Source organism: Mesoplodon densirostris, chromosome 6, assembly GCF_025265405.1.
Source record: "Mesoplodon densirostris isolate mMesDen1 chromosome 6, mMesDen1 primary haplotype, whole genome shotgun sequence".
In the NCBI taxonomy this organism is placed as follows: Eukaryota; Metazoa; Chordata; class Mammalia; order Artiodactyla; family Ziphiidae; genus Mesoplodon; species Mesoplodon densirostris.
In genome coordinates this window covers 46,058,128-46,176,563 of record NC_082666.1, presented here as the reverse complement: position 1 = coordinate 46,176,563, position 118,436 = coordinate 46,058,128, and the positions used below count along the sequence as shown (strand labels likewise).

General features: G+C 40.9%; 2 protein-coding genes and 1 non-coding gene across 4 annotated transcripts; 2 read left to right on the top strand and 1 right to left on the bottom strand.

Moving 5' to 3' along the window:
• Positions 1–417: 417 nt before the first annotated feature.
• On the bottom strand, positions 418–12,638 carry NOL6 (nucleolar protein 6). 2 transcript variants are annotated; one of them, XM_060101812.1, is made up of 26 exons: positions 12,430–12,638; positions 11,159–11,365; positions 10,954–11,070; positions 9,356–9,535; positions 8,849–9,017; positions 8,497–8,631; positions 8,256–8,419; positions 8,049–8,169; positions 7,784–7,842; positions 7,600–7,701; positions 7,264–7,379; positions 6,916–7,093; positions 6,636–6,758; positions 5,933–6,081; positions 5,706–5,781; positions 5,326–5,466; positions 5,064–5,181; positions 4,828–4,982; positions 4,573–4,736; positions 4,027–4,179; positions 3,716–3,813; positions 2,809–2,933; positions 2,597–2,686; positions 2,023–2,217; positions 1,805–1,906; positions 418–1,631 (listed from the first exon to the last, which is right to left on the bottom strand). In XM_060101812.1, the coding sequence occupies exons 1-26, from the start codon at positions 12,481–12,483 to the stop codon at positions 1,482–1,484; spliced, it is 3,441 nt and encodes a 1,146-aa protein (XP_059957795.1). In that variant the 5' UTR covers positions 12,484–12,638; the 3' UTR covers positions 418–1,481. The 2 variants fall into 2 exon arrangements, with proteins under 2 accessions (XP_059957795.1, XP_059957796.1); XM_060101813.1 differs by lacking the exon at positions 12,430–12,638 and adding an exon at positions 12,054–12,411.
• An 8,795-nt stretch (positions 12,639–21,433) lies between these two features.
• Positions 21,434–117,507, top strand: UBE2R2 (ubiquitin conjugating enzyme E2 R2). Its single transcript, XM_060101811.1, has 5 exons — positions 21,434–21,613; positions 88,941–89,027; positions 100,686–100,783; positions 111,141–111,275; positions 114,245–117,507. Exons 1-5 carry the CDS (start codon positions 21,437–21,439, stop codon positions 114,462–114,464), a joined length of 717 nt encoding a protein of 238 aa, XP_059957794.1. The 5' UTR covers positions 21,434–21,436; the 3' UTR covers positions 114,465–117,507.
• On the top strand, positions 104,800–104,871 carry TRNAE-UUC (transfer RNA glutamic acid (anticodon UUC)). Its single transcript has one exon. It is a non-coding gene; the product is annotated as a tRNA-Glu (tRNA).
• Positions 117,508–118,436: the final 929 nt, after the last annotated feature.

Below are 118,436 nucleotides of genomic sequence, written 5' to 3'. Positions count from 1 at the left end.
AAAGCTTTTTTTTTTTTTTTTCTTTGGCTGCATTGCATGGCTTGAGTGATTTTAGTCCTCGACCAGGGATTGAACCCAGGCCCTCAGTTGTGAGAGTGTGGAATCCTAATCCTTGGACTGCCAAGCAATTCCCAACATCAACTTTTTAATTCTCAGGCCTTTCACCATCAAAACCCTACCCATTCTAGGCAGAGATCACAAATCATGATTCTCTTTTCCTTGAACTCTTCTGGTGGCCTGCCCTGTCCTCCACCTGCCTGGGCCAGGTGCCCCTTCTGCACACACCTGTATCCTGCTTGGGCAGAGCACTGTACTAGGTGCCATGAAATCTTTTCAAATATGTTTCCTGCCCTCAAAGAGCGTACGTTTAGGAGACAAGGTCAAAACCATGCGGAAAAGGCAGACAAGCCAATGACATAAGGAAATTAAATGCTTTAATTTTAAATCACAGTTTAAAACAAGAGAGTTCATGCCACTGTACGTGACTGCAAAGAGAAATGAACAGGCAGTAATTGCTCTAATGTTTCAGAGGAGACAAAGCGCACCTTAGGCTGAGGGAGAGGAACGGTTTAAGGAGGAGTCACTGTTAGAGCTGAGTCTGGAAAAACAGCCAGGATTAGGGAGAGGCTGCTGGAAGGGGGGTGTGGACCAGGCTGAAAGGAAGCAGCACCCCCTCCCTCAGGGCACTGGGAGGTCCTGGAGAGCAGGTCTTGGGTCCCACTCACCTCTGCACCACCACTGCAGGAGCACAGAGCCTGAGGGGCTCAGACACCGGAGGCCAGGGCAGCAATCAGTGCTTTCTGCATCTCTCCTGGATGGGGGACCACCAGTCCCCCTCACCCCTTTCACCCACCCGGCCCCTTCCAGTCCTCTGTGCTTTTCCATGTCCCCACCCTGGGATGCAGTGGAACCAACACAGGTGGGCATTGTGCCCCTTCAATGCGGTGTATTCACCCCACGTAGCCCCCTCTCCACTGCTCAGTGCTGGTGCTCTGTGACTCTCAGGCAGTGCCACACCTTCTCTGAGGCCCATTTAAAAGGCCTGACAATGCACCAAAGGGCATACTGAGGTCGAGGCACACATCCTGGCAGAGGGGTGGGGACAGAGCCTCAGCCCTGGGCACAAAGCCTCTTCTCCGGGCTTCTGGGAGCAGCCTGGGAAGGAAAAAATAAAAAAGGCCCAGGCCAGGCGGACAAGTAGATGGATCTCCTGGGTTCATTCAGTGTCCCCTCTGAGCTGGCTCCCAGTCCTCTTCTGGTCAGGCCCAGGGGACTCCACAGGACACCATGGCCCCTGCCCCAACGCTGGGGCATCAGACAGAAAATTGGGACAGGGCTTTGTTGGGAATGATTCAGCATGCTCAGGCCAGCAAGCCCTCCTTGGAAGGTCCATATGCAGCAAGGGTGGTCACGGCATTGACATCTTGCTCCAGAGGTCTGCAGTCCTGCTGTCCATCTACAGCTTGCTCCTGGGCTGGAGGTCACACGGTCCACCTCTCACTTCGGGCCTCCACAGCCTGGACCAGGCCTTCGCCCAGGATGGCAAAGTCCTCCAGGATGGCTTCTACATTGGGCACCATCACCAGCTCCCCACCTTGAGACACCACCATGCGCCCCTTTGTGTTGGAGGCCTGGGAGAATCAGAGAAATGTAGATTGAGGTGTCACGAGAGGCACACGCAGAGACACCAACACACGTTTCACACCTGCCACCGGGTCACTCGTGGAACCACACACAGACACGCATGCCCATGTGGAACACATGTACACACTCAGGAAAAGACAACTGTCACCAGCCAGCTCACCTTTAAGGGCTGGGGCTGGAAGCTGGTGGGCTTCCAGAGGACACCGATCACCTTTCCGCCATGCTGGTCATAGAAGAAAAGGGCCAGGTCCCCAAAGGCCTCCTAGAAAAGGGCAGGACAGAGACAAGATTACAGGTGGACACCTGAGAGCCACCTCCACGGCCCCAGCTCCACCTGGATGTTCCCTCCCCAGGGTCAGTCAGCCCTTGAGGACCTACCCTGAGCTGTGCCAGGTAGAGCTGAGGAGGATCGTAGCCCAGCACGGGCATCAGGGAGGAGGGCCCCGGCTCACTAAGCAGGCCCCGGCAGAAGGAGGCAGCTGGCGAGTCCACAGCCTGGCGGTGCCGGGGGATGTGGCGGGGAGACAGGTGGATCAGCACGTCGTACATGTCCAACGGTGGCCGGAACACTGTCTGAAGAGGGGTAGGGGGTGCTCAGCAGTGCCCACTGGGCAGCCAGGAACTGGACCACAAACCCCTCCACATGCCCACTCTGGTTCCCTCCTTCCCCTTTGTCTGACCCACCCATTATGGGCCCAAATGCTCATTTGAAGGCAGGAACAACAAGACCCAGCTGGTGGCAGCTTGGGTCCCCAGGAGGAGCGCGGGATAGAAGCGCGAAGCCAGGGCCCCGATTCTCCTGCAGGCTCCCCCACTGCCAGGCACCATGGGCAGCTGCAACGCCTTCTCTGGATTCAGTCTCACCAAACAAGGGCCCCTAGAGCTCCAGACTTCCATGGTTCAAAGGCAGAGTCCCCAGAGCCCCTGGAGTCAGTCTGGGCCCGGGGCTTACCCTGATGTCCCCAGGACCCCGGGGATCCATTAGCTGCTTCTCTAGGATGGGCAAGGCTTCAGCTGCCAGGACCATGAGCTGGTGTAGGATCTGGGGGGCACACATACATCAGATAGGTCACACCTGACCACAGGTCTCTCATAGCTCAGGCTGGGCCTGCTTTTTCCTTGGGGGAGAAAACCACACATTTGAGAGCAGGAATGAAATTAAACCTGGGGCGAGGGTCCATCCTGTGTCCATACAGAGGTTTTGCGATCCTGGGGGGTAATGATGACCATGACGGGGAGTTTGGTCCGGGTTGCCAGGAAGACGCTGCGGATCTCCACCTGCTCCTCCGCTGTGGATGAGAGGGGGTCTTGGGTCAGCCTACTCCTCCCCGCAGATACCTTCTACTGCCCTGGGTCCTTCTAGTGCACACTTAGCAGCTGCCCATCACAGGGATTTTCCAACATCCCCCAAATGGCAAAAGCGATGAAAGGGACACCGCATCTGCCTCAACTGGGCAGGGTGTTAAACTCCCAGCCTGGGACCAGAAGCAGAATTTTCCACTGCCTGGCACCCTAGTCTGGTTTCCGGGCCTGCACAAGCTGAGGCCTGCCCCTGGCCCCTTCCTACCCTGGGCTCCCACACACCTGGGGAATTAGAAAGCTGATACCTTCCTCTTTGCTGGGACCAGAAGCTCCTCATATTACAACCAGAAATCATCACTCACCGCCGCCCCCCGCACCCAAGAGGTCTGGGCATGTATTCTAGCCTGCACCGCTCCCTGCTCCCCACCGTAAGACTTCTCACCTGGTGTTCAGAGTCCCTCTTCCTCTTTCCTCTTCCCTTCACAGCCCCCCAGGTAGCCTGCTTATCATCCCCAGTCCGCTGTGTTTCTGATCATCACGTGGACAAACCGTATCTCTACAGTCTCGGAGCTCCCTAAAGGCTTGATTTGGTCCTCTTCCTCCTTAACAATTCCCTACCCCCAGGCAGTCAGGGTCAGGAGTGGATATCCGGGATAGGGGAGGCAGAGAGAAAACCTAACAGACGGACAGGGAAAACCCGTGCCTGCCCTGTTCTACCATCCACAAAGGGGAGTTCCTGCACTAGTCCGACCCTGATCCTACCACTTACCAGTGAGCTCATCATTGAGGTTGACAATTAGGGGGTTGTTCTTCCAATCAAAGGTTGATATCAGGAAAAGGAACCGAAGGAAGCCCACCTGGGGGGAGCTGAGAGGAAGGGGTAAGCAAAGCATCTGGGCCAGCCACACATGCCCAGGCCCCCCACGGCCCGGAGAGCCTAGGGCCCTTGGTGTGGATTGCGGGGGTTAGAATCCCTTCTGTCCCTTGGTTCAGCCACCTCTCCCATGTGGACTGAAGCACGGGGGATGAAAGCTGGCCCCAGTGGAACTTCCTGGCTAGGGGAAAGGTGGAGGGAATCACCTGGGAGGGGTGAAGGGCTCAGGGTGCAGGAAAAGGGCAGCGGCCACCAGGTCCAGGCTCTCATCGGTGAGCTCCTCACCTAGGAGCTGGGCGCGCACCCACCGCTTGGCCAGCCGAGCCACACCCGAGAAGGCTGGGTGCTGTTGCTGGAGTCTGCGGGGAGAGGAGGGTAGTGGCCACGACAGTGAGGCCCTCAGGGCCCAAGAACAGTGTTTCAGCCCCGCTGCTGCTATTTACTCAACTTTACCCAACACTAGCCTCTGTGCTAATGCATTACACGTATCATCTCACATCTTCCTAATTAGTACCCCAAGAGGTTGGTCCTAGCATGATTCCCATTTTACAGATGAGAAAAATAAGGTTGAGGGGAGGGGGAACCCTGCTCCAGGGACACAGCCAGTGAAGTGGCAGGGCCAGGGTTCTAGCACTTGCCTGACTCCAGAACTCATCTCTCCAACCGGCCTTCCAGAGAGACAGATGGCCAGGAGAGCAGAATGGGGCCAGGAAAGGGTCTACAGACATGAGAGCCTGTGGGGGTGGCCATACCCATGCAAGGTGCTGGTGAGCAGGGGCAACTGCCTAGTGTCCCTCTCAAGGCAGAGGGAGGCGGGAGTGTCCCTCAAGGAGATGATCCCCTCGGGGCTCCGCATCTCCCTCAGGATCTGGGGCTCCCGTTGATAGGCCACACAAATCCGGAACACAAACCCATCCTGTTGGAAGAGGGGATGGCATGGGAGGCGGGCCACCCTGACACCCCTGTCCCCTCCCCCTCTGGGTATCCCTGCCCTGCACCAGCCGAACCTTGAGGACATCGGTGTGCGTGGCCGTGGCGCGGCACTGCAGCCCATGCTGCTGCGTCAGCAGCTCTGCCAGGCGCAGCTGGAAGGCAGCCCGGACCCTCCGTATGGCCTCAGCATCCTGTGGCCACTGCCCACTGCCCTCCAGGTGACATACCACTGTGGAGAAGAGTGAGAGGCCTCAGCCTGCGGCCTGGGGTGAGAACAGTCCCTCTCACCCCCTCGCAAGAGCTCCCTCACCAGTCATGGGCTCCACGTAGGCTGGACAGGGCTTGTCAGGCCGGGGCAACAGCGAGGCCCGCTCTTGCAGCTGTTCATAGAAGGAGGAGGCTGGCCGGACTGCAGTTGGTGGGAACACCTATGGAAGAAGCGGTGCTGAGGAAGAGGTCTGGGACTGGGAGGGAGTGCCCAGCGTCAAGAAGCTGGAAGGGAGAATACTGGGTGAGTGGAGCAGAGGTGGGTGTCACGAAGCCGAAGGAGCTCCCTGCCCCTTGCGCCTCACCTCAGTGTAGCGCAGCACTGGGTGAGCTCCCTGCACGGCAGACACGGTCAGCGGCAGGCCTTCCAGTCCCCACAGCAAGCGGCTGAGGTCATCGTAGCAACGCACCGCAGCTGCTAGGGCCTCCTCACCTGTGCTGGAGGTCTGAGAGGGAAAAGAAAGACAGGAGGGCACGACGTTTCAGAAGAGCCCGACCCCCTGGGATACAGCCATGGCTCAGGCTGCTGCTGCAGAGCCAGGGAGCCCCCTGCTGGACGCTCTGGGAAGTGCAGCCTGGCTAAGGTGGGGCTCTCCACCCCCATCCCCACCCCCAAATCCAGCCACACAGGCTGCTTACTCTACAGTCCCTAGCCTTAACCCAAGCCCTGAACCAGGGCCCTTACCTCTTTCAGGCCTTGAATCAGTGCATCCAGGAGGCCGCCCGTATAGTGGATACAGGTATCTGGGATGTCAGCATGGCTGGAAAATGGGCACAGGCACAGCGTGGGCACTGGGGGCCATGCCGAGAGCTACTGGATGTGGGCTGCTCACCCCAAAAGCTTGGGCCAGACCCTCCTAAAAGGCTCCCCAGCCCATGGCTGCCTCCTGGCATTCAGATGCTAACACTCACAGCGTTAAGAGATGAGTGACCACCTGGTGGGGAATAAGGCGCTTCTGGGCCATAGAGGCTGCCTCCCAGACCACAGCTTCCCGAATGGCTCCATCCTGGAAACGCCGAAGCTCAGAGCGAGATCCCCAGAACTGGCGGAAGTCAGCAGCCTGGGAAGAGGAAAGGGGTAGTGGTAGAGATCAACAAAGAAGGGCTCTGTCAGAAATCTCCCAACAGGGGACTTCCCTGGTGGTCCAGTGGTAAAGAATCCGCTGTATACAAGGCAGGGGATGTGGGTTCAGTCCCTGGTCGGGGAAATAAGATGCCACATGCCATGAGGCAACTAAGCCCGCGTGCCACAACTACAGAGCTCGCGTGCCTCAACAAGAGAGCCTGCGTGCCGCAAACTACAGAGCCCACGCGCCCTGGAGCCTGAATGCCACAACTAGGGAGAAAAAACCCACACGCCACAACTAGAGAGAAGCCCGCGAGCCACAATGAAAGATCCTGCATGCCTCAAAAAAGATCCCGCGTGCCGCAACTAAGACCCGATGCAGCCAAAAATAAACTAACTAAATAGATAATAAATAAATCTTGCAAAAAGGAGGAAAAAAGAAAGAAGTCCTCTGACAGGGCTCAATCCAGGTGGCATGAGGACGGTCCACTCCACTCCTTTCAATGCAAGACAGGACCAAATCACCCCTCAGACTCCAGGGCTCCTCACCTCAGGCTGGTCAGCCTCTGGACCCAGCTCGAGAACACTGGTCAGCCCCTCAGGCCGGAGGAGCAATCCCAGGGTCAGGACCCCAGAGTCTCTGTGCTTCGGTGGATCCTGGCTGATGTCCCACTGTAGGATGTAGAAAGGCTGAGCTCAATCCAAGCATCCCACAGCTTGGTCTGGAAACCCACTTTCTAGTGAGAGGGATGGTGTGTCTTTTGTATCCCTTGGGACCCTGGGTCCAACCCCCTCGGTCCCACAAACTCCCCAACCAACACCATCTCACCTCTGAGACTGGGGGCCGAGAGTGGGCCAGCAGGTGCAGCCGGGACCCCAGGCCCTGCTCCAGAAGGGTGGTTAGTGGGCCCAAAGCAGCTGAGACATAGTCCCCACCATGATCCTGCAGCTCTGGCCACAGCTTTAGTCGGTGACACGCTGCCTGCAGGCGACTCAGTGGACGGAGACTGGGGGGGCAGAGAGGGACAACGAGGGGGAATCAGGTACTGCTGGCCCCAAGTATCACCACCCCCACCACCAGGATGATTTATCTGAGCACTTGCCTGAGGACCTTTGCCCCATCACTAGCCCCAGGGACACAGGACTCACTGGCATATCCTGGCACCCCGAAACTTACTGCAGTATGTGGTCAAAAGCCCGAATCATGGGTTTGGGAGTCATCAACAGCAGCTGGAACCCATCGTCAGCTTTGCTGTCCAGCAACACCATAGACAGCCGTGCCTCATGCTGCACCTGGGGCCACAGAGTAAGGAGGGAACTCCCGCGTGAGACCACCAGCACTGCACCCCTCCCCTCACGGAACACAGGGCCCAGACCCAGAGACGGGCCCAGACCCAGAGACGGGCCTGACTGAAGGTCTCTGGAGAGGAGTTTCTGGGATTCTGGTGCTGGCAGAAGGGACAGGGTCTGGGCTGGGACATCTGGGGAAGCCAGGAGTGGGCGACACCTGTACCTGGTGGCAAGTGGAGGCAGTGACATCAGCACAGAGGTTGAGACGGCCTGAGGAGTCCAGGAAGACAACAGGGAAGGCCTGGTGGAAGTCAGCCAGGGCCGGCTGGGAAGGGGAGAGAGAAGCCAGTCAGGGCTGGGCCTTAATTTCAGGATGCCTTGCCCAGACTCAGCACTGCCCTACTCACCAGGGAGGGATCTGAGCTGAAGCATAAACTGATCCCGTTGACCGTCAGATCTGTACTGGCTGAAATGAGCCAGAGAAGGTGGGTGTGTCAGAAGGTATCCCCCTCCCTAGGGACCCAGCCCTCGTGACACCCACCCTCCGGACAGGTGGCTGCAACTGCCTGCCTCTGGGATTCGGTTTGCTCATCTGTCTGAGGACCAGAGACCCGAACGACCCCTGATGGGTATGAGTGGGGCCCTTGGCCTTTCCGAGTCCAGCCGCCTCACCCAGAAACTGCAAGGTGCTCCTCAGGACCTGGTAGCCACTCATGGCGGTATGGATCTTGTGTGTAGACACAAGGAAGGCAACCAGCATGGAGACAAGGAACCCACTGAATCCTCCCAGGCCCTGAGGGAGAGACGGAGGGAAAGGCCGGAGCTCAGAGCCAACCCACCACTCATTGAGACAGGGAAGCTGGGCCAGTCCCCACTCACCTTGTCCAGTTCCCGCTGCCGCAGCCAGACCTTCAAAAGTGCCACACCATCCTTCAGCCCAGAGGCTGAGCCCAGCACGCTTGACAGCAGCTGCGCATGGGACTCAAGGGTTGTGTCCTGCAGGACCCATGTGTTATAGCGGGGGGTGGGGGGCTCTGGGCTACCTGCGGGAGGAAAGGGGAAGTCATGAGAGGAGAAGTCCCCGCAACACCCTTCCCTCCAACTCCACCCTGATACTCACCATCCCCTGAAGGACTCTGCCCTCGGTACCAGGCAGTGCGCACATTGTTCTTGGACGGCAGCAGGCGGCACGGGCGGAAGAAGTCAGGTGGAGGGCATGGATGCAGACGGACAGTGACCAGACGCTCATCCTTCCCTGCGGGGAGATGGGAGATGCTGAGACCCTGCAGCCCCCTGGAGCCGGAGGAGCCCCTGTACCACCTGCACCACCCCCCCTGCCCCATTTGAGGGCCTTACACCTTTCTCCTCCAACTTGAGGCCCAAGCTTCTCACCTTGGACTTGAGGCCCCAGTTCCTCCCCCACTGGATTTGCAACCCCATACAGTGCCCTCCACCCAGTATATGCCTCCCACCATGCGGCCGCAGCAGCAGCGAGGGTTTCAGGTGGCAGCCATTGGTGTAGGAAAAGCGAACACTGCCAAAGAGTGGGTCTTGGGACAGGTGGTGAGCCAAGTGGGCCAGGTAGAGGGCACGCTTGCGGAAGTAGCGCTGGTTCAGCCCATCCTTGTCCTGTAGGATCTCCTGGAGGGGGTCAGGAGAAGAGAGAGATGGCCAGTCACTTAAGTCTTTGTTGTTGGAGAACTTGGGGGCCAAATGAAGCCAAGGTCAAAGCTTGGCAACCTCATCTGCTGGCCAGGATGCTTAAGCCAAAGCTAGCAATACCACAACTCAGATGAGGAAGACGAAGGTCCAAATGGCAAATCTAAGCTCCCTCAGGACAACTGCAGTGGTCTGTTCTCTGGATTTAGAATTCAGATTTCAATGCCCCGGCAAGCGAGAGGTGGGAAAAAGAGAGGGATCAAGGGATTTGTAGGTGGTGAAATGGCAGACCTCTCCATTCCCCAAACTCTGAACCTCACCCTGGGCATGGTCAATGCCACATCCACATTGATGTCCGGCCGGATGCAGGTGCCCAGAAGGTAACTGCCCACAACAGTGACCTGGGCTGGGGGTAAGAAGCGGAAACAGCCCTTCACAGTATAGGGCACTTGGTGGAGGGGGACTCGAACCCCATCCTGGAGCCATGCCTGGTTGGTCAGCTGTGGGGACAGAGACAGTGACTCGTATTAATTTGATTGCCTTCCTAACATGTCCCCTTGATGTCTAGTAGACGTCTCAAATTCAACATGTCAAAATGTTTGAAACCAAACTTCTGATCTTCCTATAAACATGTCTTCCCCATTAAGACAACTCCATACTAGCTGCTCAAGCTAAAAACATTTAAATCACCTTGACTCATCTGTTAAGAACACCCATTTCACTTTCAAAAGGTATCCAGACACTGACCACTTCTCTACTCTACCCTAGTCTGAGCCGTTTTCAGTGGATCATTGCACAATAGGTTTCTAACTAGTCTCCCTGATTTCACCTTTGTCCCCCTCCAATCTACTTTTTTTTGTTTTGTTTTGTTTTTTTTGCGGTACGTGGGCCTCTCATTGTTGTGGCCTCTCCCGTTGCGGAGCACAGGCTCCAGACGCGCAGGCTCAGCGGCCATGGCTCACAGGTCTAGCCACTCCGTGGCATGTGGGATCTTCCTGGACCGGGGCAGGAACCCGTGTCCCCTGCATCGGCAGGCAGACTCTCAACCACTGCGCCACCAGGGAAGCCCTCCAATCTACTTTTAACACAAAAACCTGGGTGAACTTTTTAATGCTGAAGTTAGATCACAAACAAAATGCCTGGAGTTATTCCCCATCTCATCCAGAGCAAGAGCCAAAGTCCTTGTTTTGGTGCACAAGGCCCTGCATGATATGCCCCCCTCCTCTATAACCTTTCTGAACTTACCTCCTTCTATCTTCCCCTCATTCATTCCAAGGAATGTACCAGACCTATTCTTTTTTTTTTTTAATTTTTTAGTTTAACTTTATTTTTTTATACAGCAGGTTCTTATTAGTTATCCATCTTAAACATATTAGTATATATATGTCAATCCCAATCTCCCAATTCATCATACCAGACCTATTCTTGCCTTTGAACCTTTGTGTTGGCTATTTTCCCTTCCTGGAATGCTCTTCTTCCCTTAGATATCTATATACCTGACTCACATTCTTCACACAAATGTCACTTCACTAAGGTCTACCTCAACCACGCTACTTAAAGTTGCCAACCACTCTCACCCTCTGATATTCCCATAATCCCCTTACCTTGTCCTTCTTCCTTTTTCCATAGTACTTACCACCTTCTAACACTGCCATACAGTTTACTTGTCGTGTTCATTATCTATCGTCCATAAGTCTAACACTAGAACATAGGCTGCTTTGTTCACTAATGTACCCTAAGCACACAACTACTGCAAGGCACGTGTTTGCTAAATGAATGAACACATAATTGACTGCACTCCTAGCTGAGACTCCTGGCAGTGAGAATGAGCTCCCTAGCACCCCATCCCCTTCAGAGAATAACAAAGCCCCTAAGGACCTCTTCTGGGTTTTCCAGTTCCCTCCACTACCTGCCTTACCTCTGTCTCAGGGGTTGAGGGCACCCTCATGATCCGCTGGTTGACCTTCCATAGGAAAGCATCAATCCGCTCTTTCTTCTTCTCTGACAGCCTCACTTCCTTCAGTAGCTCCTCTACCTGTAAGAAGTGGCAGGGGTGAGTAGTACTTCAGCCTCAGGGTCTCAGGCCCACCTCTCTAACCCAATCTCCAACCACCCAACGGTACCTGTAAACGAAGCAAGCTGGAATGGAACAGACTCTCAGTCTCCCGAAGGCGATTTAGCTCCTCATTGGTAGGCTCCTTGTACAGTTCTGCCCGGCTGAGCTTCACGGGCTGCAGGAGGCCCTCCACTGGAGAACCAGCCACCGAACACTTCTTTGAGGATTCCTTCTTCCCCTCCTTGCCTGTGCCTTCCAGAGCTGACGCCATCACCTGTGGCCAATGAGAGGAAAAACCCAGAGTGACATCACAGATATCTAGCATCCACTGCCTGACGTGCCACCATGACAGGATGTGGGTAAAGGCTTTACCTGCTCTTGGTCTCTCTTGAATAGGAGTCAGATTGTGTAAAACTCAGAATAATTTTTACTTAAAAGAACATTACTGAGCTCTATACTGAAAACTCCTTGAGTTGAGGGTTCCCCATCTATCTGACAGCACAAGTTGCTAGGGGTAGTAGCTGACTGGGCCATGCACCAAGCAATGCCTCAGGTCCTTGTAAGTACCAGGAGCTTCCTCTTCTGCTGGGTTAATCCTGGGACTTTGCAAATGCCATCTCCACTCTTGCTCTATCCAAATCCTGCCAGGCTACACACACACACACACACACACACATCCTGCCCCAGCAAGCCCTGACTATAAACTATATAAGTATACATTAAGTGCTCAATGATGGAAGAGCCTACTGACTCTGAAGGACACACTCAGTGAATCATCCAATCCTCATAATAATCCTAGCAGAAAACGGACACCCGAACGAAGCCCAGTGAGCTAGAGGTTCCAGTTGGTATGCTTAAACTGTGAGCAGGCTTCGAACCCTGGGCTGCGGGATCCCAAACCTTCTCCCCTACAGCCCTGGGCCCCGCCCCCCTCCACGATCCCACACCCTGGAGAGCCTTACTGTAGCGCTCCAGGAGCGCCACCACGTGGAGAGCACAAAACTAGACACAAGAGGGAAGAAGATCCCGTCCAACCTCCAGGAGGACTTCGTCAGGGAAAAGACACAAGCCGCAGAAGGGGGTGGGTTTTTTTTTCGGTTTCAAGGTGTAGAGCTAGCGAACAGAGAGAAGCTCAATTGGCTTTACTATTTCCATCCGGATAATGCCAAGTTCCATCTCCCTTAGCAAGCCATGATTGTCTCGGTATCCTGGGCTGGAAGCATCAGGGGAAATGGGGCTCTTCCAGAAGGGACCGTTCTCGTGCCCTCGCTAGAGAGCTGTTAGGTTCTGCCACCTCCGACACGTTGCGCATTCCTTCCTCCCAGATGGCTCACCCACCTCCGGCTCCCCGGCAGTTCCGCGATGCTGCGCTCCCTTATGTGCGGGTCCCATCCCTCCCGTACTGCTCCCGCACTTTGGGTTTAAAGTCCACTTGCTCTGCACAACTTCTTCCCACGTTGACAGAAATGCCCAAACCGCGGCAGATATGCAGCCCAGATCGCCAGCTTTGCTGCAGAGAGCGGAAGCTAGCCTCGTGGCACAGGACTCCACCCAGTTCAAGAGCCATTGGGTGAGTGCCTGACGAGTCGCTTGTCATTGGTTTCTGTCACTCTCCAGGACCGCCCATTATGGGGGAGGGGCCAAATAGGGTTCTCCGATTTACGGCCTCCTTGCGACGCCACGCCTGAAGCCTGCTCGTAACTTGGCGGTCGCTTCCTTTTCCTCACTTCCTCCGTTTGGGTCGAAAGGGGAAGGGCGGGGCTAGATTGGGCCCTCTGGGGAGGGTTTGTTTACTTAACGACAGTGAGTCCTTTTCTTTTCTCATCTTATCAATTAACCAATCTCGTCAGTTCTACTTCCAAAGTATATCTTGAGTTTATTCACTCTACTCTGTATTTACTGCCGAGTTCGGTGCGCATCACATCATCTTGTGCCTAGAATAATGTAACAGCTTTTTTCCAGTTTATTACATTTTCCAAGTCTACTGAAATGTTGCTATAATATTATGATGAACGCCCATATACCCTTCACCTACCCATCATAACTTAGTGTTGATGTTTTGCCAAATTTGTTTTGTCTTAATGGGTTTTTTTTAGAAGCCTGAGTTTTATTTGTTTGTTTAATATTTATTTATTTATTTGGCTGCATTGGGTCTTAGTTGTGGCAGGCGGGATCTTCCTTGCGGCATGTGGGATCTTTGTGGCACGCAGGCTCTCTAGTTGTGGCGTGCAGGCTCTAGAGCACACGGGCTCAGTAGCTGCGTGGCAAGTGGGCTTAGTTGCCCCGTGGCATGTGGGATCTTAGTTCCCTGACCAGGGGTCGAACCTGCATCCCCTGCATTGGAAGGCAGATTCTTAACTACTGGACGACTGGGGAAGTCCCTGTGTATTTATGTTTTATTATTTTTCATAACCATTTGAGAACCAAATGGTTCTTAAAAACCATACCTAAGTACTTTGGCCTGTGTCTACCAAGAATAAGGACTATCTCTTATGTAGTCATAATTCAATTATAAAATTCAGGAAATTTAACCTTGATTCAATGCCATTATATAAAGTCCATATTCAAATCTTGCAATTATCCCAATAATAACCTTACATAGTAGCATTTTATTTCCTGGTGCAAGATCAGGTATCTATTTAGTCATCATGTTTCTTTTCTCTCTCTTAATCTGGAACATTTTCTGAGCTCTCCATTTTTTGTTTTTTGTGGATTTTTTTTGTTTGTTTTTATTTTGACAACAGTTTTGAGGAATATAGGACAGTTTCATTTAATAACTTTTTCTTTTAATCTTTTTTATCGAAGTACAATACACATATAGAAAAATTCACATATCTCAAGGATACAGCTTGGATATTCACAAACTAAACATACACATGTAATCAGCTCCCAGAAAAAAAAAAAGCAGAACATTTCCTGCACCTTGCCAATCTCCCTTCATTCTGCCATCTAGTCACCGCCCCCCAACAGTAACCACTATCCCAACTTCTAATAGCATAGGATATTTTATGCAATGGCTTTTAAAGGAATTTTCACAGAAGTGGTCTTGTCCTTCTTCAGTCCATTCCACGTGGTTACCAGAATGAGTATTCTGCAACTAAAATCCTATCATGCCACTCTCCTTTTAAAAAGTCATCAGTGGCTCCCAATTGCACTTAGAATGAAATACAGACTTCTACAAGGCCATGATCAATATATTCCCTCACTTGCTGGCCCATCCTTTTTCTTGACACTCCACCCCTTGCTTGTTGAGCTCCAGCAACATCCACCTTCTTTCATTTCCTTGGTTGTATCAAGTTCTTTCTCACCTCAGAGACTTGAGCCAAGCTGTTTGCTCTGCCTGGAATGCTGCTTCTTGAATTTTTTTTTTCTTTTCATTCCTCAGCATTCAGTGTAAATATCATCTCTTTAGTTAGGCCTTCACTGATCATCCAACCTGAAATATGTTTTCCCTTATCTCTTCACCCCATTGATTTCCTTTTTAGCACTTTTAAAAATGATTTTTGGTTGTCTGTCAATTGTCTATCTCTTTGTCCTTGACTGTGAGTCCGTGAAAACAAGGACCAGGTCTACATGTCCAATGCCTAGCACACTATACATACTCAATAAATGCTTACTGAATGAATGAATGTGACCACTGTCAACATTCCAACCTTGTCTCTCATCATCTCCATCACATTTTAAGTCCCCGCCATACTGAACTACTTGGAGGAGTTTCCCTAGTCTATCTTGCTTTCTTGTCCTGGGCCTTTGAACTTATTACCTTCTTTGCTAAGAATGTTTTGATTTTTTTCCACAGCTTTATTGAGATACAATTGACATATAACATTGTTTAAGTTTTAGTTGTACAATGTGATGATTTGTTACACATGTATTATTGCAAAATGATTACCTCAATAAGGTTAAAGTACTTAACATACCCTTCACCTCAAGTAATTACCATTTGTTGTTGTTGTCATGGTGAGAACATTTAAGATCCACTCTTGTAGCGATTTTCAAGTATATAATACAATATTTTAAAATATTGTCACCATGCTGTACATTAGATCCCTAGAACTTATTCTTATAAGTTATAAGACTGGAAGTTGGTACCCTTTAACCAACATCTCCTCATTTCCCCCACCTCCCAGGCCCTGGCAACCACCAATCTACTTTCTGTTTCTATGGGTTTGGCTTTTCTGGATTCCACATGTAAGTGAAATACTACAGTGTTTGTTTGTTTGTTTGTTTGTTTGTTTGTTCATTTTTGGCCACACCAAGCAGTTTGCGGGATCTCTGTTCCCCGACCAGCGATTGAACCTGGCCCACGGCAGTGAAAGATCGGAATCCTCACCACTAGGCCAAAGGGATCTTCCAGATACTACAGTATTTGTATTTATCTTTCTCTGACTTATTTCACTTAGCATAATGCCCTCAGTGTTCATCCATGTTGTCACAAATGGCAGGATTTCCTTCTTTATACCTGAAGAGTATTTTGATTGTTAAGGAAGGTTTCCTGGAGGAGATGGGGCTGGTGCTAAGTCTTGAAGCATGATTTGACTTTGAATTGACTGAGAGGAGAAAGCACCACTGTGGAAGTCGGAGGAAGACCAAAGGGGCCAGAGATTGGTCAACCATTCATTCCACACTGGATGATACTTAAGAAATGTCAAGCCCTGTGCTGTGTCAAGGATAAAGATAAATAAGACATGATGATCACAAGCCAGAAATCTGGAATAATGCTCTTGCATTCACATTTCACAGGCTAGTCCCTGCTCTTACATTTAAAAGTAACCTCAGCGAGGCTTCTTCTGACCCTGCCTCCATTTATTTTTTTTAAAATTTATTTATTTTTGCGGTACGCGGGCCTCTCACTGTTGTGGCCTCTCCCGTTGCGGAGCACAGGCTCCGGATGCGCAGGCTTTGCGGCCACGGCTCATGGGCCCAGCCGCTCCACGGCATGTGGGATCTTCCTGGACCGGGGCACGAACCCGTGTGTCCTGCCTCGGCAGGCGGACTCTCAACCACTGCGCCACCAGGGAAGCCCCCTGCCTCCATGTAAAATTGCATCCACCCCAACAGTTTCCATCTTAGCCCTCCCAATCACCTTCATTAGTACTCACCAAAACTTGCAATGTTATTTGTCTACTAATTTCTTGTTTTTGTCTGTTTCTGTCCCAACCACTAGAATGTCAGCTCCATGAGGGCAGGACCCAGTCATTTGTGTCTCATTCACTACTGTATCCTTGGCATTTAGCACAGGGCCTGTCACGTAGCAGGCCCTCAGTAAATATTTGTTGAATGAATGAATGGCTCTTTCTTAAGAGCAACTCAGAGGCTGGGCGAAAAATGTAAACAAATAGTTGCAGTAGAGCACGGGGGTGATATGATATGTACAGATTGCTGTGGGCACATTAGACTAGGAACATTACAGCATGGTGGTTAAAAGTAGTCACACTAAAGTGGGATGGCCAAGGTTCAACTTCAGGTTCTGCCATTCACTCACTAGGTGACCTTGAGTAACTTTCTTAACCTCCCTAAGATTTAGATATTCTAGTAATGACCATGTCGAGGATTTTTGTGAGAATTAAATGAGATTTACTGCATGTGAAGAGCCTGTCACATACTGATGCATAGCAAATGTTAGCTGTTGTTATCAAAGGAAGACTGCGGCTCCTTAAGAGCACTATTGAAGACTTACATGTATTAACATATGCAGAATGAAATACAAAAACAAAAACGGTGGACTCTTTTAAAAAAGTCATTCTAGGGCCTCCCTGGTGGCGCAAGTGGTTGAGAGTCCGCCTGCCGATGCAGGGGATACGGGTTCGTGCCCCGGTCTGGGAGGATCCCATATGCCGCGGAGCGGCTGGGCCCGTGAGCCATGGCCGCTGAGCCTGCGCGTCCGGAGCCTGCGCGTCCGGAGCCTGTGCTCCGCAACGGGGGAGGCCACAACAGTGAGAGGCCCGCATACCGCAAAAAAAAAAAAAAAAAAAAAGTCATTCTAGGGAGTTCCCTGGTGCCCTAGTGGTTAGGATTCTGGGCTTTTACTGCATGGCCTGGGGTTCAATCCCTGGTTGGGGAACTGAGATCCTGCAAGCCGAGCAGCATGGCCAAAAAAAAACAGTCATTCTATAAGGTCAGAATTAACCTTTATAAAGGAGATAACCTTCCCTCTCAGTTATTTCACCAAGATTTCCACATCTTTTCTTTCTGGAAGAAAGGTAATAGATTCTTTATAGGAGCCCTGGTTGGAGAATACTAGGTGATGCCATAGAGATTAGGGGGTGAAGGTCCTGTTTTCTTTGCCACCAGAGGGCACCAGTCAGTCAAGTCAATCTCTACCTGTCGTGAAACTATAAGAAAGCTCTAGGAAGCTATCTCTGCCACTCATTCTTTGTGTTGTAAGTACCCACTATGCACAAAACATTATAGTAGCTTGTATATGGTTATGAGAGAGATCTGTTGTCCTTCTGGAATTTATAATCTTGAGCACCTGTGTCTGAGAGACCCTATTAGACACGGGGGGGGAGGGGGGAGGGTGGGGTTCAATTTGTGATTTGTTGTTGTTGTTGTTACTGATTATCTTCCTGCCCTTGGCTGTGAGCCCATGAGAACAATTACTTAGTGTCTGTTTTGTGTCAGACAGTGTGCTGGTTGCTGAGGATCCAGGGATGAATAAGACACAGTTGTAACCTATTAATAAACAATGTCTTACCCGCTGAGATAAAAAGCCATGAGACAAGTTCCATGGAATTTGAGTTCCTCTGCCGTGAGTATGGAGTCTTAGGTACGCCACTCATTAACACACTAGGCTGTGAGCTTCCTAGATAGGTATATGTTTATTAGTCACCCATCTTAGGGTCATGGCATTGTGAGTATTTAGTATGAGTTTGTGAGTTGAGCTGAGTCCAGAGACAGGCTTCTGGTCTGGGTGCCAGGTGTATGTTTCAGTGACTTAGGCTAGGGATCTGCCATCTTCTGGGTCAGGGTGGGGCTATGATGAGTTTATGTGGGTGAAATGCTTTGAAGATGAACTTTCTGCCTATTTGTCTACGCACAGCCTTGCTATTAAAAGTGTCAACATCGGGCTTCCCTGGTGGCGCAGTGGTTGAGAGTCCGCCTGTCGATGCAGGACACACGGGTTCGTGCCCCGGTCCGGGAAGATCCCACATGCCGCGGAGCGGCTGGGCCCGTGAGCCATGGCCGCTGAGCCTGTGCGTCTGGAGCTTGTGCTCCGCAACGGGAGAGGCCACATTAGTGAGAGGCCCGCGTACCGAAAAAAAAAGTGTCAACATCATCTCCCACATTTCCAGGTCAGCAATCTCCCTAAATTGAATGGTGGAGGAGGGGAAGTCAGAACCAGTCAAACACCATCCTTTGGGGAGGAGGGGCTGAATTGACTAAAATACGCTCCAATTCCAGTGGAGTTTAGTCTCAAAACTGAGGGAATAGAGTTGGGAGGCTAAGGAATGATTCTTTAAAATACTGAGAAAAAATAACAACAACAACAAAATGAAGGGGCTCTTTCATTGTGGATTGTGCATAGTGACTTCCTTCTAAAGAGTACAGTATAGAAAGGAGATAAAAAGAGTAACTTTACAGTGGAGAAACGTGGCTGACCTATTCTGTCAGCCAGGTGACTGAGGTCAATATCAACACTAAGTCATGCTGATATTATGTGCTCTTGATATGATGTGATGAAAATATCATTTTACTCCTGTGATCTCCCCTTCAAAACCCCAAAACTCCAGTTTAATCATGAGAAAAACATCACAAATTCTAACTGAGGGACATTCTACAGTATCCTTGACTAGTACTCTTCAAAACTTTTAAGGTCATCAAAAACAAGGAAAGTCTGAGAAACTGTCACAGTCAAGAGGAGCCTAATAAAACATGAAAACTAAATATGGCGTCTAGGATAGGATCCTGGAACAGAAAAGGGACTTTAGGTAAGAACTAAGGAAATGTGAGTAAAGACTTTAGTCAATAATAATATATCAGGGCTTCCGTGGTGGCACAGTGGTTAAGAATCCGCCTGCCAATTCAGAGGACATGGGTTCGAGCCCTGGTCTGGGAAGATCCCACATGCTGCAGACCAGCTAAGTTGTGTGCCACAACTACTGAGCCCGTGTGCCACAACTACTGAAACCCGTTCACCTAGAGCCCGTGCTCTGCAACAAGAGAAGCCACCGCAATGAGAAGCCCGTGCACTGCAATGAAGAGTAGCCCCCGCTCGCCGCAACTAAGGAGAAGCCCTTGTGCAGCAACGAAGACCCAATGCAGCCAAAAATAAATAAATTTATTTAAAAAATAATATATCAATATTGGTTCATTAATTGTAATAAATGTACTACACTAATGTAAGATGTTAATAATAGGAGAAATTAGGTACCAGGTATATGGGAACTATCTGTACTATTTTCTCCATTTTTCTATAAATCTAAAACTGTTTTAAAAAAAGTCTGTTTAAGAAATGGAGGGGGTGGTATCCAGAAAATAACTTTGCCTTAAATTTTTTTAAAATAAAATTTCCTATTTATGGATCATTTACCATATGCCAGTCATTGTGATAAACTCTGTACATGGATGATCTCATCTAAATATTTACAATTGTTTATATATTAGGCATAATTAACCCTCTTTTACAGAAGCTGATGAAAAAGGAAGAGGTAATATAATGTAAATGGTGGAGCAGGGGTTGGAACCAGGGATCTTTCTGATCCCCAAATTCTAAGTGTACAGAACTCTCACAGTATCCTGGCTTTTCTAGGAAACGTTCATGGAGTTATCATAGGACATGCCTTCCAAAGAGAAAGGGGTATTCTAAATCATGGGGATTGAAGACCTCTACATCTCAATTCTGCCAGGATTATCTTAAAAGTCCCCCAGTTCTAAGTTGGACTTTCAAGCTGGAAAAGATCTGTAGGGGCTCAAAGTTCAACCAAATACGCCATTTGACAAATGGGTAAACTGGGGGATAGCTAGAGCGTTTGCCCCAAATCACACAGAAAAGGGCCAAGAACCCAGGTTCAGTCTGTATTAGTATTTCTCTCCTTATTTCTCACAACTTCCTCTTTGTAGTTAAGAAGAGAAGTAGAAACTGACCTATCTGCCTTCCCCATTTCTCGGATAGGAAACTGCCCCCCAACCCCCTAAGTTGGTGACACAAGGCTCTCCAAGGACACAATGGCAAGAGGACTGGACCTGCAGAAGAGATGTCAGGAAGCTTGTTTCCACCGACAAAATCCACATTGTCAGCCCATCCTTGTCAAGCACCTACTGAGTGCAGGGACGACGGACTGTGTGTCAAGGCGCGGGGGGCGGGGGGTTAGGTCTGCAGAGGATCTGGGGCTCGTAGGACGGCTGCGGGAGGCCGGTGGATACTAGTGGGGAGGAGGGCGATGACAGCTCTAGGACAGAGGTCCCTTCCGGGGCGCGCCTTTGGAACCGCGGCGTGAAGCCGCACAGCCATCCTTTTGGGGCCAAGGGCATCCCCTGCGGCCACCCTCGACCCCCACTGCCGCTTGACCCTTTTAGGGCGGGGGATACTCGCCGGAGTCACAAAGCGCCGCCACTGCGCGGGGCGGTGTAGAGGAGGCAGAGAAGTGGGACGAGGAGGAGGAGGAGGAGGAGGAGGAGGAGGAGGGAGAGGAGGGCGGGGGAGGGAGGGGCGCGCGCACGCGCGTCGCGTCGGGCCGCCCGCCGCCGAGAGCCGCCCTCCCTCCCGACGTGCGCCCCTCCTCCCACTCTCCCTCCCTCCTTCTTCTCGGCTCCGTCGCTCCCGCGGCGCGAGGCGCTCTTGCTCTTCTCCTCCTCCTCCGCCGTCGCCCCTCCCCCCGCGCAGCCGCCGCCGCCGCCGCCGCCGCCGCCGCCGCGAGACCCCCGCGTGCCGCGCTCCCCCCCCGCCCTTCGGCCCCGCGCGCCCTTCGGCCCCGGCGGCCCTCGAGGAAGCGAGAGGGCGAGCGAGCGCGGCGCTCCCGGGCCGGCTCGGCCCCGTCCGCTCACCATCGCCGGCCCTCCGCCGCCTTCCTCCGCTTCCACCTCCTCTCCCCCCCCCCGCCAAGTTGAGGCCCCCTCCGGGGGGGGGAGGCCCGGGACCCGGAGCGAATTTCTCTAACTCTCTCCACCTTTCCCCGACCCGGCCCGAGTGTGAGGAGAAGGGCCCGGCCCGGCCCGCGTCGTGTGTGAGGAGGAACCGGGCCGGCCCACGGGCCGTCTGGGGCCTGGTCCGGGCCGCCGGGTGTGTGAAGACAGGGGCCCGGTGCGGGCCGGCCGAGGGCGAGCGGAGCGGAGGGGAGGGGCCTGGTCCGGCCCGGCCGGTGCGTGAGGACTGGGGCCCCGGCCCGGCGCCGCCGTCGCCGCGATGGCCCAGCAGCAGATGACCAGTTCGCAGAAGGCCCTGATGCTCGAGCTGAAATCCCTTCAGGAGGAGCCGGTGGAGGGCTTCCGGATCACCCTGGTGGATGAATCCGACCTCTACAACTGGGAGGTTGCCATCTTCGGACCCCCTAACACCCTCTACGAAGGCGGCTACTTCAAGGTACCCCCGACCCCATCTCAGACCAGGCTTCCCCAGGCGGAGGCTGCAGCTTTCGGTAGTTTTCCCGGCCGAGAGTGGGAGCGCGGGTGAGCGGAGGGGGCTCCTCACCTCGGCAGCTCCCTCCCCCCATCGGTGGAGGCAGGAAGGCCTCGCTCGCTCACCAAGTCCCTTTTCTTTGTCATGGGGGCGGGGGCGGGAGGCCAGACTGCACCGGGAAATAGGAAAGCCTCTTTGGCTAGGGTAGTGGCTACCGGAGGAGGAGGGCGGTCTTTGTTTTGTTTCCCCAGCCGAGGGTGTACGGAAAGAGAGGTGGTCTGGCTTTCCCCTCTCGTCTTCCCATCTCTGCGCCGGCTGGAACTACCCCAGAGGGCAGAGTGACCTGCACTTATGGGATTGGACCTTTTTTGGGGTGGGGTGGGGGAGGGGTACCGGCCTGTCATTCCGGAGGCTGCCTAGTGGCCTGACATTTGGGGGGTTTGATGGGCGTCTTGCATATTGGTGGTTCCAGCTTCGCATTCCAGCGGGCGTTAATGGAGAATAGGAACCCTAGGGGTGCTAAACAAACGCAGGGGTGCCTGCGTTTTCTTGCCATTAGCCACTTGAGGGAACTGTAATTTAGCCCCCTTTCTGTCCTCGTTTTGTATTTACTTCAGTGGTGTTTCAAAATGCCCTTTGTCCTCACCCTGGCCACCAACTTTACTGCCCCCGCTCCCCTCACCCCCCGCCTCCCGTGTAGAAATATCCACAGAGGGCGGGACATGTTATGTAGAGAGAGAGTTTCCCACTTTAGGGACACAAAATTGAAACCTTTCGCTCAGATGGTTAACTCTAGCAAATGGGGGGGGGTGGTCTTACGGATGAAAAGTATCATCTGAGGTGGGATGGTTTCACAGAGTAGGACCGCTCCTTAACGACCATAGACATTGTTTCTGTTGTTTTCCAGGATGTTAGAACAGTGGTTATTATCATTCCTGAATCCAGTAGTTTCTTTATTCCAAGACAGATAACTTGGAGATGAGGGGTTTTTGTTTTTGTTTTTGTTTTTATTTTACCATTTTTTAAGGGGCAAATCACAGGTTGAAGGTCGAATGCTTTAAATGGTGGGGGAACAGAGAGATGAAAAGAGTGCTTAGGAATTCATTTAATTTAATTTTTTGTTTCCAAAATTAAGTAAAATAGGGCTGTGAGTCAGTCTTGGTTTGTTTCGAAGGGAGGGGCTATCTTGGCAAAAGTTTTAAATGAGTATCTTAGTCATGTAGTTAACGTGTATTTTTAAGGAGTACCCAGTTACTTTAGTTTCTACTCCTCTAAAGGTAGAAGCCTCAGTTTCAGGCTTGAAATTGGGTCTATTTTGTAGAAAATGTCAGGAATTGATAGGGGAATGTTTAATATTCATGTCTGTGATAGTCACTAAATACCTAGTTCAAAACATGTATTCAGTGTTTAGAATATTGTGTGCACCAACTATATGCTTCATGTTTTGTGGTCACCATATGCTGTACTCCTCAGATGCAGATACTTGCAATATCTACTGGCTAACTTTAGTGAAATGAAGTTTAATTTCCAAAAAGTATCATTGTTTGGGACAATCAGTAGTCAAGATAAATGGATACTAGCTAGAATGATCTTACTCCTATGCAGTTTGTTAAAAAAACAAAACAACAACAAACTGTACGTGGAAGGAAATAATGGGTTAAAAATTGTAATATTTTTGCTTAAGTAATTGGGAAGGGAGTGTGGTGAACCCTCTCAGTTTGGAATAGGTAGTTTGGAAGGAGGATTCCCTGTAGCATACACTGATTTAAACTAACTGCTTTTTAATTTCAGTCTTATTTAAAAAGAATGGTTTGATCTCCAATTTTGTTGTATGTGTTAGATATCTTAATCTTTTTTTTACCTTTAATTGTGACATGTAAAAAAATATATGAAAATTCTTAAACAGGTTTAGTGTTTTAGTCTTGTGTAAGCATTTTGGTCAGTTTTGTTTCTTCTGCTTTTGGCAAAGGACTTTGGCTTTTTATACCAAAGTTCTTAGTTGGAAAAAGGCAAATTTATGGTCATGAGCAGTTAACACTGGTGATAAGTTTAAAACCATTGTTTTTTATTTCACTGCTTTTGTGAAACAAGGCTTTTAGTGTTTTCCACTACAGCTGCAGTTAAAAGTTGGCACAAACCTTTCTGTACTACTGTTCTCCTTTATCAAATGGTGGTCCTTGACCATTTAATATAATTTATCAATATTTTCAAGTTAAACTCTTCTCTATTTTGCATTATACTTTCTGAAGGCAGTGGGCTGCCAGTCATTCTTTAAATTTTTCATAACGTAACTCCTTTACCTTTTACATATTAATAGGCTTCTAACTGATCTTTTTCATCATGAAATAGTTGGCTCCAGTCTGTTTTAACTTTGGCATCTGTTGTAGAGATTTGTGAGACCTGTATTTCACAAATTTGTTTTTTCATCCTATTTTTCTTTTTTAAATATCTTGAATCTGTATGATTCTTAGCTTGGCTGGGTGGGGGGAATCTAGATATATCATGGGCAAAGGTAATTTTCTTGTGTCTGATTTTCTGCATGTTATAAACTCTTCTCTGGCTTCACTATCTTTTTGTCCAATTTCTTGATCTCATTATTCACCCAGTGAATTTCTTTGCTGCCCTGAATTTTTCCTCTGGTGTCAACCATTATAGCACATAAAGTAGGAGATGACTTAGAACACCCAGAACACGTCTGAACTTAATTTTGCTAATGTGGAGCAAGTTGGAATTTTATTATGTTACTGGAAGAATAACTTGTCGATCAAGTGAGCAGTTAGTGATGACTTTTAACACGTTCACCTCCGTTCCTTTAAAAAGAACTGTCTTTTCAAGTAAGTCCTGGTAATGATCATAACTTAGTGTGGCTGCTTTAGTATAGAACCTCCTTGGAACTCCTGCATTATTTATCTAAATGCACAATAGCAGTGATTCTAGATACCAGAAAGTGAGAGTGACTCTTTCATAGGAGTAACGTTAAAGTTTAAGTGATGCAGTATGTTTAAAGTATTGCAGTTTTTGTAGTTTTGGTTTTATTCAGTAATGTAAGGGAATGAAATATAGGCGTGTTTCTTTTTTGGATAACTCCCAACTAATAAAATTTAGGAAGTATTTGTGATATACTCAAAGTTTTCCTTAATAGGATCTTCTTCATCAGACTTACCGCTTTGTTTTATATTAAAGAAACTCTTCAATAGTTTTTTAAAATAAAGGACATGCATTATTTTCATTTGTTCTAGAGTAAATGAATGTATTCTTTGCATGCCATCCCCCACCCCCCCCCGAAAAAACCCACCGAACTACCAAACTTAATCTCTGTGCCTGGCAGTGGTCTTCAGATTATATATAGCACATTCTATTTTATGACTTTAAAATTCTTAACATACAGGTTTTTTTTTTTTTTTTTTTTAATAAATTTATTTATTTATTTATTTATGTTTGGCTGTGTTGGGTCTTCGTTTCTGTGCGAGGGCTTTCTCCAGTTGTGACAAACGGGGGCCACTCTTCATCGCGGTGCGCGGGCCTCTCACTGTCGCGGCCTCTCTTGTTGCAGAGCACAGGCTCCAGTCGCGCAGGCTCAGTAGTTGTGGCTCACAGGCCTAGTTGCTCTGTGGCATGTGGGATCCTCCCAGACCAGGACTCGAACCCGTGTCCCCTGCATTGGCAGGCAGATTCTCAACCACTGCGCCACCTGGGAAGCCCCTTAACATACAGTTTAAACAGTTTTTCTAAGCAACTGTTAGTCTTTTTGGTGTAGGGATCCTTTTGAGAACTTGATAAATTTTCTTTGAAAGACAATGAGGACACAGAAAGTAGTTTGTATGCATTTTCAGATGGTTAACTAACCTGTTAAGAATCCCTCTTTGGGGACTTACCTGGTGGTCCGGTGGTTAAGACTTCGCCTTCCAGTGCAGGGGACAAGGGTCTGGGAACTAAGACCCGACACAGCCAAATAAATAAATAAATATTTTTAAAAAACAAAAAAAAGAATCCCTGTTTTAAGGGATTGGATTGGCAACTTTAAAAACAAAATTAAACACCTTTGACATTATAAAAGTATTGCTATTTTTTTAGAAAACCATTTTATGATGAATCAGTCTGTTAAAATTTTCTTAGTTTTAAGTTTTTCCTCAGTTGCTTTAAGAACACCTCTTAGGGCTTTTAGCTGTTACCTTTTCTGGAAGCTGAACTTGTCTTGAGTGCTGGGTGAACTAAAGCAACATTGTAAATGGAAACGTGGTTAAAGTCCAATGGTTTGGGGCACTAAATGCAATTTTAGTCCCCTATCCCCAGCCCCCACCTCTGGCAAATATAACACCTCAGTATTTCAGAGTATGCTTTTACTGTATTAAGTTGATTCCAAGATGCATATTTTTCTAGTTTCACTTCTCAAATTTGGAGTGAGTCCATGAAGTCTTAGAATTGCCATCAGCTAGCTGACACTTGTGACCTAGTTGTAAGAGACCCTTCCATTGAAATCTTCTGATAAAATCTTTTTAAATGCCAGCATCAGTGTCTTAAATTTGATAAAATAAGGATTATTTCTTTTTGAACCAAGGATTTGTGTCCTCAATACTTTTTGCTGCTTATTGATTCCCCTTTTTCAGAGGTTTGTGTTCGTAAACAATATTTACCGAACACACATCAAAGGCGAAGCACTGTAGGAAGTGTCACTACCTTTTAGACAGTAAGGAAAAGTATTAGGACATTGATAACCTTAGAGCTTTTATGAATGATCTTCATAAAAATCTTTGTGCAGACTTTGAAATACAGAAATGTGAGGTGTAGGTGTTACTGACAGAATTGTAATGGTAATTAAAATCAGAGTTTTAAGGCCAGTTAGCGCATTGGTCAACATAACCACAGTTTGTCATGATGAAATGTTCTATTCCATCTTTGCAACTTAGTGGTCCTAGTCTAAGGTTCCAGAAGAATCTGTTGGAGACAGGTGAAATAAAGGAGATCACCTAAGAAATTGGCCTACTTCTGCTAATATAGTTATGGGAAAATAACAGGAAGAGTTACAAATTCAGGGTTTATGACTACAGAACTCCGTCTTGCTGAAAGGTCATATTTAAACGTTTTAATTCTTTTATGTTCCTGAAATTCTTTTGGTCTGTTTCGTGTACAGCTACATAGATATCCAAATAAGACTGAGCTGAGCTTCTTTGAAAGTGTTTTGTCAGCACAGAATTAATTCATTTCAGCTTTATTCAGTGAGAAATTGTTATTCAGAGTTTATGCTTATGTTTCTTTAAACAAATTGATTCTGAAGTGAATGGATGATAGATACTAAATTGAAGACATAATTTGAGTTTGGATTGCCAAGGTTTGATTTTACATAAATATTCTTCCATATGAGAATTGGAATATTGAGATTTGGGAATATGTATTTAAGATAGAAAATGAATATCCACTTTAAGCACCTTTACTTGATTTGTTTTAATAACAAATATAAAAATGTTTTTGTTACAACCCAATAAATTAAATTTCTGTTGTAAACCTATTGGTAAGGTAAGTAGAATGAGCACTTAAAACATGCTAAAACTCTGAAGGTCGTATCTAATTGCAGATACACGCTACTATCCTTATTACAGTAATATAGATATTAGTAGCTAACATTTATTGAGTGCTTACTGTGTGCCACATACTTTAAATAGAATATCTCATATAATCCTCCTGTGAGGTGTGGCTGCTATTATATATATATATGGAAACAATCATAGAGTTTGTTTAACTTGCTCGGGGTCCTCAGCTAGAAAGTTGTAATACCAAGCTGGACTACCAGACTGCTTGACTCTAAAGCCTGTGTTGTTCTCTTTTTTTTTTGCGGTACGCGGGCCTCTCATTGTTGTGGCCTCTCCCGTTGCGGAGCACAGGCTCTGGACGCGCAGGCTCAGCGGCCATGGCTTACGGGCCCAGCCGCTCCGCGGCATGTGGGATCTTCCCGGACCGGGGCACAAACCCGTGTCCCCTGCAATGGCAGGCGGACTCTCAACCACTGCGCCACCAGGGAAGCCCCTGTGTTATTCTCTTGGTGAGATCTTTTATCTCTCAGGATGTTGTTTGAAGGTATAAAAGTGGAGCTTTAAGAAAATAAAATTTATGGATGAGACTTCCCTGGCGGTCCAGTGGTTAAGACTCTGTGCTTCCACTGCAGGGGGCACAGATTCGATCCCTAGTCGGGTAACTAAGATTCCATATGCTGCACGGTGCGGTCCAAAAAAAAAAAAAAGGAAAAGGAACTTTATGGAGCATTTGAAAGGGAACTATTTTTATTTTAAATTTTATAAGTTTAAAGGTCACAAGGTAATTGTCCCTTCAAATTATGGGGAGAGATTGTTATGACTTCAGCTTATAACTGTTAAATTCACTGGAAAAATTGGATTTGTTGTTGTTCTTGGACTACTTGGATTAGAGAGTAACAAATCATATTGCAGAAGGATTTTTTTTATTGGCAAATTGAGTCCTTTAATAGCAACTTTCTCAATACTTTAAGGGAGAGTGGGATGGTGCTAGAGTTGAGAAATATGTCTAAAAAAACTAATCTTGGGGTTAGAAATGATGATAAAACACCTTTGAAGTGATGGTGGGAGATCATAGCGGGAGTTAAATTTCTTAATACAATATTGGTTTATGCTTTTTTTTTTTTTTTTTTTGCGGTATGCGGGCCTCTCACTGTTGTGGCCTCCCCCGTTGCGGAGCACAGGCTCCGGACGCGCAGGCTCAGCGGCCATGGCTCACGGGCCCAGCCGCTCCGCGGCATATGGGATCCTCCCAGACCGGGGCACGAACCCGCATCCCCTGCATCGGCAGGCGGACTCTCAACCACTTGCGCCACCAGGGAGGCCCAGTTTATGCTTTTTTTTTAATAGATCTTTATTGGAGTATATAATTGCTTCACGATACCATGTTAGTTGCTGTTGCACAACAAAGCGAATCAGCCATATGCATACACATGTCACCATATCCCCTCCCTCTTGAGCCTCCCTCCCATCCTCCCTGTCCCACCCCTCTAGGTCATTGCAAAGCACCAAGCCGATCTCCCTGTGCTATGCTGCTGCTTCCCACCAGCCAACTATTTTGCACTCCGTAGTATATATATGTCGATGCTCCTCTCACTTTGCCCCAGCTTTGCCCTCCCACCCCATGTCCTCAAGTCCATTCTCTATATCTACCTCTTTATTCCTGCCCTGCAACTAGGTTCATCCGTACCATTTTTTTTCCTTTTTAGATTCCATATATATGTGTTAGCATACGGTATTTGTTTTTCTCTTTCTGACTTACTTCACTCTGTATGACAGATTCTAGGTCCATCCACCTCACTACAGATAACTCAATTTCGTTTCTTTTTATGGCTGAGTAATATTCCATTGTATATATGTGCCACATCTTTATCCATTCATCTGTCGATGGACATTTATGCTTTTAAAATGATAGTGTCTTAATACTCTTCCAAGTATATTTAAGCACCATAGGAAACTTGAGCAGTGTAAGGTTAAAACTTACTTTGTTGTTCTTTCAGTTGAGTCTGTTAACTGGTACTCCTTTTTTTTTTCTTAAAGGGAACGCTATTTATTTATTTATTTATTTATTTATTTTGGCTGTGTTGGGTCTTCGTTTCTGTGCGAGGGCTTTCTCTAGTTGCGGCGAGCAGGGGCCACTCTTCTTCGCGGTGCACAGGCCTCTCACTGTCGCGGCCTCTCTTGCTGCGGAGCACAAGCTCCAGATGCGTAGGCTCAGTAGTCGTGGTTCACGGGCCTAGTTGCTCCGTGGCATGTGGGATCTTCCCAGACCAGGGCTCGAAGCCGTGTCCCCTGCATTGGCAGGCAGATTCTCAACCACTGCGCCACCAGGGAAGCTCTCGTATTCCTTATCTCTGTTGACAGCATCTTTATTTATTTTTGGAACTATTGATACATGTAATAATTTGAATGAGCATTACACTGAGTGAAAAAAGTCAATCTCAAAAGGTTACATATTGTATGGTCCCATTTATATAACATTCTTTTTTTTTCTTTTTTAATAAATTTATTTATTTTTGGCTGCGTTGGGTTCTCGCCACTGTGTGCGGGCCTTCTCCAGTTGCGGCGAGCAGGGGCTACTCCTTGCTGTGGTGCGCGGGCCTCTCATTGCGGTGGCCTCTCCCGTTGACGAGCGCGGGCCCCAGGCGCGTGGGCTTCAGTAGTTGTGGCACACGGTCTTCAGTAGTTGTTGCTTGTAGGCTCTAGGACACAGGTTCAGCAGCTGTGGTGCACAGGCTCAGTTGCTCCGCGGCATGTGGGATCCTCCTGGACCAGGGCTCGAATCTGTGTCCTCTGCACCGGCAGGCAGATTCCCAACCACTGTACCACCAGGGAAGCCCTATATAACATTCTTGAAATGTCAGAAGTATAAACAAAAACAAGTCAGTGGTTGCTAGGGGGTTAGAGCTGTTGGGGTGGGGGGAAGGAGGTGGATGTGATTATGAAGGAGGAGCATGGGGGAGATCTTTGTGGATGGAGTAGTTCTATAACTTAATTGTGTTGGTAGTTACACAGATCTACACAGACCATAAAATGACACAGAACTACACATATATTGTACCAGTGTCAAATTCCTAGTTCCGATATGGAGCTATAATTATGTAAGATGCAACCATTGGGGGAAGTTTAGTGAAAGGTACAGATCTCTCTTTACTATCTTTGCGAATATATGTTGTGAATCTATATTCTAAAATAAGATGTTAAAAAATTTAATCATCAGAGGAAGCCATATATTCATACGTTATTACAGCATCTTAAGATCATTGCCACAGTTTCAATCTGTTGTGTATTTGGATTTTCAAATTTCACAGTTATCTGCTTTTCTGTATTTGCTGCATGGGCAGCTGATGCTTAATTTGAGGGATAAATCCCTTGAAATAATTTGGATTATGTGGCTCATTTAGTGGCATACAAAGGAATTCAGATTGTAAACAGTGAATGTTTACTACGTCATTGAAAATAACCATGGCCCCATTTATAAGGTAATATTAAGAATTGGCAAAGTCACAAAAACTTGGACAATATGTAGTAATTCTTTATAGAAACAGAGTGATTTAAAGCTTAGAAAACAGATTTTTAAGTTTACTTGAAACCATACCTGATATATATAAGGCAAAACAAAAAAGTTTCATTATTCAAAGGAGTATTCTTCATATGATTTGAAACTTTACTTTTGAAATTGTTGGTAGAGGCACAGGTAAAATTAGTCTAATACTTCATGTTCACATTTCATTTTTGACTAAAATATACTATTACTCAGATTATCTCCCTCATTTACCAAGTTGAATCTGAATCACCTTTGGATGTTTTAAAAAGAAGTCCAGGGCTTCCCTGGTGGCGCAGTGGTTGAGAGTCCGCCTGTCGATGCAGGGGACGCGGGTTCGTGTCCCGGTCCGGGAAGATCCCACATGCCGCGGAACGGCTGGGCCCGTGAGCCATGGCCGCTGAGCCTGCGCGTCCAGAGCCTGTGCTCTGCAACGGGAGAGGCCACAACAGTGAGAGTCCCGTGTACCGCAAAAAAAAAAAAAAAAAAAAAAAAGAAGTCCACACTGAAGAAGTAAAGATTTGCCACTAATAAGAACATTAAGAAGTGTGCAATAGGTTCTGAAGGCAGTTCTCAAAAAAAGAAGTCTTGAATTGTTATGAGTAGTTGCAGTCTGGCATTGTTGGAGTGGGTGTATAGCCAGCCTTCTGAGGTGTTTGCTCTGAAGGGAGCAAAGCTCATTTGAGTTCTGGTAGTTGGGTTTAAAACTAGCAAACAAAAAACCCTTATTACTTAAGAAGGCTCATCTTGGTCTTGTCACATAACGGCTGTTTCTCCCATTGGCTAGATAGGGATAGGAGTAATATATTTAAGCCATTAAGGGCTAACCCCTGTGGAAAAACTTCAGCCCTAAAGGTAAAAAAAGAAAAAGAAACAACAACAAGGTCCTACTGGATAACATAGGGAACTATAGCCAATATCCTGTGATAAACCATAATGGAAAAGAATATGAAAAAGAATATATATGTGTATAACTGAGTCCCTTTGCTGTACAGCAGAAATTAACACAACACTGTGAATCAACTGTACTTCAATAAAACTTAAAAAGAAAAAAAGTATAGTAACTGTGTCCTCAGGGTTTCTACTCTGAGTTCTTTGGACTTTGTTAATCATATTTCAACATTTACTCTAAATAAGAATGAGGGAAAAATTACTAGACAAAAAAAGAGAAGTCTTACTGAAGATATGGAAATTCTGTAGAATTTAGATTAAGACATAAGGAATCTAATATTGAAAGGGTTTTAAGGGGAGAGCACTTACTGAGTTTTGAATTGATGAGTTGCCACTTTTCTTATATAACCATTTTTTTCTGAAGTTATTTTTTTTATTGGTAAATTGTAGAATAAGTTATCTTTTGAGGGAGGTCACATCCTTTGAGAACGATAGTTGTGTCCCCTAATTCTCCATGCAGTTTCAAGAAATGACTGATACCTGAATTTCTTCCTTAGATCTTAGGTGATTCAGTCCCTCGTCTAGAACACAGTGGTAAGGCTAGTGGCTCAGTATTTGGATTGCTTAGTTCCTCTAGTTGTGCTTTCCCTTTCTGGAAGAAATTGGATTTTATTTGGGTTTTTCCATCAGTGACATTTTTCTATAGTTGCCAGGTTGCCTCAATTTAATCTAATGTTCTTGGCGACTGAAGGTTTAGCTAAAAATTAAGATTGAGTTCTTGGTTATATAGTAATATAGCAAATTAGGATCTTTGTAAAGGGCTCCTCTTATAATTTAAGTATTATAAAACATTTAGGAGAGGTTAAGAATTTTGGAGCAGTGATAATGAGAGGCATTAGCAAAACCTGCTAGATATAGCAACCTTGACTTCTGTAGTCCCATGAAGATCAAGATTGCTTAATCTCATTTTGGAAAATCTAATGAATAAAACAAAACAATTAAACCCAGTTTTGTTTTAGCCTTACTTTTTAGAATATCAGAAGACATTAGATCTTTTAAAAGCAGACTAGAAGCGCATTTCAGAAGTGCAGAATTTCTTATAAAGTGGAGGATTTTGAAATACATGTTACAAATATTTTAATGGTTCTTGATACATTAAAGGAATCAGAATAATTAGAAAAGTATATTTTTATAGCTGTACTTGTGCTTTGATAATACTCTGCATGCATGCAGTTTGTTAAAGAATAATTTTGATGACTTTTAGCCAAATATATATATATATATTTTTTCTCCCCTCTCCAATATATATAAAGTCTACTAAATATAAGATTAACTACATCTTGATCATTCTGTTTACATGTACACCTTGAATGAAATAATTAATTCTTAACAAGGTAGAGAGTAGGGAGGGAACTTTTAAAATAGGTTAAATTTCTGTGGCTTGTGAACTGTAACAAACAAGCTCCCCTGGGTTATTGTTCCAGCTACCAGATATGTCCTGAAGACTTATATGTCTGCATCTCTAATTAGACCTCCCTTGAGTTTTTGCCTGCCTAGTAGACATTTACACCAGTGTGTCCTACTTACACTAAACACTAAACTGAACTCTACCTTTCCCATAAGCCTCTTCTATATTAATTCTCCTGGATACTGGACATTGTCTACCTAGTCACACAGCCTAGAAGCTGGAAATCAGTTCAGATGATTTCTGCTTCCTCTTTCCACATATCCAATTATTTTTAGTATCTCATGTCTCTGGTATTTAGCCCCTAATCTTTATTCCTACTCTCACCATGTAAATTCCCACTCAGTTGTCACTCACTTGGACTTTGACAGCAGTGTTTTGTGCCCCTTCAGTCTATAATGCCACCAGAGTAACCTATCTAAAGCTCTAATCTGACCTGTCCCCACCAAAAAACCCCACAAAAACAAAAACAAACAACTTATCAGTCCATCTTCCACAAAATTAAATAAAAATTCCTTTGTGTGACATATAGGGCCTTCATGATCTTGTTGTTGCTTACTTTTCCAACTGTATTTTCTGTTCTTGCCCCATAGGTGGTCTTTGACAGTGCCATTGCCTAAGCTGTTACCTGTCTGGAATGCCTTTTTCATTTTTCAGTGTTTCTCGCATCCTCTTTAGTCCGTGAACTCCAGCTTGTATCTTAAGATCCAGTTCACTGTGAATGACCTCTTGGATTCTCTCCTGTTAATCCCCACTCTCCCTAATTAGATTGTTTTAAAATAAACCCCAGATATCATATCCTTTCATCCCTAAATATTGGAGTCCCTAATAGATAAGGAATCTTTTGAAAAACATAATTGTATTATCCTTACACTTATTAAATAAACAATTCCTTAATATTATCTCATATCCAGTCAGCGTTTAGATTTTCCCAATTGTCTCATAGATATACTTTTAAGTTAGTTTGAATCAAAATCCACAGTAAGGTCCACGATTGTATTTGGTGATGTGCCTCTTAAGACTGTAATAGATAGATTTCCTTTCTTCCTTTTAAAAAAAATAGCTTTATTGAGATGTAATTTACATACAATTTGCCCATTTAAATATACAATTCAGTGACTTTTAGTATATTCACAGAGTTGTACAACCATCACCACAATTTTAGAATATTTTCATCACTCCAAAAAGAAACCCCATACCCTTTAGCAGTCACTCCCCATTTCTCCCCATGCTCTAGGCAACCTGTCTGCTTTCTGGGACTATAGGTTTGCCTATTCTGTAAACACATAGATTTGTATTTCATATAAATGTAATCATATAATATATGGCCTTTCACTTAGCATATTGTTTTCAAGATTCATATATGTTGTGGCATGTATCAATACTTCATTCCTTTTCATTGTTAAATAATGTTCCATTGTATGGACATTTTATTTATCCATTCATCAGTTGATGAACATTTGGGTTGTTTTCCACTGTTTGGCAGTTATAAATAATGCTGATACAAACATTTGTGTACAAGTGTTTTCATTTCTCTTGAGTATTTACCTAGGAATAGAATTACTGGGTCATATGATAACTCTATGTGTAGCTATTTGAGGAACTGCCAGACTGTTTTCCAATTTTACATTCCCACTGGTAGTATGATGGTTCTAATTTCTCTACATCTTCAGCAACACTTGTTCTCTCTCTCTTTAAAAAAGAAAAATTGTTTGTTGGCAACTGAATGTATTTAATTGCTGAACTGCTGTCTTCAGTTTTAAGACATTAAAACTAGACTGATGATAATTATATTTTATTCCAAACTAAAGATATTATTATAGTACCAAAAGTAAAGTTACTATGTTTCTAACCCTGGAGGTCACCAGACATTTGTTATAAAGTAATTATGGTAAGTTTTGGCCCGAAATCTGGTTAGCTACCTATTTTTTCCACATTATTTCTTCTCTGCGTTAACTCAAACATCTTTGTGCAGGACTTAGTCTTATCTCAGCTTCAACATGGAGCCACTTAAATTTAGTTTAGTAGATTTGGTGGGGAAAAATACTAAGTTCGTGATGGATTAATCTTATCATGTAGGTGTTATATAGGAATATATTTTTTCCTAACAAAGATGTAACGAGGAACATTTATTAAGGGTATTCATTTATTATTTTTCTTAAAATTAGACTAGGAAAACAATTCAAGCAGTATGAAAGTCTTTCTCTCCCCCGAAAAACACTTAACTGTTTGAATGTAATCCTCCAGAAATATTCTATATATCTACAAACATATCTATGCATTTTAAAACTATGAATGTGGTTATAAGTATTTTTCTGTATCTTGCTTTTTAAAAAAATTTATTTATTTACTTATTTTTGGCTGCATTGGGTCTTTGTTGCTGTGCATGGGCTTTTCTCTAGTTGCTTCAAGCGGAGGCTACTCTTAGTTGTGGTGCGCGGGCTTCTCATTGCAGTGGCTTCTCGTTGCAGAGCACTGGCTCTAGGCGCACAGGCTTCAGTAGTTGTGGCACACAGGCTCAGTAATTATGGCTCGCGGGCTGTAGAGCACAGGCTCAGTAGTTGTGGCACATGGGCTTAGTTGCTCCGTGGCATGTGGAGTCTTCCCGGATCAGGGCTGGAACCTATGTCCCCTGCATTAGCAGGCGGATTCTTTCTTTTTTTTTTTCTTTTTGCGGTATGTGGGCCTCTCACTGTTGTGGCCTCTCCCGTTGCGGAGCACAGGCTCCGGATGCGCAGGCCCAGCGGCCATGGCTCACGGGCCCAGCCGCTCCGCGGCATATGGGATCCTCCCAGACCGGGGCACGAACCCGTATCCCCTGCATCGGCAGGCGGACTCTTAACCACTGCGCCACCAGGGAGGCCCAGCAGGCGGATTCTTAACCACTGCACCACCAGGGAAGTCCATGCATCTTGCTTCTTAAAAAAGTTTTATTTTGGAGATCTTTCCATTATTAATATTTATGGGTTATCTCATAATTTGTAACTGTTGCACAATATTCTAGTTGTTAAGGAAGTACTTTATTTATTCCCCTATTGATGAAAAATTGTTTTCAGCTCTTTACTCTGATAAGCAAGGCTGAACAGGAAATTTTTACCTACCTCTATACTTTTGTGAGTGGATTTGCTGGATTAAAGGGTATGTGTATTTAATTTTACTAGATAGTCAAATTACCCTTCAAAAATGTTAATATATATTCTGTGATGAAGCATATGGGTATTGTAAGTATAAAATTTGCAGTCCTGATAAATCAGCCTTTATGATGGTTGTTTCTTTTCTTTTCTTTTTTATTTATTTGTTTATTTTTGGCTGTGTTGGGTCTTCGTTGCTGTGCGAGGGCTTTCTTTAGTTGCGGCAAGCAGGGGCTACTCTTCGTTGCAGTGCGTGTGCTTCTCGTTGCGGTGACTTCTCTTGTTGTGGAGGACAGGCTCTAGGCATGCAGGCTTCAGTAGTTGTGGCGCATGGGCTTAGTAGTTGTGGCACACGGGCTCTAGAGCGCAGGCTCGGCAGTTGTGGCTCACGGGCTTAGTTGCTCTGCAGCATGTGGGATCTTCCTGAACCAGGGCTCGAACCCGTGTCCCCTGCATTGGCGGGCGGATTCTTAACCACTGTGCCACCAAGGAAGCCCCAGTTGTTTCTTTTAATTGTGAATGAAACTTAGCTTACTTTCATGTCATTGGCCATTTGTAATATTTATGCAAGTTAACTATCCTTTCTTCTTTGCCCATCTTTCTTTAGGTTTTTTTTTTTTTTAATAGAATAAAGGCTGCTTGCATAAAGGAAGTTAGTCATTGGTCAGATGTATTGCATGTTGCAAATATCTTTTCTTTGTGTGTCATTTATTAATGATGTAATTTAAAATATCGTGCTTAGAATTATGTCCAATGTTAAACATGAAGGCAAGTGTAGAGAAAATTGTGTTGTAACTGTTGTGACAGCTGAGAAGAAGAATTTGTAGGGTTTAGAGTAAGTTCTCTTAACATTGTCATGTGGGTTACTCATATCTTAATGAACAAGCTTGATACTAATAATGTACAAGCTGATATGGAGGTACCTGTATTTTTCTGTGTAAGTGGCAGTAACACTTTTTTTTTTTTTTAACTCAAAATATGGGCTTCCCTCGTGGCGCAGTGGTTAAGAATCCACCTGCCAATGCAGGAGACACTTGTTCAAGCCCTGGTCCAGGAAGATCCCACAGGCTGTGGAGCAACTAAGCCCGTGCGCCACAACTGCTGAGCCTGCGCTCTATAGCCCGCGAGCCACAACTACAGAGCCCATGCGAGCCTAGAGCCTGTGCTCTGGCAACAAGAGAAACCACTGCAATGAGAAGCCCGCGCACTGCAAGGAAGAGTAGCCCCCGCTCGCTGCAACCAGAGAAAGCCCGCTCACAGCAACAAAGACCCAACACAGCTAAAAATAAATAAAAAATAAATAAATTAAAAAAAAAACCCTCAAAATATTTATACCCAGTTATAAGTGAACACATGTTTATGGTAGAAAGTTTTTAAAGTTCTTGAAACTATGAAGAAAAAAGTCACTTGTGGGCTTCCCTGGTGGTGCAGTGGTTAAGAACCTGCCTGCCAATGCAGGGGACGTGGGTTTGAGCCCTGGTCCGGGAAGATCCCACATGCCATGGAGCAACTAAACCCGTGCGTCACAACTACTGAGCCTGCATTTTAGAGTCCATTTGCCACAACTACTGAAGCCCGCGTTCCTAGAGCCCGTGCTCCGCAACAGGAGAAGCCACTGCAATGAGAAGCTCGCGCTTCGCAACGAAGAGTACACAGAACTGGAGAAGCCCACATGCGGCAACGAAGACCCAACAGAGCCAAAAATAAATAAATGAAATAAATTAATTTAAAAAAATCTTTAAAAAAGTCACTTGTAATGATGCTATCCAGAAATAATACTTTAAAGTATATTTCTTCTGAAATACACTGTATTTCATCTAAAAAGTTGGATACTGTGTATCCATTTAAAAAAAAACTTAACGTATTTTGAACATTTTCCCAACTAGTCATTATTTAACCTTTCCCCTTTTGTTGGATCTGGAGATTTATTTTGCTTTCTAAAGAATACTATGTTGAACACATTTTTATATCTATATTTGTGTTTTTCACATAAGTTTCTGGTACTGGATATATTGGGTCAAAAGTTATGAGTGCCTACATATTATCATATTTAGAGAACATATTTTGAACTAGTTTTGACAAGATAAAATGCAACAGTAAAAATGCCAGTTTTCTTGAGGTCAAGGAAACCACTAAAGAGAGATGACTGTTATGGCTTGAGTTTCAAATAATTATGTATCGAAAAGTTAAAAGAACTAGAATAATCAAAACAATTTTGAAAAAGAACGAAGCTGCAAGACGCACAATATCCAATTTTAAGATGTACTGTAAAGCTACACTAATCAAAACAGTGTGGTGTATTGGCCAAAGGCATGGAATAGGGGGCCCAGAAGTAGACTTATTCAGATATAGTCAACTGATTTTTTGACAAAGGTGCAAACATACTTCAGTGGAGAAAGGACAGTCTTTTCAAATATATGATGTTGGAAAACTGGGCATCCACATGTAAAGTGAGCCTCAACCTATGTAACATATATCTTATACACAAATTAACTCAAATGGATCATAAACCTAAATGTAAAACATAAAGCAGTAAAACCTTTAGAAGAAAGCATTGGAAAAAGTCTTCTTGACCTAGGGTTTGGCAAAGAGCTCTTAGATACAGTACCAAAAGCATGATCTGTGAAAGAAAAAACTGGTGAAGTAAACTTCATCAGAATTTAAAACTTTTTCCTGTGAAGGACACAGTTAAAGAGAATGAAAAGACACGCCATGAATTGGGAGAATATATTTGCAAACCACATACCTTAGAAAGGACTTATATCCAGAATTTATGAAGAGCTTTCAAAACTCAGCATAGGGGGAAAAACCCTAAAAAATCAACAACCCAGTTTCAAAAATGGGTGAAAGATTTGAACAGATATTTCAGTAAAGATGTTTGGATGGCTTATAAGCACATGTAAAGATGCTCATCTTTAGTCATTAGGGAAATGCAAATTAAAACCACAATGAGGTGCCATTTACGTATCTTTTAGAATGGCTAAAATAAAATAATAAAAGTACTGAGTATTGGTGAGGATGAGGATGAGCTGAAACTAATACTTCTGGTGAGAATGCAGACTCTGGAAAAGTCTGTCAGTTTATTACAAAGTATACAATTACCATCTGTCTCAACATTTCTAGGAATTTGTCTTAGGGCAATATAAACTTACTGTTTATACAAAAATGTGTATGTGAATGTTTGTAGCAGCACTATTCATAATTGCCCCAAACTGGAAACAACCCAAATGTCCTTCATTGGGTGAATGGATAAGTAAACTGGTATATCTATATTATGGAATGCTATTCAGCAATAAAAAGGAATCAAGTATTGACATACTAGTAATATGGATAGGTATCAAAGGCATTATGGCAGTCACATAAGATTACATTCTGAATGGGTCTAACACGATATTCTCGAAAAGACAAAACCATAGCCACAGAGAACAACAGATCAGTGGTTGCCAGGGTTTGGGGGTGGAGGAAGGATTTGACTACAAAGGGGTAGCGTGAGGGAATTCTTTGTGGATATTGGAATTGTTTTGTATTCTATTTATGGTGGTGCTTACAAGAATCTATGTACATGCTAAAACTTATAAAAGTGTATGCCGAGGAAGTGAATACTGCTAGATGTAAATTTAAAAAGTAAAAAACTTACAGATTTAATTACCTTACAGTTTTATTTGTCGATTATACCTCAGTAAGGCTGAAAAAATAAGACACAGTAAAAATTTTAAAGAATAAAAGAAAATGTCCTTGTTTTAAAAAAAAGATGCAGAAATGACTTTGTTATAAATAACAGAGTACCACAGACTGAGTGGCTTATAAACAACAGAAATTTATTTCTCACAGTTCTGAAGGCTTGAAGTCTGAGATCAGGTTGCCATCATGGTCAGGTTCTGGTGAGGGCTGTCTTCCAGGTTGTAGACTTATTGTATCCTTACATGGTAAGAAAGAGGGCAAGAGAGCTCTCTGGGTTCCCTTGTTTTAAGGGTGCTGATTCCATTAACGAGCGTTCTACCCTCAAGACCTAATTGCTGCCCAACGGTCCTTCTTCCTAATATCATCACATTTGGGGTTAGGATTTCAGCATGAGTTTTGGGGGACATAAATTTGGTCCACTGCAAACAACATCCAGCTTTGGCATAAAATATTACAATTTAGTTGTATCTTTAGGATAAATTCCTAGGAATAGATTTTATGGTTCAAATATGTTTACATCTAAAGACATTTGTTACAAATTTTATATGATTTTCACAAAAATTAGATTGAAGCAAGTTCCTGAAGGATATTTAGATTTTCATTTTCTTTCCTGAGTGATATCCAATGCCTGAGTAGTATTGGTATTGAATACTAACAACTTTTAAGTTTAATAACCAGTTACATAGAAGCTAGAGGAGGAGAAAAAGTAAAAGAAGGCAGATGTCAATCCATTTCAACATAAGTAAGGATTCCCAAAATTTAGTGCTTTCCATTAGAATTAAAGTATTTTGGAAAGTAGTGAATTTTTTGTCCCTGGGGATAGTCAAATGCATGTTGGATGACACCTAGGGACAGTGTTCTAAGAGGATATTAATCATCTGCATGAGTGATTAAACTGCTTTAGAATCATGTTGGAAACTTTTAGAAATAAAAGATTCCTGGCTCTATTCTCACACACTATTTTATAGATTCAGTCTTTTTTTTGTTTGTTTGGCTGTGCCTTGTGGCATGTGGGATCTTAGTTCCCCGACCAGGAATCAAACCCGTGCCCCCTGCAGTAGAAGCACTGGGTCTTAACCACTGGACCTCCAGGGAAGTCCCTAGAAACAGAATCTTTTTTTTTTTTTGCTTTATAACAAATTAAATCAGTTATACATATACATATGTTCCCATATCCCCTCCCTTTTGCATCTCCCTCCCACCCTCCCTATCGCACCCCTCCAGGCGGTCACAAAGCACCGAGCTGATCTCCCTGTGCTATGCGGCTGCTTCCCACTAGCTATCTACCTTACGTTTGGTAGTGTATATATGTCCATGCCGCTCTTTCACTTTGTCACGGCTTACCCTTCCCCCTCCCCATATCCTCAAGTCCATTCTCTAGTAGGTCTGTGTCTTTATTCCTGTCTTACCCCTATATTCTTCATGACTTTTTTTTTCTTAAATTCCATATATATGTGTCAGCATACAGTATTTGTCTTTCTCTTTCTGACTTACTTCACTCTGTATGACAGACTCTGGGTCCATCCACCTCATTACAAATAGCTCAATTTCATTTCTTTTTATGGCTGAGTAATATTCCATTGTATATATGTGCCACATCTTCTTTACCCATTCATCTGATGATGGACACTTAGGTTGTTTCCATCTCCGGGCTATTGTAAATAGGGCTGCTATGAACATTTTGGTACATGTCTCTTTTTGAATTATGGTTTTCTCAGGGTATATGCCCAGTAGTGGGATTGCTGGGTCATATGGTAGTTCTATTTGTAGTTTTTTAAGGAACCTCCATACCATTCTCCATAGTGGCTGTACCAATTCACATTCCCACCAGCAGTGCAAGAGTGTTCCCTTTTTTCCACACCCTCTCCAGCATTTATTGTTTCTAGATTTTTTGATGATGGCCATTCTGACTGGTGTGAGATGATATCTCATTGTAGTTTTGATTTGCATTTCTCTGATGAGTAAAGATGTTGAGCATCCTTTCATGTGTTTGTTGGCAGTCTGTATATCTTCTGTGGAGAAATGTCTATTTAGGTCTTCTGCCCATTTTTGGATTGGGTTGTTTGTTTTTTTGTTATTGAGCTGCCTGAGCTGCTTATAAATTTTGGAGATTAATCCTTTGTCAGTTGCTTCATTTGCAAATATTTTCTCCCATTCTGAGGGTTGTCTTTTGGTCTTGTTTATGGTTTCCTTTGATGTGCAAAAGCTTTTCAGTTTCATTAGGTCCCATGTGTTTATTTTTGTCTTTATTTCCATTTCTCTAGGAGGTGGGTCCAAAAGGATCTTGCTGTGATTTATGTCATAGAGTGTTCTGCCTATGTTTTCCTCTAAGAGTTTGATAGTTTCTGGCCTTACATTTAGGTCTTTAATCCATTTTGAGCTTATTTTTGTGTATGGTGTTAGGGAGTGATCTAATCTCATACTTTTACATGTCCCTATCCAGTTTTCCCAGCACCACTTATTGAAGAGGCTGTCCTTTCTCCACTGTACATTCCTGCCTCCTTTATCAAAGATAAGGTGACCATATGTCCGTGGGTTTATCTCTGGGCTTTCTATCCTGTTCCATTGATCTACCTTTCTGTTTTTGTGCCAGTACCATACTGTCTTGATTACTGTAGCTTTGTAGTATAGTCTGAAGTCAGGGAGCCTGATTCCTCCAGCTCCATTTTTCGTTCTCAAGATTGCTTTGGCTATTCGGGGTCTTTTGTGTTTCCATACAAATTGTGAAATTTTTTGCTCTAGTTCTGTGAAAAATGCCAGTGGTAGTTTGATAGGGATTGCATTGAATCTGTAGATTGCTTTGGGTAGTAGAGTCATTTTCACAATGTTGATTCTTCCAATCCAAGAGCATGGTACATCTCTCCATCTATTTGTATCATCTTTAATTTCTTTCATCAGTGTCTTATAATTTTCTGCATACAGGTCTTTTGTCTCCTTAGGTAGGTTTATTCCTAGATATTTTATTCTTTTTGTTGCAGTGGTAAATGGGAGTGTTTCCTTGATTTCACTTTCAGATTTTTCATCATTAGTATATAGGAATGCCAGAGATTTCTGTGCATTAATTTTGTATCCGGCAACTTTACCAAATTCATTGATTAGCTCTATTAGTTTTCTGGTAGCATCTTTAGGATTCTCTATGTATAGTATCATGTCATCTGCAAACAGTGACAGCTTTACTTCTTCTTTTCCGATTTGGATTCCTTTTATTTCCTTTTCTTCTCTGATTGCTGTGGCTAAAACTTCCAAAACTATGTTGAATAAGAGTGGTGAGAGTGGGCAACCTTGTCTTGTTCCTGATCTTAGTGGAAATGGTTTCAGTTTTTCACCATTGAAGACGATGCTGGCTGTGGGTTTGTCATATATGGCCTTTATTATGTTGAGGAAAGTTCCCTCTATGCCTACTTTCTGCAGGGTTTTTATCATAAATGGGTGTTGAATTTTGTCAAAAGCTTTCTCTGCATCTATTGAGATGATCATGTGGTTTTTCTCCTTCAATTTGTTAATATGGTGTATCACGTTGATTGATTTGCGTATATTGAAGAATCCTTGCATTCCTGGAATAAACCCCACTTGATCATGGTGTATGATCCTTTTAATGTGCTGTTGGATTCTGTTTGCTAGTATTTTGTTGAGGATTTTTGCATCTATGTTCATCAGTGATATTGGCCTGTAGTTTTCTTTCTTTGTGACATCCTTATCTGGTTTTGGTATCAAGGTGATGGTGGTCTCGTAGAATGAGTTTGGGAGTGTTCCCCCCTCTGCTATATTTTGGAAGAGTTTGAGAAGGATAGGTGTTAGCTCTTCTCTAAATGCTTGATAGAATTCACCTGTGAAGCCATCTGGTCCTGGGCTTTTGTTTGTTGGAAGATTTTTTATCACAGTTTCAATTTCAGTGCTTGTGATTGGTCTGTTCATATTTTCTATTTCTTCCTGTAGAATCAGAATCTTTTGAGACTCGGGTGGGCATCTCCAGGTGATTCTGATGTAAAGCAAGGTTCCTATTGCTGAGATTCAGTATGATTCTATGTTTTGCTCTATTTTCTGGGTAGAGTGCATTTATGTTCCAAAGGTAATGTATCTATAAGTTCTTTATTAGCCAAAAAAGGATACTTTAAAATTCATTGTTATGTAGCTTCTCTCTACCACCAAATACTTATCTTCCCCTCCTACAGGTGAAACACACACCTGTGAAATTATAAACAAATTTTTTAAAGCTTTTGAATTGTTGTTAATAGCTTGCCTAATTTTATTCGAAGGATTTTTGTGCATGATTTTTAAAAATTGAAGTATAGTTAATTCACAGTGTTGTGTATTTATGATGTTTTTAATGAGTAGTTGACAGTTTTGATTTTTGTTCAGATAAGGAAGTTGTTTCATAACATATCTAATGTATTTCTGAGTCAGTAATACATTTCCTTAGTAAATGAGAACATGAGTAGAAAGTATTGCTAAACTGAATATTATAGCTTCTTAGGTAATGTTTTACCACTTACAGAAGGATTTGGGGCCTAAGTACACCATCAATATGTTCTTTCTCATATATAATTAAAACTGTCAATATTAACTTCAGAAATATGGAAAACATTTATTTTAAAGTTTATTACTTTTATTGTTTCATCATTAAAGATTTATTGAACACTTACTATATGTCAGGTACTGTTGTAGGTGCTGAGGAAACAGTGAACAAAAACCAAAAATTTCCTACTTCATGGAGCTTTCATCCTAGTGGGAGAGATAAGCAGTGAACAAAAAAGTATGTGCTGACTTAGAAGTGGTAAGTTCTAAGGAGAGAAGTGGGAAGCAGTGAGGTAGGGTCTGAAGTTGGGAACAGGATATTAAAATTTTTCCTTGTGTGTGACATTTTAAACACCTCTGAAGAAAGGTGAAGGTGGCTTTTGGAGTAAAATCATAAGGAAGGGATGGAGCTAACCATGAGGATATGTGGAAGAGCATCTTACTGGAGAGCTGAAGAATAGAGTATTGGGGACTTCCCTGGTGGCGCAGCAGATAAGACTTTGTGCTCCCAATGCAGGGGACCTGGGTTCAATTCCTGGTCAGGGAACTAGATCCCACATGCATGCTGCAGCTAAGGGTTCGCATGCCACAACTAAGGAGCTGTCAAGCCTCAACTAAAGGAGCCCTGGAGCCTCAACTGAGGAGCCCAGGTGCTGCAACTAAGACCTGGTGCAACCAAATAAATAAATAATTTAAAAAAAAGAATAGAGTATTGTTCTTTAGTTTATGCCCTCCTGGGTTAATCAAGTAGAAGGCAGTGAGTAAAAGTTGAATTGTTTTCTGTTGTAAAGGCTTGTGGTTAGATTTTTTTTTTAAGTGCTGTTTAGTGTTAACTAATTTATTGGGCTTTTATGGGCTATGATTTGAGTCTGTAAGCAGCTTTAGAGATTATAGCCTCAAGGTTGCCACTTAAAACTATTGATGATATTTATTTCTCAGTGGAGTTGGAGAGTAGGCGTTAAGTATTTTAGTGATCCTTTGTGTTTTATTGTGCTAAATCTTGTTCTCAATGTTAAAGAACAGAGAGGCAGTATAGTATAGTGGTTAAAAATATTAACTCGAGTTGGACAGCTAGGTTCCACTTCAGGGTCTATAGCTGTGATCTTGGGCAGATTATTTAACCTCTGTATGTCTTAATTTCTTTTGTAAAATGGGGGAAAGTATGGCATCTACTGTGTTAGGGATACTGTGAGAATTAAATACAGTATGTTAGTACATGTAGAAGTACTTAGAATGTGCCTGCTATATAAAAGGCACTCAATTAGTGTTAGTTGCTACTAGTGTTAGCTATACTGTTTTGAATGGTACTTTTCACTTTATAAGTTAATACATGTGCAAGGTAAAAATAATATAAAGTGATATTAGGTGATAAGTTTTATATGCATACTACGTTAATACCCCTCCCCATATCCCTGGTCTTACCTCCTAGAGGTTTTTTTTTTTTAATTAAAAAAATAATTTATTTTAAAAGTTGTGGTGAAGTGTATATAACATAAAAATTCCCATTTTTGACCTTTTAAAAGTGTGTATTCAGTACTTAATGCCATTGATTTTTAAATTTTATTTATTTATTTATTTGGCCATGCTGTGCAGCCTGCAGGATCTTAGTTCCCCGACACGTTCTTTTGGCAGTGAAAGTGTGGAGTCCTAAGCGCTGGACTGCCAGGGAATTCCCTGATTTTTGTATTTTAAAAGCTATCTAGTTTTTTTGCTGTGGGAGGAAAAAAACACGTAATATATCATCTACTTCCCCTTTGTTGTATAGCCTCCCAATCTTGTGATAGTTTCTTGAAACTAAAATTTCTTGTTTTGAGTTAAAGCATTTTTAAAAAGTAGAAGTTATGAATGTCCCTAATTTAAAGAATCAAATGAGTTCCACAAAGTTATTACATAAAATAACAGTCCTCCAAACACCCCTCTTCCCCATTTCTACCACTCTACACGAAACAACTTCTAATTCTTTCAGCTTATTATTTTGGCATTTACCTACTTGTAAATAGTCTGCTTCTGTTGCTACTTTTTTTTTTTTTTTTTTTTTTTTGGCCGCACCCTGCATGGCTTGAGGGATCTTATTCCCCTGACCAGGGATCAAACCCCGTCCCTCAGCAGTGAAAATGAGGAGTCTTAACCACTGGACCTAAAGGGAAGTCCCACTACTTTTCAATTTCTAAATTTTATTCATCATATATGATAGCTCCCCACAGAAGATAAGGATTTCATTCTTTTCCCTCAACCTCCTCCTCTCTCCCTGCAGCATACATGTACATACATTCACACATACATGCACTTAGATTTCTCCAGTCTACCAGTAAAGTTATATCATAATTATAGATCTTCACTGCTTACAATCTTAAGATGTAATTAAATATTTTTCATTTCCCACATATTTTGTTTTCCATGTAATTATCCTTTTTTTCTTAGTTTTTTATATATTTACCACTAATTCTAAAAATTTTTACTAACAGCTTTGTTGCAATATAATTCACATTATCATATAATTCACCAATTTAAAGTATATAATTCAGTGGTTTTAATATATTTAGAGTTGTGCAGCCATTATTATAATCATTTTTAGAAGATATTTTCATCACCCCCCAAGAAAACCTTTTGTCCATTAGCAGTCACACCCCATTTCCCCTCATCCTCTTCAAACTTAGGCAACCACCAGTCTACTTTCTATCTGTATAGATGTGCCTATTCTGAACATTTCATATAAATGGAATTATACAATACATAATATGTGATCTTTTGTGACTGACTTCTTTCACTTAGTGTAATGGTTTCAAGGTTCATCTGTGTTGTAGCACGTATCAGTACTTCATTCCTTTTTATTGCTGAATAATACTCCAGTGTATGGACATACCACATTTTGTTTATCCATTCATCTGTCGATGGACATTTGGGTTGTTTCTCCTTTTTGGCTGTTATGAATAATGCTTCTGTGACTATTTATGTACAAGTTTTGTGTGAACATACATTCATTCCTCTTGGATGTATACCTGTATACCAGATCATGTAACTGTGTTTATTAGCCTTTTGGGGAATTGCCAGACTGTCTTTCAAAGTGGCTGCATCATTTTACCTTCCCACTTGGTCTCCTGGAGTATTCTGAACTTCATTCTGTATGGTTGCTTTTTCTATAGTTCACAGCTGTTATCTGAGTTCACACCCTTCACCATCATCCTGGGTATTTCATGGAAGCTCCTTCTACCTGTGTTGGAGTGGCTGTTTCCTATATCTTCTCTGTCTTCTTTGATTGATTCTTTTGTTTTGGTTTATCACATCCTTGAGTAGAGTTTTGAGGAAGTATGCATAGCAGGTAAATTTTTTGAATTCTTCGTCTAACTTTATACTTGAATTGCTTGGCAGGGTGTAGAATTCTAGGTTGGGAATCACATAGCTTTAGAATTTTTAGGCTATTGCTTTTTGTCTTCTTGGTTCTAGAAGTGCTGTTTGAAATTCAAAGCCATTCTAAGTCCTGTCCGTTGTATGTGAACTGTTTTCTTCTGGAAGTTTGCGGGATCTTCTTTGTGTTCCCAGTGTTCTGAAATTTTACATTACTATAGGTACTTTCAGTCTGGAAACTCATGTTCTTCAGCATTAGGAAATTTTCTTGAATTATTTAAATGATATTTTCTCCTATTCATTTTTGCTATTTTCTTTTGGAAGCACCGATTATCAGGATATTGGATTGCCTAGATTAATCCTCTAATTTAAAAAATCTTTTTCTCTGATCTGATGTTCAATTTCTTTGTGTTTTTACTACTTTTTATCTCACCTTTATCTTCCGTCCTTTCAGTGGAGCTTTTTGTTTCTGTTTTGTCTGGCGTTTTTTTTGGAGTATAATTTACATACAATAAAATGTGCCAGTTTCAAGTGTGTGATTTGATTAGTTTTGAGAAATGCATACACCCCATTTAGCCACCACCATAGTAAAATTATGGAACATTTCCATTATTCCAGAAAGTTCCCTCCCTTTCCAGTCATTTCTCCCACACCATTCTAGGCAACCACTGTGGTTTTCTATCACCATAGCTCTTAGTTTTTCCTGTTCCAGGAAATCATACAATATGTATTCTTGGGTTTAGCTTCTTTTGCTCAACATAGTGTTTTTGAGATTCACATATGTTACATGTATGGTAGTTTGTTCCTTTTGATGAGTAGTATTCCACTGTATCAGTATACCTTAATTTGTTTATCCATTTCTCTGTTGATAGATACTTGAATTGCTTCTGATTTTTGGCATTCTGAATAAAGCAATTATTATGAACATTCATGTTAAGGTCTTTTAGTGGGCATTTACTTATTTCTCTTGGGTAAATACCTAGGAGTGGAATTTGTTGTATGTTTATTTCTGCTGTTTTATTTAATTTCTAAGAGCTCTCTTGATACGCAATTTTAAAAACTAACATTCTAAAATAAATTTAAAAAAACAACATTCTGGGCCTCCCTGGTGGCGCAGTGGTTGAGAGTCCGCCTGCCGATGCAGGGGATACGGGTTCGTGCCCCGGTCTGGGAGGATCCCATATGCCGCGGAGCGGCTGGGCCCGTGAGCCATGGCCGCTGGGCCTGTGCGTCCGGAGCCTGTGCTCCGCAACGGGAGAGGCCACAACAGTGAGAGGCCCGCATACCGCAAAAAGAAAAAAAAAAAAAACAAAAAAAAAAACAAAAAACAAAAAAAAACAACATTCTGTTTTTGAGTCATGGTTGAAGTGTCTCCTTAATTCTCTGAACACACTATATATAAATACATACATATAATGTAATGTATATATGTATATTTTAAAAGTTTACTTTCCCTTGTAGGCTGTTTCCTCTAGATTCTTACTTGTTTTTGATAGGTGTGTTTCATGTTAAATACTTTCCCCAGATGTCTTGTAATCTTTGGTTATCTGCTTAATGGTTTTTAGTTGAGGTATAACATATGTACAGGAAAGGGTATATATCTTAAGTGTACAGCTTAATGAACTTTTACTGTATACTCTCTCATATATTCACTGCCTAGAACAAGAGAGAGAACATTTTTAGTTCCCCAGAAGGCACCATTGTACCACTTCCAAGTCAGTACCTTCATTCTCCTATAACCATTAATTATTCTGATGACTTATATCACCACGATTTAGTCTTGCCTATTTTTCAACTTCATATAAGTGAAATTGTTCCATTTTTTTTTTCTTCTCTACTTGTTTGTTATACATTCTTTAATTGGTTTCAGTGGTTATCCTGGATCAGAGTTTTTCAACCTTAGAACTATTGACATTTGGGGCCAGATAGTTTTTTGTTTTGGGGTGGAGGGGGCTGTCCTGTGTGTTGTAGGATGTTTAACAGCATCCCTGGTCACTACCCACTAGATATCAGAAGCAACCCCCCATTTCCCAGTTTTGACAACCAAAAATGTCTTCAGACATTACTGAATGTCCCCTCGGGGGCAGAATACCTCTTGGTTAAGAACCATTGCCCTAGACATTTCAGTATGCATTGTTAATTTATTACAGTTTAAGTTAATGCTTTTCAAAGAATGCAAGAGGGCTTCCCTGGTGGCGCAGTGGTTGAGAGTCCGCCTGCCGATGCATGGGATATGGGTTCGTGCCCCGGTCCGGGAGGATCCCACATGCCGCGGAGTGGCTGGGCCTGTGAGCCATGGCCACTGAGCCTGTGCGTCCGGAGCCTGTGCTCCGCAGCGGGAGAGTCCACAGCAGTGAGAGGCCCACTTACCACAAAAAACAAGAACAAAACAAACAAAGAATGCAAGAACCATACAACAGTTTAACTCCATCCCATCCCCCTTGCCCTTTGTGCTATCGATGTTGTATATTTTAGTTCCACCTGTCTTATAAACCTCTAAGGCAATAGCATTGTAATTTTATATAGTTATCATTTTTAATCTTTGTATTGTAAAATAAGCAGAAAATCTCACACACAAACTTTTTTTTTTTTAATAAATAAGACAAACATCCTTGTAACCACGCCACCTAGGTCAAGAAGTAGAACTTTTCAGCCATCCCGGAATCCCTCTACATGTCCCATTTCAGTTATAAACCTGTGCCTCCCCTCTCCCATAACTACTGTTCTGACTTTTATAGTAATTCATTTCCTTATTCTTCTTTGTTTTATCACCAAGTGTGCATTCTTAGACACTGTAGTTTAGTGTTATTCAGTTTTTTAAATTTGGTATCTTTTTAAATATCTTTTAATCTACAGTTTACCTCTCTGTCCCTTTCTTTTACTTACAGTTTTTCTGTTGAAGAATGCTTGCCAAAATGTGAATTTTACTGATTGCACACTCATGTTGCAGTTCAGCATGTTCCTTCATCCTCTGTATTTATTGCAAATTGGTAGTTGGATTCAGAGTCTTGGTCAGACTCTGGTTCAGTCTCTGATATTATTATAGGCAGTGTTGTGTTCTTTCATCAGGAGGCACATTACTGGGTTTCTCTCTTTTTATGATGACAGCAGTTGGGCTCAATGCCCAGATCTATTAAATTATTTGTAGGTGCAGAATAGTGACCATTCTGTTATTTCTTTTTCATTTATTAGTTGGAATACTTTTATTAAGAGATGCTTCTGCTTGTCTACTACAGTTGACCCTTGAATGACATGGATCTGAACTGTGTGGGTTCACTTATATGTGGACTTTTTTCAATAAATATGTACTACAGTACTACACAATCTGCTGTTGGTTGAGTCCGTGGATGCAGAATCACATATATGGAGGAATAACTGTAAAGTTATGTGCAGATTTTCAGCTGCATGGAGGTTGGCACCCCTAACCCATGTGTTGTTCAAGGGTCAAGTGTATTTATTTATTTATTTATAAAATTTTAATTAATTAATTAATTTGGCTGCATTGGGTCTTTGTTACAGTGCACGGGCTTTCTCTAGTTGTGGCAAGTGGAGGCTACTCTTTGTTGCAGTGTGTGTGCTTCTCATGGTGGTGGCTTCTCTTGTGAAGCACGGGCTCTAGGCGCGCAGGCTTCATTAGCTGTGGCTTGTGGGCTCTAGAGCGCAGGCTCAGTAGTTGTGGCACACGGGCTTAGTTGCTCCTCGGCGTGTGGGATTTTCCCGGAGCAGGGCTTGAACCTGTGTCCCCTGCATTGGCAGGCGGATTCTTAACTATTGAGCCACCAGGGAAGTCCCTCAACTGTATATAGTTATCCAGAAGTACAAGTTGTATAGGAAAGGTAGGATAGATGCTTGATTCTTGGCTCTTATCACTTTTCAAGAGAGCAGGTTAGTTCCTTATTATCCTCTAAGAGAAACGGCTTTTTTTTTCCCGCCATGCTGTGCAGCTTGTGGGAACTTAGTTACCTGACCAGGGATTGAACCCAGGCCCTTGGCAGTGAAAGGGTGGAGTCCTAACCACTGGACCACCAGGGAATTCCCGAGAAACAGCTATTTTTAAAAATAGCATTGTGAATTCAGGGATTCAAACATATTTGCTGGTTTTTAATCAATGGCAGTTATTATTTACGCTCAAATTGTCCTGTCTTTGGCCAGTTGGAGCCTCCTCAAGTTGGCTCCTAGATAACTTGATCCACTCCAGGTAGTCTTTGTAGCATCCTTGTTATCTGGTATGACCAAGTGTTCCAGGATTATCTTACATTTCCTGCTCCAGAGTTGTAACCAGCTGGTTTCTCCAGTCTGGGCATTGAGGGTGCTCATTGCTGTGAGTTACTGTGTCTAGGACAGTTAAGGGTGATATATGTACATCTGTATATATCTATATATCTGTACATATACACACACACATAAAGATTTTAAAAATTTGCTCTCTTCTGTATTACATCTATAGTTCCTTTTTTCTATACCAAAAATTCTGGTTCTCAAGGACACAGGGGATAATGAATTAGAATATCCTCGTTATTAATTACTCATTTGTTTTATTCCACATTATACAATAGTCTCACAATAGCAATACTAGTATTACCATTTCCAATATGATTACTGAGAGCAGTTGCATAAAATGTCTTGCATATATTATCCTCATTCCCTTCTCACTTTGTATCTGTACTATATTATATCATCAGATTATATTGCCATTACATATTATAGAGTAGTCACCCCTTATCCGTGGGGGATATGTTCCAAGACCCTCAGTGGATGCCTGAAAATGCGGATAGTACTGAACCCTATATATACTATGTTTTTTCTGTATGTACATACATATGATAAAGTTTAATTTATAAATTAGGCACAGTAAGAGAACATCTGAATTGCCACTACTCTTGTGCTTTGGGGCCATTATTTAGTAAAATAAGGATTACTTGAATACAAGCACTGCGGTACTGCGACAATTGATCCCCATAACCCAGACAGCTACTAAGTGAATAACAGGTGGGTAGCATGTACAGCATGGATACACTGGACAAAGGGATGATTCACATCCAGGGCGGGATGGAGAGGATGGTGCAAGATTTCATCATGCTACTCAGAACAGCAACTCAATTTAAAACTTACGAATTGCTTATTTCTGGAATTTTCCATATAATGTTTTTGGACCCCTTGCCTGCAGGAAGCTGAAAGTGTGGAAAGCAAATCCGTGGATAAGGGGGCAATACTGTACTCTTTTTTCTTTTTTAAAAAATAAATTTATTTATGGCTGCATTGGGTCTTTGTTGCTGCGTTTGGGCTTTCTCTAGTTGTGGTGAACGGGGACTACTCTTTGTTGCAGTGTGCAGGCTTCTCCTTGCAGTGGCTTCTGTTGTTGCAGAGCACGGGCTCTAGGTGCATGAGCTTCAGTAGTTGTGGCTTGCAGGCTCTGGAGCGCAGCCTCAGTAGTTGGGGCGCATGGGCTTAGTTGCTCCCTGGCATTTCTCCTCTTGATATTTGTCTTTTAGCACGTCATTACAATGCAGATTAATCACTTCCAATTGAAGTTTAGGTGGAAGCTCTTCAACAGCACAAGCAGATTTAAGAATATGTAAATTTCTCTCATAATTTTGCTCAAGGTTTGGAAAACACTGCTGAAACTATCCTTTGAGCTCAGAAAATATATCTGTTGCAAATTTGTATGGGAATGGAGATCTCACTCCTTGTTTTAAATTTTGACCGAATAGGAAGTGAATAAAGCAGTTTAACATTACTTGTGATTCCAACTGGCTTTAGTTGTCATCAGAATACTTTAAGTTTTACTACAATATAAATTTTGCATATAAACAGTATTTTGCCTTATAATTTTATTTTAAATTCATTAAGGAACATTATCAAGTTTGTAGCAAAAGCTGATTTCCAAAGCCATTTGGTGTTTTGTAATAATGGTTGAGGCTAGTTTTTTCCTTTAGAAAAAATTTGAGCTCATTCCTGAGCTCAAAAAATCACAATAAAACATTAAGCAACTGCCAAGCCATTGATCTACTTTGTGGTGGCAAGTCAGGATATTTGGCTTCTGTTTTGGAACAGAAGATGGCTAAATCCACAAAAGCAAATGAAATATATCTTTTGTCAATAAGACATGATAGATTCAAATGTTTTCCGCAAAGTACCTGCTGATGAATAACCATAGGTTTGCAATACCATATACATTTTACATTCCCACAGGTTTTGTTAATTTGTCCAACTAAGCCTTTTTCTGTTACACACATATTTTTGCCACCATCACTTGTAACATTCTTTAGCAGATTCCACTTCAGGTTGTACTGACTTCGTGTTTTCTCAAGTTTGAAAATACTGTTTCCTTTTGTAGTTTCACAGATATTCTTAGAGGTTAATTCCTTAGTCACTTCAAATTCTGTATTGACTGCTCAAATAAACAACTGAATAGTAATCAGTAACATCTGTTGACTCCTCTAGAGCCAAGGAAACCCACTGGAAACCATTTGTCTTTTTTTTTTTTAATAAGTTTATTTATTTTTGGCTACGTTGGGTCTTTCTTGCTGTGCGTGGGCTTGCTCTGGTTGCGGCGAGCAGGGGCTACTCTTCGTTGCAGTGAACGGGCTTCTCATTGCGGTGGCTTCTCTTTGTTGCCAAGCACGGGCTCTAGAGCGCAGGCTCAGTAGTTGTGGCGTGAGGGCTTAGTTGCTCCGCGGCATGTGGGATCCTCCCAGACCAGGGCTCAAACCCGTGTCCCCTGCATTGGCATGCGGATTCTTAACCACTGCGCCACCAGGGAAGCCCCTATTTGTCTTATTTTTTAACTATTTTTTTTTTAATTAAAAAAATTTTTTTTGGCCGTGCTGAGAGGCATGTGGGATCTTAGTTCCCCGACCAGGGATCAAACCCACGCCCCCTGCATTGGAAGCACAGAGTCTTAATCACTGGACCGCCAGGCTAGTCCCCTTAATTGACTATTGATGTTGCTACCATTATCCTCAACTTGCTTGAACAACCGTTCTCACTGAGAAGCTGACAATCTCAAACAAGTTTATTTTCTCTGGACGCATTTCTTTGACTACTGTAATCAAACACGATTTAATTAACTTGCTAACAGTAAATGGCTTTCCTTGCTAGGCTGACAAATGACCACTCACACACTGAGTTTATTTGCAGTTTCATCTTTTGTTTTATGAAAAAATTCTACAATATGATATTCAACTTAAAATTTTCTAATTTTTCTGACTTGCTTTCCTGTGAGTTGGGGATTGTTGTGATGAGTGCAGTCTAGTAATGTCTAGGTATATTGTATTCTTTAGCATAGTTATAATGTTATTGCATAATAAAGACAAGGCTTTGCCATTTAATTTGGTGACAAAACACACTCCACTGTGCCTTAATGTGTGGCATTTGAAGTGCACTTTTCTTGTTTTGACATGATGGGTTATGCACTCGTAAATAAAATAAAAATGTCATGGTGCAGCAGCATGTGTGACACCCAAAATGCTGTTGGATATAACTATATCACTGCAGTTTCTAGTGTACCATGATGCAGCAGTTTGCAGCCATAAGGGCACCGCATATGGGCTCTGTCGCAGCTACTCATTTTGCCATTGCAGTGTCAAAGCAGCCACAGACAAGTCATAAATAAATGACCATGACTGTGTTCCAGTAAAACTTTGTTTTATGGATAGTGAAATTTGAATTATATATATATTTTTTCATGTGGCACAAATGTTCTTTTGTATTTATGTTCCCTTTCCAGTGTTTTTCATTACTTCCTGCAGTGGTATTTTTATCTAAGATATTTTCCTTCAGTCTACAGAACTTTTAATAAATTTTGTGTGCAAGTCTGCTAGAGCAACCTCTCTCAGATTTTGTTTGCCTGAAAGCATCTTTATTTTTTGTTTTGTTTTTAAATATTTATTTATTTTGGCTGCACCAGGTCTTAGTTGCAGCATGTGAGACTCTTAGTTGTGGCATGTGGACTTCTTAGTTGTGGCATGCATGGGGGATCTAGTCCCAAGACCAAGGATCGAACCTGGGCCCCCTGCATTGGGAGCACAGATTCTTACCCACTGGACCACCAAGGGAGTCCCAAGCATCTTTATTTTTTTGAAACTTTTTTTGGCTGGGTGTAGATTTCTAGGTTGGCTTTTTTCTTTCATCTCCTTTCAGCACGTCTACGTTGTCATTTCAGTGGTTTCTGACTTCCTTAATTTCTCTTTTCTAGCTTTATTAAGCTATAATTGACATGCAACCTTGTGTAAGTTTAAGGTGTACAATATGATAATTTTGATATTTGTATTGCAAAAATATTACCACAATAAAGTTAGTTAACACATTCTTCATCTCACATAATTACCATGTTGTTGTTGTGGTGGTGGTGGTGGTAACATTTAAGATTTACTCTCTTCCCAGCTTTCAAGTGTACAATACATTGTTGTTAACTGTAGATCACCATGCTGTACATTAGATTCCCAGAACTTATTCCTCTTATAACTGGAAGTTCATACCCTTTGACCAACATCTCATGTCTCCCATCCCACCTCCCCTCACTGCCAGCCCCTGGCAACCACCAGTCTACTCTCTGTTTCTATGACTTTGGCTCTTTTAGATTCCACATATAAGTGAGATCATACAGCATTTGTATTTCTCTAACTTATTTCGCTTAGCATGATGGTCTCAGTGTTCATCCATGTTGTCCCAAATGGTAGGATTCTCCCGTTTTAATGGCTGAATAATATTCCACTCTGTATGTGTGTGTGTGTGTACACACACACACACACACACACACACACACACTTTCTTATTTTCTTTTGACAAGTCAGCCATTAATACTGTTATTGCTACTTTAAGGTAATATCTTTCTTCTGGTTACTTTTAAGATTTTCTTTGTCTTTGTTTTCAACAGTTTATGGCTTGCCTGGACTTTTTTTTAATCCTGTTCTGATTCACTGAGCTTCTTAAATCTGTGTGTAGATATATTTCATCAGTTTTGGAAGAAGATTCTTGGCTATTATCTCTTCGGATATTCCTTCTTCCCTGTTCCTTCCTTCCCTCCCTCCCTCCCTCCCTCTCTTCCCCTCCCACCTCTATTTACATATGTATTGGACCTTTTATAACTAGGTTCCACCTACCTACTACACTGTGTTCTGTCCTGTCCTCCCCCTTTTTAAAATTTTTTTTATTTATTTTCTTGCTTTGGCTGGGTCGGGTCTTAGTTGCAGCACTCGGGACCTTCAGTGCAGTGCGTGGGCTTCTCTCTAGTTGTGGTGTGCAGGTTTCCTCTCTACTTGTGGCGTGTGGGCTCTGTAGTTTTGTGGCACGCAAGCTCAGTAGTTGTGGCACGCGGGGCTTAGTTGCCCTGCGGCATGTGGAAACTTAGTTCCCTGACCAGGGATAGAACCTGCGTCCCTTGCATTATAAGGAAGGTTCTTTACCACTGGACCACCAGGGAAGTCCTGAATTTTATTTTTTAAATTAAATCTTTTCCGCTATTTTCCTTTAACATACTAAATCATTGTTTTTTATTGGTTTATTTATTTTAAAGATTTTTTTTTTTTTTTATGGTACGCGGGCCTCTCACCGTTGTGGCCTCTCCCATTGTGGAGCACAGACTCTGGACGCGCAGACTCAGCGGCCATGACTCACGGGCCCAGCAGCTCCGCGGCATGTGGGATCCTCCTGGACCAGGGCACAAACTCGCGTCCCCTGTATCGGCAGGCGGACTCTCAACCACTGCACCACCAAGGAAGCCCCGATTTTTGTTTTTTTGATGTGGACCATTTTTAAAGTCTTTATTGAAGGATTTCCCTGGTGGTGCAGTGGTTAAGAATCTGCCTGCCAATGCAGGGGACATGGGTTCGATCCCTGGTCCGGGAAGATCTCACATTGCTGTGGAGCAACTAAGCCTGAGAGCAGACCCAGTGCAACCAAAAATAAATAAATTTATTAAAAAAATAAATTCTTTATTGAATTTGTTGCAACATTGCTTCTGTTTTATGTTTTGATTTTTTGGCCCTGAGGCATGTGGGATCTCAGCTTCCTGACCAGGGATCAAACCTGCACCCCCTGCATTGGAAAGGGGGAGTCTTAACTATTGAGCCGCCAGGGAAGTCCCTCATTTTTATTTAAAAGTCCTGTTTGCTAACTCGAATACCTGGGTCATCTTTGAATTTGTTTCTGTACTTTTTTCTTCTCTTGATTATCATTTGTTATTCCGCCTTTCTGCAGAACAGTTTTTTTTTTTTTTTTTTTTTTTTGCGGTACGCGGGCCCTCTCACTGTTGTGGCCTCTCCCTGTTGTGGCCTCTCCCGTTGCGGAGCACAGGCTCCAGACGCGCAGGCTCAGCGGCCAGGGCTCACGGGCCTAGCCGCTCCGCGGCATGTGGGATCTTCCCGGACCGGGGCATGAACCCGTGTCCCCTGCATCGGCAGGCAGACTCTCAACCACTGCGCCACCAGGGAAGCCCAGAACATTTTTTTTCCCCCCAGTTGTATGCCAGGGCTTCCCTGGTGGCACAGTGGTTAAGAATCCGCCTGCCAATGCAGGGGACACGGGTTCGAGCCCTGGTCCAGGAAGATCCCACATGCTGTGGAGCAACTAAGCCCACGCGCCACAACTACAGAGCCTGTGCTCTAGAGCCTGCAAGCCACAACTGCTGAGCCCATGTGCCACAAATACTGAAGCCCGGGTGCCTAGAGCCCGTGCTCTGCAACAAGAGAAACAACTGCAGTGAGAAGCCTGCACACTGCAACAAAGAGTAGCCCCCACTCGTTGCAACTAGAGAAAGCCGGCGCGCAGCAATGAAGACCCAACGCAGCCATAAATAAATAAATAGATAGATTGATTGATTGATTGTATGCCAGATGTTGCATATGAAAGAACAGAGAGGCTAAGATATTTTTCTCCAAAGATGCTTTCCCCTTACTTCAGTTAGGTAAATAGGTTGTGAGGTTGTTCTCTTCAAACCAGTTCAAGGATTAATTCAGGTTGGAGCTTGGGTTACAGTTTTAGTAAGACTCAGTCTGTCTCTGTCCTTGTGCTTCTGGTGTGCCACTATGGGCTTTTGGTTGAGAGAGGTAAATCTTGGTTTCCTCAGCTTTGAATGACTGTAGGAGATTGAATTCTGGCCTTCAGAGGTTCTGAGTTTATTTTTTTACCCTCTAACACATTGCAGCTGTAAAATCTGAAAGGAGATTATGTTTTTCTATCAGTGCCCTAATGCCATCAAAATCCCTTAGGCAGGACTTCCTTGGTGGTCCAGTGGTGAAGACTCCATGCTTCCACTGCAGGGGCCATGGGTTCGAACCCTGGTTAGGGAACTAAAATCCCATATGCTGTGCGGCATGGCAAATAGATAGATAGACAGACAGACAGACAGACCATCCCTCCCTCCCTTGGGGAAAATTGATCATGTGTCTTTAAGCGCTTCCTGTCCTTCATTTCAGCTCTGTGTGACCACCAAAAATTGAGCTGATTTCTTTCTTTTAGTAGCGTCCTTCTGCCTGTGCCCAGTCTGGTTTTTTAGCCTACCTCCAAAATTGGCAAATGCCCCCCAGAAAAAGAAAATGAAGAAAATTGCCAACAACTTCTGGCTTACCAAGAAAGGGCTCTCCCCTTCTGAAATTTTAGTTCCTACAGTTATTACTTTTGTAGGTTTACGAAATCTTTTTTAAAATACCATTTTTGCAAAACTGCTCCCCCAGATTATTGCAGTGGGAGCATTGGAAGCAGAACTGTCTTTTTAAAGTCTGAGTGAGTGACCGAAAGCTGACAAAGTTCTCAGTGCATGGATTGGGGGGGCTGGCAACTTTTAACTTCTTTATAGAGTGATCTGGCTGGCCTTTTCCTAATGGAACCTCGCAATGTCACTATCGTTAGGCCTCTCTCTTGGGTCTGTGAGTTTTCCCAGTGAAGGCTCTTCCATTTTTCTGTTTCTGGAGGGTAAGGGACTAACTGCCGTCATCCTGTGAGTCGCCTGGGGAAGAGGACTAGGGTTGTCAACATTTAGCATATTAACTTTTCCTTCATCCCCCCCTATTTGCAGCATGGGGCTCCTGCACCAATCTGAGCCTGATGTTGCCCAACTCAAAGACCTTCCCCAGAGAATAAGGTGCCCATGTTCTGGCATGAGTGCCCAGCTACATAAAGTAAGGGAGGGGATCTGAAAAATCTATCTGCTTCATAAATAAACTTTCAGGCAGTCTTCCTCCTCTTAGCCTCTTCATACTCCCACTTCTAGAGCAATTTGATACTTCTAGTTCTCAAGATTTTGGGGGATTGTATGTGTAAATTATGTTGGTTTTCTACTTTTCCCACCACCAGTTTAAGATTTGGCTTTCTCTGGTCATTTGGAATAATTTCTTTCTTTTCCATCTGTTTTCTACTGTCCAAAATTTAATTGCTGTTGTCTCTTTGCCAATTGTCTTTGTCCTTGTGTGTGCTTTTTTTTTTTAATCCCTATATTTTAACTTTTAGTGGATTTTGAGAGTGGGCAAGAATAGAACTGTTGTCTGTTCAGTCTATAGCACTAAAAAAAGGTAATATGGTTTCAAGTTCATAAGGTATAAAAGGAGACATATAGCAAAAAGTTAGTCTGAATAATCTATTTTTTCTCTATTGATTTGAAATGCTACCTTTATCATAATCCAAATTCCCCTGTTTACTTGAGTCTATTTCTCTTGTTTGTTAACATTAATCTCTACCTAGTTCTACTTATTTTGGCTTAGAATATATATATATATATAAATATATATATATATATATATTTATATATATATATATTTATATATATATATATTTTTTTTTTTTGCGGTATGCGGGCCCCTCACTGTTGTGGCCTCTCCCATTGCGGAGCACAGGCCCTGGACGCGCAGGCTCAGCGGCCATGCCTCACGGGCCCAGCCGCTCCGCGGCATGTGGGATCTTCCCAGACCGGGGCACGAACCCGCATCCCCTGCATCGGCAGGCGGACTCTCAACCACTGCGCCACCAGGGAAGCCCTAGAATATATTTTTAATGTCTGTTAGGGTTATTGCCCTCTCATTACTTTTGTTTTTCCCTGAGAAATTTCTTGGCTGTTCTTCCTTATTTTTTTTGTATGAATCTTTGAATCAAATTAGCTAGCCCTCACGCCCCACCCCGATCCTGTTAGTGTATATGTTTTTTGTCGTTGCATTTTTTGTCGTTTACATTTATAAATTGGTTTGAAGAGAGTTGACATCTTGACATATTAAAATCTTTCTCTGACCTTCCATTTATTCAAAGCTTCTTTTTCGTTTCTTTCAGACTTCAGACATTTTAGGGGTGTGGGTGTGGGTGTGTGTTTTAATTGTATTTTTTTGGTAAATAAAGACTATTTTCTTAGAGCAGTTTTAGGTTTCCAGCAAAATTGAGAGGAAGGTACAGAGGTTTCCCATATATCCTCTGCCCCCATGCATGTATAGCTTTCCTCATTGTCAGCATCCCCCAGCAGGGAGGTACATTTGTTATAATTGATGAACCTACATTGACACATCACAGTCAGCTGTAGGCTGTAGTTTACATTAAGGTTCACTCTTGGTCCTATACATTCAAAAATGTAGGACAACATGTATCCATCATTATAGTATAATAGAGTATTTTCACTGTCCTAAAAATCCTCTGTGCTCTGCCTGTTCACCCTGCCACTCCCCAACCACTGGCAACTACTGATCTTTTTTCTGTCGTCATAGTTTTATCTTTTTCAGAATGTCCTATATTTGGAATCATATAGTATGTTGCCTTTTCAGATTGGCTTTTACTTAGAAATATGCATTGAGGATGTCCATGTTTTTTTTTTTTTTTTTTTTTTTTTTTTTTTTTTTTTTTTTTTTTTTTGCTGTACGCGGGCCTCTCACTGCTGTGGCCTCTCCCGTTGCGGAGCACAGGCTCCGGACACACAGGCTCCGCGGCCATGGCTCGCGGGCCCAGCCGCTCCGCGGCATGTGGGATCTTCCGGGATCGGGGCACGAACCCGTGTCCCCTGCATCGGCAGGCGGACTCTCAACCACTGCGCCACCAGGGAAGCCCGAGGATGTCCATGTTTTTTAGTGGCTTGATAGCTCGTTTCTTTTTTATCACTGAATAATATTCTGTTTTCTGGATGCATCATAATTTGCTTATCTATTTACCTATTGAAGGACATCTTGGTTGCTTCCAGGTTTTGGCAATTATGAATAAGGCTGCTATAAACATTCATGTACAGGTTTTTATGTGGACATAAGTTTTCAACTGATTTGGGTTTTAAATACCAAGGAGCACAATTGCTGGATTGTATGATAAGAGTATGTTTAATTTTATAAGAGACTGCCAACTGTCTTTCAAAGTGGCTGTATCACTTTGTATTCCCACCAGCAATAAATGAGAGTTCTGTTAGTTCCTAATCCTTACCAGCATTTGGTGTTTGTCAGTGTTCTGGATTTTTTTATATATATATATATAAATCAATTAATATATATATAATATATATATATAAATCAATTAATTAATCAATTAATTTATTTATGGCTGCATTGGGCCTTCGTTGCTGCGTGCGGGCTTTCTCTAGTTGCGGTGAGCAGGAGCTACTCTTCATTGCGGTGCACGGGCTTCTTGTTGCGGTGGCTTCTCTTGTTGTGGAACATGGGCTCTAGGCACGCGGGCTTCAATAGTTGTGGTGCGTGGGCTTCAGTAGTTGTGGCACACGGGCCCTAGAGCACAGGCTCGGTAGTTTAGGCCCATGAGCTTAGTTGCTCCGTGGCATGGGGGATCTTCCTGGACCAGGGCTCGAACCTGCGTCCCCTGAATTGGCAGGCGGATTCTTAACCACTGCACCACCAGGGAAGCCCAGTGTTTAGATTTTAACCAGTCTAATAGGTATGTAGTGGAATCTCATTGTTTTAACTTGCAATTCCTGTGATGTGTAATGTTGAGAATATTTTCATATGCTTATTTGCCATCGGTATATCTTCCTTAGTGAGACGTCTGTTCAAATTTTTTCTTTTTTAGAGCATTTATGTTTAAGCTTCTTTGGTGTTCTTTTATTAATTAATTTATTTACTTTTGCTGTGTTGGGTCTTCGTTTCTGTGCGAGGGCTTTCGCTAGTTGTGGCAAGCGGGGGACACTCTTCATCGTGGTGCGTGGACCTCTCACTGTCGTGGCCTCTGTTGTTGCGGAGCACAGGCTCCAGACGCGCAGGGTCAGTAGTTGTGGCTCACGGGCCTAGTTGCTCCGCGGCATATGGGCTCTTCCCAGACCAGGACTCGAACCCGTGTCCCCTGCATTAGCAGGCAGATTCTCAACCACTGTGCCACCAGGGAAGCCCTGTTCAAATATTTTGCCCATTTTTAAGTCAGGTTGTTCATTTTCCTACTGTTGAGCTTTAAGAGTATATTTTGGATAAGTCTTTTATCAGATGTGTCTTATGCAAATATTTTCTCCTAGTGTGTGGCTTGTCTTTTCATTCTCTTGGCAGTGTCTTCCACAGAGCATGTTTTTAATTTTGATGAAGTTCAACTGATCAATTCTTTTGTGCCTTTGGCATTATATCAGAAAAGTTATTACCAAATCCAAGGTCATTTAGAATTTTTTCCTATGTTACGTTCTAGGAGTTTTATGGTTTATGTTTTACTTTAGGTCTGTGATCCATTTTGAGTTAATTTTTGTGAAGGGTGTAAGGTCTGTGTCTAGATACCTATTTTTACACAAATCGCACACTTAATTTGCAGCACCCTTCTTTTTTTCCCCTTAATATATACTTTCCGTATTATTAAAGAGTATCTTCGTCCTTTTTCTTTAGTTATTAATTTTGCACATTTAAGTTTATTGCTAAGTAATTAATCTTTATTGTTATTTCAAACAGGGTATTTGCTTCTATTTTCTAAATAGATTTTTGTATCTGGGTGTACTGTTGAATTTATTGGTGTTAAATTTGTACCAGCACCCAAATGGATTCTGTTACCATTTGAAATAATTTTCAAGTTGATTCATTTTAGATTTCCAAGTAAATCATATAACTGAAAATCATGATAGTTTTCTAATTTTTGTACTTTTCTTTTTCCTGTTAATTACATTGACTGGTATATGCAGAATAATGTTAAAAACTATAATGATAAAGAATATCCTTATCTTCTTTCTGACTTTACTGAGAGTGCTTGGGGCACTTATCAAAGATTATATTGGGTTTTGGGTTAGACATATATGCTTTACTATATTATTGAAGTATCTGGCTTTTTAAAAAATAGTCAAGAATGGATGTTGAATTCTGTTGCATGAGTTTTCAGTATCTTTGGAGATGATCATCTGGTTTTTCACTCCCAATTCTATTAACCATTGAACCATTTGATAAATAAATAAACCTGGTGGCGTATGGTTATTATTATTTAGAACCAGTTAAGGAAGGTGGAGAAAGTCTAGACTTGCCCACTTGTTTGAAATAAGACTGCCTGGAACTGAACCAGCCTCACACATGTAGAAAAACGGTCCAGTCTAATGGGCTGGGCAATTTTCAGGCCAAGATGAGTCTAACCTGAGATGAGAATATTGTCTTAACAGAGATTTACAGAGTTAATAATAGGCACTGTTTATTTTTATTTATTTTTTTGATGTGGACTATTTTTAAAGTCTTTATTGAATTTGTTACAATATTGCCTCTGTTTTATGTTTTTGGTTTATTTGGCCACGAGGCACGTGGGATCTTAGCTCCTCAACCAGGGATCAAACCTGCACCCCCTGCATTGGAAGGCAAAGTCTTAACCACTGGACTGCCAGGGAAGTCCCAGGCACTGTTTGAGTGATTAACATGTGCCTTGCCCTGTGCTAAGGGGAATTAAAAAAAAAAATATATATATATATATATATATATAGAGAGAGAGAGAGAGAGAGAGAGAGAGAGAGAGAGAGAGATCCAGACTCCATTAGTTACTAGATGTGTGACCTTGTGCAAATTTCTAAAATTCTTTTTATTTATCTTCCTCTTTGTAATAAGGGTTTGATGATAATACCTATCTCATAGGTGGTTTTAAGAATTAAATGAGTTAAGGGAATTCCCTGGTAGTCCAGTGGTTAGGACTCCTCGCTCTCACTGCCAAAGGCCCGGGTTCAATCCCTGGTCAGGGAACAAAGATTCTGCAAGCCACATGGCGCGGCCAAAAAAAAAAAAACAAAAAACAAAATTAAATGAGTTAATATATGTAAAAAAATGTAGAGCAGTGCCTGGCACATGTTGAATTCTGTGGCTCAGTAGTTGTGGCTCACGGGCTCTAGACCGCAGGCTCAGTAGTTGTGGCACATGGGCTTAGGCGCTCCGCGGCATGTGGGATCCTCCCAGACGAGGGATTGAAACCGTGTCCCCTGCACTGGCAGGCGGATTCCCAACCACTGCGCCACCAGGGGAGTCCTGGTTGAGGGTTTTAAATAGTAAGTCAGAATTGTCCCTGGGAGTTAGAGATGCACTGATTCTGTGGATGTTGAAAGTGGCGATAGCTAGCTATAGGTACGATTATGGGAGAAACTGGGAAGAGTAAATCACCTGTATTTACTCTTCTTCTTATGATACTAGACCAGCTGTTCCCCTGATAACAGCTGGACTCATGAGCTGCTGAACTCATGGTTTAGATGCCCTTTGCAGTAACCTGCATCCTGATGGCTGATAACTTAACTGACCTGCCTATCTGGATTCCTGACTACTGGTTTACTCTTTTTCCTCCAAATCCTGCTAATTTAGATTCCTTACTCCCTTCCCATTACTGATTTGACACTTGCTTCTTTCTTTTAATTAAATTTATTTTTTATTTATAAAAATAACTCATATATATATATATATATAGTTTTAAAAGTCAAATATACTATAAAGTTTATAAGGAACAGTAGTTCCTTACCACTCCCCACTACTCAGAGAGCAACCTCTTCAGACAGGGAGGTTTGTCACGAAGTTGTCTGGTAAGAGGACCAGATACCTCTTGTAGCTGTCTTAGAAATGGAGAGAAAGTGAGTCTTCAGTTATTCCCATGGTTATGTCTAGCATAAAGCCACACCTGAAGTGAGCCTTACCCCCCAGACTCAATCACATATATTTTCAAACCAGTTTTTTGTTATTGTTCCTAGGATTGAATTAATAATCATACTTACCAATTCATGGCTCTTTATCATTATTTTGCCTATACCAGACCTTTTCTTTTGTTGGTTGGTATGTATATATGTATCCATTTCTTTTTATTCCCATTCCATTTCTCCCCTTCTCCTATTCCTTGGGCAACCATTCAAATTTATGAATATCCTTTGGTAGGTACTCTTTTTAAAATGATTTATCTATTTATTTATTTTTGGCTGATTGGGTCTTCGTTGCTGCACGTGGGCTTTCTCTAGTTGTGGTGAGCGGGGGCTACTCTTTTATTTATTTATTTATTTATTTATCCATTCATTTATTTATGGCTGTGTTGGGTCTTTGTTTCTGTGCGAGGGCTTTCTCTAGTTGCGGCAAGTGGGGGCCACTCTTCATTGTGGTGCGCGGGCCTCTCACTATCGCGGCCTCTCTTGTTGCGGAGCACAGGCTCCAGATGCACAGGCTCAATAATTGTGGCTCACGGGCCTAGTTGTTCCGTGGCATGTGGGATCTTCCCAGACCAGGGCTTGAACCCGTGTCCCCTGCATTGGCAGGCAGATTCTCAACCACTGCGCCACCAGGGAAGCCCGCAGGTGCTATTCTTCGTTGCGGTGCGCAGACTTCTCATTGCAGTGGCTTCTCCGGAGCACCGGCTCTAGGGCTGGCGGGCTTCAGTAGTTGTGGCTCACGGGCTCTAGAGCACAGGCTCAGTAGTTGTGGCACATGGGCTTAGTTGCTCTGAGGCATGTGGGATCTTCCAGGACCAGGGCTCCAACTCATGTCCCCTGCATTGGCCAGGCGGATTCTTAACCACTGCGCCACCAGGGAAGTCCCAAGATTAATTTTTAACAGAGAAAAAGGCAAGTGAGTAGGTCATTTATGTAGGAGCTGTTTTCCAGGACTGCAAAAAAATTTTCAAGTATTTATTTAAGGCCTACCCTCAGGACTTGTTCTGGCTGTGTGAAAGAATTCTCTCTTCCAAAGCAAGTCTTAGTGTCTTTAACTTTTCTATTTTAATTCTATTATGTATTATCACCATTCTTGAATTATTTTCAAATTTTTGCTGATTATCCACCCACAACATTTTCTTTTTGGATCTTAGGTGCAGAGGGTTAAATTAATCATAATTCTCAGTTTATAGCACATTGTTGTCATTGGTCTGTGCAAATTATACCTCTCATTATTTCCTTCCTTTTATCCCCAAACTCCACTTTCATTTCTCTCCTCCTGCCATGGGCAACCATTCTACTTTACTTGTTCTTGTTCCTATACAATGTGTTTTGTTCATGTATATGTACTTTATGTTATTTAGGTATTGTTTTTCCTATTTCTTTCTATTAATTTTTTTCCTCCTAAGCAGTATATTTTAAAGATCCATCCATGTTGCTATGTATACACCTAATTGCTCATGACTGTTACTTAATATTGTAGTATGAGTGAGTCCATCACAATTTAGCTGTTGACTTTCAATGATGACCACCCAGGTTGACTCCATCTTTACTTTGTGACTGTCATATATATATATATGCTATATATAGTGAACATCCAGGTATGGATTTTGTTATGTACCTTTATGAGAATTTCTTTGGAATACAGAGCCAGGAGCAGAATTGCTGGATCATAGGGGATGCATACTTAATTTGACTGAAGAGTGTAGGATTGTTCTCTAGTATAGGGAATAGAATAGGGAAGAAATGAATCTGTACTCTTAACTAACAGTGTATATTTCTTTTATCTTTGCCAACACTTAACAATATGCAGCTTTCTTATTTTGGCCAATCTATAAATGTACGTACTGTCCTTCTTTGTTAAAGGCATTTTTTGGTCTTGAATTGCATTTTATCAGATTGCTTCTCCAGCTTCTTTTAGCTTATTTTTTCTTAGTACATTTTTCTCTCCTTTTATTTTTTCAATTTTTTTTAATCTTAAAGGTAACAAATTGTTGGGTTTTGGAACAGATGGATCGAGAACTAAAATAAGCGTGGTAGTATATTTAAGGAAATAAAGAATTGAAATGGTATTTGTTGCCTGGTTCTGTCTGTCTCTTACTATAGTTGTATGTATCTTCAGGTGATTATTTTGGTTCATTAGCTGCTTTTTCCTGATGTTTTCAGCTACTATTTTGGGGAAATAATTAAAGTCCAGGTCGAAGTCTGTGTACATTTCTAGGGGAAGAATGAGCCCCAGGCACCATTAAATCAGTGTCGGTCATTCCTTTTTGCTGCCACTTCACCATACAACAACACTGGACAGGGTTTTACTTTGAAACTCATGGGAAAAAGTAGTGGAAGGAGGCCTTAGATTATAATCTATCCTCCCTGGGGATCTGGAGGAGGAAAGGAAGAAAGGCTTGGAAGAGTGAATGCCGAGGGTAAACTAATCACCTTGCACCCGTTTTCCTCAGTGCCTTACAGTAGCAAGGCTTTTTTTTTTTTTAACATCTTTATTGGAGTATAATTGCTTTACATTGTTGTGTTAGTTTCTGCTGTATAACAAAGTGAATCAGCTATATGTATACGTATATCCCTATATCCTCTCCCTCTAGTGTCTCCCTCCCACCCCTCTAGGTGGTCACAAAGCACCGAGCTGATCCCCCTGTAGTAGCAAGGCTTTTGCACTGTCCTGACTTTACACTGCAAAGTGTGATTAGACTGTTGATTTATTTGGAGAAGGGGACAGGCAGTCTTATCCCAAAGCATAAACAGAGGAGAACTAAGGACAACATGTAAAAACTTTTCACCACCCTGTTCTTTCACCACCCTCCCCGCAGGCAGTCTTTATTTTGTTTTACTTTTATCAAAGTAATATGTGTATATAGTTGTGGGGTTTTTTGGGGTTTTGGGGGGTTGTTTTTTTGGTAACTTTATACCCTTTGAACATCAACTTCCTCATTTCCCCTCCCCCCATTCCCTGGCAACCACCAACCATTCTGTTCTCTGCTTCTGTGAGTTTGACTATTTTATAGATACCTCATATAAGTGGAATCATGCAATATTTGTCCTTCTGTAACTGACTTCACTTAGCACAGTGCCATCCATGTTGTTGCAAATGGTAGGGTTTCCTTCTTTTTTAAGGATGAATAATATCCTGTTGTATGTATATACCACATTTCCTTTTGTCTGTTAGTCTGTTGATGGACATTTGAATTCTTGGGATATTTTGGCTATTGTGAATAATGTGTACATAGTTATTAAAAAATACTTCTAGATTTATGATGTTAAATAGCAGTACCCTGTTTTACCTGTTCCCTCCTTCATTTCCTCTTTTCAGTCTTGTTTTCTGATACAGCTTTTACCTCCAGATTTCTAAATGATATGCTGATACTGTAAATGATTTTTCAATTTTTAACATTTTCTTTTGAATTGCTGTTATGGAACCTAACAGTTTAGTCATCTTATACAAGTAATCTAGAGATGATTTAAAGTATATGGGAGGATGTGTGTAGGTTAATGCAAATACTATGCTATTTTATATAAGGGACTTGGAGCACCCTCAGATTTTGGTATCCATGGGGGTCCTGAAACCATGGATACTGAGGGACGACTATTATGTAAGTATTATGTTGACTCCGTCCCCAGCTGTACAGTGTGATTACATTTCCTTTCTTGGAAAATCTTTTATTTTTCCTGGAGTTAATAATTGTCTTGTTTTCTCATTTTCCTTGGTTTCCTTTGTCACTCTCATTTATGATTCTAAATTCTCTAATAGAATTGTAAAACCCCTTTGAATACTGTTTTCCATATGGTCAAATAGATTATTCTTGATTTCGTTTTAGGTGTTTTATCACTTATTATACTTACCTTACTTTGAAGGCTTCTCTGGAAACTCCAGTCCTTTAGTTCTGGGAAATTTTATTAAATTCTTTAATTATCTTTCTGACATCTTTTCTCTCTTTCTGGAACTCCTATTACTTAGATGATGCGTTAGATTGATTCTCTAATTTTCATGTTCTCTTGTATTTTCTACATTTTTGTCTTTTTGTTCTACTCTCAATAATTTTCTCAACCTTAATCTTCACAATCTTTTGAAATGTGTTTTAAAATTTTGGTCATTTAAAAAACTTTATTACTGAAAATGTAAACATAAACAAAAGTGGGGAGAGAATCTTAAAATGAACTATGATCTACCTATCACCCAATTTAGTGATTAACAATTTGCCAATGTTTCATTTCTCTCTCGTTTCTGAGAGCAGGTTTAGACATCATGCCATTTTACCCATAAGTAATTCAATATGCTTCTCTAACTATGGTTATCTTGTTATTAACTGGAAGGCTTTCTTTTTCCACGTTTACCCCTTTCATAACTTAATGTTACTGTTTTGTGATACAGAAATCACCTGAAGATATTAATTTTAGTGTTGTTTTTCATTTCATTTGTCTCTGTCTTCTTAGTTGCTTTTTACTTTTTTTCTTCTAATTTTGCCTCTCATTTTGGAGGTTTTCCTAAAATTTCTAGTTTTCTTTAGCCCTTGATTTATATTTAAGAGTGAATCACTAAGAAGCTGCAAGTGGGAAACTGTGTGAGTGCACCTTGTTGATTAGTGGGTCTCAACGAGTTTAGATTAGGGCATCGACTTTTTTATGGGAAACCCACGAGTATCAGTATCTATAGGCCTTTTCTCTTGAGTGAGTAGTTTCTCTGGATAGGAATCCTCTAATCTTCCACCTGAGAGAGAAACGACTGGTGTCTGGATTGGGTACATGAATGGGACGAGCCTGTGGTTTTAGCATTTAGTTACAGAGTTTTATTTAATCTCCTTGTTTTTCAATAAATCTTATTTCTGCTCTCAGCTAGTGGTTCTCTTGTTTAACCTTCCCAGAGTACAAACCTTCTGCCATATAGGGGTAGTCACCTGACTGAAGAGCCAGAAGAAGAGATTTATGTGTTTAACTGCTTATAACTTTATACACCTTTTATCCTTTTACTTTCAGTCCTGTCTCACACCTTGACTTTCTCTCTCTTTTTAAAAATAATTAATTAATTAATTAATTAATGGCTGTGTTGGGTCTTCGTTTCTGTGCGAGGGCTTTCTCTAGTTGTGGCAAGCAGGGGCCACTCTTCATCGCAGTGCATGGGCCTCTCACTATTGTGGCCTCTCTTGTTGCAGAGCACAGGCTCCAGACGCGCAGGCTCAGTAATTGTGGCTCATGGGCCTAGTTGCTCCGTGGCATGTGGGATCTTCCCAGACCAGGGCTTGAACCCGTGTCGCCTGCATTGGCAGGCAGATTCTCAACCACTGTGCCACCAGGGAAGCCCACACCTTGACTTTCAAACTGTTTCGATCCTGAGCCTTTTCAGGTTTATCTATACACAAGAGCTTGCTTCAACCCCTCATTCTCTCCCATTCTCTCCCCGCTATCCTGTTAGGTTTCAGCCTTCTACCAGTCTGCTAAATTCATCTTTTTTCATATTGCAATATTCTCTCAATATCTGGTCCACTGTCCTCTTATATTTTCTTTATCCTTTTGATTTTATATATATCTTTATTCTTCTTATGGTCTTTTTGTTAGGGTTTCAGAAGAGAGTAGAGGTGAATACTTAAGTTTCTTCTTCTGTGTTCAAACCACAATTAGTATTGACTTTTAAATAATTTTAGGTTAGAAAGTATTATTTCCTGTACTTGAAAGTCATATTAGGTATTATTTAGTTTATAAGGTAGTATTTAGTCTTGTGTGTGTGCATGTGTGAGAGAAATAACTCAGCTAGCTGATTAGACTGGTGAGATTGTTAACCTTTTATGCTTTAAACTATGCAAAAAATTGACTAATTGTTGAAAGGCATGCAAGCTGTTTTGCTTATAGTAGTATACAGTGACTTAAGAATTTTTTGTCGTTCAGAATTGTTCCTTAATAAGAGCTAAATCCTTAAAGGGGTAGCTTTTTTTCATTTTTTTTACATATAAGTTAGGAAGTCTTGGGTCATATTCTGTTTTATACTACTCTGAGGCTAAGACACTAACTTTTTTAGGCACTAATACTGCTCATTTAGATTTTTTTTTTTTTTGGAACTCATGGAATAATCGCATATAGTAAAAGCTAACCTATTCATTCATTGCAGATAAAATACTTATGCACTTCCACATATCTACCTGTAGTACATTACTGAGTGATGTAAATAACAGTTGATGTAGTACCTGATGTATCTTCAGAATCCTCTCAGGAAGGCTAGGTTAGATTTAGAAAGATGGCTTACCATTATTTTGAGGTAGTGCTCTTTATTCTCCTATAAAATGTCTTCTTACTGTTATATTCTAATCGGAGATTAAAGAAAATATGAAGACAGTTACCAGGGGAACAGGTGAAGGCAATAATTATACTTCGTTAAGCTTAGGTTTTTGGAAATTGATGATCTATAATAATACGGTATAAATGTTAAATTTCTAATTATAATTATTACTAAACTATTGTATTCCACTCTAGGACTATGCCATGTAATAGTCTATTTTCTTTACATTTCAGTTTATAGAAGAGTTCATTTTAATGCCTTTTAAAAACACACTATGAGTTATGGTGCCTGTATTTGGGAGCAGAAATGCAAATACTTTGAAAACCATTTAGCCTTTATAAATTCTTACTTTGAAAATGTTCATTATCTTATCAGTATATGTAATTGCTACTATAGTGTCGCTTTGTGTATTTTATCTCTTGGTAGATTAGTACCTGCCCTAAGCTGACACACTTGGATCCTCATGAAAACAGCTGAACTAGGAAGGACAATTTATATTTAAATTTGTTTAGGGTCATTGCCCAAGTTTAGTTTAGAATTCCTGCCCTACCTTGACAGTTTTAGACCCTTGAGAATATCCCTGTTTTAACATGGAAGGTCATCATAAAATCTTAAGACTGGGATGGACTTGTAGATACTGTTTTTCTTTTTATGTCTTTATTTTGGAAAACTTATTAGAACTAGGATTTTTTCCCCTATGTTTTTGTGTGACATAGAAGACCTTATTTAAGCTTTTTTTTTGTTTTACAGAATGATTTTTGTATTCAGTAAAACACAATTTGATTATTTAAAAATAAATTTAATGTTTAGCATATAATCCTTGTGGGTGTTCAAACTATTTTATTTTAATATAATTGCATTTTAGGAATGCACATTTTCCAAGTAATTTTGCCAGAGGAAATTCTCTTAATTGGGAATAACACTTTCATGACATGCCAAATATTGATACATAAGCCTCTTTTTCTCCTGACATCTTAGCCTTTGGTATAAGTTTGTATTTTATTGCCTCTGATTCCTAATGGCTTTTCCCTAACATTTTTCTATCATTAGTTAGGTCTCAAACAGCAAGTACCATTTTGAGAGAGTGAGGATGCAACGTCTCGTTATGTTGGCATGGCATAATATTCCGTAGCACTCTTTGGCTAAGTAAAAACATTGCTGCCAATACCTTTTCTAAGTGAGTTCTTGTATGTCACATGTGTTCATTGTTGAATTCATATGTATTTGAAATCAGAATTTTCACAGATCCGTGGTTGTATAACATCAATACCCATTTTTTACTTGTTTGTCATGTCTGACACCTACTTTTTCTCTTTCTGGGGGTGGTGTGGTAAAAGAGAATACGAGTTGACTCAGTGTTAAGTTTTAACAAGCTATTCTTCAGTAATTAGATAATGCAAGATAAGATCTAGCTTCTCTCCTCTGCAATTTTAGTGAGGATCTATTTTCTGTACTTGAGAAATTTTTGATTTTGAAAAAAGATGACAAGTAATTTTATTAAGCTTTATTATTATTTGACAGAGTAAAATATGGTTTAGTGAAGAAAGGGGTTTTAAATCTTTTCATTCTGTTGTTTCTTCTCCATATGATTGTCACTGGAGGTATCGTTTGTTGATCTGCTTTCATCTTTGGTAATAAAATGTTATTGCTTGTCATTTGATATGAGAAACAGAGCCAAGAGTTAGCGATTTGCTCCTTTTTCTCTTTTGCCATTGCCACTATCAAAATCTAGACTTTTCCCCCCTTCATATTTGGTGAGTTAATTTAAACCCCTTCAGCTGTCATGCATACCCTTATCAAATACCTCCTTGTTCATTATGCCAGTCTCCTGCTCGAGAAACTGTAGTGTCTTTCTTGGTGTTTAGTTAGGTAGGAATGCAGAAGATAGTATATGTAGGCAGAATACTATTAGATTCCTTTTCTTCTTTTGATAAACTTGATGCTTCGCATATATTTCTCTCTGCTTGGCTGAATTATATGCTGTATACTCTGACTTCCCACTGGTATATACAAAAAATTTACAAATATTTATATTTGTAAAAATTGCTGACTCATTTTGCATATAGGAGTGGTTTTCTATCTAAATTTCTCAAAGTCCTGGAGAGTCCATGAAAAGACTGCTAAGTAGTAGAATGTATTTCTCCGTTTTTGGCTTGTTCACATCCTTTACCTGTTTTACTATAGACAGGTTTGTCTTTATGCTTTGATTTAGAAGCATTCTTTATGTAAGTATATTAACCTTTTGTCAGAAGTTATATACATCTTCCCTAGTTTGTGGTTTTGCCTTTAACCATATTTATGGTGTATTTTGCTGTGTCATGTGGAATTGTTTAATTTTCATGTTATAAAATTCATCAATCATTTCCTTTAGCGTTTTTTTGTTTGTTTGTTTGTTTGTTTGTTCTTGCGCTGCGCGGGCCTCTCACTGTTGTGGCCTCTCCCATTGCGGAGCACAGGCTCCGGACGCGCAGGCTCAGCGGCCATGGCTCACAGGCCTAGCCACTCCGCGGCATGTGGGATCTTCCCGGACCGGGGCACGAACCCGTGTCCCCTGCATCGGCAGGTGGACTCTCAGGCACTGCGCCACCAGGGAAGCCCTCTATTTTTAATTTTTTAAGGAACCACCCTGTTGTTTTCCATAGTGGCTGCACCATTTTACATTCCTACCAGCACTGCATGAAAAGTGTTTCCAGTTTCTCCACATCCTCACCAACATTTATTTTGTTGTTTTGATTTGTAAATAGCCATCCTAATGGCTATAAAGTGGTATCTCATTGTGGTTTTGTGGTTTAGTCATTATGTTTCCTTAATGACTGTTGCTGTTGAGCATCTTTTCATGTGCTTATTGGCCATTTGTAAATTTTCGTTGGAGAAATGTCTACTTGTCTTTTGTCTGATTTTTAATCCTGTTGTTGTTGAGTTGTATGTAGTTCACTATATATATTTTGGATATTAATCCCTCATCAGATATATGATTTGTAGATATTTTCTCCTATTCTGTGGGTTGCCTTTTCACTCTGTTGATAGTGTCATTTGATGAAACATTTATTTATTTATTTATTTATTTATTTTTATTTGGCTGTGTCGGGTCTTAGTTGTGGCATGCGGCATCTTTGCTTTGGCATGTGGGATCTTTTGTGGCGCACAGGCTTCTCTCTAGTTGTGACGCGCAGGCTTAGTAGTTGCGGTGTGCGGGCTTAGTTGCCCTGTGGCATGTGGGATCTTAGTTCCCCAACCAGGGATAGAACCCATGTCCCCTGCATTGGAATGTGGGTTCTTAACCACTGGACCACCAGGGAAGTCCCTTGATAATGTCATTTGATACATAAACATTTTTAATTTTGATATAGTCCAATTTACATTTTTTTCTTTTGTTGCTGTGCTTTTGATGTCATGTCCTAGAAATCATTGCCAAACTGAGTGTCATGAAGCTCTTCCCATTTTCTTCTAAGAGTTTTATAAATTTACGTGTTATATTTAGGTCTTTGATCCATTTTTGAGTTAATATTCATATATGGTGTAACGTAAGGGTCCAATTTCATTCTTTTCCATATAGATACCCAGTTTTTCTGTCATTTGTTGAAAAGACTGTACCTTCCCCATTAAATGCTTGGCACCCTTGTCAAAAATTATTCGATCATAGGGCTTCCCTGGTGGCGCAGTGGTTGAGAGTCCGCCTGCCGATGCAGGGGACACGGGTTCGTGCCCCGGTCCGGGAAGATCCCACATGCCGCGGAGTGGCTAGGCCTGTGAGCCATGGCCGCTGAGCCTGCGTGTCCGGAGCTTGTGCTCCGCAATGGGAGAGGCCACAACAGTGAGAGGCCCGCGTACCGCAAAAAAAAAAAAAAAATTATACGATCATATAAGTGAGGGTTTATTTTTGGGCTTTCTGTTGTGTTCCATCAATGTGAATGTCTTTATGCCAATATCACATTGTCTTGATTACTGTAGCTTTATATTAAGTTTTGATATCAGGAAGTATGAGACCTCCAAACTTTGTTCTTCTTTTGCAAGATTGTTTTAGCTGTTTGGAGTCCTTTGAGGTTCCATATGAATTTTAGGATGACTTTTTCTATTTCTGCAAAAATCATAATTGGGATTTTGATAAGGAGTGCATTGAATCTGTAGATCGCTTTCGGTAGTATTGACAGCTTAACAATATTAAGTCTTCCAACCCCATGAACATGGGTTGTCTTTCCATTTGTTTGTGTCATCTTTAATTTCTTTCAACAGTGTTTTGTAGTTGTCAGTGTATAAGTCTTTCACCTTTGGTTAAGTTTATGCCTAAGTATTTTATTCTCTTTTTTTATATAAATACTTTATTACCAAAATACATGTGAGAATAGAGCATCGTACAGCATACATTTTATTTCTTCCTTTTATTTATTTATTTTTTTGGCTGTGCTGTGGGGCATGTGAGATCTTAATTCCCTGAACAGGGATCGAACCTGTGCCCCCTACAGTGGAAGTGCAGACCCCTAACTAGTGGACTGCCAGGGAATTCCGTATGCCTAAGTATTTTATTCTTGCTGATGTTATTGTAAACAGAATTATTTTCTTAATTTCCTCTTTGAATTCATTGCTATTGTATACTTTTTTTTGCAAGTGATTTTTAGATGTTGATTTTTACATCTTGCAATATTGCTAAATTTGTTTATTAGTTCTAACTGTTTTTGTTTTGTGTGGAATCTTCAGGGTTTTCTATTTATAAGATCATCTCTGCAAACACATAATTTTTTCTAATTTGGAAATTTGGGTGCCTTTTATTTATTTTTTCTTGTCTAATTGCTCTGGTTAGGAATTCCAGAGTGAAGGTATACTTCTGTGTTTTCATCTAGAAACCTTTATAGTTTTAGTTTTGCAGTTAGATCTGTGATCTATCTGTAAATGATGTGAGACAAGGGTCAAGGTTAATTTTTCTATGTGGATATCCAGTTGCTCTAGTACCATTTATTGAAAACACTATCCTGTCACCCACTGAATTGTAGTGTTGTTTTCATTGTAAACTAGGTGATTCTATATATATCTGTTTTTGGATACTCTCTTCTGTACCATTTTTCTGTTTGTCTAGCCTTGTACCAATAACAGTCAATGACTATAGCGTATGGTAAGTCTTGTAACCTAGTAGTGTATTTTGGGAACAAAAAGGCTTTACTTTCTAAGCTGAAAGAAACATTTTTATATTATTCTGTTAAAAAAAATAGAGGACTACCAGTATTAATTAATACTGAGAGTTACTTCTCCTTAATTGTCAGAAGTTTACTTTTAAGAGTCCAGGGGACTTCCCTGGTGGTCCAGTGGTTAGGACTCCATGCTTCCACTGCAGGGGACACAGGTTTGAACCCTGGTCAGGGAACTAGGATCCCACATGCCCCGTGGTGCAGCCAAAAAAAAAAGAGTCCAGAAGGAGCATCAGGGATTTCCTGTTATTTATATTTCATCTTAACTTTAGAATAATTATATTAAGTATCGTAGTAATTCTAAATTAACTTTTTATATTGAGATTTGTAATCAATAAAGACATAATTTCTTGACTTTAAAGCCTGTGGCACATATTATAGCATCACTAGGTATAGCTATTCAATATATTAATTACATACTGTTAATGAACTATTTAAGTTTGTACTGGTGGTTGGCAGACTTTTGAAACTTGCAGCAAGTTGGTAAGAAAACATGTTTTGATTGCTTTTGCTGTCATGTTGGAAACATATCCAATAGCAGATGTGAGCTGATGACATAGCAGAAAAGCTCAGCAGTGGGAGTATCCTCATTTCACACTATCTTCAGGCACTAATCCAAATGCAACAGCAACTCTACATTTGTTGTCAGGTGACCTATTACCAAATATAGTTTTTAGGACTGGGAAGCTTTTTCTTAACTTACTCATATTAATAACCAGGTAGCAGGAATAATTAGAATATATTTCTCTATTCATATTTGTTTTTTGTTATGGTATAGCTGAAATTCCATATGAAAATAATTAGTGGGATAACAAAATTACTTTAATGTTGCACATTGGGTTAGCAAAATTTTGTCCTAAGCTGATGTATACTTTATTTCCATATATTAATGTTATCTAAATTAGTTTTTGGTGTTATGCATTTTAGTGTTTCTTTTTCTTTGCCCAGAAGTTTTTGGTTTTTGTAATGGGTCACATCTGGGGAGAAGATTCTTTAAAGAAGAAAACTATTCTTTAAAGAAACAGGGAAACGTTATAATGAGAGCACATTAAGTTAAAAAGATGAGAGGAGCTAAGGAGTATAAGAAAGAATGGGCAGAAAAGCTAGAGCATGAGGAGACAGTGGAATTGGTGAAGCCCAGTAAATACATGGTTAGACGAAATGATAAACATTGGGGAGATGCTTCTTGGTAGACAGAAATGTGGACTGGAAGATAATCTGTTCCTAAGTTAAAAGTCATCTGCATTTGTGGCTGTACATGCATCTCACCTTTTAATTTTACAACTGAGTGATGAAATGAAATGATGCATATGAAGCATTTAACCCAATGCCTACCATTTAGTACATACGTTTTATTTATGTATGTATGTATGTATGTATTTATGGCTGCATTGCGTCTTCGGTGCTGTGCGTGGGCTTCCTCTAGTTGTGGAGAGTGGGGGCTACTCTTCGTTGCGGTGTGCAGGCTTCTCATTGCTGCAGCTTCTCTTTGTTGCCCAACAAGGCCTCTAGGCACGAGGGCTTCAGTAGTTGTGGCTCGCGGGCTCAGTGGTTGTGTCTCGCAGGCTCTAGAGTGCAGGCTCAGTAGTGGCACACGGGCTTAGTTGCTCCGTGGCATGTGGGATCTTCCCGGACCAGGGCATTGAACCCATGTCCCCTGCATTGGCAGGCGGATTCTTAGCCACTGTGCCACCAGGGAAGTCCCAGTATCATTGGTTTTCAACAGTGATATGTTGAATGATTAAATAAATGAAAATATTAACATAAATGCTCAGTGTGTGAATAACTAAACATAGATGTCTGGTGAGTTCAGTGATTTCATTAAGGGTACGCTTAGGAGTAACCTGAGCATTTTAGAGAAAGCATATGTGGTAATGGTACAGAAAATATTTTGGAGATACTTCTTAGGCGTTTGCAAGTTAGTCAAGAAAGATATAAGGAGCTGCCTTAAAAAAGAGTCAGAGTCTAAATTACTTGTAAAACAATTTGTATGTTTTAAGGTGTGACTTTTCAGATTTATTTCCCATATTTCTTGATACAGTCATATATGAAATTTAAAACTGTACTTCATGAATAAATTTGTAAAAGGTATAAAAGACAACTCTTCAGTACTTAAACCAAAAATCACAAAGCTGAGTTTATTGCTTACTTAAGAGAGTTTTGCTGGTCAAATCACAGTCTCTACACATAGAGCAGACTGCTGATCTTATATAGGGTTTTTGAGAAGTGTGAAGTTTAAGGATTGGTGGATTTTTCACAGTCTTTGTGGGGTTGGCATCAGCTGTGGAAGCATGGGTACTTGGCTGAGACCATTACTGATTGGTTGGTATTCAGAAGTGTGTTCATTGACAGGAGTGTGTTCCCAGTTGGCTGGCTTTCAGAAACAAGGGACCGTTACTGATAGGTTGGCTTGCCAAAACATACTCACCAATAAAAGTTGTTTAAATGGGTTTAAAGTTGGTTCTTGTTCCATGCCTACAGAACTGTCAGGTATTGCTTAAGCAATTTAAAACTGATTCTGATTATATATAGAATGGATAAAAACAAGGTCCTACTGTATGTATAGCACAGGGAACTATATTCAGTATCCTGTGATAAACCATAATGGAAAAGAATATAAAAAAAGTGTGTGTGTATACATATAAATATATATATGTGTATACACACATATATGTAACTGAATCACTTTGTTGTACAGCAGAAATTAACAAAACATTATAAATCAACTATATTTCATTTTAAAAAACTCATTCTGGTGGCTCTTTGTTACTGTGGCAACAAACAATCTATCTTTTGCTGCTAGCATATGAACTCCTTTTTACTCTTGGAGATCAAGGATTGTCCAGTTCTTTACAACTGTTGTTGATTCTTCTTGAAGATGAGGTTTGATCTTTGTCTCCTTGCAAGTGAAATCTGATTTTCTTTTCAAGTGTCTATAAGCATCTTTACCCCTTTATCCAAAGGAAGAGTCATTTCCCCCAACATTATTTGAAATTTTCTCCTGCTTATTTGAAATGTTGCCTTTATTGTTTTCTGAATAACTTATTCTATATCATTGATCTGTGTGTAGTTTGCTTCTTTAATAGCATCTTTGTAGGATGTTTTTCTATCTGCTAGTGTGAACCCCTCCCTGTTATTGGTTTTTATCAAAAACAGTATTATTTTCAAGTATTTTCTCTTTCACATGAACTTTATTATCACCTTGCCAAGTTCCATCATGTTCACTTGGTTAATAGTGGCATCTATTGCTATCATAATGGTATGATTATGCTAGTTATGCAAAGCACTGTAACGCTTTTAAAAAATAATTGTATATTAGTCATCTCATTTCTTAAGCTTTTTGTATGTTTGAAATTTTCCATAATATCAAATTAGAAATAGGAGTCCAGTAAACTCTTTGTGTACCCATCACTCAGCATCCATAATTAACTCATAGCAAATATGTTTAATCTATACCTTATCTACTCCTCTTCACATTATTTTGTAACTGATTTCAGACATCATATCATTTCACTTGTGAATATTTCAGAATGTATTTCTAAAATATGAGCCTCCTTTTAAAAAGTAACCACAATGCTATTATTACAGCTGAAAAAGTTAATTCCTTAGTATCCAGTCAGTGTTCACATTTCCCTTGTTCCTTGTTATAAACTTAAAATAAGTTTATAGTTTGTTCAAATCATACCCTAAGATTTACTAGGATTGGGAATGGATAAGAGCAAGTTTTATACTTAATTAAACTTAAAAATTTTTCACCGATATAATTATGGGTGAACATATATATGAAATAATATGTTTAAATTATTAATAAGGTTCTGAAAAAAAGTAATAGTGGTAAAACTGAATAATCTCAGGGAAGCACTGTAGCAGAATATTCCCCTTGATTTTAACTTCAGCTAAATTCTTTAGGATTGTAAATTCCATGGAAGGAGTTCTTATAACAATTTTAAATAGCCTTACAGGGGTACACCACCCCAGTGTTACCTTTTTCAGTTGTAACATAAGCATAATTTAGGCATGATACATCATTTTTTTTTTTTTCCCCAGCTGCGCCATGTGGCTTAGCTCCCTGACCAGGGATTGAACCTGGGCCACGGCAGTGAAAGCGCTGAGTTCTAACCACTGGACCTCCAGGGAACTCCCAGGCATAATACTTTTAAAAATCAAAAATAGTTTTTGACTTTATCCTGGAGATGCTACTTTTTAAAATTTTGTGGCGATAAGTAGTGTTCAAGGTACAGAGGTAAAGATAAAAGCTCAAAATATTAGTAGATACTTAGAGAAAATATAGAAACCCAATTAACAATAGTAAGTAAGTAATGTTTATTAATTATATATAAGTAAAAAGTAATTAGGATTTGTAAAGCTCTTAGAAAACTGGTTCCATAAGATTCAAGTTCTTAGGTTGGGAAGAATCTCTCTAGTTGTCTTTTCTAAAGCTGGTAGTGTTATAATCAAAAGGCAGGTAAGTAAAAGCTATAAAACAAAGCGAAAATGAGCAGTCTATAAAAGAGGCTTTTTTTTTTTTTTTTTTTTTTTTTTTGCGGTATGCGGGCCTCTCACTGCTGCGGCCTCCCCCATTGCGGAGCACAGGCTCCAGCTAATGAATGGCAGAGCCAGGCTTCAAACCCAGGCAGTCTAGCTTCTTGAGTGGATGTTCTTTACTACTCTTTCATATTGGTGCATGTCATACGTTCTTTGTAAATTTTCGTGCAACCATTCCTAGTTACTCTGCAAAGATTTCTTTTAATATAGTTAGTAGTCTAGGAGGACATTTTTGGGGACCTAAAGATTTGACTAACAATACTAAATTTTATTGATTATTTATTTTTAGAAAGGATAATCTGATTTCCCATAGAAATATGTTAAAGGAGGTTACATTTTCAACGATCAGAGTTCCAATTTTGTATGGAAATTTTTACAATCCTGTTTTATTCAGATATGCATTATATAACTATGTCATCATTACTAAAGCTTTCTAAAGTATATGCATATTCTGGAGATGAGGCTGATTAAATGAAAAAGAGGAAACCACTCCTAACTCCTGTCTTTTATCCGATTCAATCCATCTTTTACGGTGCTGTCATAGAGTCATTTATTCTAAAATAGACATCTTGCCTTTGATTTTCGTTTCCTTTTTTTAAAATTTTATTTATTTATTTATGGTTGTGTAGGGTCTTCATTGCTGTGCGCAGGTTTTCTGCAGTCGCGGCGAGCAGGGACTACTCTTGCGGTTCACTGGCTTCTCATTGCAGTGGCTTCTCTTGTTGCGGAGCATGGGCTCTAGGCACACGGGCTCAGTAGTTGTGACCTACAGGCTTAGTTGCTCCGTGGCATGTGGGATCTTCCTGGACCAGGGCTTGAACCTGTGTCCCCTGAATTGGCAGGTGGATTCTTAACCACTGCACCACCAGGGAAGTCCCTGATTTTCTGACTTTATGTAGTTTCCCACTAAAACACCTAAACAAGGCTTCAACCTACCTTCATCCAGTCTTCTATCTCCTGTAGTTACCACCAGGCATCCCACTAGCCATACCTGACCACTCCACATTCTTTGCACCTGGTGCCTTGCTATTTCCTCTGCTTTTATCCACCCAGGGACCCACTCAAACAACACCTAACCATGGTACCAGTACTTTGTAGGCTTTCAAAGTATACAATTCAGTGTTCTTTTATTCACCAGGTCATACAGCCATCACCACCATCTAACTCCAGTTTATTTCATCACCTCCAAAAGAAACCTCATATCCATTAGCAGTCATGCTCAGTTCTCCCCTACCACCCTTAATGTCCTTTTATTATTCCTGTATACAATTCAGAATCCTGATTGCATTTAGTTGTCATGTCTCCTTAGTTTCCTCCAATATTTGATGGTTTCCCCATCTTTCTTTTTTTTTCATGACCTTGACAGTTTTGAAAAGAAGTGGTCAGGTATTATGTAGAATGTCCCTCCATTTGGGTTTGTCTGATGTTTGTCTCATCATCAGACTGGGTTATGGGTTTTGAGGTAAGAGCACCACAGAGATGAGCTGCGTTTCTCAGCACATCTTATAAGGGAGATCATGATTTCAGCGACTTAACACCAGTGGTGTTAACCTTGATCACTTGGTTAAGGTGTTGTCTGCCAGGTTTCTCTATTATAAAGTTAGTATGTCTTCCTTTCCATATTCTTAGGAAGTGAGTCATTCAGCCCAGACCACACTCAGGGAATTAAACTCCACCTCCTTAATGGGATATATCTACATATATTATCTGGAGGAAGATAATATATGCTGTGAAGAAGATTTGTCCCTTCCCCAATATTTTTTCATTCAATAATTTATACCAATATGTACTCGTTCACATTTATTTTATACCTTGGGTTATCCTCCAATACTATGAATTGCTTTACTTTTGGCCAGTAGGGGCTCTTTCAGGTTGGCTCCTATGGCTTTTTGTTGTTGTTTGCTTTTTGTTTGTTTGTTTTTTGTTTTTGACATGCCTCCATATTTTTTCTGTAGCATTTCCTTACTTTCAGGCACTATAAGATGCTCCATGCTCATCTTGTATTTTCCTTGCCCTACATGTAGAATCAAGTATTTCTCCAAAGAGCCTTGTTTCTTTTTATTAGAAAATGGTATTTTGAAACCAAGATCTGAGGAACTGGGTATTCTTGTTGCTATTGGGGTGTGACTGCTTTTGGACTCCAGTTTTTTGTTTGCTTTAATTTTTATTTATTTATTTTTAAAGATTTATTTATTATTTATTTTTGGCTGCATCGGGTCTTAGTTGCAGCATATGGGCTCTTCGTTGCGGTGCACAGGCCGCTCTCTAGTTGTGGCATGCAGGTTTTCTCTTCTCTAGTTGTGACGCTTGGGCTTCTCTAGTTGTGGCATGTGGGTTTTCTCTTCTCTAGTCGTGGTGCACAGGCTCCAGGGCACGTGGGCTCTGTAGTTTGCGGCGTGCAGTCTCTCTAGTTGAGGCACATGAGCTCAGTAGTTGTGGTGCACGGGCTTAGTTGCCCTGGGGCATATGGGATCTTAGTTCCCTGACCGGGGATGGAACCCGCGTCCCCTGCATTGTAAGCATTGTAAAGCGGATTCTTTACCACTGGACCACCAGGGAAGGCCCTGGGTTTTTTTTTTTTTTATATTGTGATTTTAATGTATATATACAATTCACTCATTTAAAGTACACAATTTAGTGGTTTCTAGTATATTCATAAAATTGTTCAACCATCACCATAATCAATTTTAGAACATTTTCCTCATTCCAAAAGCCCTATACGTTTTAATAGTCACCTCTGTTTCCTCCCAGTTTACCCCCAGCTGTAGGCAACTACTAATCTCTTCTGGACATTTCATAAATAATATGGTCTTTTGTGACTGACTTCTTTCACATAGCTAATGTGTTTGAGGTTCATCCACATTGTAACATATATCAATACTTCATTCTTTTTTTTTTTTTTTTTTTTGGCTGCACCACGTGGCATGTGGGATCTTCCCTGACCAGGGATCGAGTCTGCACCCCTTGCAGTGGAAGCTCGGAGTCTTAACCACTGGACCACCAGGGAGGTCCAGTACTTCATTCCTTTTAACTGCCACATAATATTCTAGTGTATGGACATATACCACCCTTTGTTCATTCATTTCCTCAGGTGATGGACATTTGGGGTTGTTCTACATTTTGTCTATTATGCTACTGTGAACATTTCTGTACAAGTTCTTAAGTGGATGTAATGTTTTCATTTCTCTTGGACATATACCTGGTAGTGGACTTGCGTGGTACATGGTTAACTATGTTTATTCTTTCAAGGAAATGCTAGACTGTTTTTCAAAGTGGCTATACCATTTTGATCCCTTCCAGCAATGTATAAAGCGTTCTAATTTCATGACATCCTGGCCAAACATTTTGTTTGTTTGTTTGTTTGTTTAATTAATTAATTAATTTACTTTTGGCTCTGTTGGGTCTTCGTTGCTGCGCGTGGGCTGTCTCTAGTTGAGGCGAGTGGGGGCTACTCTTTGTTGCAGTGCGTGGGCTTTCTCACTGCTGTGGCTTCTCTTGTTGCAGAGCAAGGGCTCTAGGTGTGTGGGCTTCAGTAGTTGTGGCTTGCGGGCTCTAGAACGCAGGCTCAGTAGTTGTGGCACACGGGCTTAGTTGCTCCGCGGCATGTGGGATCTTCCTGGACCAGGGCTCGAACCTGTGTCCCCTGCATTGGCAGGCAGACTCTTAACCACTGTGCCACCAGGGAAGCCCTGTGCTCATTTTTAAATTGAGTTAATTCTCTTTATTATTGAGTTATAAGCATTCTTTACATATTCTGGGTACATGTCCCTTATCAGATAAATGATTTGCAAGTATTTTCTCCCATTCTGTGGGTTGTCTTTTCATTTTCGTTATGGCGTCTTTTATTCCTTCTGGTATTCCTATTACATGTATCTTACACTTCTTGTAGTTGTCCCACACTCCTTGGATATTCTGTTCTGTTTTCACCCCCCAGTCTTTGTTCTCTTTGCTTTTCTATTTTCGAGGATTCTATTGATAATATCCTCTAGTGCAGAGGTTTTTTCCCTCAGCTGTGTCAGTCTTACTAAGCCCATCAAAGGCATTCTTCAGTGTTTTTATCTCTAGCATTTGTCTTTGGTTCTTTCTTAGGATTCCCATCTCTCTGCTTACATTGCCTATCTGTTTTTGCATGCTGTCTACTTTGTCCACTAGAATCCTTAGAATATTAATCATAGTTGTTTTAAATTCCCAGTCTAATAATTCCAACATCTTTCCCCTGTCTGGTTGTGATAATTGCTCTGTCTCTTCATTTGTGATTTTTCCTTTAGGTATGCCTTATAATTTTTTCATGTTAGTTATCTGTGATGTACTGGGTAAAAGGAACTGCTATAAATGCCTTAGTAATATGGTGGTGAAGTGTGAGGGGAAGGGGAAGAGTTCTGTTCTCCTATGATTAGTTTTCAATCTTTTTAATGAGGCTTTGCCTCTGGACTGTGAACTTTTCAAGAGTTTCTCAGTTTTTCCTCACCCCTTAGGTGGGATATTAGGGCTGGAGTTTTTTCGTAAGATGTTATGGAGAAACCCTAATGAACTTTTGGCCAACCCAATATTTCTCTTTCCCTAGGTCAGTTAGGCTCTGATAATATCCTAGCAAGTTAGGCTGTAACTGGTTTCTCCTGAAGGCAGGCCTTGTTAAAATACAGAGTCCGTTGGTGTATTTCAAAGGATTTAACTCCATTCTTTTGCATGTGAATATCCAGTTGTCTCAGCACAATTTGTTGAAAAGGCCTTTCCCCCCATTAACTTGGCCTTATATTAGTACCAGACTGTCTTGATCACTATAGATTTGTCGTGTTTTGAAACTGGAAAGTGTGAGTTGTCTAACTTTGTCTTTATTTTTCAAGATTGTTTTGGCTATTCTGGGTCCCATGAGTACCAGCTTTTCCATTTCTGTAAAGAAGGCAACAGGGGTTTCCATACAGTGATGCTGAATCTGTAGATAAGCTTGAGGAGGATTACCATCTTAACAGTATTGAGTCTTGCAATCCATGAACATATAATATCATGGATATTTAACATTTATTTAAGTCTTTAATTTCTTTTAAAAATGTTTTGTACTTTTCAGAGTGTAAGTTTTCTATTTCTTTTATTATATTTATTCCTAAGTATTTTATTCTTTTTGATGCTATTATAAATGGAATTTTCTTAATTTCATTTTCAGTTTGTTCAGTGCTGCAGTGTAGAAATATAAATGCCAGTATATTGATCTTTTATCTTGCAATTCTGCTGAATTTGTTATTCTAATATATTTAGTGGGTTCCTTTTGAATTTTCTATATACAGGAATATCTAATTTGCAAATAAAAATAACTTTGCTTCTTACTTTCCAACCAAGATGCGTTTTATTTCATTTCCTTGCCAGCTGGCCTGACTAGCATCTCCAGTACAGTGTTGAGTAGAAGTGGTGAGAGTGGACATCCTTGTCTTATTTCTGAAATTATTTCACCACTAAGTATAATGTTAGTTATAGTTTTGTTTACTACATTTCCTTTTTCAAGTTGAGGAATTTACCTTGTATTCCTAGTTTGTTGGGTGTTTTCAGTCATGAAGGGGTATTGAATTTTTGAGTTATTTCTTAGTGGTTACCCTCGGGATTACAATCAACATCATATAACTGTATATAAGTTCAGTTAATAACCATCTTAATTTCAGTGGTATACAGAAACTTTGCTCCTATGTAACTCTGATCCCTCCCCTTTATTTTGTTTTTTATTGGAAAACAAATTCCTTCTTTGTGTATTTTTTGCCTTTCAATAGATTTATAATTATTATACTATGTAATTATCTTTTAAATTAGGAAAAAAGTTATAAACAAAAAGTACATTTATTGTTTCTTTCATATTTATCCTATACTTACCCTATGTTTTGATTTGTGCTCTTCCTTCATGTTGTTTCATGTACTGGCTAGTGTCCTTTCATTTCAGCCTGAAGGACTCCCTTTAGTGTTTCCTTTTGTTTTTTTTTTTAAATTTATTTAATTAATTTATTTATTTTTGGCTGGGTTGGGTCTTCGTTGCTGCGCACGGGCTTTCTCTGGTTGTGGCAACCAGGGGCTCCTCTTCGTTGAGGTGCGTGGGCTTCTCATCGCGGTGGCTTCTCATTGCAGAGCACGGGCTCCAGGTGCGCGGGCTTCAGTAGTTGTGGCATTCAGGTTCAGTAGTTGTGGTTCACTGGCTCTAGAGCACAGGCTCAGTAGCTGTGGCGCATGGGCTTAGTTGCTCCACAGCATGTGAGATCTTCCCGGACCAGGGCTCAAACCTGTGTCCCCTGCATTGACAGGCGGGTTCTCAACCACTTCCCGCGCCACCGGAGAAGTTCTGAAGACAGAATTTTTGAGGATCCTGACTCTGCCATTTTCACTGCTGTCCTTAGCTTATTTATTCTTACCTTGTTCTTTCATTCCCTTCTTCACTCCCTTTTACTAGTACTGTTAGATGAGAATTTGTCTGGATTTTTTCATATGTGAAATGTGGGATACTGCCAAGGACATTCACTGTAGCAGTATTTACAATAGCAAAAGAGTGAAAAACAACCCAGCTGTTCCAAAATAAGGAAGTAGTTTTTTTTTTTTAAGGGTTCATCTATATATCTGTATGATGGAACATTATGCACATACTAACAATCATATATACAAAGGAAAATGTTTATGATATGATACAGATGGAAAAAACAGAGTATAAAATAAAGTATATTCAAGTTTTTGAAAATAAGTTTTGTAAAGAGATAAGCATATATAAGCATCAAAAACTCTTGGAGGAGCCATATCAAAATGGAAGCATTTGTTACTTCTGGGTGGTAAATGGTGTTAAGTAAAACAAATTATCTTTGTTCTGTATTATGTACCATAAGGTTGTATTAATTATTTTTTGTTACTAAAATAAAATGTACCCATTAATGTGACACACATATTAAACTGTTTTTCATTCATGTGTTCAGTTATATAACTGTTGAGCTTTGGCAATTTAACATTAATTTTTATAAATATTTAAAGAGATAGTTAGAACACATGCTAATAATAACCCTGGCATTGGGGATAACAGAATATATATGAGCTATTTTAATCTCCATAGTCTACTGTGTAGAAAGGAGTTTTGTTGTGCTGGAGTATATCAGGGTGAATTGTTAGATGAATAACCCTGTAGTCTTACTAGCATTTCATTCTTTTTCTTTTCAGGCGCATATTAAATTTCCTATTGACTACCCATATTCACCACCTACCTTCAGATTCTTGACCAAAATGTGGCACCCCAACATTTATGAGGTAAGAGATGTCTATCATGAATTTCTCTGAAGATTTATTTAAGATACTATCCTTTAAAATAGCCTCCATAGCTCGGTATGCTGTGGTAGTTATGCTGTAGCCACAGAGAAGTATTCATGGTTTCCCATTTTTGGTTAGCAGTCTGTAGTTGAATTGCTCAAAAATGGAGGGTAGTTTTTTAATACCAGTGTATATTATGGTTAATTTAAGGTTGAGGCTTTAAACCTTTGCTGCTCATTGCTAAGATTATAATTCATATTTGTTAACATTTGCATTTTTTAAAATTTAGTAGATAAAGTCATATAAACTTATTTGTGTACCTATCCTCTAGCTTCACAGCAAGGGTTTGTTTGTTGCTTTGATCAGAGATTCAGCTTTGGGACAGGAGGGTGTGGGAATTTATCTTACTATATTTGTACTGGTGTCCTTTAAGGAGTTGCTGCATACCAGTTGAGAGCCTCTTTTGGAATAAATCCAAGGTTAGGTTCTTCTACTAGACAATGCCTGGAAAAATAATTTGTAGCTTTTTTGATGAAATGTACTTAGCTTTGTGCTAATTTATAAGGATTCTGGAACAATGCATTATGTTTCTCAGGATATATGACAAGGCCCACTAAAATATCCTTTGAGTCTACTCCTTTACCATTCTGTAATCTTTTTCATTGCAGTAGTGCTGTGAAGTTGTAGCTGAGGCCAAGGCATTAAAATTGTTTTTTAAAATTTGAAACCTTAGTCATAGTTCTTTTTTTGGTCAGGTGGTTATTGGCAAGCACCTTTGCTCCAGAAACAGAGTTACAGAGCCTTTAAAATGCTTATAGGCAAGGGATGGAGAACTTACTCTATAGTCCTGAATTTGGATCTCAGTCTATAAATGAGCACACTGGGGTAGCTTTATTATTTTTCACAACCTGCTTTTTCTGTCAGGCATTATCTTCATTTTTCTTTCCTTCTTAAAACAGGACAAACTAGTGCTCAAAAGGTGATGCATAGTAACATTTCCAGAAATAGGTGCCCAGAATATTGTTTTCTTTAGTATCTTTAGTATTTGACGTAATCATAATACAAATAAACAACAATGAATATGTTGTACTATTCTATATAACAAAGTTATCCTGTTGTAGGGAGAGACTATAGAAATAATTCACTGTTCATAAGTTCAAACTGGGTTTAATACACATAGAAATATTTTTCTGTCCCTGTCCATTTAATAATCAAAAATTCTTGCCTTCAGAACTATGTGGTATAAAAGCAACTATACTCCAATAAAAATTAATTTAAAAAAATTAAAAGGAACGTGAATTCAAGAAAAAAACCCAACTATGTGGTATGTACAGATTTTTTAGATAGCAAAAGAGAAGTGAGAAGACTCAAGCTTTTGTCTCGCTACTGAGAGCTAATTCACCTTAGAGCCGTATATTCGCCTGTTTCCATCTCAGTTATCTAATTCTCAAACCCTTCTCAGCAAAGAAGCAAAAAGGAAAAAAAAAAAAAAACAGAATAAAGGATTCAAGGCTCTTTCAGAAGAAGGTGTAGGTAGACACACTCCCCTTTCCACTGCTTTTTCACCAGTTAGGTAGGCTATTTAGTTCTGTCTCTTAAGATTTAGCATTGGATCACTATTTTTAAAAATATTTTTCATATTCATAACAAAAATTTCAGCAGTAAAATAATACATGCATATCTTACAAATATGCAGTTGTTTTCCATGCCATAAAAGTTCTGTTTTTAAAGAAGTGTTAAGTCATAGTTAGGAATTAAATTTGATATAATCAAATGAGTCACAAGAGACTCTTCTCACAAATTAATAATATGTTAATTTACTTTACTACATTCTGGAAATGGTATCAGAATTGAACTTTTTGAGGGCCCAAGTCAGTATTTGTGATTTTAGACATTAGGGCTCATGGTTCTTAGCCAAAGGGATATTCCAGGAAGTTGCTCTCTCCTCATCCATCTTATGTTTTCACCTAGAAACACAATGGACCTCAATGTCAAATTGCTCTGGTCACCAAATTGTTTACTGCAGTTATTTGTAATAGAACTGGGGATGAAATGGGGGAACAATGGCAACAATGTCAACAGCAACAAGACAAAAATACAAAAGGAAAAGCCTACTCAAATGCCAAAACATGTGAATTGATGAGTTTTTGTATCTTAATAACTTCATGAGTATTAAAAATATCATAAGGACTATTTTTGGTAGAAAATAGTTTATTTTATCAAGTTTTTAAAACTATAAGAGTTTTGGTTACAGTTTTATTAAATACATTCACAGACACATTACTGCAGCCCCCAAAGTTATAAATACTGCTGTGTTATATGAATGAATATAATTAATTTAACATTTGTAATATCATTGCCACATTTGTGAAATTTATAAATACCAAGGGGAAGCTTGGAGAACAAAAGAAATTTAATATGAGCTTGTCACCAATGATCATACTGCACAGTCTACTCCTTTTTGCTTCATAATATGTTGAGTGATCTCAATAATAGTTTCCTGGTTATGTTTGTTACTGTGTGCTCAGAAGTAGATAACCAATGAAGCCCATTTGCTTCACAAACTATGTATTAAAATGAAGTTTTTGTGGGCTTCCCTGGTGGTGCAGTGGTTGAGAGTCTGCCTGCCGATGCAGGGGACATGGGTTCGTGCCCCGGTCCGGGAAGATCCCACATGCCGCGGAGCGGCTGGGCCTGTGAGCCATGGCCGCTGAGCCTGCGCGTCCGGAGCCTGTGCTCTGCGATGGGAGAGGCCACAACAGTGAGAGGCTCGTGTACCGCAAAAAAAAAAAAATGAGGTTTTTGTACACTCTTCACTGTGAACTTCAGAGCTGTGGCAACTCAGAATCTCACTGCTCTTAGTATGTATTTATTTAAATAATTTTTTTGGTAATAGACTAATAGTTAGAATAGTTTTAGTTTTGCCACAAAATTAAATGGAAATTATACAGAAGTATTTAACATTTGATGATCCTTTTAGTACTAGTGAGTTGTAGGACACAGTATGGCTCTTTCTTTTAAAAATAATAAAGATGTTGGATGTTACAGATCATTTTTCCTGTATAGTGTTTACAGATGAATTTCACAGGTGTAGTCATGAAATAAATGTTACAGTAAGATGGTGTATTTTAGGATACTTGATAGCCAGTAGGAAAATATTTTACTGTTTTACGTAAGGTTCTAGCTCTGAAGAGTTATTCTTGTTTCTAGACTCAGATGATTCTCAAGGCATTATACTAATCTCTGTAGCTACTGACACTGCAAGGATATACCAATTTGGCTACTATTCCACTATCATTAGGGCATGGTATTCTTAAATGTTATTGTTTTAATAATGATTAAAAATAGATCCTACTGTTTTAAAATAACTCCGGCTGCCATAACAAAATACCATAGATGCAGTGGCTTACAACAACAGAAATTAACTTTCTCACGGTTTAGGAAACATAGTTTCTACTGAAGACTCCTCCTGGCTTATCTCTGTGTCTTCATGTGGCTTGAGAGGAGAGAGAGCACAAGTTAGCTCTCTGGTGTCTCTTACAAGGTTTTTTTATTATTTTTTATTTTTTTATTTATTAATTATTGGCTGCATTGGGTCTTCGTTGCTGTGTGCGGGCTTTCTCTAGTTGTGGAGAGTGGGGGCTACTCTTCATTGCAGTGCACGGGCTTCTCATTGTGGTGGCTTCTCTTTGTTGCAGAGCACGGGCTCTAGGTGCACAGGCTTCAGTAGTTGTGGCACACAGGCTCAGTAGTTGTGGCACATGGGCTTAGTTGCTCCATGGCACGTGGGATCTTCCCAGACCAGGGCTTGAACCCATATCCCCTGCATTGGCAGACAGATTCTTAACCACTGTGCCACCAGGGAAGTCACTCTTAAAAGGTTTTAAAAAGGTTTTTGCCAAGTCTGCAGAGCAATTGCATTTTGGAATAGTAAAATTTAGGCTATGTAAGTGGAAAATGGGTCTAATTACGTATAGTTTATGATCTTTGTATTTATTTATATGGTTGATAGGCCATTAGGAGTGAAGTGGATGAGACCCACAATCAGCGCTTCGAAAACTGAAAACTCAATGTATCAAGAAGTCCTTTACAATAAAGCTGTAATTATAAATTATATTTTGAAATTACACAGAAAAGATCAGGTAAAAGCAAAGATACTGTGTCAGTTGGGAGTCTTCAAAGAAACAGAACCAATAGGATATATAGAGATATATGTAAGAGGAGGTTTATCATAGGAATCGGCTCACGTGGTTATGAAGACGAGAAATCCCACAGTCTGCCTTCTGCAAGCTATAGAGCCAGTAAATCTGGAATTATAATTCAGTTTGAGGCCGTAGGACTGGGAGCTGTTTGCATGAGTCCCGGAGTCCCAGGACCCAAGAACTAGGAGTTCAAATGTAGCAGCAGCCCAAGAAGAGAGAGAATTTGTCCTTCCTCTGCCTGTTTGTTCTGTTCAGGCCCTCAGAGAATTCGATAATGCCTATCACATCATCATGATGAGGGCAAGTCTTTTTTTACTCAATCTACTGATTCAAATACTAATCTTTTCCAGAAACACCCTCACAGATATACTCAGAAATAATGTTTTGCCAGCTATCTGAGCATCCCATAGCCCAGTCAAGTTGACACACAAAATTAACCATCACAGATAGCTCTCTTTTTCTACCATTCCCCCCTTGTCATCCACATTATGGTCCTTCTATACTCTGTGTACATCATTATGTTCTCAGGGGGTGTAATTTGACTGGCACTACACTTGAATCCTTGAAATAGCAAGTTGTTTATAGTAAGGGTTTACGCCCTTCTTATTTCATTACACGTAGTAAAATTATATTTAGATAGAAAAACAATGGTAGCCTAGCTGGTTCTGCTTCATCTCCTCTGATCATTTAACACACATTTTTCTCTCTAATTAAATTATTATTCTTTTCTCTGTTCAGTGGAATTATCTGAGCTTCTGTGGTATTTCCGTAATTTCTTTGAGAATTTATTTTAATGTTTTTTCCACCCAAGAATCAAATAATGAACCCCCCAAAATACATAAGGATTGATTACAAAGTTGGAATACTACATTCTCTGATGATCTTTCAAGACTAGGACAAACTGCTTTAGTTCATCATTCTTGAACTCATTTCATATAAATTTTAAATACAGAGTTTCTAAATTATAAAATATTTAGCATGCGTTTTGTTAAAATGCTTTGATTTCAATATCTATGTTATAAACATACTAAAATATTAAGTTTAAACCCACTAATTTTTTTTAATTTTGAAATAATTTTGGACTGAAGAGTTTCAAAACTAGTACAGAAAGTTCTCATATACGTACCTTTTACTCATATTCTTCTAATGTTAATATCTTTTACAACCATAGTACATTTATCAAAACCAAGAAATTAACTTTGGTACAATACTATTAAGTAAACTAGACTTCATTTGGAATAAAGTATGGCATGGGGAACCTAAAACATGTATTACTTGTCCTTAGCTAGGTGAGACAAACTCTGTTTCTGTATTGTGTTATTAAACCATCAGAAACAACATGCTTGAACTCTGATCTTAATTCACATAAAGGTGCTGAGTGCTGTGTTATAAGATTTTGTTATATTATCAGAATTTATTGTCTTCATTTTTTAAAATGAATTTGATGAACATTTTAAATTTACATAATTTTTACTCAGTTGTCTTTAAGAAGGGACCTGAATAAAACAAATTCATTCAAATGAATGAATGCTTGCTTAATCAGCTAATCAGAAATGTGTTATGCAATATATTTTATTTGCTTTAGCTATTAGGATAAATTGACAGAAATAACTTCCCTTTGGTACCTGGTAAAATATCTTTGTTTTCTTTCAGTGGTTTTTGTCATTAAAATAACTAATCATTAATTGACTTGTAAAATATTCTTTATTTCTAAAATATTAGAGAAAAGTTTAGTGGTAGAATGTTCCTATAAAACTTCTAAAGTCTACAATGTGAGTTTCATCTTGGTTTATATGAACCAGATGAGTAAGGTAGAAAGTAAACAGAAATCAGAAGACTTTGATCTGGTGTTGAAAGTTTTCCTAGTAAATGTAATTTAGTATTACACATTATTAAAGGTTTGAATTCTATTGTGTGCTTGTTTAGATTTCGATTTTGCTTCTTTTTCCTCGTATTTTTTTCTTTTAAAAAATGTAAATTAGGATGCCAGTTTGCTCTATGAAGATATATATACCTTAAGGATTTAACTATAGATACATTAGCCACCATTTAGAACATGATGATATTTGGGCCACCAAATTTGTCCTTTTTAGAGCTGAGCTCTGGTTTGTAAATAATTTGTGACATGCAGGATTTTATGTATTTTTATGTAATTATATTCATGGATTTGCAGATATTATGCATTCTCTCTAACTTTAAGGTATAGGGAATAGGTTTCTCTAGGCAGTGATGTCCCCAAATTTGGCAGCTTATCAGAATCTTGTGGAACAGTTGTTAAAAATAAAGAATGCTGGAGATTTTGGTTTGATTGGATTTAGATAGGGCCTAGGCTATATAGCCTTCATTTTACATCTTAGAACTGCCTTTCTGGAGGCCTAAAACTTCTCCCATTAAAAAAAAAAAGGCCGAGGGGGCTTCCCTGGTGGCGCAGTGGTTAAGAATCTGCCTGCCAATCCAGGGGACATGGTCCCTGGTCCAGGAAGGTACCACATGCCGCGGAGCAACTAAGCCAGTGCGCCACAACTACTGAGCCTGTGCTCTAGAGCCTGTGAGCCACAACTACTGAGCCCGCACGCTACAACTACTGAAGCCCGCGTGCCTAGAGCCTGTGCTTTGCAATGAGAAGCCCGCACACTGCAATGAAGACCTGACGCGGCCAAAAATAAATAAATTTATTTAAAAACCCAATTTATTGAGATAAAATTTCACATACATAAAATTAACCATTTAAAGTGAACACAATTCGGTGACATTTAGTACATTCCCAGTGTGGTACATCTAACACCTCTATTTGTAAGGCATTTCCATCACTCCAACATAAAACATATTACCCATGAAGTGATTATTCTCCATTCCCATTTCTCCCTAGTCTCTGACAACCACCAGTCAGGTTTATGTCTGTATTTATCCATTCTGGGTATTTCATATAAATGGAATCATATAATATGTGACCTTTTTTGTGTGGCTTTCACTTAGCATAATGTTTTGGAGGTTCATCCATGTTGTAGCATGTATTAGTACTTCATTCCTCTTCGTGGCTGAATAATTCCATTGGTTTGATATATCACAGTTTATCCATTTCTCTATTGATGGGCATTTGGTCTGTGTCCACCTTTTTTTCTTTTTAACATCTTTATTGGAGTATAACTGCTTTACAATGGTGTGCTAGTTTCTGCTGTATAACAAAGTGAATCAGCTATAGGTATACATATATTCCCATATCTCCTCCCTCTTGCATCTCCCTCCCACCCTCCCTATCCCACCCCTCTAGGTGGACACAAAGCACCGAGCTGATCTCCCTGTACTATGCAGCTGCTTCCCACTAGCTATCTATTTTACATTTGGTAGTGTATGTATGTCCATGCCACTCTCTCACTTCATCCCAGCTTACCTGTCCCCCTCCCCATGGCCTCAAGTCCATTCTCTACATCTGCGTCTTTATACCTGTCCTGCCTCTGGGTTCTTCAGAACCATTTTTTGTGTGTCCACCTTTTGTATATATAAATAGTGCTGCTATAACCATGTATATACATGTACTTGTTTAAATACTTTTTCACTTCTTTTGGTTGTATACCTAGGAATGGAATTTCAGGAGTCAAATTGTGATCCTGTGTTTTACTTTTTGAGGAACTGCCAAACTGTTCTATAGCAGATGAACCCCCTCACCAACCACCAGCAATTTATGAGGGTTCCAGTTTCTCTACATCCATCCTTATTTTGCATTTTTAAATTTTAATTATAGCTATCCTAAGGGGAAATGATGTGATAACTCACTGTCATTTTGATTTGTATTTCCCTAATGACTAATGATATTGAGCATCCTTTCATGTGCTTATTGTCCGTTTATGTATCTTCTTTTGAGAAATGTCTGTTCAAGTCCTTAGTTCATTTTTTAATTGGCTGGTTTGTCTTTTTGTCATTGAGTCATAGAAGTTCCTTATATATTATGGGCATTAAATTCTTATTAGATGTATGACTTGCAGATACTTCTGTATTTATAGGTTGTTTTTTTCACTTTCTTTGGTAATGTCCTTTGCACAAAATTTTTTCATTTTAATGAGGTCTAGTTTATCTTTTTTTGTTTGCTTGTTTGTTGCTCATGCTTTTTGTGTCGTACCTAAAAAATCCATTGCCAAATCCAAGGTCATGAAAATTTTACACACACACACACACACACACACACACGTTTTTTAAGAGTTGATGATTTTAGCTCTTAGATCTTTGTTCCATCCTGAGTTAATTTTGTATATGGTATGAGGTAGGAGTTCAGTTTCCTTCTTTTGTTTTTGGAAATCCAGTCCCAGCATCATTTGCTGAAGAGACTGTTCTTTCCCCATTGAATGGACTTAACCATCTTGTCAAAAATCAATTGGCAATGTATGGGTCCGTTTATGGACTCTCAGTTCTATTGCCTTGGTCTATATGTCTATCATTATGCCAGTCCTAAACTGTCTTCTTGTCTGTAGCTTTATAGTAAGTTTTGAAATCAGGAAGTGTGAGTCCTTCGACTTGATTATTCTTCTCCGAGATTGTTTTGGCTATTGTGGGTCCCTTACATTTCCATATAAATTTTAAGAACAGTCTGTCAGTTTACACAAAAATGGAAGCTAGGATTTTGACTGGAATTGCATTGAATCTCTAGCTCAAACTGGAGAATATTGCCAACATCAAGTCTTCCTACCCATGAATGCAGGCTGTTTTTCTATTTATTTAGGTCTTCTTTAATTTCTTTGAGCAATGTTTTGTAGCTTTCTGTAGCTTTTTGTAGTCTTCTTTAATTTCTTTGAGCAATGTTTTGTGGCTTTCTGTGTACAGGACTTTCACCTCCCTGGTTAGATTTATTCCTAGATATTTTATTCTTTTAGAGGCCATTATAAATGGAATTGTTTGCTTAATTTGGTTTTTGTTGTTAATATTTATCTATTTAATTGTTCTGGGTCTTAGTTGCAGCAGGTGGGCTCCTTAGTTGTGGCATGGGAACTCTTAGTTGTGGCACACATGTGGGATCTAGTTTCCTGACCAGGGATTGAACCCCCCAGCCTCCTGCATTGGGAGCGCAGAGTCTTAACCACTGTGCCACCAGGGAAGTCCTGCTTAATTTTGTTTTTAGGTTATTCATCACTGGTGTATAAAAATGAAACTTTTTTTTTTTTTTTTTTTTGCCACGCTGCACAGCTTGCAGGATCTTAGTTCCCCGACCAGGGATCGAACCCGGGCCCTTGGCAGTGAAAGTGCGGAGTCCTAACCACTGGACCGCCAGGGAATCCCAAAATGAAACTGATTTTTGAGTGTTGATCTTGTATCCTACAATTTTGCTTAATTGATTAGGTCTAGTAGCTTTCTTGTGAATTCTTTGACATTTGCAATGGAAATAGATTTACTTCTTCCTTTTCAATTTGTACACTTTTAAATTTTCTTTTTCTTCTCAAATTGCTCTGGCTAGAACTTCCAGTACAGTGTTAAATAGCAGTGGTGAAAGTGGATGCCCTTGTCTTATTTCTGATCTTAGGAGGAGAGTTTTCACCATTAATTAAGTATGCTGTTTATTAGCTGTGGGTTTTTTGTTTTTGTTTTTTTAAATAAATTCCCTTTACAATTTTAAGTTAGCTAGAAGGTAACTATAGTTTTCTGAGTGTTTTTATTATGAGAAAGTGTTGGGTCTTGTCAAGTGCTTTGTCTACATCAGTTGAGATGCCCATCTTTTAATATGTCATTTCTAAGTACATATCTATTTTTGTCATTTCACTACTAAGAAATTTTACTTACACACATATTAAACTCTGAACAAAGTAACATACTCCTCTGGCCTAATTTTTGTGCTCTATTTTTCATTCAAACTGTGTTCTTCACTCCTGTGGTAGGTAGAATAATTGTCCCTCAGAGATGTCTACATTCTAATCCCTGGAACCTGTGTTATGTTAGATTACATGTTAAGAGGAATTAAGGTTGCGTATCAGATGACTTTAAGATTATTCTGGATTATCTAGGTGGGCCCAGTGTAATCACAAGGGTCCTTTAAAGTGGAAGAGGTAGGGTAGGCAGAAAATGAGAGTGAGGAGATGTGACTTTGGAAGAAAGGCTCAAAAATGCAACATTGCTTGCTTTGAGGATTAGAGGAAGGCGGCCAAGAACAAAGGAATGTGGGTGGCCTTTAGAAGACAGAAAGGGCAAGGAAAGGGATTCTTTCTTAGAGCCTCCAGGAAGGAATGCATTGCTGCCCACGCATTGACTTTAGCTCTGTGAAGGGCAGTGTCAGACTTAAACCTACAAAACTGTAAAATAATAAATTTGTGTTGTTTTAAGCCACTAAGTTTGTGGTAATTGGTGTAATAATACAAAATAAATGTAACTGCCTGAACATATTTATGATGCTGGTTTCTTCAGGCAATCTCATGTCTGAATTTCCCTTAGGTTATTAAAATTGTAATCATTATTGAAAGCCCATCTCAAAGCTTCCTCAACGATTAAGCTTTTTGTTTTTCTTCCACACCATCTCCCAGGTGTCCTCTCCAAATATACCTAGTTTCTCTCTCCTTGTTTCTGTAGTGCTTTTTTACCTTCCTCATGTTATCTAACAATACAGAGTTTTGGAATATAGTATTCGGTATTGGCTTTATTAAAATTTTATTCTCCTTTAAAAAATGTTCTGTTATCTTGGTGTGTGTGTATTTATGTGTAAATTTGGGTTTATATGTAAGATTTTTTTCACTTTATATGGTTACACCTCTAATGTTTTAAACATTTGAATCTTTTGTTTCATTTTAGACCTAGAGATAGGCAACTGTATCGTTCTCAGTCTTGTCTTTTCTGTTAACAATCTGTATTGCATGTGGTAGGTAATCCATATATGTTTGACTTCAAATGTACTTGTAATTTAGGTCCTATAATTTAAATTTATGTACCAGAATATTATAGTGGTGAATTCTTCTATCCATATACTGAGGGAGTTATATATAATTAAGTTGTTGTGAGGCATGTGTCAGTTTATATAAACCATATTTATTGAAACCAGTGATTAATATTAAAGGTGATTATAGCTTCTCTCCAGGCAGATTTTAAGCAAGGTCAGATTTTTTTTTGTTTCTTTTAATGTTAGATGTGTGAAAATAAAGAGAGATTTAGTTGCTTCTCAAGACTCTTGAATCATGATTTATCATGTTTGTCTGTTTCTATTTTTAATGATTTGTTTTAGAAGGATGGTGTTACAGACGCAGTGTTTCTTTTTTTAACTAAGAAATGTATTTTGGAGATTGGTCAAAATGAATATTTATAATATAAAAAAATGTTTAATTCTTCTTTATCATTGATTCCAAACAAGAAGAAAAAGCAGGATTGTTTACTCCCCTAATGGTAAGAAAACAAGTCTAATAGGAGTAAAAGAAATTTCAGCGGAATTGATATTTTTTCAATAACATACTTTTGAGTGTTTACTGAATGTGATATTTGTGTCTCGTAGAATGGAGATGTATGCATTTCAATTCTTCATCCACCTGTAGATGACCCACAGAGTGGAGAACTGCCCTCTGAAAGGTGGAATCCTACTCAAAATGTCAGGTAAGGAATTACATAAGGAATAATCTGGTTTTTAGGTGGCTCTTAAGATTGGATATTATCTTTTAACAAGTACAAACGAATCCTTTCTATATTTGGTTGTTTTGTCTTCTACTGGAGCTTTAAGTAGCATGTATGCCTCATTTTGAAGAGTTGTATTTCTGGAGTAATAATGCATATGTTACTCATTTCTCTGTGTTCACTTTGGAAGAATTTTTCTACTCTGATTTCTTCCTCTTACATTATCTGAGTTCCATCCTGCTGCTTTGGATTTCATGAGTTCCATGTTTGGATTGGTTGCTTCCTTATTCTAGGATTCTTACTACTTTTTGCTGAAAAGTCTTAGTCTTTACACTTGTTTATCCATTCACCAGTTGATGGACATTTGGATTGTTTTCCTCTTTTTGGCTATTATGAATAATGCTGCTGTGAACATTGTGTGCAAGTTTTTATGTGTACATACGTTTTCATTTCCTTGGACATATACCTGGAAATGGAATTGGGGGTGCATAACTCAGTGTTTAACTTCTTGAGAAACTGCCATATTTTCCAACATGGCTGCACTGAATTTTAGAGCATTCCCACCAGCAGTGTGTGAGAATTCTAATTTCTCCACATCTTTGTTAACACTTGTTATTTTCCATGTCTTTTATTATAGCCATCCCAGATGGTGGACGTGGTATTCTCATTGTAGTTTTGTCATCAGTGTGTTTCTTTTAAAATAACTGTCAAAATTTTAGAATGGTTTTAGATTTTTAGAAAAATTATGAGGAAAGTACAGATAGTTCCCATATTCCCCACACCTGCCAGATTTCTTTGTTATTAACATCTAACATTCATTTGGTTCATTTATTACAGTTAGTGAACCTGTATTAGTACATTATTATTGATTAAAGTCCATACTCTTTCATGTTTCCTTAATTTTTACCTAATGTCATTTTTCTGCTCTGAGATCCTCATTCATGATAGATAGCATATTATATTTAATAGACAGTTCTCCTTAGACAACTGCAACAGTTTCTTGGACTTTCCTTGGTTTTGATGACCTTAACAATTTTGAGGAATACTGATCAGGTATTTTGTAGAATGCACCCCAAATAGGATTTTTTTTGATGTTTTTCTGGAGTTATGAGTGTAATACTGGAGTTATGAGTGTTGAGGAGGAAGACATGAAGGTAAAGTACATTTTCATCACGTCATAGCAGGGGTACATACTGTCATCCTGACTTACCACTCTTGATGTTAACATTCATCACCTGGCTGAGACTCTTGTTTTTAGGGTTTCTCCTCTGTAGAGTTCCTCCTGTCCCCCTTTCTGTTCTGTATAAGGGAAGTCCGGTGCAGCCCACACTAAGGAAGGGGGAATTAGACTCCCGCAAGGCTGAGATATCTGTATAAGTTACTTCAATTCCTCTGCACAGGAGATTAATCTGCTCTCCCCCATTTACTCATTCATTCATTTTGTTAATCATTTTTAATGATCTGGAAGCTAGTAACTCAATTAGAATCTCCATTTTTGTCAAAAGCAAAGAACTTGAAGCTTCCTGATGCACACAAGGATTTCTTACCTGTCTCTTATCAAGTTATGTGTTTGCTTCCCACTTTCTGAGAAGAGTAGACCAAAAAGTCTATTCAAGACATATCAAATACTATTGATTATGCTGGTTACTCATTTCTTTAGGTACTTTGTTCCATCCAGTATACTTAGAAAGGATTGGGAAAATAGATATATTTTAGATTTCAACACATCTTGCCAGTATATTTTTTTAATGAGAAGAAACTGACTTCCCTTTTAAATTTAAATAAATGTGTTGATACACCTCACCTTGACAAACATCATGCCTCTGAATAATTCTCAGATAGATCGAGTATTGAGACTTGCCATAAGTTTATTATGTCTATGAAATAAGGAATCATTGCATATTCCATATACTTTCTGCTTTACTTTAGTGGGACTCTCCCTTGGCGATGATGCATTTCTTTCTTTTTTTTTTTTTTTGCGGTACGCGGGCCTCTCACTGTTGTGGCCTCTCCCGTTGCGGAGCACAGGCTCCGGACGCGCAGGCTCAGCGGCCATGGCTCACAGGCCTAGCCACTCCGCGGCATGTGGGATCTTCCCGGACCGGGGCACGAACCCGTGTCCCCTGCATCGGCAGGTGGACTCTCAACCACTGCACCACCAGGGAAGCCCTGATGCATTTCTTAACGGTAATCAGAGATGGAATTAATTTGTTTTAGTGAAAATATAATTCCAGCAGCCCCAATCTATACATATCTGAATTTATTATACTCCACTATATAGCAAAATACTTTTTTTTTAAACATCACTCTACGCTTTTAACAAAATTATTTATGAGAAGGGAAATGCAGTCGGCTCTATTTGTAAATTTCTCTTTGTTTTGTACTTCTGATATTTCATCACCACTAGGCAATGCACCATAGAAATATTTGGGATGTGTGGGAGGTATGCATTTCTTGTAAAGGGCAGTTGTGAAAAGGGAAGCTGGAAAGGAGAACTGATAGGATATTTCGTATGTCTCCAGGGGCATGTATGTATTAGTTTTAAGACCATTGTTTTACACAGGATCTTTTATGATCATTAGTAAAATTAGTATATCTCTACTTCATCCCCTCATATCCTTATATCACACAGTTGTTAGCTCATTATTTAGACCTTTAACTTATACATACTTATTACTTGATTTTTCAGCATCAAATGGTATACTGACACTTAGATATAAAAGAAAAGGAAACCTACCTCCCTCTTCTAACTTTTAAATATTATTGTTTCTTTATTGTCAGGGTTATAAAATTTATAATCTGTATTCTTCTGTAGCTTAATCCCAGTTTTAAAAATTGTTATTCCTGTTGTTAAATGAATTCATTGTTTGTTCCTCATTATTTTACTTCCTTTGGTCTATTAACTGGCTGAAATTTGTCCATCAGTAATTTCTCAAGGGATTGCTCCTAGGAGCTATATTACATTCCCTGAGTTGTTACATGTTCAAAATACTATGTGCTTGTGTATATGGGAGTATACGTGTGTGTTTGCCATTATACTTCAAATGACAGAGTTTAACTAGATATAAGATTTCAGGATCATGCTTTCTTTCTTTGAGGATATTATGGGCATTACTCTATTGTTGCCTTGGAGACGTTTGGCTACCCTGTTTCTCATCTCTTTCACACTATATAATTGTTTAAGAGGCTGGCATGCTTTCGAAAGAAACACATTATTTTATCAGTGAAATTAAACTGACAATGTAGAGAAAAGATTTTAAATATCTTGGAAGATTTGTTGAAAAATTGAACCAAAAATGCAGAGTTGTCCTTTAAGTATGATTTTGGTGCTTGTTTTTCAGGGCTAGTAGTAACCCTAGACTAGAAGAAGTAGTAGCTCTAAGGTGTTAGTGATTCTTGCTTTTGGAGGTTGAACGTTGAATCAAATGCTTCACATACCACCACCACACCCACCCTTTGAGAAAACAAGCCTCCTCTTTTTTTTTTTTTTTTTTGGTGCGGCTTAAACAACAGAAATTTATTATTTCATAGTTCTGGACTCTATAAGGTACCGGCAAGGTTGGTTTCTTCTGAGGCTTCTCTCCTCATCTTGTCTTCTCTCTTTGTCTTTACATGGTCTTCCCTTTGTTCATGTCTGTCCTAATTGCCTCTTCTTATAAGGACATTAGTTATACTGGATTAAGACCTGTTCTAAGGACCTCATTTTAACTTAATTACCTCTTGAAAGACTCTGTCTCCAAATATAGTCTGAGGTACTGGGGGTTAAAACTTCAATATAGAATTTGAAGCCTCCCTGTTCTTTAGATGCAAAGCCCCAAACAAGATTTTTCTCATTGCATTCTCGTGCTGCTTGGATGGACAATCTATTACCATTACCCACAGGAATTCAAAATTTTTGCCTTTACTTCTGTGTAAATACACACAGACAGTATTTGCCTTGTCTCAGCCTAAAATATTATAAACAGTTTTTCTTTTTAAGAAAGGTCTGTTTGGGGAATTCCCTGGTGGTCCAGTGGTTAGGACTCAGTGCTTTCACTGCTGTGGCCCAGGTTCAATCCCTGGTCAGGGAACTAAGATCCCACAAACCACGTGGCATGGCCAAAAAAAAAAAAAGGAAAAGAAAGGCCTGTTTCTCATTTAATCCATTCTTTTGGGGGCAGGGAACTCCTTTCATATTAATCTGCCCTTTAAAACTACCTTAGCCACTTTGGGTACCAGTACCAGCATCATTTTTTTTCTCTCTGGGTCCTCAGGTCACCTGAGCCCCAATTTAGAAGCACCTGGACTTCACATGAGGGATTGCCTTCCCTGCGTTTATGCTTTTTTTATTTAGAGGCTTCACAACCAGAACTTAGTTATCTTCAGATTGCCCCTTTGATCTTCATCCATGGCTCTAAAAGGTATTTGCATTGGAAATCGTTACCTTCTTGGACCTTTTTGTTTCTTAGTTCCATATAATCATTGGATGATTCTTCAATGTGTTGCTTGGGGTGGGAGAGTGCATGGAGAGTTTTGGTGTTTGTGGATTTCTAGGGGGGACATAGAGTGTTTTGCATGCCTTGTGGAACGTCATCTGGAACACCTGGTGATGTCCAGAACTCTGAAAAGTCAGGAAAGTACTACCTAATGTGGGACACTTTTCCCTTTCCCATTTGTTTCTGTGTTATTTGTTTTGAGACAAGGGAGCTCCTTAAGGTAGTAAACTGTACATATTTCTCACAGGTTATTTACGGCACTGAAATATCAAGAGGCAAGATACGAGATGCCAGGGATTTTCCTTTATATCCCTTTACTACTAAATTATCCAGAGTAAGCACTTGTCTGACTAAGGGTTCTAAGCTCCATATCCAGTTTGTGGCATAGCCAAGACAGCAGTGGAGGTGGCAGAAGGTTCAATTCAGCCTGTTGTAGGGTCTTGACTGCTGAATGGCCCTGTTATCTGAAAGTGGTTCCATGTTCACGTGTGTTTGGACTCCTCCATGACCACCTGCACTAGTCTTTCACTTAACACCTCAGTGAACATATTCAGAAAATAAAGTTGTACAGGCTTTTGTAACCTGAAGAAGAGTAAGGAATTCCAGTTACCTTTGAGAGCCGAAGTTGATTTATATAACAAGACCTAGTGAGTAGTGAGAGTTGGCTAAAGGGGAAAGCAAGAAAAATGTACTATGCTATAACTGTAGGGATCCAGAGCGGCAGCCAGCTAGTTTCCACTAAAAGCTCAGTAGTTCTCCTCCTCTTCGAGGAAGCCAGCATACTTTCTGGAAAAAGAGATCCACAGATGTCCAGGATTACGTTCAGGGAGTGAGAGTTCCTTATGGAATTGGGAAGTTTTGAGGAGTAGGCATTAGTCAGCAAAGAATGAAGTTGGGGGCTTCCCTGGTGGCGCAGTGGTTGAGAGTCCGCCTGCCAATGCAGGGGACGCGGGTTCGTGCCCTGGTCCGGGAGGATCCCACATGCCGTGGAGCGACTGGGCCCATGAGCCACGGCCGCTGAGCCTGTGTGTCCGGAGCCTGTGCTCCGCAACGGGAGAGGCCACAACAGTGAGAGGCCCGCGTACCGCAAAAAAAAAAAAGAATGACGTTGGGAGGATAGGGCCCCCTGATGCTGCTATATGTATGTGATTAGGAGTCCACAACACCATGCCTCTTCTTGGTGAAAGAAACAAAATGTGCCTTAATCCATGTTCTGTCCAGAACCAAGTGGGAGCTTCCAGGGGGTGGGTGGGGTGGGTGGGTAGGGGGTCTCTCAGACCTTGCAGTAGAATTCACAAGTGCTTTCTCTGAGGCACCAGCCCCAGAACTACCTGCCATACCTGCTGCAGGCTCTTGGATAGGAAAGTGGTCTTTGGTAGGGATTTGCTTTCCTTTGAAGGATAGATAACAGTGTTTTCTTTGCCACTGTGAAGATGTATCATGGGACCAGATTTATGGATCCACTCCAGAGGCCACACCTTCATGTAGAAGCGTCTCTCAGGAGTAGGGTAGGGTGTTTTCCTATCTAGTCTTCTCTATAACCCACTGAAAGGGCAGGGAGCTAGAGACCGCTGCAACGATTGGGTGGCAAAGTAGGCAAGGTCATAGGAAATGGCTATGACTGTGCTGTTTCTAGGGCTCCTGTAAACCCCATTCTGGGCCAGGACTATTTTATTTACTTGCTCCCTTGATGTTTGCACATTGGGTCCCACTGCACTCAGATTGCCAGTTTTATTCTGTGCAAATGGTATGTATTTTGTGTATTTAAAATTTTTCCTTTTTAAACTAAAATGTTGTGATTTGGTCATTTTGTGTATTTTAATCTGAGACCCTTATTCCTACCATGTGTTCTCAGGGGTATGTCAGTCAACGGTAGCTCCAGGGACTGCACAGCAGGAGCTGTTGAATTTGTTAGTTGCTTTATTATTATTTTTTAATATTTTATTTATTTATTTGGCTGCTCTGGGTCTTGGTTGTGGCACATGGGATCTTCGTTGCGGCGTGCAGGATCTTTGGTTGTGGCATGCGAACTCTTAGTTACAGCATGTGGGATCTAGTTCCGTGACCGGGGATCGAACCCAGGCCCTCTGCATTGGGAGCTGGTAGTCTTAGCCACTGGACCACCAGGAAGTCCCTGTTAGGTGCTTTAGCAGCATAAAGAAAAACTATTTGTAGTATGTGGACCCATTAAGCTACCACGTTTTATTTTCCCAGTCATAACAGACTTCTTTACCATGAAGTCCTCTTTAAATCTCTCCCATCTTGAAAACATATAATGAGGATTGAGTTTTAATTGGGTGATCTTCTGGTGTTACTGGTCCATCTTTTGAAATAGTGTAAATGAGAGATTAAAAAGAACCCTTCTAGGTCAACTAGAAGGGTCAGGCAATGAGCTTTGCTTCTCTATACGTCACTTTTTATCAAATTAAGGCCTGTAAAATCTAAGAATCTCAATCATTCAAACTCTCTTTCAGTATTTCTATGTATGTTTTAAGAGTCAAGAAAGTTGAAGTTTTAAAGAATGAACCCTTTCTACCTCACACGTTGCCTGGGAGGGTATGTGTATGCACTGAAGGAAAAATGCCCATCTTTAATCCTACAGAATTCCAAATTTTTGCTGCTTGGCTTCTGGGGAGACCCATAAGCCATGTCTTGTTTGTTGAGCTAAGGCCAGTTTCTGCCCTCCCTGCTAAAATTGTACTTGTGGTGACATAGTAGCTAACAGAGAAAGGGCAAGCCCATCTCACTGATTATTGTCTATATGTTGAAAAGGGACAAATACAGTATTACCCATTGGGTCATAGATGTTTAATTATGATTTCCTATCTCCCTTAAATACTTCTTTTTCTTCTGAAAAAATACAATAAATGAGAAAGGATTTTAAGATACTTACTGAAACTAACAACACCAAAAAATAGCAACAACAAAAAAAGAGGTAATTGTTGGAATAGCTTCAGGATTCAATTGTGTTTTGTATGTTCTACCAGTATTTGCAGTTTCATTTTTCCACTCTATAAAAATAGGATTAATGGGCCTCCCTGGTGGCGCAAGTGGTTGAGAGTCCGCCTGCCGATGCAGGGGATACGGGTTCGTGCCCCGGTCTGGGAGGATCCCATATGCCGCGGAGCGGCTGGGCCCGTGAGCCATGGCCGCTGAGCCTGCGCGTCCGGAGCCTGCGCGTCCGGAGCCTGTGCTCCGCAACGGGGGAGGCCACAACAGTGAGAGGCCCGCATACCGAAAAAAAAAAAAAAAAAAAAAAAAAATAGGATTAATAATACTACCTTGCAGAGTTGTTTACCATGCTACAGATGTAACACCTGTGTTAAATTATTTTGGTACAAGTGCCAGACAGTTTAAACTATGTATGATATTGCTTCCCGTCCTTTTCCAGTCATGTTACATAGAAAATATGAAATGATAGTATTCGTAGATCACAATGTAGTAAGCTGAAGATGCTCCTTTGGCCAAAAGTTATTGTTCCAGGCTCAAGTTGTCCCAGGTCCTACCTACCAATCTGCCTGAGGGAATCACATACAATTTACCTGTAACCCACTCACAACATACTGGTTGGGAAATTTTGAATAGGATATTGCATATGAATTGCATCAGGAATCTTCATTAGTGTTGGAATCCTTTGCCAGTACTTGGTGGTATGTCTACTGCTGTGGGTAGGTAGGTTTTTATGAAGGTGTGGCATGGTTGTTGTTTGAAGGTGTCCTAGAGGAAGGAGATGAACCCCATCTGAATCAGTGGAATGGATTCCCTGTACGAAAAATGGCTCTACTCTCCAGACAACGGGAGGAAGTGAAAACGTGCTGGGTTAAGAACTATTACCACAGTCAACTATAGTTAGTGCCTGAGGCTTCTGAAAGCATCATGGATTTCAATTTAGGGAGTACATGGTATTAGAAGTGAGTTTCTTATGATAGAACTGGATGATTCACCATTTTAAAAAATTGTAGTTCCCAATATGGTATTTTAATAATAAACACAAGATATAAGAAAATCAACCTGGTGAAACCACTCCTGGGAAAAATTTCCTAATTCAGTTAATATAATTCATCTAGACCTGTGTTGTCCAGTATGATAGCCACTGACTACATGTGGCTATTTAAACTTAATTAAAATTAGTACTAAAAAACTCATTTCTTCAGTTGCATAATTACTTTTCAAAGTGCTCAGTGGCCACATGTGGCTAGTGGTTACCATATTGGATAACACAGATTATACATTTCTATCATCACAGAAAGTTGTAAAGAAATGCTGATCTGGACCATTAATCTGTGCCACAGTTTGTCCTTATCCTGCTTATCTTTCTATCAGGTTTTGTATATGTTTTCTTCTGAAGCAATCCTTACGGAATTTTTCTTTCGCTTCTAGGATATTGTCAGTCCATTTCGCATTTTTGGCAATGATGAGTTTCTTTGAATCTTCTTAGTGTAATTACTGAAGAAGTCCAGAAGGATGGAAGTGGGGGTACAGGGAGTTATTCTTACCCTAATAGAAAGGTGGGGTGTGTATATGTGGTAAATGAATTTGAACTAGATGGGAAAGTTTTCTTTGAAAGTGCCTTTGTCGTAATCTTGTATAATCACATAACAGAAACTCTCTACCCTTTTTAGGAAAAGGTTTCATCAAATCAAACATCTAATTGCCTGGTTCCCTCCCTTTATTTTTTGCTTGGGGCCAGGAGCAAAAGGCTATTTTGCAACAACAAAATCTATAACCTCGCACCAATGAGAAAAGGTAGAGAAATTTAATTTTTCCTCCCATGTTTCTCCTTACCTACATGCACATAGCTTTTAGGGGAGAAAAAAGCCTGGGAACTATTTCAAACATTTTTGGAGCTTATTGAGCTTATTTTATTTCACAGAAACTTTATTCCCTGTGATTAAGGTGTCTAGTTTTTATCTGTGGATGAAAATTTCCCCAAAGATTTCTGAGCCCTGAGAGATCAGGGATGGCAACTAACTCACTATTGTACATCCAACATCTCACTAGATGCCTCTGGCACAATAGTAAGGGCTTAGTAAATATTTTTTGAATCAAGATTTCTGTTATTCAGAGACTAGTTCTTCCATGTCAAGGCTATTGCTTTTTCTCCATTCTCCTGCTTAACTCTTATCTTGCTTCCCTTAGAAGTATGGAAAAGAAATACATTTGTATGTAATATTGGTTTTCAGATCTTCTAAGCAGCCATGATATGAATTAGATATATGGAGTAGCATCATTTTTACCCTTTTCCACAAAAAGATTGCCTTCAAGCTAAATATTTTTTGCTTCTGCTTTTTCCTGTTGCACTTAACTTGTAATTTTTAAAATGTTATTTGAAAAGCTTCCAGAGCTCCAATTTTTGTAGATTGGAACATGTTGCCAGTTAAGACAGTGCCTTCTACAGAGTTCATATTTTGCCCTGCAACCTAACTTTTTTTTTTTTTTTTTTTTTTTCTTTTTGCGGTATGCGGGCCTCTCACTGTTGTGGCCTCTCCCGTTGCGGAGCACAGGCTCCGGATGCGCAGGCCCAGCGGCCATGGCTCACGGGCCCAGCCGCTCCGCAGCATATGGGATCCTCCCAGACCGGGGCACGAACCCGTATCCCCTTCATCGGCAGGCGGACTCTTAACCACTGCGCCACCAGGGAGGCCCGCAACCTAACTTTTATGCTAAACTCAGATTCCCTCTGCTTTGTCTCCCAGGTAGCAGCTTGTTTCTAGCCTAGCCAGATGAGTACTGAAAACAAAATTTTGATACTCTATTTCCATTTCCCTAAAGTCTCAAATATTATAGTCTTAAATTTAAAACAAAATACTGTTGAATACTGTGAATATGAGTATTCATAGCTGACCCTTTTTTCCTGTTTCTAGGACTATCCTGTTAAGTGTAATCTCATTGCTTAATGAGCCCAACACCTTCTCCCCAGCCAATGTGGATGCCTCGGTTATGTTCAGGAAATGGAGGGACAGTAAAGGAAAAGACAAAGAATATGCTGAAATCATTAGGTAAGGTGTTTTGTTTTGTCTTCTGTTTGATTACTTCAAGTCTTCATACAGAACCAAAGTATATCCTAGAACCAAGGGTTTAAATTGAACTTAAATATCCACTCCACTTCTGTCAGATAGATTTATTGTTTGGGAAGAGGTTTCTGCCTGAGCCTAATGGGTTTGGCTTTTGAGACAGCAGAGCTGATTTCCCAGGAAACAGAACTTCCAGGTTCTAAACTAGTCAAGTTTGCAAACTCTTCCTCCTGATCACTTTAGGGACACTGTTCTGGGTTTTGAACATGTCCTTTAAATGTATCAAACACCCAGTGTATTCCAGACATTCCAGGTATTTTTGTTTTCAAATTTTTTATTAACGAAACCCAATAGATTATTGGCCTCTCTGACCATAGCAGCAAGTATCTTCTGGGAATCATCATTATCAGCAACTCTAGTATATGGTTTAACAGAGCCCTAGAATAAGAATCAGGGGACTTGGAATATACTCTGCCACCCTCATGTGACCTTTTATCAGTTAACTTTTGGGGTTTTTTAATATTTCCATCTGTAAAAAAAAAAGAAGGTATTAGGCTCAACCATTCATCTCTCAAATTATATCCTACATAGGATATAAGATTTTCCTAACAGTACCTAACTAAGGATTGGTAGAGCCCCAAGGACAGTTGCAGCACATTCTGTGACTTTCCAAAGTCCCTCTCTATAAATCTAGTTGGCATGATACCATGTGATATGAAAAAAAAAAAGCATGTCATCTGACAGCTGAATAAGTTTTCTGCCCACCGTAATCAGCTTTTTAGACCCTCTCCCTAATCCAGAGTCATTTAATGAAATTACAAGGATAGAATCTGGGCATCTGTATTTTGTTTTTACCAAGCCACTTAGGTGACAGGTATATACCAAAGGTTGAAGATAACTAGTGTAAATAGTAAAGACCTGTAGAAGTTTAGAGTGACAGTGGACTGAGGATTGGAAAATGGGAATGCTTCATAAAATAGTCAGGACTGGAGCCTGATGTTCAAGGAAAGGTAAGATGTAAGGCATAGTCTTTCTCCTTAGAGAGCTCATACTTTTGTTTGTAAACAAAGAAATGAACATGTAATATGATAAGTGCAACTATAGAAGCATAAACAAGATACAGTGGAAGGAACATATAATATGGTTCCTAGGAGAGATAATACCTCATAACCAATAATTTTTCAGGGAGAGAGAAACATGCTTGCTAAAACACGGGTGTATGGTAACAGCATGACACATCAAGAGAATTGTAAATTCTGATTTGAGAAGTAATGGGAAATTAAGAAACACATCAGGCCTTAAAAGACACTGAAGTCATAAGGTGGGTTTGGTCCTTAATCTTAGAGGTGTTGGAGTGTCACTTAAAGATTTTGTGTGAAAGGATAATCCTATTTGAGTTCCAAAAGAACACGACTGACCAGGAGACCGGCTGAGGTTTGAGGAGGCTGAGATGAAGACTAAACTGACGTAGTAACAATCAAGAATGAGAAAACAGATTTGAAAACATTTAGGACTTTGGAGTAGTAAGAGTTATAATTTTAGGAACTGAATACTCCATGGAGGTGGACAATGACAAATGCAGACTTGCTGAGTTAGGATTCCTGTGGAACGTCAGGACGGAGACATCCAGATGCTCATATAAGGGTATAGAGCTCAGAAGAAAAGCTTAGGCTGGACCCTGATGATTTGAGAGCTGTCAGCATGAAGGGTTATAACCATGGGGATGGACAAGATGGTTCAAGGAGAAGGCTGTGAGAAGAGAGATTCAAGCCTGAAAGCCTCAGCAGCATCAGGATGTAAGGCAACAGGATCCACCAAGAGAGGTCTAATTAAAAGACAGGGAGAATAGTGGTTGTGTTTTTGTGGGTTTTTAAAAAGTATTTATTTATTCATTTGGCTGCACCGGGTCTTAGTTGCAGCATGTGGGATTTTTTTTTTTTTTTTTAAGCTGCGGCATGTGGGATCTTTAGTTGCAGCATGCGAACTCTTAGTTGTGGCATGTGGGATTTAGTTCCCTGACCAGGGATCGAACCCGGGCCCCCTTCATTGGGAGCACAGAGTCTTAGCCACTGGACCACCAGGGAAGTCCTGAGAATAGTGGTTTGATGTTTTTAAGTTCAGTTTTTCTAGTCCCTTGAGGGGTCGAATTTTCATACTTGTTGAAGGAAACATTAACCTTCCTGCGTTCATACAGTCAGTATTTGTTGCACAGCTGTATGTGCCCAGGCGGTGTTCTAAGCACTGGGGAAATAGAATTAACCAAGATAGACAAGGTCTCTGCTCACATTCAGGGGCAAGGAGAACAACAGAAAAATGAGCAAATGAGGAAGATGAGTAGGATAATATGAAGGAATGACAAGATGGCTGCTTTAAGTTGGATTGTCCGAATAGGCCTCCTCTAAGTGACATATAAGTTCATATCTGAGTGACAAGCAGCAGTCAACCGTATGTAGGGCAGAAGAGCAACTGGTCCTCACAGAAAAATCAACTAGGTATGTTTGAAGAAGGTACTAAAAAACCCCAGAGTGGCCTGAATGTTTTGGAATTGGAGAAAGTAATGGGTGGCGAGAGTGAAGCGGTAGGCAGGTGGATCATGTGACTTTGGAATCCAACATAAGATATTTGGATTTTTCTCTAAGTAGGAGGATTATTGAGTTGTTGGGGCTGCACTCTCAGTTTATTGCAAGAAGACAAGGCGGAAAAGCTGAGGTGATTTCTGGCCAACCAGCATGTGAGGTGCATGGCTTTAAACGCCCTTCAGAAGGGTCATTTTTAAGCGTCCTTCAGAATGGTACCTGATGGGCTAGAACCTTTGGTGTAGTAGAGGGTATCTTGTCACAGATGCTTTCAGGTAGGTAGGTACTAAAGTTCAGAAACCAGTAAGGAATTTTGGATTGTTTAGGCCAATTATAAATCCATCTCCCAGAGACTTATATAAACTATCCTCCCTTCAGGAAACAGGTGTCAGCCACTAAAGCCGAAGCAGAAAAGGATGGAGTGAAGGTCCCCACGACCCTGGCGGAATACTGCATCAAAACTAAAGTGCCTTCCAATGACAACAGCTCAGATTTGCTTTATGACGACTTGTACGACGACGACATTGATGATGAAGATGAGGAGGAGGAAGATGCCGACTGTTATGATGATGATGATTCTGGGAATGAGGAGTCGTGACGTGCTCCTTCAAGGCCCCTGTACTGCCCTGCCATCTCAGGCCAAAGGGAGGGGAGCAAGTGGGGACCTAGCAGTGGCCCCTCAGCAAAAACCTATCATGGGGGTGGGGAAAACAAACATGGCTCCTGGTGACTCCCCTTATGGATCTCAGTTTGCTCCTTTTTATGGACCTCTTAATGGAGAGAAACTAATCCTCCACAGAATGTCTGAGTTCTTGCATTCTTTACCCTTCCATCACTGTATTTTTTTTTTTTTTCCTTTCTTTAAACCCAAACTCCCACCTCACTTCGTCTCTGCAAAGTGTTCACAGCAAAACACGTTTGGTCTGTTTTTAGATTCTTGAAGAATTAAATAGTCTTTCATCAAGACGTTTAATGTGTTTAAAGCTGGGAACCCATCGGGAGTTCACAAGTGCTGCATATGCTGGGTAGCAAAAGAAAAAAAAAACGTAAAAGCCCCACAAAACAAACTTTTTCTTAAAGCAAATTTGCCAAGTTTTAGCTGCTCATTTACATTAGTGTGTGTGCATTCGTTCAGCCCCGTGGTGGTGAATTTTCTTTCCCTTCTTAAGGCTGGGGTACAGCAGGCGTCAGGGACTTTGTTCTGAACCTGTTGAAACGTGTTCCTAAGGGCACAGGGCCCTTCAGCCTAACACAGAGGCCTCAGCTACTCTGAGGAGAGAGATCAGATTTTGTTTTTCGAAATCGATTGGGATCTAAAGCCTGAAATAAATATTCATACTTTACATAGAACTGATTGCTATTTATTTTGAAGGCAGAGTTATTTTTTTTCCCCCAGGGAGTGGGGAGAGAGTGGGGATTAGTGTGTGTGTGTGGAGTCTTAGTGACGGGAACAAGAGTTAAAATCACTATGCTGGTTTTGGTTGATGCTGCTGGGGGAAAAAGTCAAACTACTGGTGACCACTGTTGGGAGAGAAAACATCTGTTTTATATATTTAACATGGCCTTTCCCTGAAAGATACACTCTCACCATGAGGATTTTTTTTAAGTAGCGAGTTTTAATTACTCAGTATTAATACTAGGTGCATGTGTTAAGATTTTGGTTTTCATTGAGCTGCTTATACTGATAGTGGTAACTGTGGATATATGTGAGACATGAGTGACCGGTTCCCGCTTTTCTCACTGGATGTGACCTGGACTTTTCTCTCCTTTCAATGTGCTCGGGCTGTGGAGTGCAAGCGGAAGTTGTGCATGGAGCTTTCCCCTGAGCTTCTTTGACTCTTCTGGCAGAGCCAAGGGAGTTGGCTGCAAGCAGTGTCTGGGCAACGCTAGATCTTCCTGCCACGCAATTGCTGCAGCCTTGATTTCCCCTGTCGATCGTGTGTTACTTCAATCAATACCGAGTTCCATCAGCCTTCACCAACCAGGGACTTCTTCAGTACTTGGCGATGATTTTTGTTTCTTATGGGGGCGGGTCAGTTCACAGGAGGGCAGTGTTCTTTCAGTGGGGAAAATACCGCTATGAACCTACTTCAGATCCCTGCGCGCTAGCGTTCAACTCCTTTTCTTCAGATCGTATAGCTCAGAAAGAACGAAAGGGTTGATGAGGGACGGGTAGGATGGACCCTAGGACACAGTCTGTGATACTTAGGTCCTTAGTTCCTCCTTCCTTTCTGATCTCAGGGTTTTCATTCGCTCTTCAAACTCTCCAAACATTTGCCAACTAATTCCCAGCAGCCTTCTCTGGAGTCTAGTCTTAAAAAAGTGGGAATGTTGAACGTGCTAAGGTTCACATGGGACACTGTTGAGCCTGGTCCCAGAATCTGTCCAAACTCCATGGCCTACTTGCACCCGAGTCAAGTGACTCCAGTCAGATTCAGAGAACAGAGCAGCTCTCCTGTGACAAAACACTGAGTGCAAACTCTCATAGGAGGACATTGAAACTAGTTTTTCGCCCCACACGTAATGCTCTCATCACCCCCTATCAATCACTCCACACTCCCAAAACACACACGCGTGCGCCGTGTGCTTGGTCTTACGCTCTCTCGGAGCCCTAAAACTAAGCCTTTTCTCTTCCTGCCAAAGCGTCTCTCCCCCAGGGCAGGCCAGACTCCTTGGCACTGTGGGAGGTGCTGTGCTGCTCAGCCCTGTCCCACAGGCCCTGCTGGCCTCTGTTTTACGTTGACTCAGAGAGCCAGGTGGAGGTTGTACCTCTCAGTCTTTGGGGTGTTACTCTTGAGAGCTGGGTTTGCCTCTGATGAGAGTAGTCGTCAGTTCCAGAAAAGACTGGGGTGTGTTGATTTGCTAGGAGGTGGGTGGGACATTCTGATAGCTCAGACTGACTTGTAAAACCCAGGTGCTGGTTCCAGAGCTCTGTCCTGCGAACACATACTATGGCAAAAGAAAACTGAAGCACGTAACTTCTTTCGGGAGTGGAGATCTCAGGCTTAGGCCACAAGCTTGTGAGTACAGTTGTGCTGATTATTTGGTGTAACATGAATTCAGGATCCATCCTGCATTTTTAGGTTCCTTTCGATTCTAGTGGAGGCCTCTGGATGCTCTTCAGGTCTGTGTATTTTGAGGCTGGTGGAGAACGTACATCATGATTCTGTTGTTGCTTCTTGCAGTCTTCCCCTTTCATTTCACATCATTCCAGAGTTCTTTTCTATTAGCCAAGCTTTTCTGTAGTCCCTTCTTTCCTCTTCCCTGGTAATTATTTGCTTCTTTATTTGCTGGTTTCCTTATGTTTGGAAAATACATAGTAAGCAATTGAAGGGGAAAATGTGTAGTTCTCCACTGAAAATTAACTCTCTACCCTCCCATCCTGATTTTTAAAAAGGTTTACATTTACAAAGATTCAGATGCAATTTTCAACTATTCTGAAACCAGCAGGACACACCTGACTTTAATAGTTTTCTTAGCTGAAATTGTAGATGTTTTTCTTCAGTTTAACTTATGAGAAAAGATTATCTGATGCATTTTGTGTTCAATTTCCCCTTTAGTAGTTTATTTTTTGTCTTTTTCTGCCCATCTGTCTACTAATAAAATGTGAAATAAAATATACCTGTATTGCTACTTCCCCATGGGATGACCCTCTTCTTTTTTTGTGTATTAAAATTAAAAGGTGGTCTTAATACTTCCTCTGTTCCTTGCAGATTATGCACGGGACTCAGCTGAAAAACTGAAACAAAAACCAAATATTGCCCACCTGCCTTTTGACAGTCTGCTCAACTCACCTCCTTGCAGAATAAATATCCCCAAATCCTTACCAGCTTTTAAGAAAGGTTATTAAAGACAAAACCATTTGTTAACCTTAATTCTGAAATAGGGCACAATCTGCCAGTTCAAGTAGGTCGATGAAGTGATGGAGGAGTGCTCCACTGCCCTCCTTAGGCAAGTTTTCTGTTTTCATTGTCACTTGTCAACTTCCCGCTGCTAAAAGAAGGGATCAGGAAGCAATAGATCACATAATTTAGTAAGTTTCAGTTGTGGACACTTACTTTTTTTTTAAGCCAGCAGTGCTTGACCTATCTGACGGATGACCATTGATACTGGAGGTCAAAAACAGACAAGGTAAAGACTGTACCCCTGGGTTGGTTCTGGCACGCTGACTTGAAACGGGATGCTATAATACCTCGGGCAACACCTCAAGGCCTTGAGCTAGCTGCCAGGCTGGACTACAGCTGCGCCTCAGACAAGTATGGAGATCTGCCTCCTGGTGGACACGTGGATAGTTTTACAGCCCCAGTTCCTTCTGGAATTAGGAGGGAGGAGCTTAAGAGAAGTCAGAATCCTGGCCCCAGGTGAACGGTTCCTTGGGACTTTCTGGAGCAGGTATTTAGCCCAGGACCCACTTACCTACTTCACACCACCCTGGCTCACTAGTCATCTGTCCCGCCACAGTCCTCGGCGGTCAATCAAGATTGCGTTTGGTTGATGAAGAGCAAAGGACAGAGAGGTTTAGCTGTGCAAACTTACTCTCTCACAGGCCTGGAACTGTATTCTCAGAGTT

Excerpts from the sequence above, each read along its gene's own strand:
- NOL6 (XM_060101812.1), bottom strand. The coding sequence starts at position 12,483 with ATGGGACCCGCACATAAGGGAGCGCAGCATCGCGGAACTGCCGGGGAG. Across the intron at positions 11,071-11,158 it reads CCAGCTTGCTTCGTTTACAG|GTAGAGGAGCTACTGAAGGA; the intron begins GTACCGTTGGGT and ends CACTTCTTACAG. Across the intron at positions 2,218-2,596 it reads GGGGTCCTGGGGACATCAGG|ACAGTGTTCCGGCCACCGTT; the intron begins GTAAGCCCCGGG and ends ACCCCTCTTCAG.
- UBE2R2 (XM_060101811.1), top strand. The coding sequence starts at position 21,437 with ATGGCCCAGCAGCAGATGACCAGTTCGCAGAAGGCCCTGATGCTCGAG. Across the intron at positions 21,614-88,940 it reads ACGAAGGCGGCTACTTCAAG|GCGCATATTAAATTTCCTAT; the intron begins GTACCCCCGACC and ends TTTTCTTTTCAG. Across the intron at positions 100,784-111,140 it reads AATCCTACTCAAAATGTCAG|GACTATCCTGTTAAGTGTAA; the intron begins GTAAGGAATTAC and ends TCCTGTTTCTAG.